We start from the raw sequence: 144,179 nt of genomic DNA, 5'->3' as shown, positions 1-144,179 counted from the left end.
CACTTCCCTCTATTTGACATCTTACAGTGATGTCCAACTCTTGTCCAATATTGTCCGAAATATGAAAGTCAAATTTTGACAGTAATGTCTTGACAAAATGGCTGGAAATCAAATGGCGATGAGGGGTTTGATGAATGTATTACTTTTAGGAAAGTTAAGATAATATATCTACTGAAGTCAGCCTTCTGCCTTCACTGTAGGTCATTTTCAGCACACTGAGCCATTGTTGCATAAACATTTGGTACCGCTTAGTTCTGAGGGCTCCCATATGCTTCCTCAACTACTTAAGACGGCACTACAGCACATGCGGGGCTTGTATTCATCTGATCATGTTCTATGGGGACATTTATCTGATTTATGCGTCTATAAAGAGTACTTTTTAACAAATTGGCAGGAGCATTAAAACCAACAGACTTATTCTCAAGTTAGTGGAACATTCGCAGGCAATTAGATTGATTCTTGTTTCGGATCAAATCTTACAATCTAACGATTGTACCTCATTCCTCTCTTACCTCGTTGCCTTTCTACTGATGATTGTGTCTCAGTAACAGCACAATAAAACAGTGGGATGACACGCCGCAACATTTGGAGCTAAATTATCAGGTAGGGATGCACAATTTAATTCTCACACAATACATGTTTTCACTTACCACTGAGTTACCCACTGATGAAGCAGCATCAGGAACAACGGTGTCTTTCTCAAGGACATTGGCATTTTCACAATAGAACAAGATCGAAAAAACTCTCGGTTGGAAAATGAGCACACTATTGCTGAGCCGTGCCATCAATGTGGTTTCCATTTGACAACGGTGTGGTACAACCCCCCTGAATTATTGTTGGCCTATGAATCAGCTTACTAAATAACAAACAAATTAGCCTGCACTGACCTCCTGGCACAACGAAGGAAGAGGGCGGGGGGCATAAATGACGCACGGTCAAAGGTTGTCTACATGTCAACAGTGTGGGACAATCCCACAGAATATATTGAAGGAATAAATTTGTTGAATTAATTATAATCATGGTTGGATGGATCATTTAAACTTTATTTTAGTAACAGACCTGTAACGACATGGAACATCTATGGTGCGGAGGGGGGGGGGGGGGTACGATGGTGTTTGCAAGGCAGTCTCCAATTGCACCTATGTAAAGAGGCAGCAATGTCATGTACAGACTGCCAAGTCTATTCTGATTTCTTCTTCCACTGTCAAACTCAGGCTTGCACGTCTTAAAGCCCGTGATTTTAATGCAAATGAGAGCGATACTGCCAGAATTGGCCAGGACTTGGCTCGATTCATCCCGTCATTGCTCAACTGTGCAAACATCCCGTTTCGCTTAATTCTATGCACAAAGTCGAGAGAATAACCATCCCAATTAGAGCTTTATATCAAAATCACGGCAGAGGTTTGATAAGAAATTGTTATAATATAATCACAGAAAAATATAACCCAGTTGCACACGGAAAATAAGATGGAAGGGAATCCACTGGTATTGGCATGCAGAGCATGGCTGGAGAGAGATGCACTCGTTTTTATCTCACGAAAACCTTCCAGTCTTGTGCTGTGGGCTATGGTGAGAGATTCTCTGTTGACTTGTTGAAAACAGAGTCAAATGCATTGTGCATGTTTATGTTTAGTGGGTCTTTTCCAGAAGTGCAGGACATTTTCTGCCCTCATTATGTTTTTCCCCTGTAAACTTAAACATTTGCGAAATGAATTACCCCTTTAAAAAAAAAAGGCTGGTGCCTATCTGTATTGTGAAGGTTGTAATGCACATTGATTGTTTACACATAAGCGGTTTCGCATCACTGTGAGATAACGAATGGATGTTACGCCTCATGTAAACCCCGGTATCGTAATCGCAAAAGTGAAAATCAAGTGCCGCTTTCTCCATGTTTGTTGAACTACGGTTCATTTTAGTTTCTTAATACTTCTAGGGAAAATGTGACTAAACACATGTTAAACAAGCCGTCATATTTACAGGGATAGAAAGTTTATAATAGCAACCCAAGTCACCATACTGCCAGATGTGTCATCACCATTTTGAGGAGTGGAGAAAAAAAGAGCCTGTGGTGGCTGCCTTACTCTGGGTATCTATGTCTACTATTTGTAATTTCTTGTTCATGATAGCCCACAGTCCTGTTTTATTATATATGCACACACGACCTATGATTACGCTGAATCGTTTGTTTGCTGAATCGACAGTTTCTGAATATCGATACTTCTTTACCTTTTCTAACTTTTTCCTTTTTCTTCTTGGTGATATATGTAAATATGATATTGGTTTTCAGTGCTATGCTGATGATACCCAACTGTACATGCCTTTAGAAATAACAAATCTGCGTAAGTGCTCATACCTGCAGGTCTGCCTTTCTGAGATTAAACAATGGATGGCTTCTAATTTTCTGCTTCTCAAACCCAGTAAAACAAAGATGTTAATTATTGATCCTGTTCATCATCAGAACTTGTTAAAGAATACCACTTTGAACCTGGATAATTGTACTATTGTCCAAAGTGACTCAGCAAAAAAAACTCAGCGTGATATTCGACTCAACTCTCTCTTTTCAAACACATGTTAAGACTGCGTTCTTTCAATTTCGAAATATCGCCAAAATTCACCCTATTCTTCCTCCTTTCGATGCTGAAACATTAATTCATGCGTTTGTTACATCACACCTTGACTATTGTATTTTTCATGGACTTCTCATGTCTTGCATCAAAAGTCTGCAGTCAGAACAAAATGCAGCAGCGAGACTCTTGACAAGGGTGAGAAAGTTCGATCATATTACCCTGCTGTTAATTACCCATAAAATTTTACACGGTTTAGCTCCTTTCTATCTCGTCGACTTAGTATCACTGTATGTTCCGTCCCGACAACTTCCGTCACAAAACGCTGATTTGTTAATGACCCCGTGGGCTAAAAAAAAGTCGGCTGGATCCCGGGATTTTTCATTGTCGGGCCAGTGCTCTGGAATGCCCTACCAATCCTGACTGAAAACACATTCATACACTCAAACATTTATTTAATGAGTCTGTCTGAATGCAGCGTTCTTCTTCTCCTTCCTGCCCCCTTCTCGCGGTTTGGAGAAGGGGCAAGATGGCGAGAGACCAATTGAACGCTGTCATGCGGACCTGTGCTGATTGACCAATTTGGGTTTTGAAATGGACCACCTCATCTGCGGCACTTTTGTTAGGATGGCCCCACTAGGCCAGACTGTGAGGAGGATCTTGCCCGATGGCCTCGCCTGCTGTCAAGGCAACTTTGCGCTGGACAATTCCTGCCTCATAAGGGCACAATGTGTTATTTTTTGCACGCTAGTGCAACCTGTTGAGTCTGGAAGGGGGCTCCTCCCACCTGCTGTCCCTTCTGAAGGATTATTATTTTCCCCAGATGGGTTTTTTTTTTTTTTTCCTTTCCTTCTGGGAGCGTTGTTCAGGGGATGCTGTTGTGTATTTATGATGGACATAAAACCGAAGGAACAGATTAGTAAACTGAGGCCGCCGTTTAGTAAACTGAGCAAACGGATTACTAAACTGAGCAAACAATTTGTAAACTGAGTGAACTGATTACTAAACTAAGGGTATGGATTAGTGCAAATATGTTTTTTTTTCATACCCTGGCACCAGAGCGGCTCATTAGGAAGAAAAGTGTCTTCCTGATTTTTCTGGGTGCGTATGACACCAAGCTATGTTAGAAATTGAAGTGGTGAAGGATTTTAGTTTTGAACATGGCCACGCGACACCAATGATAATGTGGACAAACATTCAGTATTATTAGGCAGCACGTTCAATCAGAAGAAATCCTGATTTGTAACTGTTTCACATAAGGACAGCCTTTCCTTGAGTATAGTGCACTTGCAATGTACACATAAAGGCATGTACACATAAAGAGATGCCTGTAAGAGAACTATATATTTGTTATGGTAGTGACAGATCACAGAAGAGTCGAACGGAACATCTGACGTCATTTCTAGTATTTAGATTTTCTCTTGTACCTTTCTGAGGTAATAAAAGCAGCACACACCCCTCAATATTATGATTTATAGTGTCAAGTAGTTGTAAGTACAATTTAATAATATGAGGGAGAGTCCTTCTTGATGACCATCTTAAATAACCAATGCAGACATTTGTTTTTGAAGTGTATCCAAGTCATTTTTTTTACACCAAATGTCACATGAAAAAAAAAAAAAAACTTAGCTTTAAGCAGCACAATCATAGCAACATTAAAATACAACAGTGTAGTATGCACAATCGTAAAAAAATGTAAAAGAAAAAATTTTGTCCAAAACAATGAAAAGTAAATATGTCCTGGTCAGGCAGTTTGAACATTAACATTGCACATCAATACAGGAAAATACAGGCTTGCTGGCGCATATGTAAGCTGGCTTCGGGCAGAAAGCGAGGGACACCCTGAACTGGATGCCAGCAATCAATTTTCATAATTTGATTAAGATGTATAAAAATACAGTATTTAAAAAAAAAAAAAAGTGAAATACAAATTAACTACTAAGGCAGTGACTCTTTCATGTGCCACTAAGGAGCCCATTTACTGGTATGGTATGCATATCACATTGAGATTCCATGTAGCCATCTATTTTGTGTACTGCTATTCTAAAACACTGCCTATACAGTTAACACAAGTTTTCAGTTTGAATATATTTGTTCTGCTCGTTTGTATGATTGTCAAATACGAAATAACAATACCTGGTTGTCTTTTGCACTATTAAATTCCTCAGTAAATTGGTAAAAATGGGCTCTCATTCAAATAAATCTGTAAGCCCTGCAAGCTATGCCAATTTCAGTGCACATATCACAGCTCCAAAAACACGAAACAAAAATAAAGCCAGAACAAATGAGGAAAAAAGTTTTCAAAGTGTGCGTTTGAAATTTTCACATTACCTACCAAATGTTAGCCCGAGGAAGTGACTTAGTCATTTTAATTGGAAGCAAACTTCAAAACAAATGCAGAGTTGAAAAAGAGACTTCACTGCCTCCCCTGCGCTCATAATGACATACTGACTCTACTCTCAAAAAGCGTTTGTCTCCAATTCTTTTTTGCTTTTGTTTTTCGGTTTTTAAAATGCTGAATTAATGTAACGAAATATGTCCCATCTAAAGCAAAAGAACATCAATATTTCTTTCTTCCCTTACATTGACATCCAAAGTCAAACTGAGTGCTCTGTAAAACATTCTGAAAGGTTACAAGGTTGTTTCTCAACACGACAATGAAAAACAGCTTGAATAGGAACAGTTCATAGTGCACTGTAGAAGACGAGGAAAAAAACGAGGAGCATGTGCGGTAGACTTCTGACAAATGAGGGACATTGAGTGGAATCCAGGTGACATTATGTGGCTTCCTGCCTCTTTTCTGTACTCCCTGGGGAATAATTTCACACTCTTGAGAGGCAAATGTGCACATTTTTCAAAAGGGAAGGACGACTGTGCCGGAAAGGATGGGAACATTTGATTTCCCATGTGTGCGCCTGGTGATAGGTTGGCTTTTGTAGAAGTTTTGCGTACTGTAAAACTCTGTGGGTTTGTGAAGCCGTTTTTCATGAAGGTGACTGGGAGAACATATGCGTTTTTTCATGAAAAAACATCACCTATTGTCTGTTTGTGTTTCTTTCGCGTCTCCCTCCAGATGGGACACATTTGGTATTCACTGCACATAAAGCAGGAGGCTGGAATATTTTGACGATAATGGGCTATGTCTTTTTTAAGGAACGTTCTGGTTCTTAAAGTCTTCACACCAACTACTACCGATAAAACAATTTAGCTTTACTACTAGTGTTGTAGCCCAAGTGTAAATAAAAAAAAACAAAACTGAAGTTCCATCCCCAAAAATACATTCATATTATTTTATTGTACAGTTTTGTCAGTAGAAGTAAAAACAACCAATGCCTGAGGAAAGGTGTCAATCATTTGCTTTGAAATCAAAGGAATAGTCAGTTGCAGTACAGAAAAATTGCAACAAGATTGGGTTGGTTGCTCGACATTGAAGTTGTCTTTCAGTGGTGGACTGACTTAGACAATGGACATGATTCATAAACATTCGCATTAATAGCAACATTTTTTGAATATATATTTTTTTAAAATCTCGCTTGTGCAGTATTTTGGCCATTTTACTTCCACATCATTCTCAGAGCATTTTAGCCAAATGATGGCACACCCCTGGTAGTGTGAGAACTAAGCGGTTGTGCCATGTTAAACTTTGAAATGGCACAACAGGTTGAAATTTCAGGTCCCTTGTGTCTTCTTTCAATGTTTTCCCTTGGATGTGAAATTACTTTGATGTAAAGATCATAGGATTGGGCAAGATACCATACAGGCGTTAAACGATTGTGGGCAAAATACCATACAGGCGTTAAACGATTGTGAAATTACACTGTTAAATTACATTGCAAACATATCACATTTCACTACATTTGTAAAGTCACGTTATCAACCCAGCAGTCATGTCTCACGTCAACTTGTTTACAATGCTAATGCTAGCTAAACCTAGGGTGACCATACATCTAGTTTTTACAGGGACAGTCCCCATTTTGAGCCTCGTCTCCCGAGTTCTGATTGATTTCACGAGCCTCGTTGTTTTGTCCCAATTTTACTGAGGTCTCGTCCCAATCTCCCAATGGTTTACTTTCATGGTCACCATCATGCCAAAACTACAACTAACTTGCAAACTGTGTTGAGGAATCATGGGAAGTAAGTCAGTTTGAGTTTTTTTGGCAGCACGTCGCCAATGCAAGGCAATGTTGTGGTCACCTGAGCTCAAGCAAACACTAACTGCACACTTTCTTTCATTATGGCTTGCAGTTCAAAATGACCTTGTGTGAAAATCACTGGAGTGTATGTTTTCGCGGCTCAAGGATTTAGTCAGAGACTCAAGTGGACGATTAATTAGTGAAGAGAGGCTACTGTCAATTCAAATCTTCCTGGGATTTTTAAACATTCATAGCTCCCCTTCAAATGTATTGTAGTTAAAAGCTAAGTAACTGAACTGTAACTCAAAAAGTGATGCCTTTACGTTCCAAAACAGGGAGATCTCCCACTTAGAGAATACATCTTAGGGGGCTTATCTGTTCTAAATTTTCGCTTCCATTTTTTTGAAAGGTACAGTCACATGAATCACATTCTTTTCCCTCTTTTCATATACAATTGGCCGCTATAGTCCTTTGCTCTAGAGTTCTGAAGAAAATTGTTAAAGAAAACCATGTGGACATGAGATGAAAGTAAAAAGGAACCAAAAAACACATTTTATGTGCTTACTTTTCTTTGTCAAATATACATAGAGTACCACAGGGCCTCTAACTTCAAAGCTATTTCAATATATAATCCAAGAAAACTATTTCCGCTGACCAAAGCAGACCTATATTGTAAAATACCCTCTCAAAGCCTCAGCAGATCTGTGAGGTTCGAGTTCAGACGCCATAGAGAATAAGTTGAACTTGGAATCATCTTTTTAAAGCTCCTCTCCACGGCCACTAAAGTTTTCATTCCAACACCCGTGACAATTTACTTCTGTCAGTGAGCGAGAGGACAAACGCCAGCTGCACAACGTGAGGAGACTTGAGTGAATGAGCCCATTATCCTCACTCGGGGTCAGAAGTCATGCACAAATATTTTGAATTTGCTTCCTGGATGAGAGCAAAGTTGTATATGAATGACAAGAAATACTACTAAGGACCCGATACTAAAACACCAGCAATATTTAATAACCGAGCTGTATGCGAATATTTATTATCTGCTGTCGACAAGCAGGGACACATGCCAAGCCAGACACAACGCCTAAGAAGGAAAGCATTACCCGGACGTGGCTGTACGTGACAGGGCAAAGGTCCTCGGTATTATTCTGGGAAGACAACAAGGCAAGAGACTTTAAGAGGTTCAATATTGACTGTCTCTGTGTACTTAGGTACATTCTTCCTGCTGGAAAACCTGACAATGCAAAGACAACAAATAAACCCTTCATCTCCTGGTTGAATGCAATCCTGAAAAAAGGCCTGGTCTTTTACTTTTCCACTCATCTTTTACTTCCAAATGCCATAAGAAACCATTCGTGAAGTACATTTGTTGAACAAGCCAAAGAACAAAATGTGAGGAGAATGAGAGTGTCTCATATTTGCTTCTGAGCATTTGGCTATGTAAACAGTATAGCCCCCCCTCCATGGCGAATTCCAGGTTTGCGGTCCGGTTATTTTGCAGAACATATGTTTTTATAGCAAGTATTAATATCTTAACCCGCCTCCCCTCTATTATTTTAATTTAATGCTGTTGTTGACAATTAAAACAATAGCACGTTATCAAGTTTGCCACTGTGTAACAAACCAGAACAGAGAGTATTTCACCTCAGCCTAGTTTCAATCGATGTTTAAAGGGCCTCTATCATGAAAATTCAAGTTATATTGTCATATGCATAGTGATACTATACAATGAAAACTTTATTCTGTTCGCTTCCCCAATCAGACTACATTCCACAATTGAGCAAATAGTAAAGTAGGCAATAAAACCAGAAAAAAAACAGTAATAGAGTAATAAAGGCAGTAATTATGAAGCACTAATAAATGAATAGACTCAGGAGCTATTAACTATGTTGCAATGTTGATTTTTCATCCTAAACAGCCCCAAAGTGTTATGTCCTTGCTTATTCTGCGCTCTCAGCACTGGCCCAGCCCAAGCGGATACAAATGGCTTGCGAGAGGCAATATGTTGATAACAGGCCCTTGTACTGCTTGTATTTTGTGCTGGAATTGATCAAGAAAGCAGAATTGACTCACTGAAACTCAGTTGATTGACGGCATTAAATCCGACCTCTTCGTGAGCCATTGTTTTTGTTGTTTTCAAAATGCCAATAGTGAGGAACGTAGTGTGTCATCGCAGCATGTGAATAAACAATAAACACGGCAATCACAAATGATGGCGCGTGCGACACGCAGCGTCATTATACGTGTTGATTGCCACAGAGGTGACACTGACATGTCACACAATACCGCGCTGGTCACGTGATGCAGCACGGCTGTTGTCGCGGGTACGAGGGTCTATTAAGAAGCGTTTGCACAGTAGGGCATCTCAAACATACTTTGAAATACTCATACAATGCACCAAAAAGCAATGACTATTGCATTAGTACATCGCAGGAGGTATGTTGAAACATTTTAAAATGTCTATTGTGAACCAAAATAACAACAGCCGCGTGTCAAGCTCAAGTTGTGGGAGAAGGGGATACAAATTTTATTACATTGGCACAATTGAAAGTACAAAGCAAGAACATTTAGTTAAAAGCTTTGAGTTGCTCAGCTGTGTTGAACTGTCATTTAAGATTAGCAAGACAGAAGGAAATTGTTAGCAGAAGCTAGCTGGTTCTGAGCTAAAATTCCTGCCTTACATATGCATATTACATACTGTATGCGAATGATACCAAGACACATGTTGAATCCCAGCTAGCATCTGCTTGTGCATTTCACCGAGCCACAGACAGTAAAAGGAAATCACAGACATCCTGTAATTTACAGGCCACGCAACAGCAGGACTCAAAAGCTGTGCCAAAGCCCCCTCCCATCAGCAAAAGCCAAACAATGGTAAAAGATTCATATAGAAACTTTTCTTGAGCTGGTGCCATTTCACTTGAACGCCTCAAGACAATTGGGTTATTGGAGGACAATTAAAGCACCCCTTTTGAAATTGGGACAACGTTATACTATATCGTTTACATTGTTATTAGGTTACATTTAATTGAATGCTGAATTAATTTCAGTTTTTCATTAACAAGGTTGCAAATGCAAATCTTGCACAGTTTTGTTAAATGTTCATGTCTGTTGTTATTTTGTCTTTTTGTGATAATATGTGTCACAGTGTAAGTATTTTATGTTGACACGCTGTTGTGGCAAAACAAAACTACTTTGTAACAAAAATAAAAGAGCGTACTTGCCTTGAGTCTATATCCGGTCAGAGAAATTATATCATATCTGTTGAGTCACATAGCTCACATGTTTTTCTCACTCAAACAAATGGACTTCTGAAAGTTAAAAAAAAGGGAACATTGGGGTTCCATATACAGCAATTGGGTTACATGTTGAGAGAAGACAGCTTCACATCAGCACAGAAAATTTACACTCCACAATATTGTATATTGTATATGTTTTAACAATTACAAAAAAGCATGTAATTATAAATACCTCTCCCAATTCAAAATTTTAAATTAAAATGAAAAAAAAAACACACTTCATTTATTTGATTTGAAATGTGAGTCAATCAAGTTGGGCAACAGGTTTTTTAAATACTGTTCAAGCATCTTTACAGTTACATCTGCATTTTGTTCAAAATTGACTATAATGTATATAAACGAGTATTCTTATAAATTTTGAACATGGATTACTTGAGATTTACCGGAGGGTTGGGACAGAACATGTCCTCCAATTCTTCAATGAGCCAATTAGCAAGTGAAAGTGTCCAACACCAGCAACAAGCTGGCTTTCCCTCTGTGCCAGTTTGAGAGTTCCATGCTCAGTAAGAGCTTTATTGAGCTGTGATTGGCTGCTCACATTGACCTGCACACATCATCAATCACTGCCGCCCCCGGGTGCCCAGCTTTTTGCCCCTCCCAGTATTAGTCTTTGAAGGGCCAATGGTATGATGGATATCGCCGTGGGATATTGTTCATCTCTGGGAGGGGGGGGGACCACCCCCATAGTCTGGCACAGAGATGAAGGGAACAGGAAGGTTAAACAACACACCATTTAAGGCTTTATGCGCTATGATACGTCAAGGCGACGGATGCTATTTTACAAAGCCGATTATTTCGCCCGGTGTTGTTATCCATCCCATTGACTGATGCATTTAATGGGCACTGGGAAAATAGACATGATAGATTTATCCACAAAAACATAATGCATTCAACCCCATTAGCCATTTGAAATGCAACCAACAAAGATGTGCTGTGACATAGTAGTAAAGTTAAAGAGCAGGCACATGTGCTTGTATGGTTAATGGGGCCACACCCCTTGATAAGAGCAAACAACAACGGAGTGTCCTTTGCAGAGCTCAAGCGTATCTATTAAGAGAACCAAAGCACACATTTATCCCTAGCTCCTGATATTGTCAGTGGTGGGAGATGACAAAAGCGAAAATGCGCTGTTCTGTACTGCGCTCTTTTTTTTTTTAGGTATACTATATGTATGGCTGACATTGGATTTTATTTCATCATTTAAACCTGATATTGTATCTGTAAGGCTACTTATCTTTCCTTACTTTGTGAAACTGTTTTTTTTCCAACATCCGTCGATGGCTACACTTGTTGTTCTTTTTACTTGTAGTTAAGGACAACTACTGAATCGGAATTTCTTTTGCATGTGGAGCTGTCATAATGCAAGCACCCAAATAACTTAGCGGAAAACAAACGGCCAATATTATTATGGGTTGGATCAGATTAAGACAATTGCGATGCTCTGCTATTTTGGAAGTTTTTATTTATTTATTTATTTATTTATTTATTTATTTATTTATTTTTAAACTACACAGCAGCATATTAAAGGGTCTGTAGATGAAGTGCAGTGCGAAATATTGACCGCTAGATGACACCATTGGACACATGTTTCATCTTACTCGCCACTTAAAATAAATGTGATCAGGTCAGGGTTGGGTGTAGTCTGTTTGGATAATACCTCTGCAATGTATGATGTGAAATAAACTAATTTTTCCTCTGACACATTTAATACTGAAATGACTATAAGAGTCATTTCAGAATTGGAGAGCTTCTGTTCCCTCATTAGAATTTAAAATAACCCATTTAAAAATAAATTTAAACCCATTTAAAATAACGCATGCGCAAATGACAAGACACATTCAAGGGAAATGGAAGTTGCTGTGAAACAAAATCTAACTGGAGCTGTAGCAAAAGTTATTGGCTGGAAGAAAGTGTATACAACTCTCTTTTTTTCCACCATTCCCTCTCGCTCTCTCTTCCTCCCTCAGAGAGAGTCTGCTGCCCCACATTGAGAGGAGCCAGATGAGGCCTCTACTTAGGAAGCCAGCTGGACGCCTCCCCGCTGATGTGTTCCGGGAGGCGTCCCACTGGGAGGAGGCTGGACTGGAAACGCCTCGGGATCCCCCTGGAAGTGCTAGAGACAAAGTAGCAGAGGAAAGGGAAGGGATGGATGAATGTATGGATGGCTTCTCGCGCACACGCACACACACGCACACACACACACACACACAAACACACACACAGAAAAATGTATGTGTAATACTTTGACATAATATAACGTACTGACAAACTTGAAATGCACTCTGCAATATGCTTTAATCTTCATTTCCATAGTTTACGCAAGAGCATTTCCATAATGTGCAAAAAAACAAAACAAAACACACACACATTTCACCTTAGTTAAAGTAAACAGGTTTCTGTGCTCACTATAGATTCTTTATTTGGGCAATTTTTCAAACACCTGTGTGTTGTAATTTGTTGGAGTGTATTAAAATGTTGGTTTTCCTGTCAGAGCCCTTCACCTCTCTCTGCTGAGGAAGGCATGAAGTGGTATTGAAGACCGCTCTCAAACCACCTCCGCCTGCGCCTTCCAGCATCCCAAGCCTGCATTATTGAACATTCTGCAGCACAACCAGGAGCACAGACACCAGGTCAATGTGAGAGAATCCGATCAGGTGTAGTGGACATGTTCTATTTAAATTAAGGTCACATCTGGCCTCAGACAAGCATGCCACACATTTGGGAATGGTGTTTGGATAAAGCCAGGTTAAGAGTATTGACATTCACAGAGGCATAAAGCTCTACTGGGGCACAGGCCCCTTACGACAGTGGTCTGCAAAAATCAGTTTGTGGCCTCATACTAGTCCACAAACCACTCAGTACCAGGCTGTGGGTGTATTAAAAAAATGCAGACCTATCTGCCCCAATTTTTACCATTCAAGCATATTATCACCATGGCAAGAATGCAACAATTCATGAAGTAACAGTCAGCACATAAGACTGGCAAAAAAAGTTTGCGCTACCATATACTTTTATATTTATTATTTTATATGTACAAAAGAAAATCAAAAACAAAGAAAAACATCATACATGGTGGTTATTTTTAATACATTAATATAGTACTATGGTTCATTTTAGCTTTTTATTTTTTAAGCCCTACACACCTGGTCATCAAAAAAAAAAAATCTTAAAACGCATGCTAAAAACACCATGTAAGAAATTTTTATTGAGGGAAAAATAGCAATCAAGTAAAGTAAGCTGTTTGACTTTATACCTAGAAACACACCTGAGAGTTTTGTTTTTATTTTTGTTTTGTTTTTTTACTTCACCCATGTTTGCCAGCCAACTGGAATGAGTGTGAAATAAATCACAGGCTGAAGTTATCACAGCCAGGTTTGCATGTGTCATACAAGGTACAGAGTGAAGAGGTAAGCAATTTAACAAACTATCCATCCATCCATCCATCCATCCATGTTTTGTGATGGGTGAACCAAGCAGACATGCTGAATGAAATAGTTTCAGTGAATGACGCCCATGTGATTCTGGCAAATTTTCTACAGCACTTACATACTTTGCCTTTTATGTGTTTATACTGTAGGTGCACCGAGAAAGAAGTAAATTGTATGTTGTTTCACGCTCAGTCATGTGTGAAGACTGTGCATAACGTCTGCTAATAAAGAAAACAAAGAAATGGGTAAAACGAAAACAACATCCCTCCAAAGCATAAGGTATCTTATGCACGTAAAATAAATGGACTGGCCCAGATGCTGAGTGCTGTAATAAGAATCTTTCTTCAGAGGCTCATTTGTTGACAAACGCAATTCAGGGCTGGAGGCTGTGAGATTTTACCAATTATCCATGTGTGCCATTGAGCATCTCTGCTTGAGCTGCATATAACAATGCATGTGTTGTAACTCCACAGCACCCACCGGAAAGGCCATTCAGACCGTTCAGACAGCACTGAAGCTTGCGGGGAACCTCTAATTTAAATCAGTGTGCGTCTAATAAAGCAGCATTTGAAAAGTCATTAAAGCATATGATATTATTTTTTGGTGGAGTTTAAGCGGCGTGATTGTGGATATTTTACAAGTTTTTTATAAGTGTTTCCAAGAAAACATAAAAGTACATGACAAATATGTTTACTTTCTTTTAGTTCATGGACTCTCAAACTGTGGTACTGGCTCTCTCTAGTGGTATGGGAAGATGAAGAAAATTGCTACAGTGACTTAAAACTCTAACCCAACCCAGAACAGTGCAAGTGCTCAATACAGTTCATTTGATTATTTTCTGTTAGACATTTCTTTAACTTTTATGTTGCTTTATGTTGATGGAACCAAAACAGTAGTTGGATGTATTTTCTTATATTTAGGCAGTGTTAAGTTTTAAAATGTGCAATTTGAATGGCTAACAAAAATATTGAATATGCTTTCAATGAAAAAAAACAACAACACTGTATTGTTTTTGGTGAATAGTGTATTAAGTGTCTTACACTATGGTTGTTAATTATGGTGGTATTGTGGAAAGCTTTGTTATTCCATCTAAAAAGGTGCATGGATTGGTATACAGTAGTTTATTCCACTTAAGTTGTATTTTCAGACCAACTTTAAAACGTTAGCACATCCTAAAAAATAAAATATGAACACGGTATAAAATAATTGAAACCGTCTTGCATCTCTTAATGTAAGGATACAGACATATGTGTATTGCCTTCAGTTAGGATTCAGGGAGTAACTATAATTTGCCCTGTAGGCAAGGTTTCCGAGCAAAACCTGGTGTGTTTATCTTTAGTGGCCATTTGGGCCACTTAAGCATATTTTGCTTTTGAATAATAAGATAAGGTCAAATTCTGTAGAAATTAGTACTTCAAGTAAGCACACAGTTGGATGCTCATCCATCTGTAATATGTCAGGAAATTGAGAATGCTAAAACAAGAAATCCAGTCCCTTACACAATTGTGTAGATGTGTGAGGTCTTATGTTGTGCAACTATGTATCCAGTTTGGATGAGAAGCCCTCTGAAGGTCAGAAAACCGGCGCGGCGTTGCCTTCACAGACAGAGCACAGGTGACAGCCATGCATTATGTAGATGACAAGAAGGGACGAGTGGATGCAAGATTAAGACATTCGCACGCGAGAAAGGAGAAGCATGGTTGACTTTGACATTATAATGACATAAACGTAAAGAGAGGTTAGTGAACCTGCACACAGAAGAAAGCTAGCGGCTACTGTTCAATCCAGACGCGGGGGAGGTGGGAAGGGTGAGTATACCGATGTTAAATGGAATTCAACGAGGGGGTGGACACATGATTAGTTAGAACTTCTTCGCCCTCCCTGCCCCCCAACCCACCCACGCACCTGGCATACGCGCAGTGACCTGAAGTTTGAGAAATTGGAGGTCACCGAATTGCCCTCTGGAAAAGTTTGGCCAGGTCGCGCTGATAATTTCTGCCTTCACTGTGGTCAGCAGTAAGGGAAAAATCATGCTATATTAGTTTCAGATAAGGCCACTTGTCTGGTGAAGGATGTTACATTTTCTTCCTTCTAAAAATCTTGAGTTTCTTTTGCAGTATCTTGCAGTAAGATAAACAATTAAAAAAAAATCACATCATCAAGGAAAGCCAGGTATAACCCGAAAAAGATCAACATTATTTCTCTGTGACCAGCTCATGATGTGTCAAACGTGGTGGAGTCATCACAGGAGCATGCAGAACTACTGATGGAACAGGCTCTGCAAATGACAATTGATAAGACATATATTTAATAGGTGTCAAGTGGCCTGATCTGAACTCAACTTTTTACACCAAGTGCCACATCAAAAGGCAGCACTGACTTGATGAAAGCAGTTTGATTGATGGGAAATTCGCCGATTTAATCAAACCTCAATGATCCATTGCTTTCAGTCTTTTAGCCCTTGTGCAGTATTTTGATCATTAAGAGATTGTCAGTATATTTTTTTCCATCAAGTTTCAAGAGAATTTGTAAAAGATGAAAATTTCCTTCTGACAAGAAAAGTAATCAAGACCGTTTCCAAACAACTCCGATGTGTAAGAGTGTCTTCAGAATATTTTAGGAACAATTGCGACTTTGAAAAACACTTGACGAGCTCATAAGAGCCGCTACTCCCAACAGCATTCAGTCCTATGTGGCAAAGGCCCTTCAGCTCTCCAAGTACTGTACTTCTATAATGACCAATACTGCAGTGTAGTAATATAAAAGGACTATGTGTTCATCAAAAATGCAAAAGCGATTTTGACTTGAGTAGGTCATTGTAACACTAAGAACAGTTTGAACATACACAGTGCCTAAACATAGGAACATTTATTTATTTTGATCTCTACATCAATATATGAAACTTATAAAACTGGGTGACTGAAAAAGAATATGCCAAAGTCGTCACTTTGCCGAAATGGACCATTGCTCTCACATTTTTGTCAGAGTGACAACGACTTCATAGTTGGGGAAATTAATATTCGCTACGTTGGATACAGTTTGACGTTATGAAAAGAGGTAGTCTGCATAAAATACCTCAAATACCCCAAATTTTAAACAGTTGTGAAAATGTTTAAATCAAAGCAAAAAGAGTATCTTTCGATTGTGTATTCGCAATGATACAAAGATGAATCATTAAAACAACAGTGGGCCAGAGATCACACTAAAAATGAAAAAGAAAACACATAGATTCTCAGTTTGCTAGCATACTGACTAATATTATCAGTAGAAAGATAAGTAAGAAAAAAAATTGCTGCAACCTGCTTCGTTTTGTTCCATATTTATATTATTTGATGTATTGTTTCTCTGTTTCATCCATGAAACGTACAAACAAGATGAGTGACGTGAGAACTGATTCTGATTCTTTTAAACCAATGTCGGTGAATATACAACACAGCATTATCTATAATTTGAAGAAGAGGTAGTTCTTTGACCTTCAACACGTGTGGGTAATTTTTCCAAAATTATTGACCAGAAGTGTCCACCAGCTGCTCTGCAGACTGGTAGCAGTGATGCATTCAAAGACACTCAGAAATATTTACTTTTGACACGGCCCACTGTGACTCCTCCAGCATAACAATAATGTGAACCAGTCGGTTAGAGTTTTTCTTTTCAATACTGTAAAGCAAAGGCAAATCGCAAGGCACTACTTTATTGCTGTCCCCAGTGGAAGCTTACCACCCACCATAAGGCGCAACTCCCTCAGCCGCTGCTGTACAATGTTGTCTCCTTAGGAAAAAATAAAATAAAAGAAACATTTCCTGGACAAAAACAACTTAGCAATGCAATGTATTCACCGGGCAGTTGACTAAGATCCTCCTCAGAGAACTCCTCGCAGGGTTACAGCTGTCCTCCAATGTGTTTGGAGAGAAGCCTCAAGAAAAGCACATTCATCATCTTCAAAGTTGTTGATGATATTTTTTATTAACTGTGAAAGATTAATGTTTCAGATTAGGACACTGCGGGAACTGGCATCTCTTTCACTATACACAGTTGATTTTACAGGAATAATGGTGATATATTTTAATTTGCAGTAAAACGGATCTATCAGATAAACCAAATGTCATTTGGGATTATACAACGGTAGAGGGAGTTTTGGTTTTTTAGTGACTTTGAAAATGAATTGAGCAGATTTCCTTCTATTTTCAGTGTCATTTCTCAATTGTATGTATGCATCCACCTCACAGTGTGTAAGTGATGGGGTCACAGAATTTGTGGAGTTTGCATGTTGACCCCATGCCTACGTGGTTCCCTTCCACATTCCAGAAACATGCGTGGTAGCTATACTGGAATTCATATGTGTGTGTGTATGTACAGTATATACATGTATATATATATATATATGTATACACACACACTCACAAAAAGCAAGGCATTTAAGTAGAACGATGCAATGGTGATTTCCTCACTTCCAAAAAATTATTGAAACAAAAGGTAAATACAATGGTAGTTACACCGCAACAAAAAAAAAAAAAAAAACAACATCTGGTCATGTGCTCTTGAGCATCAATTATAGTCAGACAACGACGTCGCAAGCTGTTCATAAGGTAACTTACTGGTTACTGAGGCATGGCCTCCCACTCTTCTTGAAGGGCAGCCCTCAGGTCATTGAGGTTCTAGGGTGCAGAGCTTCGAGGCTCTACACAGTGACTCAGCTGATCCCACAGGTTTTCAATGGAATTCAGCTCTGGAGAAAGTGCAGGCCATTCCGTTTGCGGTACACCAGTCTCCAACAGCCGAACAGGGCAGTGTTCACAACGTAGTGGTCATCAGCACTGGATGTGGCCAAAAGACATCCACTTCTACGCCTTTCTGTGACTCTTCCAGTCTCTCAATATCTCTGTTGCAACCCCCGATGACACTCTGTTACACTCCAACCACAGTGGCCACTGTGTCTGAAAATGTCCTGTTTGAAGCATCATAAAGGCAAGGGACTTTGGCTCCATTGTTAGGTGTCGTCTTGGTCCCACAATGTAAAAACGTAAACAGCATGATGAGGACGACTGTTTAAATAGCAGTTGTAATTGGGTGTGATTGGGTGTGTGAATGTTTGTTCGTCTCTGTGTGCCCTCCAATTGGCTGACAACCAATTCAGGGTGTCTCCCAACTACTGCCCGAAGTCAGCTGGGATAGGCACCAGCAAGCCTGCGACCCTTGTGAGGATAAGTGGTGATAGAAAATGGATGGATGGATGGTTATATATAAGCTCAAGCAGAGCTTGAGGGTCCTGCGCAGGATCCTTGCTGTTTCCACTATTGTACTTTTCTGCATGGAGACATCAGATGTTGTTCCTGGTATCTGCTGAAGTCACCCATCCAGCCTGGGGGTAACCGCCTGCAGTGCCCTGAGATGTCAGTTGTTGTTCCTGGTATCTGCTGGAGTCACCCATCCAGCCTGGGGTTCACCGCCCACAGTGCCCTGATCACTATGGGTACAACTGTTGCCTGTCCCCTCCACATTTTATTTTTCATCTTTCAGCCACCTTTTTCCCCAACTTTTAGTTTTACTTTTTCTGGATGCAGCTGGATAGTCTCGGCAGTGTTTCTCAAATGGAGGGGTGGGCCGCTCTTTGCGGGAGCGAGGCGATGCCCAGGGAAAAGGATTTGCTTCTGCTATGTGAAGTGTAATTGTGAAAAATAAGGATTGGTATCTTTTTTCAGGCACTTTGATGCACTTGTGGTGTTTTTCTGCTAGACAAACTTTTAACCTGTATAAATGCTGTAAAAAAAAAAAAAAAGTAGTTGACTGTTGTTGAACTTTTTTTTTGTATTGCTTCTTCCTTGTATCAATGTTAAAAAGGATACAGTTTTAGATATAATTATGCAATTTTCATAGATAAAAATCTTTATGGGTAGTGTGGCAAGTCACCCCACTTGCCATGGGTGCGGGTAATGTTTTCTCTTATCTACTGGGGGCTTATATATATATATATATATATATATATATATATATATATATATATATATATATATATATATATATATATATATATATATATATATATATATATAATATATATATATATATATATGTAAATTAACCTATCAAAATGATGTAAATCTCACATATTTGTGTTTCTCAGCATTGATTGGCAAATCTAATTGTACCCCCACCCTTTTGAGATATTACCTTGAGAGTAATTGGTATTGATACTGAAGTTTCGTGTCCTCTTTTGAATGTTGGAAAGATTCTCAAAAGATTTTTTCTGTTTGTCTATCCTCTGTAGTAATTGTTTCAATTTGTTAAAAGTACATTTAATTAAGGGTGCTTATGAGTGTAAAATGTAAATAGAGACCGATTGGGAGCTAGAAGCCAAAGTAATACTCTTAATAAATGTTCCATTAGAAATAATACTAGGAAGGCTTCAAAAGGTTCTTCCAGGTACGGACATTAGGTAGAGTGCACCGGTCCTCTTGATTAGTCTTTCAACAGGCTGCAAATTCTTAATCTTAATCTCTTATCTCTGGCGCCAGTTGAGGTGAATTGGTGGCCTTCGCCCCACCAGTTGGCTTCTCCTCTTAACACGACCATTTCTCCTCATTACTGCTTCAAAGGATGATGTGGCTTGGCATGATAATGCGGCAGAACACTGTTCGCTTGTTAGCGCTCTCCTCATTTTATGCACCATGAAGGATGTGTGTCCTCCCGTGTCGTCGCCCACAGAGAATTTGCAATTCCCGGTAAAAATTGTAAGAGTGCACAAAGAGGTGTTCAGCAGCATGTGAGAATGAATGTATTATCACATTTGCGTGGGAAAATGAACATGTGCGCAGATTTCTGGAAAGAAAAAATCTTTCAAATGTACTCTATTCTTTTTTGCATAGTCCTATAATCAATCCCATAATCCACCTTTGTAAAAGTTTTCCAATTGATGGTATGCATGGTTGTCATTCGCACTCGTCACCCCCAACAACGACAGAGATCAAACAAATTATGTTAATACACGATGTATTTGAGCAAAGCTTTCAAGGACGCACGATATTTGTCTTCCAGTGACAACCAGCCAACTGGGGCACACATGCAGAAATTTCCTTCCAGCTTTTTTCGTAAATTGTGATATTTCTACAGAAACTCCCAATCATTGCTATTGCGACATTCTAATCCCAGAGCATCCCAGGCCAAAAACAAGATGTAAATAAATGATTAAAAAAAGGCTGTTATAAGCACAAGCAAAGAGGGAAAGTGTGTGTCTTATGAGTATCTTTGATGTTTTTTTTTTTTTTTCTTAAACCATACTCCTTTGCTTTGTCAATTAAAAAAATTAATATAGCTCATGTGTTGGAATGCATTACTCGATCTGATTGTGATTTCACTAGCATTATTTTAATGCAAATGGATCCTTGTCTCATCTTGTTTTTTTTTTTTTTTTTTTTTTTTAATGTGCAAATGAATCGACTGGTGTGCTGACAGCTTTGACCTCCTTGGCCACATTAGCCGTATCAGCCGTTAGATGTCTCAACACTTCTAAGGGTTGCTTTCCTCAGTGAAGCTGAAAGAAGATGCAATGGATGTTTTCAGGTTAAAGAAAATGATGATGTTGTCTCAGAAGAAACACACATGAGAGAACATTCAAATGTAACATGTACATCAACACACAGTTCCCTGTATGACAGTGACATAGGAACATGTAAGCGCTATTTAATTCAAAGTGGACATATTTTAATATGAAAATGACCTGAGTGTCGTTTAACTAGATTTCTTGGGCGGACTCACACAACCCTACCTGCAATTCTGTGAGGAGTATACACAAATCGATTAATTTGGCACACACAATGTGATTTATTAATCATGAAATGGATTGCATTGGCTGATTTCATGTCTTTAAATGTTGTGACTAGAAGCCAAGTACAAACAGATCTGCTCTGCATAAAGAGGTGAAGGCAAAACACAACTTGTGCAAACATTTTTATAACACCTGGAAAAAAAACATATCAGTTGAAGATTATTATGTACTTTTGTGAGGAATTATTTATGTGGCATTAGCAGTGACAAAACCTACTGTCTTTCCTGTTGTCTGAGTCATATCAAAAATTGTAGTTCTTTTATAGACCTATATAAAAATAATCCTCTAAGTAGCAACAAAAAAGAGTAATTACTTCCCTAGGTTTTTTTTACATTACCTGATTATATAGTCAAATGTCAATTATTAACCAAAATATTACAACATCAAAAATCAATGTTTTATCAAACTAACAGTATTATGTCATGAGAGAGCAGCAGTTTCAGAAGAAAAAAGGATTTTGCTGGGAGCCCAACTTAAAGTGCATGATCACAAAAAGTTGTTAATTGTTGTTTTTGTGCGTAGCCTAAGTATACCAAGAGAAGGATTAATGGTTTAAATTCCAAGCAAACTGTCTAAAACTTCAATTATTCTAAAGTAAGTGTGCCAAATGGTTGGCCATTGAGTCATTACTGCCAACAATGACTCTTGTCAGGCCTGCCAAACCTGTCATTATGCCGACATGACTGCCCAGACCAAACTGCAAATTGTCAAGTCGTTAAGTTCCTGCCCAATATTTCTGCAGGAGAATGCTGCATACAGGACAAAAGTGGAGCACCAACACCCTTTTTATGACATTGGAAGAGGACCAAAGGGATGGTAATTGAAGTGAAGAGGAACAAACATTGTGCGCCCACCCTGAACATTGTTGTAGCGGCTGTAGGAGCGGTCTTCGGTTTCGAGCACGTTCCACCTCAACTAAGATCTCACCTGGAGTAACAACACTCAAGAAAACTCTACTTTCTAAGAAAATTAAGAAACTCTGGCCTGATTGGTTTAGTACTAACATAATGGTACAGATGTGTTACACCGTTTACTCTGCTCCAGTGTCGCTGTGTGGCACAGCTGCTGCTCATCCGCACTAAAGTCAGCTCAAAATTTTGCTTCACAAAAGATTGCGAGGTACAACCTTCCGCCTATGGCATATACATTCCAAGGTGCAAAACGGAGGCCTCATGCACAGGGCGATTTCCACACATTATACATACCCCCCCTTCCATAGTCATGAGAGGACGATGGAATCTGGGGATGCTCCCTGAAGAACAAACACATCGCCAAAAACTGCAAACCCACGAAAGCATTTCTGTCCTCTATTTATATGCTTGAGAATATGTGCACACATATTTTAGCATGTGGGATATTTTCCCATGAATATCAACCATCTACCACAAACCTTTGCACTCAACTGCACAACACAGGGTCCTGTTGACTGTCACTTTTTTTCCCTATTTTTGTACTGTAAAGAAAGAAAAAAAGGTTGTTTTGGATGTTTTTACTTTTTTTAGTACATGTAAACTTGTCAAATCTGTTCATTACAATTAACTGCATGCTCATAGTTAGTTAATTAGTATTAGCAATATTTTATCTTAATTCTTCAGTAGATAGCAGCTCCAAAACTTCACCTTTGGACTATAACACAAGCCCCAAATCATGCAATATATCTTTACAATGCATCTTTACAATGGTTTAATCATCATAGCACAGCCCAACTACTGTAACACAGTTTTTGTGATCACAGAGAATCTAGGGTGAGCAAAATAAACATCTTAGCTTGGGCACATTGAGAGTGAGAAGGCAGCGAGTGGGAAGGCAGAGACATGTGTACATTTATCATGATGTGAGGTCACCATCAAACCTGCTCTGCAGCACGCACACCAGATCCCGTGTCATAAATTTCACAGGTATAAATCTACCCATCCATACACTCATTAAATAATAGTAGACTAAATGTAACCAGTTATATACAGAACGTATGTGCATCTGCAGATAGGTGCAAGAATTTGCGCCTGTTTTTTTTACTTTTTCGTGATGTCAGGGTGTCTATATAATACATCATGTAACTTTAAATTTTAATTTTCAATTTAAATTTTAACGTGAAATTTCTAATATTAACTATAATACCAAAACAATCTTTTGCCTGCAAATGTCAGCGCCTCTGACAGGATGCAATGACAAATATAGTAATACCTCATGTGGAATTAGAGAGAATTGGAAAATATGTTGTCGGTAAAACATGTTCATTCGCCGTTTGTTCAAAAAGTGACATTTGGACATACATTAACCGAAGCTGTTGATAGAAATTGTGGTCTTTAAATAGATAAGCCTCAAAGATGTGAAAGAGCACTAACAGCCGCTTTTGCCGACAAGACTGACAATCCGAATGTCTCACTAATTAAAAATGTCTTTATTCTGTAAAGCCTTATCAGACCTCATAGAGGGCTCTTATTAAACGTCTGCAAAGGAAACCGGGGCCCACAATTTTCAGGATAGCGCTTACATGCTGCTACTTTCGAAATAGCCATCTGAGTAATGAGATATATGTGAGTGCATGGCTCTTTCACAATTAGCCCCTAGCAATTCATCTTGGTAATACTGGCGCAGCTCGCCTCATACAAATATCTCATTAAAACATAAATTAGGTTTCATGACAACCACTTTTCATGCATTATGACATATCCTCTCACATAATAAACACATGTTGGTGCATGAACTCAGGGGTGACTTTATGTATGGTGAGGCAAACCTCTCAAGTCAGTGGTCAAGACAGTATGCTGGTCTGATTGTGACTTAAAGGGGTTGATATAGACAGATTATGTTCTCAGATTAATTACAGTCATTAAAACTGATGTTCTGCAGCAAATATTCATCATGCTCTGACTTCAGAGCATGCATTAATGCATAAAAACCAGATGAGAAAAACGTTGAGGACAGAATACATTACGTTGTTGAACAAGATGTATCACACGTAGCAGCAGGGCAGCAAAAAGGTTCTCTGTTTGAGCCCTGCAGCATCAAACATAAAACAGTGAGCGATGTGGCTTCATACTGTTTGTATCCACTCAAAGCCCAGAGCTTCTCGTATTGAGTGAAATACAAATACTTTAGCGCTTTTGTAAACATGTCGCGAAAGCAAAGGACAGACATGCAGTTTAGTCAAACAACGAGAGCCACAGCAGGAACGTGCTCCTTTCGTTTTGAATAACATACGACAAATAAAGCAAGTGATTCACATGTGAATGCATTATAGGACAGGTAGACCGTTTTGCTGATTGACGGAGAGTTGTTATTACCATTTTGCTTATTTACTACAATTTCCTCCTCAAAATCATTCAGTCATCACAAAAGTGGAGGGGTCTTATTGTAAATAACGATGACCAATTGAACACCCATCCAAAAATACATTTCTTCACATTATCTGTCAAAATGCGACACATAATGGAGTGGGTTGGGGATGGTGTGCGGCTGAATCAGGCACGGGACTGATCACATACAGAAAGTATACATAACCTTGCTTACCATATTCCTTTTTGCCTAGAATGTGCACCAGATTATTATTGAACATTATTGCCTCTCAATTTGATTTGCTCCAGAATCGATTTAAATTCAAAATGATTCTCAGTTCAAAATGATTTGATTGACTGATTTCTGCTTCAGACAATAGATGTGAAGAGAATCATCTACTCCAGTCTGTTTTGCAAGACAGAATGACAAGTGGAGACATCAAAGTGTCCTCATTTATTCAATTTTGAAGTATAAGGAAAGTGTCTTGTCCCTCACAAAACAACGGTGACTTTATTCTTTATTTTAATTCATTGAGATACGAACCACTAGAATGAACGGCAGAAGCCTTGTTTATTGATTAGGTTTTGCAAACATAAGTTACTTGATGAAACATTTATTGTAATTAAGTAAAATATCAAAGTAATTTAATCTCTATCAATTTTTTCTTGGTAAATGTCCGCTTTTGTAGATTAATAGGTAGCCTACATTATATAGACATTTGTGTTTTTTGATGTTTGATGCATAGCTGGCCCTTTTTTCCCCAAAGGAGTCAGAAATCTAATTTGAATGCACCACATAGTTAGTGGCTCGCATTGCTGCTGGAGTCTTGTGCCGTATTGTGCAATGATCATTTAATTGACAAGTGGCTTTTCAAGTTTCCTTAGCTGGAAAATTATTCCTTAATGGCGTAATGTTGACGTTGGTAGAGACAACAAAGTAACGCTACCTGCTGACAACCACCGCTGCGGCCTGATGTCAAACCGGCCAACATCAAACTGAATGTGTACGACAGCCATTTATTGCAAATACATGGATTATTTTGTATTTTTGTTTTGAAATTGGCCTGCACAGCACGCCGCTGGCATGTGACGGGATGTTGTTGCCTCTAACTTGGAAGTGTTCATTTAGAAACTTGGTTTGGGGATTTTATATCTATTCTGAAACGGAGTAAATGAAATCGTTTTTGTGGATCGAATTTTGGCACACCTCTACCAATAAGTACAGAAAATATGTCAAACTGTATACCGTAACATGAGATTAATTTGCACATATAAGGCGTAAATAATTATAACACGCACTGTAATTTTTGGCATAATAAAAAGAGCTTAAATGCAGCTTCTTCTCCCCCAAAATATGGTAATAGAGGAGAAAACCTCTTAGCCATATCCATCCAGGTGGTTAATCGACTGTCTCCTTGTCAGTAGGTTTTTCATAAATTGTATCTGTCATGATTCTCAAAGTGTTTTTCCTGTCTAGTCTGCTAAAAACTTACCCGCTTTCTAATTAAACTTAGACTGAATATGACAGACAGCCCCTGAATGGGAACAGAAGCCGCCATTCCTGGACAGTAGTCAGGCAAGTGAGCCCCTGCACTCAGTGACACCAGTTGTTGGAAAGTGTCTCACCGAACAAGCTGCTTCTGATTATATTTGACCTTTTTTATATTCATTCGGTCCTTAAATTACAGCTGACTGTGAAGCATTAAAATAAAATACAACAGAAAGATGGAAAACTATCAGTTTGAGTAATAAATCCATGGATGCAGCCAACACACCTCAAATGTCCAAGCTCAACTACTGGCATCATCATTCCAGTGGATGTTTGAGCCCCGAGCCAACAAAAAGTGGTTATGGTAGGTGTTCTGACCTCAGCAGATGAGAGCCAGAGAGAACAGCTGCAGGGGACAGATGCCACCATTTCAGGATTGATAGTGGATTTCTGCTGTCCAAATATTATTAGGCAGCACTGTTGTGGATGTTCTGATTCCGATGTTCTGATTCTCTCTGCAGGAGTGATTCCACAATCCACGTGAACCTTCAGCTCAAGACTTAACAGTCATATCGCACTTCTTGTACACTGGGAGTAGGGCTGAATAGTACGTGGGACTCCTCATTAGTGTTGAATGTGAGCTGAGCACGCTGAGGTTGGCGGTATCGATATTATTTCTTTACCACAACCTGCCCTACATGTCTTTCCTGTGTCAGGTTTAGCTCAAGCCTCATTTGTTTGTGTTCTGTTTTACTTTGCCAGGTTCTGATTATTTTTGATTGGACGAGGCTGAGCTCCAGGGAAAGAAAAAGGTGGCAAGCTCATCATCATTTTGGTTGACTGGGAACATATGCGGTGAGATATGTTTATGTAGACGAACACAAGATCACTCTGTAGTGTGCACATTTCCTTCAATACCAAAAGTGAAGGATTGTAATACTGTACTTGGTTTCTTCGATCACACAGTGGCCAGCATCAATTTCGTTGATGACTAGACAGTGCAGGAAACGTAGACAAAATTGGGGCATTGCTTCGATGATTTAAGTAGCAAATTAGAGATCATTTCCTCCTTTGCATCAATATCTAAAAGAAGTGCCCTGTAATCATATCTTATTCACGGTGATATTAAGCATTTCACACATCTCTGACAATCCTGTACACACCCTGTCATTATCGGGTAAATGACCATTTAAAACAACGCTCTGATTTTTTTCCATGACATTATGACTCGAATTATGCCTTTCTTGTATTACACACAGTTATGATTTGTAATTTTAAGCATAGCATGTCCACTTCAGTCTTTTGAAATATATTTATCAAACAGTACATTGCATCCATTTTGTATAGACGCTGATCCTCACGAGGGTCGCTGGCTTGCTGGTGCCTATCTCATCATCTCTTTAGGCAGTCGGCGAGGGACACCATGGACTGGTTGCCAGCCAATCGCAGAGTAACACAAATAACCATCCACACTCACAATCACACCAAAGAGGAATTCGGATTCTCCAATATAACGATAATGCGCGTTTTTGGAATGTGGGAGGAGACCAGAGTGCCAGGAAATGACCCACGTGAGCATGGTGTGAACATCCAAACGCCACGCAGGAAGGCCGGGGCAAGCTGGATCCGAACCTGGGACCTCTGATCTCTGAGGCGGGCGCGCAGCCAGTTAAATGAATATGTTGCTAAGTGAGGGTTTACCTTGAGCTCATTAAATGCCATATTGGATTAAAATGTCAAACCTGTCATTGTCTACTAGTGGCAGTTTAAGAGTTTGACCAATTTGCTAAATAATAAAAATAATAAAAAATAAGTTCAATTAAAAGGATGATCTGGAAATATTCACATTTTAATTAGCTATGGCAAATGTAATGAGGTTTTGTGGAAAATTGTTGCATTTTTTTCACAAACTCCCAAGAGATCAAAATAAAAGTTTTACTCTGTTTTTACTATTGAAATGTGTAATCAAATACAACAAAATGCTTTTAAACGAACAACAAAATTCACCTAATATCGGTTTGTAAATTTTTTTCCACTTTCCACCACATTTGCTGACACAACCAACCACCACTTTAACATTTTCTTTTGCTTCTTACTAGATGAAATAGTCAAGAAAGATCTCTTTAGATAAAGCCAGTGAGTTACCTGCTTCGGCTTTAATATAGCACTTTTGTGTACAGAGATGGGGGGCGGTAAGGTATAAAAGGCTCTCTCAAGTGAAACGTTGCACCCAAATGGCTCGTCTGACTTCCCACACCTTCTCATGTTCATAAACACTAAGCTCATGCAAACAGAAATGAAATTGTGAGTGCTTATGAATGTGTTTGCTTGTCTCTCACGAAGCGTTGTGCGCTCATTTGCATATAATCGCGATAACATTATGTTTTGTGATTTTGCGGGTTAAAGAGAAACAATCAAATGGAGAATAATGAACTATAAGGGGCCATTGATTCATTAACATTACGCGTTTTGACACTGCATCAGGAAAGCACATCAGGAATGAGTGAAATTGTAAATTGTAATCCTTGTGCGTCTTACGTATTTAAAGAAGAATTCCCTGATGTGCCTTGCCTAAAGAAGATGCAGATGAGACCATGCAGTAAATGAGTACAATCGTGTTTTATCAGTTGATGAGTTAGAGAATCCATCACGGTGACCCCGCAATTCAATCTCTGACACACCAAAATGCCCTTGAGGTGCCGATCATGAATCAGATAGTATGTTTGCCCTCTAGATCAGTGATTCCAAACCAGTGTGGAGTGGGATATTATCAAGTGTGCCGTGCTAGAATATCCGATTCCACTTTAACGCTGGGAAATGTTGGCATATTGCTGCACGCCGTAATTTTTCTTCTTCTTTTCTTTTTCGTCTTCTTTGTTCTGCTTTCTGCGTCAGCGCCGTATAGTTTCATCACTGAAGTGTTCAATCACCTTGCCAGGTGATGACAAATGGCTTCAGATTGTTGTAGTCATCATAATGGAAAAGTCAAGTCAGAGCTTGCCCAAAAAGACCATTGGAAGTACAACTAAAGCTCTGAAACCAAATGAAATGTTGCTGTTTTTAAGTATCTTTCAGCATTTTTTAATCAAAGCCCATCGTTTTTTATAGTCTGCCATGTAAGGGGCTCCTAAATATCTAACATGCAGTCAGTGCCAAGAAAAAATGATGCAAGGTCGAAGTGTTGTTGGAGCAAAAATTGTGCTCGAGGTCAAAGCACAAATATCTACACCACACTCTTACAACCTTGAGGGACTTTCCTTGTAGTATTGGAGTTTAATTGGGTCCAAGGAGAGTTGGCAGAATTATGCATTTTTATGTGACCAGTCAAAGATCTAACATACATGGCTAGAATTCACAAGCCTTCAAAATCAACACACGCAAAAAAATGTTTCTTTTCAAAGGTTGCCCAAACAACTGAGCAAAGCAATCAACATAAGTTCAATTTAGCACTATCGTTTTAGTCAGTTAATTAGTCATTCAATCAGATTTAAGTTTTTGTTATTTTATTTATAAAGTACAGCATATAGTTTTGTACCCAACAGCAGAATGATTTTAGTTCTTTGATTTATATTTATGCTGTGGAAAAATAAACTGATGAGACTTTGTGGTTATTTGATTTTTTTTGTACTTAATTCACATTCCCGAAATGCAACATTAACTAGAATACCATGTTTAGACTAGTGGAGGTGAGTGGAATATATTATTGAAAAGAACATTTTTGACTTTTGACTTCTGCTTCAGCAACTGTGCTTGGCTTGCTGGGAAACCGGCCCTGGACTCTCACATTGTTCTTGAAATTGACTCAATTCCATGCATCTTTCATAAATTCCGCCGCTATATTCTTCCCACTTCCACCTTTCAATCACATCACTGAGGAGCAATAACATCATCTGCAGACTCTCATTTATCTTAGCCTGCCTTTAAGCAGAGACATCCCATCAGCTGTCACACTTGACATCTCCTTCACATAGCTTTGATTGTCACATTTGTGCAGCAGAACATGAAATGATTTGTACAACCAAGAGATGCTGACGTGGAAATACTGTACATGGAAGGCACAATGGTTAAGCAAAGATATTTTTGCTTAAACTCTAACCAGGGTTAAAAATGTCCCACATTATGTAATCATGGTTAAATATATCAGAGATACAAACATTTAATCGTTAATTAAGCTCTAGCAGCTCATGCCTGAGCTGGTTATATATACAGTAAGTCAAGCTAACCACGGCCACAGCGCATGCCAAGTCCTTGAAGGTATATATACAGTGTATCAAGCCGATTGACAGAGATTTTCCCAGAAGTTGCAATTTATCTAAAAGATGTACAGTTGTGCCCCGTATTACGAGATTAATCCGTTCCGCGGTTGGGCTCGCAAAGCGAATTCACCGAATGGCGGGCAATCCAAACCTATGTTAAATCGCTAATGTGTTTAGAACCCCAGGTAAAAACATTAAAATTGTACATACATATTAAAAATTGGTACCTAAATAGTATAGTAAGTGCTACAGATATATATTATACATGTATACAATGAGATACATGTGTCGCTTGTTATCCTCATACTCCTTAGTAAGGGTAGCCTAGGCTAGGCTAGCTTTGAATTTCTTGATTATCTCCAGTTTCGTTTCCATATAAATCATCTTCTTACGTCTCTCTTTAACATCACTAGCAATCTTGGGACCCATGGCAAACCCATTCACCTTTGAATTAAGCAGAAAAATGCACTATAAATACGGTTGGGTAACCACTCACAACCGAACAAAGCTTTACCGTTCCGCCATTTTGAAACGAGTGAGGCCGACCAATAGCAGAGCAGCATCTCCGTGAGGAGACGACGACTAATAGCAGACCAGTATTGTAGTGATGCATTGCATGGAGGCATTGAAAATTAGTGCAATTACCTAAAAACGCCTGCAGATGGAAACAAAACAAGACAAATCCAGCCAAGTCCCTCGGGTCACGACAATTGTTTTTGTCGCAAAATGACAAAAAGAGGGGATGAAAAATCTCAGTATCCCACATCACAACATGAAAAAAAAGGTAAGACAGGGACGTTGTAACACAGGGGTCCACTATTGTCTAAATTACCTTGCAGACTATGGACATGGTTTGTAGAGAATGATATTTGAAATACAAATATCCCTCGCTATTTCAAGCTCCATATTTCGAGGCCTCGGTGCTTTGCGTTTTGGGTTGTTTTTTTTTTTAAAGGACCGCCACCTCACAGCAGCACGTTATGCACTGCAACACTCCCACGCTCACTCCTAACCTGGCGTATGAAGCACTCTAACAGCCCTAATACACACTCTTGTTTGAGTGAAGGCACTTTTGGTTAAAACTAAACCAGAGCTGTTTTACATACGCACTATCATAGACTTCACTATTAGTTGACGGGACAGCTCTTGCAGACACTGAACAAAGGATTCCCGTAGGGGGCCAACCCAGAGGCAGAGTGTGAGTAGCTTTCACTGCGACAACAAAACTCAAACACACGCTATGTTCTCATGCTGAATTTCAGTGGAAACAGGACAAAATCTTCAAGTTTTAGTGCTTACAAGCAGGCTTTAGTTTCTCTAGAGGAATTCAGTCGAGGATTTCAACTTAAATAGCTCATTGTTTGAAAATATTTAAAATTTTTGAAAGTTTTTGAAAATAGGTCCCCTAAGGATCGGCCCTGCGCCTTGTCTCACATCAACGAATAGTGAAGTCTATGGCACTATACAAATACATTAGGCAAAAACTCTACCAGACCAGCACCATTGTGCACCTTTGCCTGAGAAATGTGCGGAACTTACCGTACATGAGGAACTTCACCTTCAAAATTTCAACCCTACTTTGCGAATTTCAATTTTTGCGGGGCTTTCCCGGTCCCCATTAACCGTGACAAGAGATGGTTTACTGTCATGCTTAAACCCAACCAATTCTGCCCAAGATGCCCTTGATAGTTCCTTTCCTCGATCAAGGGTTTTTCTTAATGCGCGCGCTTCAGTTGTGCTCCGTTTTATCACCGCATTGGCATTCTGCTGAAGAGCACATTTGTACTGCGACAGTCAAGATCACCTCAGTAATGAATGAAGAGGGACTTTAACAGTCGCTTGTGACTTTCATGGTAATTTTTGTCCCATTTGAATGCACTATATATCTGACAAGTAAACCCAAAATAACATTTGCAGTGTTTTCATTAGGTGAGCAGAAGGCACAAGATTGGCCCAGTTCTGCCAAAAAAAAAAAAAAAAATCCCCATAGACGACACAAACAAGATAAGCAGCGATATCACACAAAAGTTGCTTGCCCTCAATACTGATTGTGACAAAGCGCCATGAAGACAAATTTAGTCTATATGATAAGTGACACTAAATTTAGCGCAAATGCTGGGTGGCACTGTGATGTTCTAGTTTTCAACTGGGGAAGATGAATGTTGTCATCACAGATTTTTAAATGTGCTAAAGTTTAAAGAGCATTACTGAATGTGCTCTGTATTGTCCCAGAAAAGCTTTTAGAAGCATTAAGAAGCATTTGTAGACGCGTCCATTAAATTACGTCGCTAATTATCGTCTTCATTCCGCTGAAGCTTGGGTTGCCCAAACGTGAACATTCTTCAAGACCTTCTGCAGTGAATATGGAGATTTGCTTCTAAATGCATTCTCCATGTTTGCTGCATAATTTGTGTGCATTAGCAATAAGTGCATGGACTTGCCAATGGCACCAGAGCAGAGAGAATAGCTTTATGTACATCTTTTTTTTTTTTTAAATCATTTCAATTCATTTGGTTGCTAATGCTCTTCTTGCGGTTATGTCAAACTTACAAGGCATTTTCTTTCAACTTTACAGTCACTTTTGCTTGTATCCTGGTTTTAGCCACATGTAAGTCTCGAGTATAATTCATCTTTAGGAAAACCAGTTGGAAGAAATGTTCATAAACTATCCCATATTTACTCTCATCGTATTGTAAAGCATTTATTCAGCAGTGTATCCTTGTTTGAATGACCAAATAGTTGTCTATGGAAGCAGCAAGCACATGACTAAAGGTGACATTGTGATCTCGTGATCGCTGGATGGATGTTATGTTCTTTTAGAAGAAGATAGTAGTAGATGGAAAATAGCCACTGTACAAACAGATAACGCATAACACGACACACAAACACAACTAATAAAATAACACACATACACCACTATCGCGTGTTAATTGACGTGTCGCCCCCTTGTGTGATTTCCCCAAAACTGTTAGGGAGGTGACGTTTTGTAATTACGACAACTCTAATGAATAAAACAGGGCTCAACCGGATGTGTGGTCAGAGCGGTAGGAGGCTGTACCTACACATCTCTGTCTGTTCTTCTCGCGAGCAAAAATAATCGATTGTCTTCCTTCCATGTGTGTTATTTACTAAATTTTCCAGGTTGAATAAACCTGACAAAACCATCGCCAGTAGATAGGCATTCAAATTGGAAATCGGAATGAAACCTATTCAAAGAAAACCTACTGAGAATCCAAACTGTGATTTACTGAAGAAAGCAAAAACAATTTGAAGTGAAAAATGTCAAGCCATTTACTCATTGAAATGTCCTGGCTGGTTCACTCATCACTAAAGCGAGAAAAGACCAAGACTACATTACTTAATCCACCTCTTAATTTTAATGTCAATCATATTACAGGCATCAATAGTGCGCAAAACTAAAAGAATACTAGAGCAATCATCTGAAGCAGTTAAGAATGAATATTTAACTGAATGTCAACATCCAAAACTTTAAATAAAACACCATTAAGATGGTAATGGTATTGGAGGGACATAGCAAACAAAGGCCACAATGTGAATGAACAAAACATCTGACAAATATAGAACTACTAGAAGCATTACAACCAAAAGAAAGTCTAAAAATGAACTGAAAAGACAGTATGTAATCTTACATTTCATGGGATAAGGAATAGCTCAATGTATTTGGTAGTGTTTAGGATAGCGAACAAATCTTTTCTAGCCTTGACTGCTGACTACTGACAATGATTTCAAAATAAACAAGCAATCCTGATGCATGTAGCATCAAATCCAATAAATCACAAGGCTTCTCCTACAACATACTTTGCACTGTATTGCAGACTGACACTTTGTTGGGCATTTTTGAATAGTGTTTATTCTCTTCCTCTAACCCCACAGTCACGCTCTTTTATGTGGAACATCTGCTGTCTGCGTGAGGTGGGCCTCTGCCAATTGTTGCTCTGCAAGGAAACAGCGACCTAGATAGGAAAGCCATCGATAAAAGCTCACAAGAATCGGCAGCCACATATACTGTATATGGTTAGTCCAAAAGGAAAAAAAAAAAATCATAATGGATTCTTTCTATGAGCACATTCGGCTTATTGTCCTTTGCATTATTGGCACCATGGACTGAAATGTGGACAGACAAGGACAGCGTAAGTTCTTGGCACGGCCTTTTCTTGTCCTGTCATGCACGAAGCAGAACAAGTTCATTATATTCTACTTGGTAAAACAAGATCTAGGATTTATAGTTGCTGTGGTTACAAAAAAAAAAGGAAAGAAAAGAAAAGAATTACCAGAGGATTACATATTAATTAAGGGTTTGGCAGAAGAGGAGATATGAAAAAGTTGAATGTTTACTGGTCAATTTGCAGTCTTGACAGCATATGAAGCACAACTAATTTCACAGAACAGTGATAATATTGATATTTGCTGCTGGGTTATTGTTATTGTTGGATGGTAGATAACAAGAGGCATCACAATGTCGCTATTTATCGCCACCCTTATAGTCTAGCAGTAAGTTTAAAAAGGGATTGCAATAATATAGCCAGCCACAGTGCTAGCCCAAAATTGTTGGACAATTCTCGTGACACAGCTTCATAAGGTCACTTGATGTCATCTGCCAGAAAACCTGAACACTGCAAAAGAGTTGAAAGTTTTCTTTTGGGCACATACTGCTGTGATGATATGAAAGCACATCTGGCTTTGCTGAGTTCTGCATTTCCGTGCCTGTTCCCTCATCAGACTTTACAATGCTCTTCTCTTGTGGTTATCAGCACAGTACCTGGGGCACTTGCAAAGCACAAACACAAAATAGGGCTACTGTCTCCCTTTCTTGAGATCGATTCAATGCCCTTAGAAGGAAAAAAAAACAGGAGGAATGAGAATATTTACACGCGTGTTTCTACCTACCAACAAGAAAATAGCCAAGTGCACTTCAAATGGGACCTTCCAAGCAAGCCAGTCTCCTTCACACATGTAAAAGATGTGTTACATGCCATACTAGCCATATACATGGAATACTGTAATTCCTGAAATATAAGACACACCAGTATATAAGATACACTCTTAATCTTGGGGTCAAATTCTCGTAAATTCTACGTTACCGTGTTGTCTTGTGTTCATATCGGTAAATTATATATTTGTTGCAGGTTAAGTGTGTTTCAGATTTTCCACATTGTGAGCGATCAGTGAACGCAGCGCCATTGTAACAGCGAATGTGCTCGAAACAGTTGTTCATCAAGTTTCTGCATAATCCGTGTTGCACCAAGTTTACGATTGTGTGTATATGACAAAAGACCGCAATTAATAAACGAGTCAAATGGAATACAGTATCTTCCTGTGTTCGCTAACCGGTGCACACAGGGTCCGTAGTTTGCCACACTTAATTGAATCAGCTGACGACATTGTAATTTTTACGTGATTCTTTCCGTTTTAGTAATATTTCTGTGTGTGAACAAGGATGGACTTGGTTGGTGGTTATGTCTGCTCGCTTCTCTTATTGAAAATAATGGCAGAACAGCCACCTGAGCTGCTCTTAGCTGCAACAGGCACTTGCTGCTAAGAGCCAAAGGACATCCACTTCCTTGCTCATTCTGTTATGGTAATTATTGTAAGTAAGGATACGGCTGGTACGGCTGGTATATATATATATATATATATATATATATATATATATATATATATATATATATATATATATATATATATATATTTTTTTTTTTTTTTTTTTTTTTCCAACTTATCTTTTATAGGACCCACCCATACTTTTGGCCTTCATTTTTGGGAAAATGGTGTGTCTTGTTTTGGGGAATTACGGTACTTGACAAACCACTGCAGATCACACCTAGGAGGAAAACTAACAGTGGTTAGATTAAAGATACTTCACACTGTAGCTCTTATGTCAACTTTTCACAAACCCTGCTAAGTTGTTATGACTGCTCCAGTCTATTGGATAGATTTGAAAACCAGAGCTGGATAGAGTAGTGAATAAAAAAAAAGTACTCTAGTAAGAGATGATTTTCATATTAGCGCTGTTATATAGTTTGTCTACATGTTGTTGCAGAGCAGTTTGTGGTAAAATTATCTTGTGTGAAGCATTATAACTGCTAAATCAATGCTATTTGTTAGCCCATCTATGGGATTTCCGATTAAGCACATTATTTGAGGCAGTTACTTTTGTGATATACTGAGGCAGACGGGCAGTTATGCACTATTGTTACAATAAGTATGTGTTGTATTGTAGCCTGCAGCCTTTTTTTTTTTTTTTTTTTAATGTTCAGTGTCTGTTGTTGTGATGTGAGTAGAGTTCACTGCCGCCGTCCATTGCCCTTATCTCAAACTTTTGTGTTTGCAAATGAAAACAAAAAATGGTGGCTCTTAACTACATTCGGGTCACAAATATCTTAAAGGCATCACTTTTCTTATCATGTAAGTTATTGATTTTTTTTCCCTTTTAATTGCTAGATATACTGCAGGCAAGCTTGTTTCAAATGAAATAGTAGAATTCCATGTTAATTTGTGCAAAAAGTATGCCGTAGTAAATTATTTCTCCGGAATGCTGGGATGTGTGATTTTAATAAGCAGCTTGACTTTCTGGGAGAGTATAAAGTGTAAACATGAAGCTGCTGCCTGGAGCCAGTGAGCTTAGATCATCAGGACCTGCAGTGACTTCCCAGAGATGCAGCCGCTTGCCTGCAGCCTCACCAAGCTGAGGTGAATCTTGCCCAAAATAATTTTGTGAATAAATATGTGCAGTTACTTATTTTAAACAAGTATTGAAAGTAGGTTGAGCATATTTATGTGTGTGCATGTGGTGGCTGTGTTGTGACCTTGGTTTCATCCTCACTATCTTGCTACCAGAGGATTACATATGTTGGGAGACATTTCTGTGCATATTTTCAGTTTTTTCACCAAATGATGGTTCCTGACCTCATTGTAAATGCTAAAAATGGAAGGTAACGGTGTATGAAATACAGCGGCCCTTGAATGAGAAAATAGTGGGGTAAAAGATTCTTAATATATTTACAGATGCAGGTCCGGAGGTATTTGGACAACGACAGAGTTGTCGGTTTTCTTTGAATACACCACCACAAGATAGCAGCAAACTTACAAAATTAGGGGATCTATCATTTTATACAGAGTATTGCCATGATATTTACATTGTATTTATTATTTATTATACATATTACTAGTCATATATGTTTTATTTTATGAGTAGTGTATAATTTATCATTATAGTTTGGGGTTTATTTATCATTTATCAATATTTTTTATACGATTACGATACGAGAAAAACATGGAGAAACAATGTTACAAATCATCTGCCAGATAGTGGAGGGCAGCGTGTGTGTGTGTGTGTGTGCCCTCGCCCACCCTGGGCAGTATCTCCTTCAAGCTTGGGTCCTCTATCCTTGGAGTTTGGGAGTTCTGCGCAGAATCTTAGCTGTTCCCAGTATTGCTCTCTTTTGCATGCCAGATGTTGTTCCTGATATCTGCAGGAGACATATATCCAGGTTGGGCATAACTGGCCCCAGTGCCCTGATCACTACCGGTACCACTGTTCTCTTTACCCTCCACATCATTTTTTTTCTTGGTTCAGCCCTTGGTATTTACTCCAGCTTTTCGTGATCTTTTCACCAAATGTTGTCTACTTGTTGTCTGCCATCTCGAATTGGAAACCTCCAATCCATATTTGGTAAAGATGTTGCGATATACTATTCCTGCTGTCTGGTTATGCCGCTTCATGTTGGGTTAGGGTTAGGGTTGTCCATCTCTGGGCCTATTTTGCACAGCCTACACCTGGGATCCTTGCCTGTGTGGTAGACCCAAATCTCTTTTTTTAGGGCCTGTTCTTCTGCTGCCATGATTAGTGCCTCTGTGCTGTCTTTCAGTGTAGCCCTTTCCAGCTACTGGTACTTTTCTCAATGCCAGCCACTCCCCTCAATTTGATGGTAGTACATGCCATGCCATGGAGGGGCTTGTCCAGCCTGCTTCTTCTCCTTATTGGGCTTCTGTTTTCTTGATACATTCATTGAGCAAGTTGTCCGTGGGGGCCATCATCTTGATGTATTCTTGGAGGCCTGTTGTTTCCTCCAGGTTGGTTCCCTTGTTTCCTTGTCCACAGTCCCCCTTTTTCCACTTCGTCTGCAGCCTGAGGATGCTGGCCTTGGGTTGGTGCATTGTAAGGAGCTTTCTTATTTTGATATCAGTGGCTTGCATCTCCTCCAGGTGCCAGGGAATAATGTTAACGGGATACGTGATTATCGGCAAGACATTGGTGTCTATGGCTTGAATATTACTTTTGCCGTTCAGCTGACTAATCATCATTTGCCTTACCCTCCTTAGGTATTTGGCCGAGGTTGCCCTCTGAGCTGCCTCCTCATGCCTCTTCCAAAATACTTGGAGCCCTATCAACCAGAGTTTGTCACCCTTGTGTTATTATCAATGCCTTTCTGAGCTTTTATACACACACACAGACACACGCACACACACACACATTTACAGTACACACCAGTCATGAAAATAGAGCTCTCACTGTTGAGATTCATTTGAAGAAAACCCAACCACAACAGTTTCACAGATATGGTTTTATTTGTCAAACTGAGGTGAGTTTTGTCATTGAAGTAACATTTTTTTTAACTGTACACATATGGTGTCCTTCAGCTGGGTTGAACTTCACCAGCGTTGTTCTTAATAACATTTTCTAATAGGAAACTCCGGTTGAGCAGATAAAATGATGTTGACATACAAAGACAAGATGAGTTTTTCTTCCCTTTGTCCCCATTGCTCTTGTACAACACACCACAAACACTTATGAGTACAAAGTAAAATCTGTGTGTAATACATCAACTTAATGTACCTGGTGAACATCGTTATACAATACAGTTCAAATTTATCATGCAATTCTGCCCACATGTTCACAGGTGCCAGATGGTGGATGAAGGGATTCAGCAGTAAACTACACTTCTCACCATTTCTTTTTTTTTTTTGTCTTGCGTCAATTGATGTGAAGGATGCTTGTCACTGATTTATGTTTCATTAGGTAGTCATCTACAAAGTAATTTCTATGTGTAAATACAGTATTTATACAAATTACCAGTTTATACAGGTAAACATGTCAGTGTGTTTTATTCATCCTGTGCTTTTTTTTTGTTTGGACAAAGACTTTCTTGATATGTTGCTTCCCCAAATTTGAATACTAAGTTATTGAAACTGCTGCTTCCATTCGGTGAGCTTGAAGCATTAAATTAAATAATTTAGTTTTTCCTAATACGTTTTCATTTTCCATTTCAGGCTCTACTGCAATCTAAGATTGGATGTGTTGCATTTGTTCATTATGAAATAGCTGGAATCATTCCTTAAAGTTCATCAGAAGTGTGACAGGAGAGTACTTTCCTTTCAACTTTCCTCGAAAAGTGACAGAATTTGAACAAATAACCCAATAACGAGAGCACAATAGTAATGGGATACCATTACAAAGAACACCCAATTAGTCTGACACACTTTAAAAACATTTTGTAACTATTCAAAACAGCAAAAATATTCTAAATGTGTATGCAATAAAGATATCCTAATTTCTTTTTCTTCATTTACACAGCACATTACTTACTCTTTGACAGAGGTCAAAAACTGGCAAAACCTTGTAGGACCTGGCTCTATTTCTACCTCATCAAGGAGTTCCCAGCATGTTAACCACTGCTAAGTTATACAATAATGGTTTATCATTGGCGCATTGAGGAATTATGGCAAGAAATTGAAAAATAAAAATGCATACTTTTAAGTTCTGGACATTGCAGTGTTTTTTTTCCTTCCAATGCCCAATAGCCTCATGCCAATATTGCCATCGTTGTATGTTAACATATTTAATGCAGCACTTTCCAGCAATAAATGTTTTGTAGTGGAAGTACAACCACAGCAAACTAACATAGCTGGGATGAGCCAAGGTGGTGCTCGTGTGCATTGGAAATACTATGACAAATATGTGGAGAACCACAAAACATCTCCCTTTAATATCGTAATTGTATTCGTATTACAACTATCCCAATAAGTTTGATACACAAACCTTATTATTTGCAGTGTCTATGAACTGTTATCATAGTTATTGCAAGTGTGGGAGATCATTACGTTGCTATGTTATTAATCCTTTCAAAAACAGAAGACAATTTTCTATCCATCCATCCATTTTCTGTAGCTGCTTATCCTCACAAGGGTTGCAGGGTTGCTGGTGCCTATCCCATCTTACTTCGGGCAGTTGGCGGGGGATACCCTGAACCGGGTGCCAGCCAAAGAGACAAACCACCATTTACGCACCCAATCACACCTAAGGACAGTTTAGTAGGCAATACACCTGCCATGCATGTGTTTGGAGTGTGGGAGGAGGCCGGTGAGAGAACCCACGCGGGCTTGGGGAGAACATGCAAACTCCACACAGAAAGGCCGGAGCCAGATGGATTTGAACTCTGGTCCCTTGACTGTGAGGCAGACGTGCTAACCAGTGCACCACCGAGCCGCCCTGACAATGTTCTGTCTAAAAAAAAAAAAAAAAAAGGTTCATGTATGGACTTAAGCTTACTCACTAACCATTGTGGTTAAATAATGCACAGATAGTGTGTCCAGTTATGGGTTTTATGAGTGACATACAGTCGTATATCCTGAGCTTTTTAATGAATTCAGCTTACACTCAGTTTCTAGACACAACACACTGAACACAGATTTAGAAAATTTGGGGGGAAAAAAAAAAGAAAAAATAAATAATTTCAAGAAACAGAAATTGCACAAACAGGAAATAAAAATCAATGTAGTCATTGGTAATGAACGAATGAACACTGAGACGTCAACATCTGTGTCAGTGCTACAATACAAATGAATGAATCATTATTTATCAACCTCACAAAGATTTTGTTTCAGAACAAGTTGAACGTACGAAAAATAGAAAGCCATTTATCGTCACGGGTGGTGGTTTTGACTGATTTGTCTTATTAAGTCTTTTTTCACGTATCATGCGATTTTCAAGTCTTTTACATATAATACAAGAGCATGAATAGTGTTTTACTTGATGCAGTAATGCAAGTGCCCTAAATTAAGATGAAAGCATGGCCCGACAAAAGTTAAAGTAAAAACATTTGACAATATGACCGTTTTTGTGAATGTGTGTGTATGTGTATGAGTGTATGTGTATGGGTGTATGTGTGTGCTTGTGTGTGTGTGAGGGTGCTAATAGTTGAAACATAGTTGACACGTACTTTGTTTAAAAAGTGATTCTGTACAATGGTTTGTATGGAAAGTCCACTGTGAGACCCCCCGCATCAGACCACTCACCCCAACCCAGATCCCACATACGTATATTACAGTTCTCAAGAACAATAAAAAGGCAAGAATCACACTGTAAAGAAAACAAAATTGACAGAACAGAGAATTAAATTATTGTACAAATAATAGACCAAAAATGGCGACTCTTCACAAATTCTTGGAAAAAAAAAAAATCTACTGGAAATCCATTTCTTTTTACAGGTTGCACAGTTTCTGTTTCCACAACTGGGTAACATACACCAGTATACCGTTAAGACGGGAACGATGGTGAAACAAAGGAGGCAAGGACGTCACTCTTCAACAGTGCAGCCGAGTACCTCTGCACGCAAAGTGATCCTTCCGTACCACGACCAAGGAAGGATCCGGATGAATCGAGCGTAGATGGGTGGATCGATCACGTTCTTTCTGTGTGTGTCATTGTCAAAGTTCCCTTGAAAGACCTGCAAACACACAAGTCAACATAAAACGTTTATCTTGTGCAAAGCCAATGATTATGTAATGATGACAGTAACATAGTCATTACAGAAGCGTGGAACTACCAATGTGGAGTCAACATTTGTTCGCAAGTACACTTGAATGTACTCGTAGGCTAGCAACAAAAAAATTTAGCATTTGTTCCCTGCAGGATATTGACGTGCACATCCAATCATAAATATATTCAAACATATTTTGGCCATATTTCCTGATAAGCTATATGTATATTTTTCTATCTGAGCTCAGGATGTACACTTTTACCTGAATATCGACTGCATGTAAACATCCATCCATTTTCTTAGCTGATTGTCTTCACAAGGGTCATGGCGCTCATAGACGAAAAACCATTCACAGTCACAAACACAGCAAAGGGCAATTTGGAGCATTTTGCTGATTTTGGGAATGTGGGATTAAACCGGCACACACCGGCACGGGGAGAAAATGCAAACTCCACGCATGAAGACCGCAGTCAAAATTGAACAGACAGCCTCTGACCAGTCTTTCACCGTGCCAATGCATGTAAAAATAGTCACTGTTTGAGTAACACAATACTATATAAAACGTAATGTGTGTGTGTGTGTGTGTTTTAGTGGTACATAAGAAAAAAAAAACGCTCTACTAATATTTATTTATTTATTTTTTTTTACTTTTTTAAACTTCAACTTTTGGTCTTGACATTTGTAGACTTAAATTCATTGCCATTCTATTGAAATTTACATCAGCATGTTTCAATGGCCCAGTAGTTGCAGAGCTCATCTTGTGTGTAAGGTGAAAAAGTTTCTGATTATTGACTTTTACATTCTATTCACAGATATGAAACAAAAACTTTTGTGTCTGCCATAAATATTCCTGTATTATTGGTTTGCCCCTGTAAAAAATAGTCAACGTAAGACTGTGCCGCATGCTGATAGGAATTGGAGTCACATGTACAAGGCAGCCACAGAACTACTCAGGCAACCAATGGGGTCTAAATTAAGTCTGATAATAAATTTATGAATCACTTTCCTTGCAATAAACCTTTAAACAACAGTGCAGGGCCCAACTAATGGCTACAAACACGCAGGACGCTGCATTGCATTCGTAAGTGCTTAATTGACAGAACAAAGTTTATTAGGAGGAAATGAATCTATGGGGGTAGCTTCATTGAAGGATATGATCATTTCAATTAAAAACACATGATTATGCCCATATAATTGGAATGTAATGGGACTCACTGTTGTGCAAAATGGAAAAATCAGTGGGGCAATTCCAAGCAAATGATGAACAATGGGAGGTTTTCCTACTCAGTTTTATATATTTTTAGTGTTTTTGAACAAACATATTGCATGATTTCAACTGACTGCTTAAACTGTTCACTGGAAATATATATATATATATATATATATATATATATATATATATATATATATAATATGTATATTATTGTTGTGGTAAGATAGCACATCTTTTTTTTTTTTCTTTTCAGTCTGTAGTGATAAAGAGAAGTAAAACTGTGATGGCAACAAATCCACCATTAATTTTGATTATGTCAAGGAATTACCCTTTTGAATTAAAATGTAGAACTTTAAAGCCATTATCCTATCAGTATTTTATTTATCCTGAATTCATTATCAACATTTTTACTGGGGTTATGTTAGTTATCTGGCTGTTGAGAAAATTGCCGTAGCCTACAAGTTCAAATGCAATCTTTGAAAACGTTAAGCATTTCTTGGCCAAATTAGTACTAAACTAACTCACGTCCTCTTCTTTGTGCCTTCATGCAATACTACATTCATTGTTTGATTTGGTAACGTCCTGTCATAGTTGCTGTTTGCAACTTAGGGTTTTGATCATGTGAAAGTTGTCTTTTTTATTTTCTCCACACAATTTATATAAGAAACAATCTGTAACTGTCACTTTTATTATAGATTCTGTTTCATCATGTTGCTCTTCCAAGGATTTTTTTTTCGCTCGTGGCATTCTTATCTACGAAATAAGACGGGGTTTGGAGCTGTGGATGAGCAAACAATGTGAAAGCCTATATGCAGTATCTCAACCTTCTTCTGTTGCTGTCAATTTTATTACCACATTTCCACCCCCTGAGAAACTCAGTTTAATGTTATGATGGTAACAAAAGAGTTTGTCAAAGCTAAATTAAAGGAGTGCGAGTTGGTTGTGACTTCATACGTATTATTATAAGCGGATCTTAATTTGCATTATGAAATGTTCCTCATAAAGCCGTATATCCGCCCACTAGGTATCTTTAATCAGCCTGAGGGAAGACTGAATTTAATCCTTAATTGCAAACCGATTTGCAATCTCTTCTCCGGGGATCAGCAATCTCGAGTAATCGCAACTGGGTGGATGATTTAAAAAGAGACACGAAAGTGCAACTGGAAATTCTTACTCAAAACTGACCTCTGGAACTGCAAACTTGTCTCATAGTAGTATTGATTGCCGTGTCTGGTCGCTTCATATTGTCAGAGGATGCTTTGTGTGACTTGGGATATACTACATTGTCTGTAATTTAAACCCCCTGCCTAGGTTAGGTGTCCAGGTCTTACACCTTTATTTGCTCCTTGCTCTTATGATCCTTGAGAGACATTGCAAGCTTCGCAGGATTCTCACAGAAACATCGATAGGAGGTTCACGGACACGGTGTACAAGTTCGATCCCAAAACTGATATTAATTCCGGATGACTGATGCAGATTTTTTCCCAAGCTGCCAGAGGAGTGGCAAAATGAAGTAGTTAATTGGCAGTTCTCTTCACATCACCCCCATTTTGTTACCTACTGAGTTGCGAATAAAGGACCTAATGGCTAATTAACCTCATGCCACCTTAGTGAAACAGTTTGACACACAAATCAATAACTTGGTGTTGATTGATCCCAACGAGCAGCGATGTGAATTTAGGCAGCCAGGGAAGAGTAGTGATACATGATTAAGAAAAGTGGTAAGTTTGGCATTAGGTGAAACACAATTAGAATGAATGCAAGGCATGCTATATGGATTAATCATTATCGTTTGTGCAAAAATTACAGTAAAATCCGGTGAATAACACACACCCACGTCAAATACCCAATTCCCCCCTTGCATTTTCCCCCTATGTACTTGTGTACAATACAGTGTGTCACAATTGAATATTAATAACTAAAATAAAAAAAACAAAAACATAAAACAATAACATGTAAAGGCCTTCAAATTCAGGTAAAAAACAAAACAAAAAATGTACATTGGTTATATGTGTTTAAATGATGTGAAATAATAGTATATTCCCAAGGTGTGTTAAGAAGGTATTTGAATGTTGACTGTATGCTTGTTGAGGGAGAGACAGCTGCTTGCACAGAGAAATGTTCAACGAACAGAACTAGTTGTGTACAGCGAGTGAAATCTCGCCGACCGATTGGGAGAGTGAAAAATCCCCCATCGGTTAAGAGTGTGAAGTTGTTTGCATGCAGGCAGATCCCTTTAATGCCTTTCGGACCACAGGAAGCAATAAGGACCTTCTTGATGTACTCTTCTAATTTGAATACTCTCCTCCTTTCGCACACAAAAATGTTCTGGGTCTGGAAGGTTTCCACCAGGGTCTACCTGAGTACATATTCTCTACTAGAGTCTTCATATACCTACTTGAAACCATTGAAGGGAGCCTGTTGTCAACAAATGCTGTCTAGTTTGAACTCCGGGGTGTGTTGTTTCGGTTAGGTATGCTCTTAACTCGATATCAGCAGTCGCCATTACGCAACTCACCAGTTGTTGGCCAAATTGATATTTTAAAATAGATGAAGGTGAGAAAATTGATAGGTAGATTGATGATTTGCAACAGGCTCTCCTGAGTATTTATGGGGGGAGGACATTCAACGGCAATTTGCTTCGTCGACGGGAAATGATAAGTGGCGAGTCACAGAACACCCACAAGCACCTTTGTGTTGCGAAGCCTTGAAAAGAAAAGTAAAAAAAAATACATGAACTGAGCATACCGAAGCAGATTTACGTCCCTCATAATGCGATTAATACAGACATACTCTTATAATTTTTCGCTGTTGAAGCTAATTGGCATCGCATGTATTGTTCTTGTCCCCGTAAATACTCTTAAACACAGACACAGAGTTTAGTCTGACGAAAGCGCTTGGCGAATGCTATTCATGGAGGTTTACATTAATCAAACCTTGGCCAGGGCATCCTTGTGGAACTGTGTACAAAACATGGAGCGAGCACTTGAAAACCTTTTAAGTCCTCCTCAAAAAATACATGAACACAAAACAACCCTATTACTAACGGACACATCCTCACTTTTATCGTGTGCTGAAAAAAAAGTGTGGCTTCCCCAACTTTTTCCACACAGTAAAGCATTCTCAGAAGCGATTCTGTCATATTCAGGAAGAAAATCCAATTGATTTAACACAGTGATTAAAATACATATGTGGCCATCCTGTGTATCATCATGAAAATGTCCCAATGTGACATGCCTCTTGTGAATAAAAGGCAAACGAGGTGGACTGCGGACTCTGTAAGGAAAGCCTGATATGATTGCCGGTGAGCTGCTGACTGACGATATCTGTATTCTGACGGAGGCTCCGCTCTAAATCTCCATCTAACCGCCTTTAGCCGCTGCCACACAAGAGCTGAAGGCAGGAGCTGAGGAGAATACTTAGAAGCATCTAACACCGTGCCCAAACCAAACAGCCAGACACACACATATACATAGAGGCACACACACATGCAGACACACACACACACGTCACACTATATATCCCTGTCAAGTCCACTATTGTGGCGTGGCGGGAGGAGCCACAGGAGTCCAACAGTCAAATATGTCCTCTGGCATTAATAGCAACTTGAGCCGTCTGAGGGGGGAAACACCTTGAAGAATCATACTTGTGAAAGGTCCCCTGGCTCACTCTCAGGACAAACTGATTGACATTCTCCGCAGCCCTGCTAAACAAGCTTCTCCTCTAATACGCAGCGCACATCCCGGCTGACTGGCTGTCCTTGTTCTGCTCTGAAGTATATCGCCAAAACAACAAGAGAGGTGGATTACACAGTGAAAGAGGAGCATTTCTCTGTTTTAAAAATCCCAGTCAGATAAATACCGTATTGCATGATCATAGTGAAGGTCAGAAGAGAAGAGACATAAACATAAAGGTTTAAAAAAAATCCTAGATACGGCCCAGAGATTGCCCAGACGTTTTGTCAGGAAAAAAAATAGAACTCCTTCTGAAGTCATCAGCATATTAAATAAAACTAACATTTCAAATGCCAAGTAAAGGCATCAAACAGATGTGACAATAATGCTCACATAATGATGGTGTGTTTTTTGTTTCCAACAATTGAAATCTGCTGGTCATAATAATCTGTCAATATTTGTAGATTTACCAACTTGATACAACAAGGGTTGTGTGGTGTCAATTCTATTGTCTATATTAATCATTAATCGTTTGGTTTGTTAAAAAAAAATGCATGCACTCATGAATGCACGACAAGGCTCAATAGATGACAAGATGAAGTCTCTATGAACATGTGGTATTTTGGTTTGTGTTAACTGCAAGCCATTATTTGAGATACATGCAACAAATCCGTTTTAGATATGACGCTGCTGACGACTTGAGAGGGCTAAGGAGTACATTCTATTTTGCAAGGATGTCTGCTTACAACAAAAAACATGTTAGAGGTATCATATTTTGTTATAAGTATTTCCAAAATTGCTACATTCCTAAATTTACCAGAAAATTCCACACTTTTGCAACACTAATGTTAACACATTAAGGCTTGTCCTCATGGAGCCAGATTTTTTAAGACCACATTTTTGTCTGCCCTCCATACAAGAGTTTTTTTTTTAAAGCACCCTGCCTTTTGTTAAAAAAACATAAAAATAAAAATGAATCACCACCAAACCGCAAGAGTGTGTTTCTAAGCACATTTACAAGCCCATCTGCGTGTATAAAGAATAAAAGTGCAAATTACAAGGGCACCTGATTCCCTGAAAGCCATTTTAAGAAAATTCATTCAAAACAATGACTTACCTTGTATGCTTGTATTTGTTCTCATTTTGGAACTCTCCACATGATCCCTGTGACCTATTACGTGCTGTACACTTGACAGATCATTTTCCTCTTTATTTCCTGGTATAATGCACTATAGAAATGCTGTATGGCATTGTCAAGTATTCCCATAATTCATACAACCCAACTAACGGTCAGGTTTCATGTTCTCCCTTTGAGAAGGGTTAGAAAATAAAACTGCCACTTACAGTACAATGGCTGGCAATGATGCCCGCCGACCGGGCTCCAATGTCATCATTAAATGCACTTTTCTTGTAGTCTTCGTATAGGAACTGTTTTCCAAACTTCTCCCTTATAGTCTTGAGTTTTGCCCATCAGCTTCATACTCCAGCACTGTGGCCTGGGCCCTCTGGGGTTAACCTGAGCACAATGCTTGGCTCTGAGATGGTACACCAAAGATAAACAACTAACGTGGTGTTTGAACTTGGCTTTGCAATGTGCACAAACCTTTTTTGTTGTTCTTTTTTTTTTCCAATGAGCCCTCAAGCAACCTGTGAAGTAAATTGAACTGGGTTCCCAAATTTATTTTGTTAGCACTTTATAAAACTTTAATCTCCAGGGTTAATGCAATAACTTTGGCAGTCTTAATTTATATACAAGTCTCTAGATGATTCATGGCTGTCATCACGGAGAAGTTGGCATTTTGCCTCTAAGTAACTGACTGCTAATTTAGCGAATTAAAGCCCCATTCAGAGTTTCATGCTATAGACTTAAGGCTGACCACATTGTTTGTTGGACTGCTCCCAAAACAACAGTTATCTGGACTCTCACTCCTTGATAGACTTTTTTTTCCACACACTACACTAAGTGCCCTTAGACTGATAAAAAGTATGCACCTTTTCCAACTGGGACAGTATGTTTGGTATATCAGCTGATGGACATTTATACACAAACACACACACAGACACCACATTGACCGTCGTAACTCAACACTGCTGTTGTTCCTAAATGTATCCACATGATGTGAATGCAGCTTGATGAAGTGACACACTTGACTGCTTCTGGCGGGGACTACGTCATGGCTCCCCTTAACCCACTGTCTCTGCCCCAGCCATCTAAAAGTTGTGGAAGACACCTCCCATGTCGTCCTATCTCTGCTAAGTCTCGGGGTGCTCAGTGTTAGCACGCCCCGACAGGCCTTGCCATCTGTGTCCTCTTGTCAGTCAACTGTAGTCTACGTTTCTTGGACGGTTCGAGCTTGTTGTGCGGGCATTAATTGTGTGGGTGTAATGATAATAAAAGCTATCAACTGCCGTTGGCCATTTCAAACTCACACAAATATTAAAAGCCGCCGATGTATTAAACATAATAATAACTAATAATATTAATATTGATAAAAATAATAGTCTATGTAATATTTTAAATTGTTTATTTGTAAACAAATCGTTTTCCCAAAAAATGTTTCTTCACGTCCGTGGGATTAACCTGACAAAAAAAATGCTACTCAAATTAAGTCAATGATTCAGAAAAAATATATATATTTCAAATCTCAATATATATATATATATATATATATATATATATATATATATATATATATATATATATATATATATATATATATATATGTTGACAGACTGATGTACATATCCAGTTACAAATGTTCAAAGTCGAATGTGGATCCAGAGTTGTCCGTAAATCCCCACCTTGACTGCAGATTTTAGAAACATTTGTTTTTTATTGAAAAAGTGTCCAGGGACGTGTGGATGACAAGGCAAAGCGCAGAAAGATATCTCTCACGTGCAAAAAACCCAGCTCCATGTAGAAGAGGCCTAATTTAAACTTTTCAAAGTGGTAAAGCCTTCAAAGGGCTCCCGATTTTCCATCGCCATGGTGTCACCCAGCTACAAATAATCAGAAGAGGCAGTGCTTATCTGTCAGTAACACAGAGAGTGAGAAAAGTAAACAGTGGCCCACTTGCCGCCAGCCTGTGAAAGACAAAGGTTTTTAGTTCCGGCTGCAGCTCTCCTCATATCAACAGAGAGACGAGTGCAGCCCCGCCACCTCTGATGTCGAGGCCGATTGGAGGGGACATGTGTACTCTGCTGAAGGGCCGTAAACAAGATTTTCAAAACAGAACTGGTCAAGCTTGGTTGACACAACAGTCTTATCTGATCCTAAAGCAGAGAGGCAATAAATATGACCGTTTGAGCTAGGTCAATCTGAGGGAGGCCTGGAAGAGCAAATGTTAAAGTGGAAAACGGGGTCCAAAATGGACCTTTGGCATTTTAATCAGCTTCACATTTCTTTTTTTTTTCATTTTTACTTCAATGTTTTTTTTTTAACTCTAAGTGGGATGTTTGTAACTTTAATGGAGTAACGTATCTATAATTTAACACTTAAGTGTGGCCTTCATCCATCAGTATGCATTTGGAAGTGTCTTTTTTCCAGTATATTAGGTGTACATTATGCAGATGGTCGGTGTGAAGAGGTGAATGTGACATACCTTGTCCTTTCCTTGCTTTTCATCTTGGTAAATTTTCCACCGCTCTCCATCATTACTGTATGCCAGTTTGTAGGAGCCGACAAATTGCACGTGGCCAAAGTCCTTCGCTCCCTGGGTGATTATACCAGTGATCTTGGTAGGCACCAGCAAGTCCACCTGAAAAAAAGCCAACGAGGGAGTGGAAGAGAGAAAAAGAAGAGACAGGAAATAAGTTTGAAAGAGAACCAGAGTTGAAAATTGCTGACAAGATTAGAAGAAAAGTATTTTTGCATGTCTGCATGTCTTTTACTTCACACCGCGAATTTATTGAATTGAGACACGAGCTAAAGCATTCACTTTCATTATTCACAGATATTGAACAGCAGGGGCAAATTTGCAAGCAGTATAGAAATCTCAGGCAACTTCAAAGACCCAGACAGGTTCATTGGACTTCATTATATATATATATATATATATATATATATATATATATATATATATATATATATATATATATATATATATATATATATATACAACTTTTATTTTGTACAAGCAGTTGCGATGTTACAGTGTTTTTAGCTTACACATATTCTATAAAGCATAAGGCAGTGTGTTCTGCTAATTCTCACACATTGTAGAAGTATCTTTCGCGGTAGCACACTATCAGACTCACACAATGAATCCAATTTTGAGTGTGATTTAATAGCGTAACAGAAAGAAAATGCACCCATTTTTCCGTTGGACACACAGAAGGTATAACTGCAATTGATCTCACATGGGAAGAAGCTGACACATTTACAAACTCAGAGAGCACATGAACTCCAAAGGTGAGCGTTCCTCTTGCTGAATACACACAGTAAGGGAACATACATCAAACTAATTGGTCTAGCCTACATAGAATAGATCACAGCATGCTGACAGGACTAAATCAGAACCAGTGTAGGAAAGGAAAATAAAGCCTTTTCATAATACATTAGGATAGACTCCACCTTCTAGTTTACACTGAACACTACAGTAACTCTTAGAACACCACAATGCACTTTCATATCCCGAAATAGCATACATCATCTGAAATATATATATATATATATATATATATATATATATATATATATATATATATATATATATATATATATATATATATATATATATATATATATATATATTTTAGCTATGCAAAGCAGTGAATGAGCCAACTCCCGTTTTTTTCCTCTCAAGACTTTTGAACACTGCTCAAGAGATTCTCCCTCGCCCCCTCAACTGTGAGGTGAATTTTAGAGGAACTTTCTTGTACACAGCCCGTGAAAACAAAACGGAAAAAACCTGGGACCTTACACACATGTACACACAGGCCCTGTTTATGCCTCGCACGAACACACTCCGAGCAATAACCGAATACATGTCTTAAAGCGTAGATTGTTAATATCAGTAGGGATGTGCCTATCCCACTTTTTTAGACTGAATGAGCTTTACATGAAAACGCCTTACTAGAAAGCTTACTTAAAATAGTTGAAGAAAAGCTTTTAACTTGGTATTGAAAATGGTGACAGTAAGTTCTGACAACAGTTTAAAGCTGCTTCACCGCCTTTGATTTGAACTCTTGGTTCCACTATCTGACCTCACATTTACATTTCTTTAATGTAGTCTGTCGTGTAGCAGTGAGTAGCCATATTTCTTTGGGCATGTCTAGTCAAAAGAACATTATAATAACCAAGGCTGCTTAAAAAAAAAAAAAAAAAAACATGAACAAGCATCTTCTGGTCTGCTTGGAACATATAACCTTCAATCTGGTCATGTTCTTCAGCTGGTTAAGGGCTTTTTTTATTGATTAGTCTATGGTTTTTAAACAAACACTCCTTTACAGATCTTTACTAGACTTCACTATATTTTCTCTACATCAAAAAAAAGGCCTCAGATTTGTTGTGACACCACGACTGCAGTTCAAGACCTTGCATTTGTGTACTTGCTTGGTACTGACAACCGATGCTTCATTATGCTATTCCTTCTCGCAAACATGTACTCTGCACATGTCCACAGACAAAACACGAACATTTCTTTGGCATGGCATATAATTCATTCAAATAGGACACTTTTAGAGAAACAGTTTGCCACTTTTAACAATTAAACATCCAAACATTTCACTTATGTGTTGCCTGTATAAGAAATCATTAAATTAACTAGGAGACACTTTGTTTAAAAGGTACATAAGTAGATCGTTTATTTTGCATTTACTTTATTGAATTTCCATCTGATCTTTAAAAATCCCAATTTCTTAATTTGAATTCAGGTAGAAACTCAGACTACTGAGATTGATTTGACAGGCTGGATATTTTTCAGTGTTGCCTCAATTAAAAATGACAGTGCATTTGGTCTTCACAAACATTGTTTGTATTTATTTGTATGCTGAGCAATGGAATGCGAAAAATGCCCAACACTTCAGGCAAGATGAAAGTGGCAACGCATTCCAACACAGAGCCGCTTGAATGGCATTCGATCACCCAGATGCATGTTGATTTTTGGACATTTGAGTAAGCTTACTGAAGAAGTTTACATTTGCACATACCAATTCTTGTGTTTCACTACAGAATAGACTGTACAAAACATATTGTTCGTAAGTGTCAATCACTGCTATTGGTTAGTGTTAGGCATGGGCTGGTAACTCACAATTTTAAAGGTCTGTTATTTAAAACCGTCCAATTCTGTCAAAACCTGTAATATATATATATATATATATATATATATATATATATATATATATATATATATATATATATATATATATATATATATATATATATATATTTTTTTTTTTTTTTTTTTTCCCCCCTCTCGTATCGTCTGCCTCAACGGGCAACTGCACTGTGCAGCTCTCATTGTGTATCGTACGTTAGTCTTCCTCTGCTGCAGAGGTCAGTCACATTGTCCATTTACTGCCTGGTGGGTTTTAGAAGAATGTAATGTATTGTAATTTGCAATGTAATTTTGTTACCATGATGTCATATATTTATCGTATTTCTCAGAGGAAAAGTCAAGTTCGCTTAAAAGTGTCCATTTTGACTTCAATTTTGATGAATTTGACTTTAATGTGAGAATTTGAAATAATGTTATTGTAACACAGATATGTGGAAAAAATTGTTGTTTTTTGAATCATGCGGTTATAAGTCAACCCCGCAAAGAAGTGGGTTGAAAATGAGAAAAATAAACTTGAAATATGATATTTATTTGGGAAGAAAACTGATTTAGGCGCATTACGCCACGTGGTTTGGGACGCAGATACTGCAATTAGCTTGTGTATTTGACATCTAACTGTAAGCATCAAAGCGTGGAACCGAGGCGGTTGGGGACAAATAAAAAAAAAAAAACTTTACACCCCTATTGAATACTGTTGAGAGGAATCGATTTCATGTTTCTTGCATAAGTGAAAATAAGAGAATATGACCCATGCCCCTCTGTTTGTTATTAATATTGTTACACAAGCAGAAGTAACCCTAACTGCACAGGCAGAAGGCAAAGGAGCAACATTTGTACACTTGAGACTAACAAACACTCATCTGCTCATTAGCATGAGATTTGGTGGGCAAACTGTGCCCCTATTAGAAGTAGCTTTGCTGGTGCAAAATAAACAGATTAATGCAGCGAGGGCAGTCAGAAGAGGCCCGCTTTTCCCTATCTTGGAAATACAGGGCATGCATGCATAGCATATTGCTGACAGTATCGCTCTAGCTGTGCTGCTTTAACTATATCTGGTGAAGCCTCATTTAGTCTTCTTAGCCTGCGGCAAATGTGTGCGTGCGAGAGATGCATGTTCTCCACTAAGTCACAGAGCAAAGTTCAGAGTTGTCTGCGCACTAAAGTCAGGGTACCATGAAAAAGATGATGCTATGGACCATCAACTCCACAAACAGGGTATAAAAGCTGCTCAAACTTGACAAGGACTTGTAAGAAAAAAAAAAGTGATTTATTGAAATCGGCAGCCTGGAAAACTCCATCCATACATGCGGTACAGCTGTAGCCTTCCCCAGCTGACATCGAGTGAGATAAAATGAGAAAGTAAAGTTTATTTATAGAGTACATTAAAACACTTGCGACCAAAGTGCTGTGCATAATGCATTAGTGAAGTTTAAAACACTGTTACAGATAAAAGTGAATAGATGTAACGGATACAGCTGCAGACCAGTTTGAAAATAAAATGGCACCAAGAGACAAACACTTAATTGCAGATGAACCATATTCATGATGGAAGGCCAGTGTAAGAAAAAAAGAAGACATCACAAAAAACATCACAGAAATTCAAACTTTGGGCAGTTTAAAGTCTTCAGTTAACTGTAATACGTGTTGCCGACTATTCAAGCTTATAGTGTTGGGGTTACCTCGGAGAGAAAATAAAATCACATAAGGATGTGTAACTAATTTGTTTTGCATCAACAAAAAGGCAAGACCATGCGCAGCCTTTTGAATAAGAAGACAGCAAAACATCGAGGCTTCTTTTCCTAATTGTCAATTTTGTTAACATGTGCACTCGGATCAGTCGAATCAGCTGAAACAATTAGCCAAAAACATAATGAATAGATTTTGTCCGTCTTAGTGCTATGGCAAACAAACAGCAAGTGCACCCTCATTTGCTCAGCCCATGGTGTACCAAGGCACAATAAGCTATCAAACCGAAATGCAGAGGAGGTCATGATGAATAGCTGTGGACCCAGACTGGCGAAAGAAAGAAAGCATCGTCTCTATCAACTAACGACCTGATGATGACCACATTTTACAGAGGTTACACCGTCTGTGGCTTCTTCTGGGATAATTTTTAATTTACATGCACAGGGAGAAAATTGCAGTGATGGTAAAATGATTATGTTATTTAGCTCTTGGAAAGAGCACAAAGCATTTAGCAATATTTTGGGGGGAGAGCTTCAGAGAATTTCAATGAATAGAGGAAAACCCAACAAAACATGAAGAAAACACAGAAGGAATTTGATATTGGCTCAAACTATGGGTGTGAAATGATTTTTGGGTTGCGGTTTTGGGAAATGCGTCCAAGGAAAAATGGTTACTTTCCTATTCGTCACATATGACAACTTAGGACTGGTTCAGTAGCGGTGACCAAGGTGACTTTGAGAAGAACCACATGACACAGCCAAACAAGTTTCTGCACAATCTGCTTTTGCATTTTCAATAATAAGACCGTCATGAGTACTTAAAGATGTATTTTACACTGAATAACTAGATTCTATTCCTTTTTTTTCATTTTAAGTGCAGAACTACATAAGAATGGAACTGTCAATGTGTGTTAAACATTTTTAATTGGCAAACATGTTTAAACCTGTTAATAAGTATCTTCAAATGTATTTACATTCAAACATAGTTGGAAACATGTTTGAACATACACATATATGCATAGGAAGATATTTGAAAATGTGTTTAAATTTAATTCAAAGAACTAATATGCTTTATTAACTTGACTTTATTAAAAAACACACATTACAGGTTAGTTCTCCACTAAGCTGGCGAGGTAAAATTAAAGTAAAACCGCCTCAAGTTTGTTTGTCCATCTTCGCACCAGTGATTCCTTTAAGTTTGACTACAAGAAATAAATTAAACTGTGTTAACAGCGTAAACAACTCCACTAACTCAGTTTCATTTACACTGATTTATTTCTCTAACACTTTAAATATTTTAAATAAATCTCCCAAACCAACAGTTCAATTGTGAACTATACCTTATTTAAATACATTGAAATGTATTTACAAAAATGTTTACTCTGCATTGGCAGTTATATGCTTTTGTACATAACAAACAAAACAATTGAACTGCATTTAAAACCATTAGCATTTGAGGCTTTTACCATGATTACAGTGGATATACTGTATGACAACCCGTAATACTAATCACCAGTTTTCTTGGTGTTCCATATAATGAGTTGCATACTGGCACACTCACGCTGAACAGCAGGCTGACTCACTTTCTTTGGAGAATCTCTTATGCTAACCACCCTGACCATGTCTGAAATATTGTCGACATCACAACACCAGCCACATGTGGAATGTACCTCTCAATAAAAAAATGAGTGCTCTTGAGATGTGAGTATAAGTATGCTACACAGAAGCCTGACTTGTTTGGGCAGTAGATTACAATGAAGTCAGCTGTTTGCTTGGTCAAGCCACATAGTAGAGCCAAATGTGGAACGGGATAAAATCTGCGAGAGAAAGCACAGTGGCGAATGGTGGAAAGCGCACAAACAGTTTTACATGGCACAGACATCACTATCCATTAGACAGCAGCTCTCTCCTCCTCTCTAACCCGATCACTTGCACTCTATCGCTTTATGTGCCAGTGCCATGGATGGTGCAAGTATGCAGTTGGCATAATGTTATTCAGAACACACATATTTCGGTCTTCGCTGTATGCCCAGAACTTTTAAATAGCCATAAATTATTGATAAGCGAAGCTATTTAAAAATGTTTTCCCTTCTAAAATGCATGAGCAATAATGACAAAAATTAAAATCACAACCGGCTAACTGGTTGTCTGTCCGCAGTGTTTTTAAATATGAATAGACAGACATGGCTCTAGCTAGGTTTTACACAATCAAAATTTTGGAGCCAATCACTGATCAAGGAGTTAATAAATAAAACAAACAAAAAAAAAACACATTGATCATAAATACAATCAGAACTTGAGATGTATTTTTTTTAAGAAAATATATATCTATTCATCCATCATCCTTCCTTCCTTCTTTCCTTCATCTTTACTGCTTATCCACGTGAGCGTTGCGGGGCGCAGGAGCCTATCCCAGTTGTCTTCTGAGCTGTTTGCCAACCAATAACAGAACACAGATGAACTAACAACCAGTCACACTCAATAACACATCGAAGGACAATTTATAGTGTCCAATAAACCCACCATGCATGTTTTGGGGAATTTGGGAGATAAACCGAGTACTCAGAGAAAACCCGCACAGGCATGGGGAGAAAACACAAACTCCACACCAGTATCAAATCTGCACTATGAGGCGGACGTGCTAACAAATCTTCCACAGTGCGCCTCAGAAATACATTTGCATAAGTCAAACAACTGGATTTGTTGACATATCTGTCTTATTTTTCATTTTTTACAGTACCAATCAAAGATATTAGATAAGGACAATGCTTTATTACCTGCAATGGCATTATAGTCACGGTTGTGCATTTTCAAGAGTTAATATATTCAATTCCTCTTAAATTGTGTGCTCGATGAGACCATTTCGATTTGAAGGTGTTTCCAGGTTTTGACTGCGACCTGAGGTATGAATACATGATTGACATTTCTGATTAGGTGGGAGAAAGCACACGGTTTCATTGCTTTACAGTGAGGTGTGTGATATGCATTTGGTTTTAAGTTTAATTTACAATATGCTCTATAAAGAACTTCAATTAAATTTGTGACTCGGTGCACATTTAGTCAAGCCTCATCATGCCGATCTGCTCAATGTTTCATGTTTGACATTCAATCATGGTGCAGTCGCGGCTATTGTCTTGGCAAAACAATGTGACATGAAGTGGGTGCAGTCTACAAAGGAGCACTGTTAATCATATTTAAAAATGCAAAACCCAGGTCTTGCAGTTATTCTCAGTCATTGACTGTGACCATTGCTATGGACATCTTTCATTTAGTCATTTCCACATTCATTGGATTAAAAGGGGCAAACGAACAGCAACATGTGTACTTGTTCATGGTCACAAGACTTTGAATAAGCAGACCTTTTCCATTAATATTTTTTTTTCTGTTATATACGGTAATTATCATTTGCTATTTACATTCAATTTCTATATGCTTGGATAACATTTACTGTTGCACTGAGATTCCACCATGCGAATCATAAGCAGACCATAAAATCATTGTCCCATTTGTTTTCCCTTTTGTGACTAAACCAGAAATAATACAATAAGCACACTCAACCAAAATTGAATTCATATTTTTTCAAAAATAAGGACACTTTTTGGCACTCCACCTGATATTGTTAGAGCCACTTTAGTAGACTGCAGCAACACAGATGGAGCCTAAGTTCAGCTTGTCAAGTTTACTCGAAATGGCTGCGAGAACAGATGAAGGGAATTGGCCATGGCAACACCAACAGGAAGGAAATCAACCATGATGCTGTGGGTCATTTAAAGCTCTCACAGCAAGGAGAACAACATCTGTGACTTTCATAGTGTGTCAGTATGAGTGTAGATGAAAAATGGCCTTGATATTGCCTTGGAGCAAGACCCGGTAGATTTCACTCTTCTTAATGTTTACTGTTACTGAGCATGTGATGGACACAGTGACCTTATTAGCAATAAAGAATCCGCCCCAATGTTTGATCTTGTCTCGAATCCAATCTGTGACACACACAATCACACAAAGCCTAGTATTAAACATAAAAAGAAAAGAATGGGGAAAATTCAGATAAATATTACAGCAGGATATCAGATCACTCTGAATATCGACTTTGTAGCTGTATCTATCACTTACAGAGTGAACGTTCTCTCCTAATGCAGTTAATACTCAGTGAAGGATACTGTTTTGTTACAATTTGCCATCAAAATTCTTATTTTGTGTTGAATGATTTATCCATTACGCATAAGTAAAACATTGATGTTTACCTAAATGTGCAGTGCTTATGCTTTAGGCTAGCATGCTCGTATTAATGAGGCTTATGTGAATCTGGTTTATTTGTGTTGAATAATGTAAGTATTGAATGCAGTCATTGTATAAAGTTATTCTTTGTGTGGTTAAAGACCATCGGAAATAGAACAATCCAAACGGAAACCCAGTACATGTTCTTTTTATGATACTCTTTGTGTTAAGTCTTTTACTATAATGACTACTGCATCTGTAACGAGTTCTAAAAACTGTTTTGTTTGTGTGTGTGTGTGTGTGTGTGGGGTTTGGGGGGGGGGGTTCTGCTAAACATGCCTTAGCATGTTTTATGCATGAGACACAAGGATGTTGACATATACAAAAGAGAATAGTGATGAGATTTAGTGGTCACTTTTAGTAGAAAATTCACCCACAAAACTGATTTGGGTTCACGTCGCTACATTCCGAACGGTTGTGGCAGATACCAAAATTAAATAAAGAGCTGCTGAAGACTTGTGAATCCATCATCGCAAGATAAAACCGATACATGCATTCTAAGTTTGCTGGGAGCCAACAACACGAAGGAAGAGAGCAAGTGTAAGATGGAGGCATCCAATGGATGTGTTGTAAAAAGATAAGGCGGCGTCATTGGAGAATGAAAAGCAACACCGGCACCAACAGCCACATACAGAATGTTTAAGTGCCTGCATGAGTAGTTGGAGGCAGGACATGCAAAAAACCTTCTACCGTAAGTGAAACAAGAAAGCAGATGGAGTCACCATATATTCGGTAATCTAATTTGGTAGCTAATTTAATTATCATACTTGCGCTAGGGAAATTGAATAAAACAGAGGAGAAATAAGTATAATGAATAGGATTGCACAAAACAGCAATAATGCCATAATATGATAAGAGAATATACAACATGCTTGTTTATATTATTCAAATCCAGGCAGGCATCTACCAAGGGCAATTACTGTATAGCACCAATTCATTTTCTTAAACAGACTCCTTCCTTTGTAACAGCCATTGGCCAAATTTAATAACATATCTCAATGGCAAATTTGCATTGTGATGTTTGCAGAGCTATATCAAAATAAATCAGCAAATGAGTTTGGTTGTAAAGCAATCCCTGTGTGCGTAACCGGCTTTCATTGGGTGGTTTCTTAGCCCATCTGTCCTTTAATGATAATGACCACAATCCCGCACCTGCAGAGCCTTACTATGATGAAAGCACATTGCATGTAATATGGTGTACATGTTTGCTCCCAAATTTTCACTTTTCAATTTTCACTTCCACTTTCCCATCTATCGGTGATCTAATGCTTTGGCTTGAAAACAAAAAAATTGAGAAAAAAAGGCAGTTTGCCTACTTTACAATATGGAGCAGTTTGGTAAGTAGCGAACAGTTCTTGAAGAGCAAGGTCTCAAGCTGTTTGCTACTATGAGTTAACAGTGAATCGAAAAATATATATCAATATGTAAGCCAAACTCTGTCTCATAATTGTCCAATAGCTAACTGCAAACATACAATACAAAATGCCATAGAGCAATATTATGGAGAAGCTGTGACTTTCACTCTGCATTTAATGTTTGGATTCTATTGCTCCAGGTGTCTAAAGTGCACACATCAAATGATGTAACAATGTGAAAAAAAAATTAAGTAAAAGAGGCACTAACTGTTTAAATGGTTACACTACATATTTCATTGTTGTATGTTGCATTATGTTGCGATAAGAGTGCTATTTTCTAATTTTAAAATGTACAGAATTGTTTTTAACACATTGATGAGAAGAAAATGTTGCTAACATCCTCACAGGATAATTTAAACTCATATCTCAAGGCACGCCTGCATTTCAAAAGTGTTTACTATTCAGTTCACCCAGGTCAAGCCACACATTGGTTTGTTCCAGAGTTATGGACATTGTATAGACTAATAAAAGCATTTTTAATGCATAATTTAATAATCTATAACACATTGGTATAAAGTTATAAAACAAATAGCACAACAGTACCTTCTACTGATGACGCAATTTAAATATTGGTTTTATTTCAGTACCAAAATTAGAGCATTTTCTAACACCACACAAACAACTGCTTTACTAGAATTAGTCATTAGTGTTTAATGTTGTATGAATATGTGAGCTAGCTGTGGGCCACTTTCTCCATTTTTTGTTTGTCATTTGTTAATGACTAATTTAGCTCCCCAAAGTTGTTTTGGGTCCAGGTTTCCTCAAAAGATAAATACACAAAAGAACAGAGGAAAACGATGGGTATCTGCAAATCAGGCACATGAAGTGATTACATTAAAATTCAGAAAAATGAAACAAAACAAAACATAATGTTAAGGTTGTGAGGAGACATATATAAACAGTGGTAAAATAATGAGCAGGCAGTGAAATAAAGCAGACGTTCACTGTAATATAATTAGAAAGTACCATTATCTCTGTCCAAGTCCCATTATCTCTGTCCAACTCGCTCATAATAGTGTGGCAACAAGAAAAATGCTGGATTTGGCAACAAGTATGAGCCCCTGCTTTAATTCATTTATGTATATGGGCAGACTTAAGCTTGGAGGAGTGAGAGAATGGCTCAGTGATGAAAGTTTCTTTCAGGACGACAAATAAGTAGGCTCTTGTTCTGCAAATCAATCGTATGATCGTTCACTTTAAAGACTTCAAGATAGAGTGCCTCAGTGGATGGATGAAACAAATATTCGGCCAAGCCTACTCATTGACAGGAATGCCGTTTGTTGTCATCGGCGCTCCATTTGAGGCGACGATTAGATCGGGAGGAAGTGCAAAAGTATCAGTGAACTGATAAAACCCAGTTTGATTACAACAGCATGCTCAGAGACGCGGGCGGAGCGGTAATCAGTCTCACATTAAAATAATTTTGTCCCCTCAGGTCTATGGAGCACATGGGACACAGCTACATGTGTCATCCTGCTGCTTTAGAGACTACTTACAAACAGATGGCCCATTTGAGTTTTATAGTATATCAAGTCATGCATTTCGCAAAGGGCATTCAGAATTTTATTATTGCAGAACACACTAGAAGACTTACAAATGGAATGAACAGACTGAAGCTAATGATTGTATTAGGTTATATACAGCTATAAAGCAGCACTTGTGGTTATCTTTTTCCAGTTGATCCTATTTAAATTGACCTCAGTCAGCAAATTCTTTGCTCTTTTCAACATTTTACTTTTTAAAAACCCTTTAAAGCAACTCTCTGATTGTGACAGGTCTTCTGCTTTTTCTGGTCCTGCTCAGTTTCCCAATGTCCCACCAGTATGAGGGAGCCAGTTCCCTGGGAGTTCCCAGAAGATATGCTGCTGTGGATCCTCGCTCTTCTGTGCGTGTGCCTGCTTCGAGTGATTTTCGCTCTGCCTGGTGGCTTTTGCTCCAATCCCCACGTGCCTTCCAGTAGGCCCAGGGCTGCCACCCCCCCAAGACGCCACAACTCCGGAAATTGCGAGACTGAAGTTTCGGAGTTGTTGGTTACTTTTCCCCTCAGCAGTTCAGTCTATGAGCTGCTTTAGGTTCGAACCCCTGGGTGTTTTCCACCTTATGTCATGGGTAGAGGACGCAGTTCCGACGCTGGCCCCCCGTACACTGTCAGGTCAAGGAAGTATTTATCGTCTACCCTTGCTAAATGCAGCTGATATGTGCTGATGCAAACAACGGGACCTGGCATGCGTCCAAGGATCGAAGGTTCAAGATAGGAGGCGGCGTAGGTGCAAATGAAACTGGTAAGAAGCAAGCAGGCAACACAAACATCCTGGCGGCTACACAAGCAGGTCAAAGACAAACTTCAACTTTATGGTGCGATTACACGTTAGACAGTAAACACCAACAAAGCTACGCAGTTCACAACAAGTTAGTAATCCCAAGGAAGTAACAAAACAGCAACACATCACTGGAAATAAACACGAGAAATAATACAGACGAACTCATCTTGTGGAGCAAAGCCATGGATAGCAAATGTTGCGCAACAAGAAGGCTATATGGAGAATATACCGACAAAAGCGGGACAGGAGTTGGAGGGGAAAAAAAACATGCCATGACTGACACGGTCTACGAGCTACCAGTGATGAAAAAAACCCCCCACATCAAACGGCATGTAAACCAACGCGCGAGAAGGTTCTGGGAGACAGACTCCCAGGTGACACTGCCTTTTAAATGGTCACTCTATGTCACGATTGATGTTTTGTTGGAAAGCATTATCGTCTTCTGCAAAGGCTTATTCCGCGCTTTAAGCACTGCCTTTGACGGTCTGGAGGGGGGAAATAGAGCTACTAAGGACCTTGAATGATCTGCTGAATTTTTACTGTAAAAATTCTGAATTTGTACTACCTTTGGAATATAGAATTCTATGTATGTGGCTCATGTAACTAATGTACAATAGACAGTATGCACTGGTCAATTTAACATCTTTAATTAGCACATCTGACAGGCAAGTACAAAGCAGCACACAGATCGGTGTCCGCTTATCACATGAATGGAAACAAGGCGATACACAGGTTAAAGAATGTTTCCTCCTGATACAACATTGCTGCCAAAGATATTTGACTAAAGATATTTTTTACATAATAAATAAATAACTTCCAACAATAATCCTGATGGTCTCTTGGCAATCACTGGTATTTGTCGCAATATGTCGTCAGTGTTGAACATTTAGAGGAGTTCAAGATTTTAAACAGAGAAACAAAAAACACCCGTTAACGACAGATGTTAATGATACTGAAAACTGCAAATGCACGGCAGATCTGTTTTAATCGGATGGGTCTAATGTTGTTTACAAACTTTAAACGTGGCTATAAAGCACTTATAGACTTTATCATGTTTTTAACGTTCCCACGTGGGCTTCGTAAGAGTGTGAGATGACGTACTTAACGGTTACACCACTGAAAGTAATGTAAGCGCCTGTCTTTGTGCCAGTACCAACATTCCATACTGCACACCTGACCTAACAAGCATCTACTGACAAACTGGTTTTGATTAACCAAAATGATAGATGTATGATGTAAAGGAGGAACTTGGTGAGAAAAAAAAGTTATTTCATAGCACAAGGATGCAAAACAGGTGCATATTGTATTAACAGGGACACTAAGAAAGTTGAAAGCAGTAAGAGGTGTTCGAGTGTATAATAAACTAATCTGCTCCCACCAGCTGGAGTACTTGGCAGCTCAGTCTGACAAGCTTCAGCTTCCCTCTTTAAAACATCTTGAACGATGATTTTCCTTTCCTCGCAGCCTGAAATAATTCTGCCTTGGACAAATCCCAAACAGGCATGCTTCTTCACGTCTGTTGAACATTTTAGAGTTTCTTGGCACCAACTTTAACTTTGTTTTTATTTACCGAAAGACTAGATAATCTTTTCAACAAATGACTACGGTATAATATTTAGTCACATGTATGAGCCATCCCTTATCCAAGATGGACATAAATCCAGTGCAGAATTTTATCACTGTTTTGGCAAAATTTTGTTTTTTTTGCCATGAATTTTATTCAGTGTGAATAAAAGAAATTGTCATTAGAATACATACAACATAAGTATATTGCATATAGAATGACCAGTGTACCGCAAATGTTTATGTTTCACATATGTAAATATATATTCCGTGTTTCCAAGTGGGAGAACAGAACTTTGGTAACTGAAGCGTTGATCAAATATCAGTGAAAATGAATCAGGAAAACAAGTGAATATCTATCTGTAAATTCAGAGCATCTCCAAACATGTTGTTCACCTCTGCCCTTCTTGTTTTCTTCACCCCAGAGGAGCATAATATACAGTAGTGTCTTGAGAGATTAGTTTAATTCTTTTCGAGAGCACGCTTGTGAGTCCAATTCTCTCCCCATTAAAATGAATGGGAATGCCATCAATCTGTCACAGCCTCAGAAAAACAACTAAAATGGTTGTTTGAATCAATAAATGTTATCAATAAATGTGATACAAGGAATACAACTTTTTTGCTGCACTATTTGGCCAACTAGGCAAAATAATATGAGCGATATGGGTGACACAGAGACAACCAAACGGATAACAAAGTTAATGACCCAACAGCTAGCTTGAGACACACTGGGCCTTAAATAAAGTACACACAATTAGGAGAACAAAAAACAGCTGGACAGGAACATGAGGCAGGGGAACCTGATTGGTTGAAACATGGGGGCGGGAACACGCGAACAACAATTATTCTAACGACAACTCTTCCAAGAAAGACGAGGGAAACAAACATGAATTTAGAAACCTAAAACTCCACAACAACAGAAACTCCAAAAACCCACAACAACAAATGAAACTAAACATGACCGCTGGTGCTTATTCCAATTGCTTTTCACAAGTTGTTCATACTATCAGGACATAGAGGAAAAAATTCGAAGGGAATTCTTTACTGTGCACCTGCACATATGTCAAAAAAGTCAATCAAATGAAGGCAGCATCACAAACCGTTGTGAGGGCCCACTAGGCAGTAAATCAATGGTGAAGTGATGGGCACAGCGAAAATCTCAAACGCGAAGTATTAAAAGCGAGAGCAAATAAAGCTGGCCTTGTTGAGCCACCCTCCAGTATGCGAGACTGCTCGAGTACTACTTTGAGTGATTACATAAAACACTCTATGAAAGTAGCATATGACTGCATGTTAGCCTCGTTATACACGGTAGTTAGCTGCAGTAGCAAACTTACGCAGGCGCAGCAGAAAATGAACAGCATCTGTGATGTGATTGGCTGCTGCAGCCGAGGAAGACTCACATATGATGTATAGTATATGATGAGAGGAGGCTCCCGCTGCCCATTAAGGCAGATGAGGTGGAGGGAAAACAAATGACCAGCAAATTTGGAGGGTTTTACATAACCATGACTTTTAAAATCGAGGAATATTGCCAGTCCAGTTTTCAGCACATGCCTGGTACCGACCTGATACAAGTCATATAACAGAATAATAGCTTTGCGTGTAAAAAAAGGCCAGATTATCATTGTTCTTATTATTTATATTTTGTTAGCGATGCAATGTCAGATTTTGTGAATAAACTGCTTTAAAGAATTAACACCACTTTTATTTGGATTTTTCAATTATGTTCTTGTATGTGTGAGTGTGTTGACCAATGACGACAAAAAGAACGGTATGGGTAAAGTCATAAAAGTGCAAGTGGACACACAATATATGGAAGCTACAGATACCATGGATTTTATTTTTCTCTCATGTTTAAAGTGAAACAAAGTGCATCAAGGAGTACGGTTTGTCATTAGGGCTTGAACAGTTACCCCACAACGCGCAGCAGAGAATACACAGGGTGTCTTGATTAATTGAAATACTTAACTTGTCATTAAGGATGATTTATTTCATTAATTTGTGAGATTGAAACGAATTTCGTAATGTGGCTAGGAATCAATTATTTGCAACAGTCGTGCAGCAAAGATAACAGAAGGGTATAAATGTGGAAGCAAAACACTAGTTTTAACGTTTTCACTTTTTAAGCCTGATGCTGCTTATTTGTGAGGAAAAAAAAAGGCCATTCTCTGCGAACATCGATTTTCTTAGTGCAACTATCCAGTGTCTATAGATTCATACAGGCGGAGCATGTAATATGAGACACGTTTTCTTTTACCCACGAAAATCAATTTTTCTCAGCCGAACTCTGCAGTTAGGATGAGGCCAGTCTAAGTACCCGTCTCCTCTGGCACACACCCTCTCATAACCTCACCGCTCAGCAAAAGCTTTCAGTGTAATCGAAAACATATCTGAGTAGAGTCCAACCAATCTAATAACGTCCAGATAAGTGAGCGTGACTACCCAACAGTGTCATACAAAGGCAGGCTGTATGCATGGAGCGGCGGTCACAGCAGAAAGGCCAATAAATCTAAGAAATCACTCTGATCTTCAATTCCCTAGGAGGATGATCCACATTGCCATTCCCTCTGTGCTATCAGTTTTACAGATTGAACTTGGAGCAGGGGGCTCACTTGAAAAGAAGTCAGCGTTTTCTGCCTTTTAAAAGGGATAGTGGCAACACAACAGATCATATTAATGAAGACATGCTGCTAAATTGACAATAATCCTAAAATGTATTGGTGTCATCTTGTTAAACAGAAAGCGTGGGGCGTAATGGTTCACTTGGAAGCATATCTTTCCCATTTTAGGAGACACTTCCAGCCATCACTTACTGTAATGAAAACAAATGAATGGGCTGCTTTGATGGAGATAATATACCTCAGCTGAAGCCTAAAATACTGTAACTGCACTCATTCAGCGATGGGAAGATCTATCAAGCCAACTGAACAGTTTCAGCACATAACATAACATAACATAACATAACATAACATAACATAACATAACATAACAGCGAGCATCTACAAACAACAAAACAAGGCAATTTAATGTTTAAACTGATAAATGTTACTGTTTTTCACCGCCTATCCTCACAACGGTCACGGTCACCCTCAATTGCTTGCCAGCCAATCGCAAGGCACACAGAGATGAATAACCATTTACACTCACAAACACACCTTGGGACAATTTAGTGTGCACGTTTTACCTGCCATGCATGTTTTTGGAGTGTGGGATGAAACCCGAGTGCTGGGAGCACAAGGAGAACATGCCAATTCCACACAGGAAGACCGGAACCAGAATTTAACCGGCGACCCCCGCACTGTGATTCTAACCAGTCTTCCACCGTGCCACCCCAATAAATCTAGCTTGCATTTTTTTTCCAGGCATGGGAAAAACATGCAACTCCCCGCAGGCAGCCAGGAGTTGGAAGCGAAGCAGCAAATTCTGCACTGTGAAGCAGACATACTTGCCAGTCGAGTCGACCACTGTGATGTCTATTACTAATGTTAATGGCAGTAGTAATAGTAGTAGTAATATTTTTAATAGTATTAGTATTAGTATCGGCTCTGCTGCAGTTGACTTCTGGTGATTCCTTACCTGCAGCCATTGCGATTGGTCACTGCGGCCTGCAGTCCAAGCATTGACTTTGCCCTGCTTGTCCAAACGGGCTTTTCCAGGCTCCCAAGTGAACATGTCCATGTTGAGGGTCCTGAAGATGGAGGAGGCTGTGACCTGGTAGTCCTGAACATGACCGGACTTCATCCCCAATGGTTCAGAGCAACCTGCATAAAACAGTAGTAGATTTGATTAGTTTTCAATCGATACATTACACATTGCAAATACGTAATAAAGCAAACAGCTCACTCACCTGTTACCTCACACCCGAGCAGTTCCATACGTAAGGTACAGTGCCTTCTGCACACTTGGGGATAAATGCGAACAAATTGGGCTTCAATGGGTGGAGTGAAGGAGGTGGCTGATGGGGCGTTGTTATCGACGTTTCCTCTAAAAATCTGTCTCAGGGGATCAAAAACACATGCCATATGGAGGTGACGAGGATGCTAGAACAAAGCAGTTTTACCATTATGCAGCAGTCTATCTGGTGCCATGTCTCTGATGTCTACTTAACACTCAGCAAATTGCTCTCCTTCAAGGTCAATGAGCTTCAAGTACAGTGAAAATAGACAATTTTTCACTCTATTTGAGCCAGTAATTCATAAGGACAGTGGTGTATTTGAAATTAGTGATTCATAACTATTCCTTCTGAATTGTTCCATCCAAATGGTCCGAGATAGTCTTATAGCACTCCCTTATCGGAAGTCTCATGCGCAGTCATCCAGTACATCTACCCATTCTTCCCATTCACTCTGAAAATGATGGGAAAATTTGCTTGGAAACATCACGTTTATTTGTTTTAGGGGCCCGATTATAATGTTATGTTATTTGCATTGTTTTTCAACTGTTCACTCAAATGAGGGAACGAGCACCCCTAGGTGTACATGAATGCACTCCCAGGAGGTACATTTTAACATGGCATTTATTTTGGGTTCTGAAGGTATCGGCAAATGTTATTTAATGTTATTTATTGCTGTGGCAGGAACAGTACATTTTTCTTGTCAAGTAGAGAGAAAACCAATTAGAACATTAGGCAACCTATTGAATTATACTACAGTGACTCATTTGCCAAATGTTGCTTGGCTTCATTTTGTCAGGTTTTATACTGATGCATATAATCCAATCATTAGTGACACAATTTTAGGAAGACGAGTCAGAAATAAAGGACATGATGTTACACGATCTATCTTGTGGAGTTGACAAATACATCTGGAGATAGAACTACTCATGTAGTTTCCAAAGTTTAAAAAAATCAATCAAGGACGGGCAGGCCTTTGTTTTAAGGCTCACGTTTTTTTCCCCATGCAAAACAAATCTTTGAGACAGTTTGAGCGTACTTGGCTAGAAAAAAAAAAAATTGAAAGCCACCAAGAACGAGACTGAACCCATACAAATTGTGGAGTTAGAACAACTGTTTGTTTACCCATCTGTTGTGTTTAGAATGTGACATGCTAGGCTACTATTCAAGCTAATACTACTAGGCTAATGTGAATAATTAGATTTTTTCTTAAATTTAGCCATTTATTTAACACAGATTCATGACTTTGTACGGGTGAAACACATGGCGTTTTTATCCTTGGTCTCTGTTAATACAACCTGCAGTAAAGAATTCAGTCTGTGTCCAGACTTTCTGGCCAGAGGTCTTCCTTTAAAAAGTTTTGATGGTCAAGGTTATCCGGAACATGAACATTCCGGACAGGTGGAGTATGCTGTCAGGAATGACAGAGTACTGTGTGACCTACTATCTCCTCCGCCACAAATAGTATAAAAATTCTATATGAAAATCATAAAAGTGAAGGGGGTGAAGGGGGTACGCAGTAGCAAGATAAGCGCAGTGTGCTAGCTAATTAAAGAGTAATCTCAGGTTGTCCTCTGCCCTGCCCTTGAGTGAGTGAACATCCTCTTACTGCAGTGTGAAGCAAACATTGGAGACACTGTACATAGGTGTCTACAGTGGTGTTTCGTGTGTTTCTCACCATGTCCTCATCTTTGCCCTTGACTTTGTATGTTCTCCATGTTTTCCCATCCCCACTGTAAGCCACTTTGTATGATTTCACATACTCCGGGCTGCCGATTCGCTTTGCACCCTGGGTAATTAGGCCTGTGACCCTCATTCGCCTCTGCAGGTTAATCTGTGGGAATGAGAAGAAACAAACAAAAACAAATCATGCAAATGCCAGAAATGACAGGCTTCTCAGGGACTGTGCATGTGTGCTCGGTGCGGCAATTTAAGTTATAGAAATCAATTCAGCCTCTTGAATCTCGCTTGTCAGGGCCATCCATCTTTTTCATAAAGTCTGTGATCAGATAGAACATTTAATCAATTCTCCCATTCCAAAGCCAATCTGCCATCTCGGCGTAGACTGCCAATAGAGTGCCATGTAAATCACCAAAGAAGAAGAGTTAAAGAGAAGAAAGTGATCAATGCCTTAATACAGTGAGGCACGCAAAACAAGACCGTTATCGGTGCATGACAGAAGTATTGCCCGTGTTTTTTTTTCTTTGGCAAAGAAAAGAACAAAGGAATTTTTACACATCATAATATTGTTCATGTTTTGACTTTTACTGCACTGATAATACAGTGATACACTGATACACTGATAGTACAGTAATTGGAGCGGTACGAAACCAAAACATAATACAATACTGGTACATATGCAAAAAATGTTTTCAAACATACAGTAATACTTGTATGGGCATATTATATATTAAACATGAAATGATCGTAACGAAGCATTTCTTCATTTTACTGTTACTGTTTACTAGTAGTACTTAGTGTACTACTAGTGCGTATTATTTGAAAACCAAAAGCAAAACTGCAGTTTGGCCCTGCATTTTAAGGTATTAAATGTGCTGATGGAAAAAAATAAAATAAAACAAAACCACACATTATGGAAAAAAATAAAATAAAACAAAACCATACATTAAGAGCAGCATCCAGCCCAGTTTTTTCCAATACAGTATGCGAGTGTAACTAAATCAATTTATTCCTTCCTCAGCCTTGACTAAAGTCAATTGTGGTATGATATTGTGAGCTACAATACATGGCAGCTTTAACAGAGGACTCGGTAACATTTCCTATACCTACAAACTTAAAGCAACTTATAAAGTTAATTATGTATAAGGACACTACTTAAAGCCACAGAACCGCAGTGACCCACTCTTTCCCATTCAGGGCATTTCTTCTTTTACTTCCCCCTCCATAGAGACATATACTTCTTTCACTAATTAGAAGCTCTGTTACTAAAAGGCCACTGCTAAGGTAATTGGGGTGATCCTTCACATTTTTAATGAGCACTCAGAAACACACCTCTGACACTTGAGCACTAATAGTGATGCATGCATTTGTTTGACTGAGGCATTTTTGGAAGCATTTTGCTGAGATGCTTGTCTACAGACTTGTCTGCATGACCCAATTTGAAGGAAACATTTGTCGCGTTGAGGGACAATTAACCTCATTGTGTCACATTGTTTTTCTTTTTTTTTTTTTTTTTGCACATTTATCTATATATCTTTTTGCTGTTAATTAAAAAAAAATAAACATTCTAGTTCTAAACCTTTTTCTGGAAATATATTTATTCTTCAAGCATCCTATTAACACTTTAATAAGATATTTATTTACCTGTACACAGTATTCTACATAAAATCCAAAATAATACTCACATCATCTATCTAAGTATGCCAAGTGTGTGTAGCATCCTTACATGTTCTGCATAGACTGTTGTGGCATCCAATGTAGCCCTACACAGGAAAGATGTGAACTCGATCTTAAAGAGAAATTCTGGAAGTAACAAGATCAATTAGGTCTGACAATCCGAAGCAGAGAGTAAATCTCGATAGGTGCAATTGTAATAGACATGTTGGTGAAGGAAACTGATGTGAAAAATTTGTAAATTTAATATTCAAAAAACAAACTGAGTGGGAGTTGGTGGTTGACTTTGTCCTCCAAAAATATGGAAATGACTGACTTATACAATAATATGACATGCACTTATCATTTAAGAATGATGTTGAGTATAAGCAGTACAAACCTGTTTTAAAAGGGATTGCTGAGCACATACTTATATTTATTTATACATAAATATATTATATTTTGTCCTAAATAAAACAGCATGAAAGTGGAAATTTGTAGCTCTATCATGTCAAAGAAAAGTACATGTTCATGATGTCATGTGTGTCATGAGTGATGACATTTTGGGCTATCAAATCATTATTTATTTATTTCATTATTACAATACATTTTAAGAGTATATGATTACCCAAAACTATTAAATTTTTTGTTTAAAAAAGAAAAACAATAAAAAATCTAAACTTTTATCCAAGCAGCTCTTTAACTGCCCAAATATTGGTATAACGGTATAATGTCGTTATTTGTCAAGTTTAGTTTGCCAAATTGATAATTTTCTTTCCGTTTTCATTTTCTTACTTGTAAAATGACTGAACATTATGATGGTGTGTATTTGTTTTGTTTGTTGCACTGGGGGACGTGTTCCAGGGTTGTTCTTTCTTTTTAGACTCACGAGAACTTTACATAGCGAGGTTGAGGACAAAGCAAGCGCCGATTGATTTTGACAAAAGCTGCTCATTGTTGTCAGCCTGTTTTTCTTTTGGAAATGACTTTCCATCAGGATTTGTGCACAGCCAGGTGTTTCTACTGTTGGTTATGTGCTTACTGTACACTCTTTCATTTGATGGCGCTATGCTATTTTTCTCATCAGCATCATTGTCAATTTTGTATCACATAATTTATAGTTTATCTATAGCTAAGGGGTCAAACTATGTGATGAAAATTCTATAACTAATCCCATCACTGAATCAGTCTTTGTTTTGATCAGCTAACACGGGCCTGTGGAACTTACACAAAGCCGAAACACAATCATATAAATAGAAACAAGGGTCACAATACTCCTTTTCACACATACAGTACAGCAAATGTTGATGTGTGTTTACAGTTTATTATCATATTAACTGTTTAACATCTTTTCAATTATGTATGGACTTTTAAGGGCGCTTTGGGCTTTTTCATTCCCCCAACAGTGCTGGTTGAAACCATATTTTGCTGATATTGGTCAGACATGCAGTATATTTCCCCAGAGTGTTCAGATGCATTTTCATGTGTGAGCTCATTGTAGAAAAGACTGAGAGAAAAAAAAAATGACACTCACACTGCATAGATGTGTGAAGAGAAACAAGTGCATGAACCAACACAAACAAACACAGTGCATGCGAGCTTGTAGGCAACGCTGTGATGTATTATTCAAAGTCTGTTGCTTTTTTGATTCATTTGTTGAGGTTCAGAGGAAAAAGCTCCACTGACTAGCTCCCAAAGATGCACACTGCACCAGAACAAGACTTTCCAATAGCCGGAAGAATCTGATCCCTTCACAGACAAGGTTGTCATCTGTCAGTAATACCTGTCTCACATTATAAACACCCAAACGCAGTCTACTAAGTCGTTTTATAATACAAAAGCAGCCTCGGAACAATCCCAAACCACTGATATAACTATACATGTCTGCTCATGTCCCAATTATCTGAACCCACATGTAGAAACACACAATGCCTACAGCAGCCTGCTCAGCATCCCACACGACATCATTAAAGCCAAACAAACTGCCTGAATGTTTAATGTCCTGTTCTCCTCAACCTCTTCATGTGCCAAGCACCTCGTCTCTCGTTAATGTTGCCCTTGCCTCATGCTTTTCTTCTACAAATCCCCTTTTTGTTGTGTCTCATTTGTCTCTAGGTACCATTTCTGCTTCTCCATTGTACAGTCAGGATGATAGAGACATGTTAAATTGTTTGTTGTATGGAAGGGATTTAGGTATACAGGAGTTGAGAGAAACCTTGAAGGTACAGTTGATTAAAGGTTCTGTAATGTCTGCCGCATACAAAAAGAGTTAGTATGAATTTGGTATCATTTGATTATATCTTGGAAGTAATACACACTGGTTCTGATAAACTGTGACCATATAATCAACACCTTGTGAATGTCAAGTTGTCATCCTTTAGATAAATGAAAGACGAAAAAACCAAAAGCAAAAAAACACAACCTAAAACCAAAAGATTGATCATAGAAGGGTTCTAACTAGGTAAGTTTTGACTGGACTTAAGCAAGGTCAACATGAAGTTTTGAAACAGAAGAAATAAAATGTATTCTCGCTGATCAAGCAATATCTCAGGGTAAAACTTTCACTTGTACACCATCATATGCTTAATAACGATCCAGTCAAGCCTTTTGGTTGTAGAATGCTAATAAAGATACATTAAAAAAAAAAGTCCCATCTCCCTTTACCTTTTCCTCTTTTCAAGGAAGTGTCTCAGTTGAGCTTTATTTAACTTAAATTGGGGATTTTCCCCTATCAAAATTGATGTTTTGCTAATAAATACGAGCCCTAACACGAGCTGCTGTTAGCAGTGCCTGATGGAACTAATAGCCAACTAACGTCTGGCCTCTACTTCGTCCTGTTACGGTAATTATTGTAAGTTAGAAAAAGGCTGATGTAAAAAAAAAAGAAAAGCAGATCTGTGTGTCAAACTCGGCTTATGTGGCTGACAGGTCAATCTTCCTTGAATGGTGTCGAATTAAAAAAAAAAAAAATCTAATTTTAAAGTTCCCATTTATAGAATGTCCATGACATGTACTTAATGTCTTATCTTTGGAGATTTACAGTATAAAATGACCAATGTTATTGTTTATCAGAGATAATTAATGCTGGAGTACAATGGCAGACCTATTCACATAAAATGTGGAAAAAAAATGCATGAATTACTAATTGTGTTTTATTTCTTAAGAACAGACGAGATGATGAGCAAGAACCACATGAATGGGGAACAGTCAAGTATGTGATGAGAGGAAAATTACTTATTGTTGCTATTTTAACAGATCAAATGCCTTTTGACAGCAAAGCTCATGTTTGATGCTGTCAAATGAGAGATAAAAAGGAGTGAATAAATGCAACAAAAGTAAATCAGAAACCACGTATTTGTCTAAACAACAGTATAGTAGTTATCTCTGGTACTCAATAAGCTTATGTAAAGCATGTTCAGTAAGAGAATTCTTTGCCAAGGCATTAAAAAAAAGTTTAGAAACAAAAATAAGTGTAATCTTACTCTATTGGGCAAAAGATAGCTTGCACAACAGATCTATTTACACTGTAGTATAGTTACTGAGATACGGTAGTTAATAAAGCATCTCTTTAGTTTACCATCACATTGACTTACGACTTAAAGCAGGAACTAAATGTGTAAATCTGCAAGTGGCACAAGATGCTGACACAAAGCCCAGCCATCTTAACTGAATTTGCACATAGTTGTTTATAACTATAATTTCCATTGCAGGATAAAATCTTTCTTATTCATTCTCCTGCTATACAATTTATAAACAAAGCTACAAGTAGCTCAGTAGAGTCTGTTCCAGAGCACCCATCCATCTATCCATTTTCTTTTTTTTTTTTTTTTGTATTATTTGAAAATAATAAACTGACCACAGTGGAAAAAGAAGCATAATAGCGGGTGCTGATAACGAAACAACACAACCCCAAGTTCAACTAATGAGCGTTAGTTAGCACAACACGCTTCCCTTGAGATACTCCCGTAGCAAGCAGAAGACCCTAGTTGCAACTAGGCACTTAAAAGGTTCGTGGTAGAATCTTATGGGAACCCTCCAGACCCACAACGTTTTTTTGGTGTGAACAGAAAGGGGAACTCAGGCTACCAGGGTACAGCGGAAGAGTTCCTGTATTGTAAAAGGGGCTTCTGAAGTACAAGGACCCCCACCCCCCCACCCCCCCACCCTATCAACCTCTATCTCTCTATCTCCCTCTCTAGATGGTGCTCTAAAATTGTATTATAGATTTGAAAAAATCGGAACATAACTGATCCAGATATATTTCAACTATATTTACTAATTTTGATCCATTTAGAATTAGGATCTCGTTGCAGAGGTGCTGGTTGGTTGTCAGGCCCACAAAGAAGGCTATAACTAAAGGTTTGGGTTTGAATTATACAAAGAAGACTATATAGTTCTTATCTACTATATTAGAATCTGAGATGACCTTTGACCATTTTTTTTTCAGTTCATGTTTTTTTAGCTGATTTGTAGGGACCAAAGCTATCGATGATGAGCTTTTGTGTACCGCTGAAATATACCACCAAGGTGAATACAAGGGAAGGATTTGTATAACTCGATACAAGAAGAATTTATGCTTCCAACACACAAACAAGAAAGCCCCTTTTTAATATTAAAACATGATTTACAATCAACAATGCTTCAACTAGGCACAGAAAGTCAAACTGCCAGTTTGACTCATATTTTATTGGCTTTGACTCAGCTTTGCATTTGAACTTTGGAGTGTGATGTGTATTTACCTGAATCCATGGCCATCTGTCATTTTCAGCTGCAGTCCATGCATTCACCAGACCTTTCTTGTTGAGGCGTGCAAAGTACGGGTACCACTTCTGCAAGCCAAATAAAGCCCGGTGGGTAGAGGAGGCTGTTATCTGCTGGTTGGAGATTATGCCGCCTTCCATGCCCAGTGGTCCAGAGCATTCTAAGCGGAGAACACACAGCGGAGCATTTGTCATATTGAAGCTCTCGAAGTACAGTATGTACCGCAACAAACAAAGTCTTGATGATATTGAAGCCACATGTGACAAAATGATAACTTTGCAAAGACAAAGACTAGATCCTTTACCTACTCTGCTGTTTCTTTTGTTTGAGACATTTCCAGTTAACCTTAAACATTCTGTTCTTTATTTTTGTAGTGTAAAAGCTGGCATATCTTGATCAGGTGCAAGTTTCATTTGGTGTGTCTATCAATTTGGCAGACCGCTCTGCATCATGTTGGGCATTTCCACAGAGAAAGGATGTTTTCTTTTTTGGTGCATCTGACAATGTCGTGGCTAAAAATAGACTAGATGTTATGTATGCTGAGAGTCGGTCTATGTTGTCTTGCAGGTGGTTTTACGCCGACAGACATATTCTGCACTCTGGTCCCTGTGGTGGATGTCATCATATTTAATTCTTAAATACAATGCATAGCTGTCAATGGTGATGGTGATGGTTACAGTTGTGCTGATATAATTTACACATCATATTTACACAATAAAGCACATCATGTCCAGCTGCAGAAACGATGTGTTTGAAAAGCAACATAGATCTGCCAACGTCTCAAAACTGTCCAATTTATTTATTTTTTTTCATATTTCCACCATAGTAAGGCATGCGTTGACTCAGTAGTCCCAGACAGATGAGATGAGAGAATGCCGGCAGTGAAAGTGGAATTCCAATGTTTACCTAATGTTCCAAGTCAATTTATTTGATCTCCTAAATAACTGTGAGGACTCAAATTTCACTACAGGATTTTTTTGACAAGCCTCTCAATAAGATAAAAAGGACTGAAATACTACATTATAACTCAATTCAAAGACCACGTGTATTAACTAATTTCATGCCAACTATTTTCACATCCACATCTGAAAAACAACCTGTAAAAGCGTACCAGGAAAACAATGTCTGTTCTTTGTTAAGACATATAAATATGTCTTTGGTGTTAGTATTTATGATGGAACAGAAAGACTAATGACACTATACATATATATTACACTATGCATATATTGTGCAGTGTACACATTTATGCAAATATATGTATGTGCTCTTCGGTGTTTCATCTGGCTATGTGGAATTGCACTAATTAGTCAACGGTTAGACCAACCTTGATAATTATGTTAAATGGACTGTGTTGCTTCATGTGATTATGGCGCATGCCCACAGAAGTAAACTAACTGGTTCAATCATGCATATTGCACTTACAGTATGATACAGCATCAAATAAACATGTACCTACTCAGTATTCCTGTTCAACTTACTGAGGTGCAAATGAGAAATAAAGATGCACCTTTCCAGCTGTTCTGTTGTAATACAGCTTTCATACACTCATGAAGTTTAGTATTGTCACGTTCTGTTGGTGTTTAGTTTTTTTTTTTTTTGGGCTATGCGTTTGTGGTTTCTGTTCATTTCTGTTTTGAGGTTCTTGTTCTATGTTCATGTTTTGCTTCCCTTTCGTCATTCCTTGTTAGTATTATTGTGTCCGCCTGTCTGTGTTTACCTGTCCCTCCGTGTGCCATCCAATCAGACTTCCCTGCCTCTCGTTCCTGTCCAGCTGTTTCATGTTTTCCTAATTGTGTGCAGTATATTTAAGCCCCAGTTTGTTTACAGTTAGTTGTTGGGTCATTGTCTATGTCTCTCTGCCGTTGCCTCGTGAGTTTGGTTTCTGTTTCAAGTTTTGTTTGTTATTTTACCTACAGTTTTGTTCTTGTAGGACTTTCCTTTAGTATTATTAAACCTGATCACATTACCTTTCGGCTTCACCTGCATTTTTGGATCCACTGCCTTCCTTGGACCCAATCCCCCAACATGACAAGTATTCCGCAACAACATTCAAAACCTGATGCCAACCAATAAATTATCATTGACAAATGACTAATAAAATCAAAGTAAAGTTATCAAGACAGTGGGAGATCCTGTCTCTAGCGATCAATACCTCAGAGTCAAAATGTTGTCTGAACACCAATGATGGTTTTGTGCCATTGACACAATAATTGTGTCAAATCAAATGACTGAGATGGCATCTCATCTTGCAATCGTTCCATTTCCAGGGGACCAGTTTGCTGGTCTGTAAAGCTTCTCGGAGCAGTGAAATGTCTGCTCTAGAGGAAAACGCAGTCATTGTGCATCTGTGTGGGTTCATGAGGATAAAAATAAGCTGGTTGTGGAAGAGAATAGCCTTTAGCCTCACTAGCATTCCGCTCACTGCTATTCATAGCAGTGGAACTAAGGCTGAAGCAACCAAGGAACGAGGACCGCGCTGCAAGGTTAAGCTCTATCGATGTCAAAACATTTTGTGTCAAAATGTTGAGTCCTATATGGACAGGCACCAACTGCGTGATATCAAGAACTGCACCGATAGCATGACCCTTGCATTCATGCATTGTTTTTCAGTTAGCATTAGCCTAACAGGCAGTGGTGCAAGTGAGCTTGGGCTGAAAGAAAAAGAACAATGGCCTTGTCAATTGACTTCAATTTCCCTTTCATCAAATTATAGTTAACTACAAACAATCTTTAGTCACCATTATACACTGTAACTTGTAGCACTGCCTTGTATCATTTTCAGTGTTGTACCCATTGGGCAGCAGACAAGCCATCAACCAACAACATGCTGTTGCAAAGCCATGGTCCTTCTCACCTTGCAGACATGAGTGGGCACTCTTAATGATCTGCCTGCCAGTCGTCTATCAGAACAGCGGAGGCAGCCAGCCCCTGAGCCCTGGCCTGCTGGCCCCTGAGCATACATCAGCTCTGCGACAGCCCCCATCACTAACAGCAGCACTGCCATGCTGTGACAGCTGAATCCATCTCACACAAGCCATACCTACAGCCTAAATAAATTAGCAGAGCAATACTAATGAGCAGGCAACAGATGGGAGATGAATAAAATAATAATGATATCCGTATCTACCAGGCAGCAGGTGTCAACAGGGGTTTCAACATGTTGCGCACGAGGAAGAAAGAAAAACATGTATGCAAATGTATGGTTTGTTAAAAGGTGTTTAAAGGTGCAGGGGCATGGTGCAGTCTCTGAATAAAACATTTCATTTAATATTATAACAGTCAATTATCGACTCTCCCTGTGGCGTGGGTAACTTCCATCATTCTGATAATGAACCTTGATGACCGTTTCGATTATTCGTGGAACACTGCATTACTGTGTTCATGAAGCCACATCAAGTTTGTTTAGAGCATAGGGGCAACACTCTGGCCCTGCCAACACATTTAATGCAACAACAGTTAGATGTAAAAAAGTGCCATGAAAAAGAAAAAAAAATGGCCATTATTACGAACAGCGGTTCTGTGAAGATTTTTACTATGGCCAAATAGCAGAAGTCCACTGTATAAACTCCACAATGGTTTATTTGTCAGAATACCAATGGAAAAACATATGTTGTTTTTTAATTTTAGAATAGAAACGTCAGTGGTGCTGTCCTGTGCGGCTAAGCATACAACGCATGCCAGAAACGCTGCTTACGTGTCACATTTATTGTACTTCAAATACTACATGAATTGGATCACGTAGTTGCAAGTAAAGAGACTGAAAAGTGAAATGTAACCCTTGAAGAAAACTCTATTTTCTAATATGGTAGAAGCATATATTTTCCTCCAGACAAGCAACGCCTGCAAAATAGACAGGACTGCTTTCTGTGAGCTGTAGACATGCTTTGAGATCGAAAAACAGATGAATACATTTGCGAGCCACAGTGCAGTGGAGGCTCACGGTTCCGACTCGACTGGAAGATTAATCCTAATCTGCTCTGTGAGTGAGTAAGCAAAATCCTCAGAAGGAGCATAATAAACACACTAAGTTTCTTTTGAGCTACTGAGCATTTTGTAAAAGAGAAAACCCCTTGTGATAAAAAAAGAAGCCCTCTTTCTTCTCTGTAGAGCCAAGGGGACCACTTAAACAAAAACAAAAAAACAAAAACAAATTGGTTTTGAGTCGTCAGCATTTGTGATGTTTGAACATGTTGTCATTACTTTATGCTTGGAGGTTCAATGTGTTTTATGTTGTTGTTTGTCTCAATATATGTCTTTTTTGTATTACATTGATTCATGATGGTGTAATTCAAAAAAAAAAAAACAATTATCGGCAACATCAGATGTATTTAAGGCATTTAAAGATGAATAACAAAACATGTACATACTATGTTGACAGTTCCTCCCCATGTACTCCCCAGGGCATTCACAAGAGTAGTTTGCAACAAGATCAGTGCAAAGACCCCCGTTCTTGCAGGGTTCACGTTCACATTCGTTAATATCTGAAAAAAACAAACACAAATAATAAAAGCAGGTTAGTACAAATAGCGTTTACATTCAAATTACAACTGATGAAAACTCAGGTAGAGATGTAATGTGGTAAAAACAATGGGAACAAAACTGAATTTAAAAATATTGTAAAGAAAATAAAGAGTGGGATGATAATTTAAGGTTGATACTTGTGATCAAAAATGTGACCAGGTGCAGGTGCTAAATCATATACTAGTACTTATGGAGATATATGACAAATAAGGAGGGAAACAACTACAAGTCCAACTTAGACAGACAAAAACACATTTGTGTGTGTGTGCGTGCGTGTGTATCTTGACATGTTAAATACACTAAGAAGCAAGTCATCGAACAGGAATCATACAAGATGTTCATGAGTGCAGTTAATTTTTCCAAAAATCTAACTGACAAATGGGGGTATGGGTACCCCTGTGGGTACTTGAAGAAACTTCAGGGGGTACTCTAGATTTTAAAATAAACAACCAAACAAATTTGCAAAACAAGTATTGAATTAATTAAATGTTCCAGGAAAACAAATTCATAAAAGAAATTCTATGTTGTGTAGGTTATTCAATTTCATGATTTTGAAAACCCAGATTCTCCTCCATACTAGAATGATTCGACCGAACTTAGAATATGCAACCTCTTGTAACCTTTCAAGTTAATGAATTATTTTTGTGAACAGCTAGGATCCCAAAAGAGCACACTTTAAGTTGAATAATTTTCTGTGGACAAATATTTATTCATAGTTATTTGTTTTTGAGAACAGGTATGATACTTTTTGTTAATTATTGTTTTGTGGATAAATATGTATTAATAATTAAGTCAATGATTTATTTTTGTGAACAACTCTCTATTGTAATCCCAAAAGAGAGTGCTTTATGTTTAATATTTTTCTACGGACAACTATTTACTTATAATTGTTTGAGTTCTTTTTTTTTTTTTGGACCAATACAAAAAAAAGTTTAGAAGGTTCTTAAGTTTAATAAATCAGATACTGATGACATGTTTTAAGTCTTTTTCTTTTTTAAACAAAAAAATGATTTGCACCGATTAAGGGGTACTTGGCTGAAAACATATTTCACAGGGGGCACATCACTGAAAAAGCTTGAGAACCACTGACATAATGTATCAAAACACTAGTCAAGTGTTGATTTCCCTTAGTCCTTCGTCCTTGCTAATATTAGGACAAACAAAAATGGCTTCCACACACTGAGTGACAGAACTATTTCAGAATTATTATTTCAATATTTGTAGCAGCCCCTTTTGGTTCATAACATGCTTGTTTTTGTATCACTATGTTCAAATACAGAGGTTATGGGCAAACCACTAAACTAGCCTGGAGGCCAACACACAACAGAGGAAAGAGGAGTGAATACTTGTACCATTTACCTCCATTTTATGAGCAGTCATAAGCCCCCAAGGAGATCAGGACTAGAACTTCACTACTGCAAAATCATAAGGGGGAGGATGATTGCCGCCAGGAATGTAGTAAAAGCAGTGAATGAAAAAAGAGAAGGGGAAAGAGTGACAGCATGACAGGCTGAGAATGAATCTATACGTATATGACGGAGGGTAAGGCACTCAATGATCAGCTAAATAAAACAGCACAAGGGGCTTCTTACTGTGCGATGAAATGCAAACATATAAGGAACATCATCAGTACCAGGGCATTTTAGATTTCCTGGACTGTGTATTTGTTGTGATATGTAAATGACCTCCTACTAACCAGTGGTTTGCATTATACTGAATGCAGAAAACAGACAAAATCCTTGCGAAGAAGCAATGTTTTGTTCAAGGTTATGACTAGAGGGAAAATAAATTGAACAGCTGCATATAGTTGCATACTGCTCTCTGGGTCTCTGGTTTGACTCTGAAACGGCGCTCATCAGTTCACTGGAACGTCTTTTTCTTTGCCTCAGCTCCTATTATTATCAGAAAAGTGTCTCAGTTGGACAATAATGAGAGCAATGAATAGTGCGATATGTCAGGAACCAAGGCTGGCCGTGAGCGTAAATTGGCTGTGCTGTATCCAGGGAGCAGGAACATGCCTTCAGGTCTGCAATGGGATGGGTCAGTGGTGACCTTTCTACAGGACTGCAATGACCTCAGTGCCTACACCTCCTGTAGACACATGGCCAGATCAAATTTCTCTTTCAGTTCATCCAGGTCACTGTAGAAAAGTATCTCTTTGAGATTGGAGATTAGCATATAAATGGAATCGTGAGACCAGCGTATAACAACACATGGCTTATATTTTCAGGGAGAGCAAGTCAAACATTTTAATTGTTTCCCAAAGAGATCCATTAAATTCAAAGCATGCAATCAGTTTTATTTATGTATAGAATGCTTCTACAAAAATATGTTCGATTGCAACATGGACTAATAACTGTATCATATAATATTTAATTGGTGAAACTGCAGTTCACAATTTTACAATTAGGAATTTAGTTTCGTTTGTGCTCCTTGCCCAACATCTAGATCTGATCATAAAAAAGATAACTTATTTCATCAAATTGCATATATTCTTCCATGTACTATTTACCAGAAGGGTGAAAAATTAGTGCCACCCTATGCATAACCAATGTCTTTAGATGAAGTACTTATAAATGTTGGCAAACTGGAAACCGTCCACAGAAGATACTGCTCTTCTGTAAAAAGCAAGAAGATCCCATTTGACCTTCGGGCTATGAACGTTGGTTTGACCTCTTTGTTCAGTGATTGTCATGAATGAAGCTGACAATGTAATTAACCTTTGACCTAAAAAAATCAGACCTTGTTTGAAGTAATCATCCCACTTCCTTTAACGGTGAGGCTTTATCCTGCTGATGTGATTCATGGTGGTCCAGCAGTCAGACACCGGATTTGTTGTAGAAAAGCTTGCGATTCTCAAGATAACAGCTTGAATTCATTAAGGGAGATATGAAAAACAGACACTCCGTGATTTTACTTTATTTGGGGGCTCGGCTGGCTGGAACTAATGTATATCATCGGTTTATAAACACAATGGCAGAATACTTAATGAAATAAGTTATAAGGGCATAACACATACGTTTATGTCTGGGAATGAAGGCTATTTAATATTTTTATATAGACTCCACATAAGGTATACTACAATTCTGCATTGGGTTAGTGCGACTCAATAAAAGCAAACACTTTCACTCAGTAATTACCTCAGTAACTGAAATGCAACTCTGATGAAACCTAAATAGCACAAATACATCTGGGGTTGCTCGTAAAGCACCTTATTTTCTGACCACGATTGATTAATATGCATATATCCATTGGGACACAAATTCTATATGCTCATTAAATCCTTTCCACAGAGTATAGTTCTTTCCTCCACAAAAAGAAAAACAAACAATCTGCTCACAAAAGGCACTTCATATTTTCTTATATTCCCACCAAATAATAAGAAAATAGCAGTTATTGAGTGTACAATATCAATGGACTAGAGCTATTACCCACATATTACGTGAAAACATTTGTCAAATAGAGACTAATAAAGTATAGCATCTAGTACCAGAGGGACTCAAGGTCATTATCTGAGTAAATAGGGCAGATACCTTTCTGTTAGTGAGCTATAATTAAAAAAAAAAATCTTAAAGCTCAAAGTGTTATCATGTTATCACATTAATATGCTTCAAGGGATATGATGATGCATTAAACTCTGCAGGATTGAAAAAGATATATTTCAAGGACTATCACTTTTTGAAGTGGGATTAGTCTACAGGGGAATAAGTGACGGTGACATGTTAGGATCCCCTTAAAACTGTTCATTCGTGAAAGTGATGATGAAGGTGTTGAGAAACTGTGGCAAAAAATGAATTTTAGAGCATATGCAAACCAAAGGCCATATGAAAGAATAAGAATAAGTGACGGTGACATGTTAGGATCCACTTAAAATTGTTCATTTGTGAAAGTGATGATGAAGGTGTTGAGAAGTGAGTGTTGAGTGGCAAAAAATGAATTTTAGAGCATATGCAAACCAAAGGCCCTGTGAAAGACTTGTGGCTATTCCAGGGTGTAGATTGTCAGATATGATAGACTGTAGCTCACCAGTGATATTCTGGTCGAAACTTAAAGAATATAAATAAATGCAGACTAAATTGACTGAAAAGGAAGTGGGCACAATGTAAGCAGACCTTCACAGACATAGAAAGGCACATAGTGCAAAGCCTTTAGTGTCATCTGAAATTTACGAATTGCAACAAATTTGACAATTTTATCAGGAGGATAATGTGGCCTTTCATTCGAAGCAAGCGATATAGAATATCCGATATGTGTGCAATTCTTCAAGTTCAAAAATCTTGCTGTATCTTTAAGAACAATTTCTTAAAATGTCTTTTGATTTAAAAAAAAAAAAGAGTAAAACTGTCTCGAAGTAAACTGATTCTCAACTATTTTGTTTTCATTGGCAGGTATATACAGTCCCTTCAATATTTACAAATTTACTGTCGCAAATTAAACCGCAACCTGCTCACTCAGCAACGTTTCATCAATTTTAAAACATACTTGATTAGTGTCAGTGTTCAGAAGACTTATCAAGTTTAATATTGATGCTGTCAAATTAAGATGCTTCAGCAGTTTCAACTGACTAAATTCACTCTGACTTTAATTATTCATTTCCTCGCTGACCTTATCTTTGAACTTTGCTGAAGTATCCGACTTATGATTAGAAGAGGAAATAGGACATTATGAATACTGTATATATTTTGGAAAAATTACAGCATTAATTATCTCCATAAAGTGTAATGCTTTACTAAATCTTATATTTTTTGGACCAGATGTATAATTGTATACTGCCTAATTTAAGGTACCTTGTAATTACTTAACATTCAATTGACTAAATACAGCTTTGGACAGGAGGAGCAGGAGAGATTTTGCAACGAGTAGTCCAAGTAAAATTCAATATTTCATTCATTAGCTATTACGTTTTTCTGTAGAAAATACCAAAGTGGCAAAAAACTTTTCAGAACAAACTTTTAATGGCAATGGTTAATGATTTAAGAATAATTTCCATAAGAGGTTTCATTTGTCAGAAGTGCAAAACCGAAGGCAACATATTTCATACAAAACATTTTTGAACTTCCGTATTTCTCAGAGTACAAGTTGGCTTCGCTTATAAGTCGACCCCCCCCCCCCCCCCCCTTTTTTTACTTAAATTTGGGTGAATTTGACAAAAACGAGATTATAAATCTACCCCTGACTTCAGTGTTTACATTGCTGTCCAATTATAACATTTGGTATGTGTTGTTAAAATGACAAAATTACAGTACTTTTAGACACACTTCATTGTAAATTGAATCACATACAGTAGATGAATATTAATTTGTTAAAAAGCCCTAAAAGTCATAATTTTCTGCCAAATAGCTCCTCCCATTTTACTCCTGGGCTTGCAACAGGCCAGCAGCCACTATATCAGCGGTACAATAAATATCTGATGTTGTTCTATGTTTGATCGAGGAAAATACAACTCTAAAGACAAAAGCTCAATTCCAAAAGGTTAAATAGCCTATCCATGTCAGAGGCTCAGAGAAAAGTTGTTCCTAACACCTTGATCCTACCTTGTTACCCTCAGTTTGTTATCCAAAGTGCCCTTGCTTTTACCCAAGATGCAGCACATCAACAGCCTTTTACACATCCTGTTGCACGCACGCACGCACATACACGGAAAACACAATGTAGATTTTGCATTTGGGTTAATGTAATCTATTTTCATTTTCATTCATAGACACACTGATGTAACTACCACATGGTGCAAAATAACATTTGTTCACTCGGGTTGCCGGCTTGTAAAATAATATAACACATAAAATAAACTGTTAAATTTAACTTGTTCAAGTTGCCAAATGCTGTGCATTAATTACTGCATGTCTATACATTCATAAAATGCATTTAATTCAAATACTTGCCAAGAGCACTCGTCTCTAAACGCAGCAGTATTCAGACAAAACATGAGCTAAGAAAAAAAGGAAAACATTTTACTGGATGGAAAAATTATGCTAACAGGCTAGCTTCTCACCCGGACTAAAGGTTACCAACGCAATATTCCAGGTTCGAGTTAGGGTTAACAACAAGCGAAAACACGCTGATTGTGATGTTACCCTAAATTAGCAGCTCATAAGGCAGAAGAAACTACTGTGAAAATCCCTGTCAGAAAAATATTACCGTGGCAGATGACATAGTGCAAGTGCTAATGCTAGCAACCTCATACTGTACTGTGTGTGAGCAATCCTGAAGCCTGTGCAGATAACTGTTCTTGTCAGAAACCACAACTTCAGGTCAGGGTCTATTGGCAATTTTTATTTCTATTTTACCATTCTCTATCCTTTCAGACAATGCATTTACTGTGTCACTATTAACCCGTAGTGAAGTTGGAAGTGGATTAATATCATCATTTAGTCACAATTTTTTACCACCTTTTCAACAAAATGTATTAATTTGCCATTTTCCTGTTAAACTGGAGACATGAAGGACCTGTGCTCCTTCATGTGTGTTCCCAGTTATTAATATTGCAAACATTACTACAGGACATATTGTATTATGTACATATTATAAGATGATGATGTAGAATAGATGCATCGAGGTATGAAACATTACAATACGTACACTCCAATGTCGTACTGAAATGTTCAAACCTGATGAAGTTTGTTCATGGCTCATGTACCTTTATCAGTATCCTGTATTTCACTTTTTGTGAAATAGCTTGGAATTCACCAATTCATCTTTCTTTTCTTTTTCTTTCTTTTTTTTCTTCTTACCCTTTGTGCATAGGGCAGGGTTAGTGAAATATTAGTGTTGGTGATCCATTGAATTCATTGAAGGTTTTTTTTTTATTCATCTGCATTTCAGGTATGTCTTTTTGGGGGCCTTCAATGCACCAAGTGCACAGACAAAGTGAAATGTTTTTGCTCTCTTACAATGCAGCTACTGCTTGTCAGTTCACTGTTACAGTTTGCTTAAATTTACAATCATTTATTATTCTGCAATAATGCCAAAAGTGAGTTTAATGATTTGTACCATGTGCGTATACTAGAGTTGTCACAAACAATTCAGCTATCATGGGCCATATTGTGGTCATAGATTCTGTGAGAGGGCTGGTATGACAGTGAATTCAGTATGACAGATATTCTTCACACGCTTTCCTAGTTTTGAAATAAGAGGCTGAAAAAAACTGTTCAAAAGAGAGATTGGGACTAAAAAAAAAAAATTTGAAGTGGAAGACAACTTGCAGATTTGGTGTTTCAGAAACTTCAAGAAACTTGAAGTCAAATGAACATTTCATGGGCCACACAAAATGATGTGGTGGGCTGGATCTGGCCCCCGCGGGTGCCTTAAGTTTGACACCTGTGGGCTAACGTAGTATTGTGTGACGGCAAAAGCCTTTTTTTTTAATCCCGCCCATTTTTTGACGCGTTTCATTACGCAGTTCATCCGACTCACACCGTACTAATTTCATATTATCCCAATTATTCGTGCGACAACTGCTTGTATTTTTCTCATTTCCATCAATCATAATTTTCCCACAATTTCCCCCTGTTTTCCACGCCAAAAATCCCATTGACTTAACATTGGGTGATTTTACATTTCATATTTACAGCTTTCACTTTTCATATCTTCAATATTGACCTCATTCATCTCGCTTTAGGGTTCATTCCCATCATTCCAGTAATTCATATGTTCCAATATTTTCCCATAATTCCATATTTTTTACCTATAATAATTCAATATTTATTCCCAATGGCAAATTTAATATTTCACATTTGAAGCTTCCTTGTTTCACATATACATCATTCAATTCATTCCTGTCACATTTTCATCATTATTAATATTCCCACATCCCAATAATTCCTAACCATTATAATTTTTTTAGCTATAATTCCTCATTCATTCCCACTGTTCTCATCAAACCTTCCTTCTTTCCCATTACTAATCCGATTTACACCGTTCTAACTTTAAATTATTCCGATTCCCACCATTTCATGAGTGTTTTCCTCTTCCCATAATTCAAAATTTTCCCACAATTCCGTATTTTTTCAGCTTTTCCGTTGTATCTGGACTATTATTACAGGCCGTTATTTGGCCTATTAAACCGTTCCAACTTTGTAATTGTCACAATACTTCACAGATTCAAGCCATTCAAACATCCCCCCATTCAACGCATCTCCCGTCAACGTTTTCGCCTTCACACACAATTTATTCACGAATTGCACATTTTCTAGTTTAAGATAGTATGCTTGTTAATAGTATTGAAAAGCTTCAAGAGAAGGTGCTTTTTTTTGTGTTTAATAACTACAAAGCGCAAGTTGTTGATGCAAAATGAGTTTATGACCAGATTTCATACAGAACAGTGGTGCAGGTTTACCAAGAACCTGTCTAGAAATAATTGGAAATGGTCCATTCCTTTGCAATAATAGTGACATTTCAACCAAGAGATTGCTTTGATTCTAAGACTTTTACTCTAATGAGTTCAAAAGAAAAGCTAACCTAATTAAAGTTCTGTATTGGCCTCCAAGACCATGAACAGCCAATCTGTGAGGTATTATTGAAGACGTCTGATGGCATGACTGCGGTCACCTTTTGAGATATTTGGTAAACTGTGGAACCTTTAACCCAGGAGACTCTCGTCTCTTCCTGTAAATGTATGTGGCCACAGATTGAATAGAGTAAAACCGGTGAGTGGCCTAATGCAGTCTGTCAAACCACCCATGTCCTCCATTCAGATCTATACCACAGTAATTGAGCGCAGTGGCAAGCCTGCGAGTCGGTAGGAATAGAAATTAAAATATCCACTGGAGTGGATACACACCCATACTATAGCATTTTATTTAATGGTCATTGGATATAATTGAACATTTTTTTAATGTGATCCGTAGTATTGCCTAACACCATGTTTATCTTGACAAAAATATTATATTATGCATTTACTTATCTAAGTAAAATACCTGGAAAAGAGCTCATTCGCTTAAGTTAAAAACAAAAACAAGAAGACATGATTCTGCAGGTCTGTTTCTGAGTAAGCATTATCTGAGTAAGCATTAAAATCATTTGCTGTCTATCTGAAAAATAATCCCAAGGTGAAACCAAAAACTGCCTAAATTGACAACGTATAATCTGTTCTAATAAACTAGACCCATCTTTGAATGCTGCCAATGTGCATACTTTAGAAAAACAACAAATCATCTTGGGGAGTAAACACAAATTGGTAGAATTGACATATCATCCATCGCTGTTATTAAGTTCGAACAACTTTGCATCATTTAAGATTTAAAAAAAAAAAAAAAAAAAGCCAATGATGTTGTAGATGTGCTCGAGGTCACTGTGACTCTCAGAGCCTCTATAAATTAGGGGCACAGGAACCAGGGAAAAAATAAAAAAAACTCCACCAGAGTTTGAGATATATTTACTTTATTGGATTTGCTTGGAGAGACAGAGCCCAATGCCTCCAGCCAGAGTTGTCACCAATGCAGAGGCAGAACAAAACTACTGTGCAGATTACCATAATATCCATTATCCTTCACAACTTGTGTGACCCTAAGACATTTAGAAAGAAAAAAAGTAAAAAATAAACAGACCCAAGGCACATTAACTGAAACTTTTTTCCTGGATTGGTATTTATTCTCCCCGTTTAAAAATGAACTTTCATTTCCACAAATTTTTAGCCACACATTTTGATCAATTTAGATAAGCCACTCCCCAAAACATATTTTAAAGCATAATGTTAAAATCTTCTCTAAAATTGAGTTGAGCTTCGCTGCCTTAATGCACAGTTTGGACGAATGACAAACCAGTGTTGTTGACATATCATAGTAAATTCCTTTGAACTTGCTTTGAAGTATTAAAAGAAGGAAGCAGCTAATAGTGTGTTGACTACTTTACAGTATGTGTAACAATATAGTTGGTCCCTCCAAAACATCAACATAAAAAGTTATAATTCTGCTGATTTAACACCAGCCTAGATGCAAAAAAGTGTTACACAACAAACTGCCCAAATCATAAATAATATCCTTCGAACTTACATTTATATTGACTAAATACCTGAAACAAAACATAAATTATTATTATGCAACATATATGATGCAAGAACTGTTACACAACAAACTACCTAAACAAAATAAAATATCCTTCGAACTTACATTTATATTGACAAAATACCAGAAACAAAACATTTTGCACATTCACCCACGATGCATATCAACAATTGTCAATGTGTTGTACATCAACATTTTGACGTGAAAGAAGTTCACAAAAAGGGATTTATATCAATGTACAGTATAACTGACTAAGTATTTGTTGATGATGGCATTTATGATCATGGTTTATACATGAACTTGAAATGCCGCTTCTCATTGCTGCATTTTTACAAATGGTATGGCTCTCTTGAAAACAGGTTGGAATTGCTGTCGGACTTTGTGATAAGGGATCATATCAGACCTAAAAAAGGCGGCTCTTACAAGCAAGTAGATGAAGGCAGTTTTGCCGTTATGTTTTTTTTTTTTTTTTCGTTTAGAATGAATACAATGTAGGTTTAATCAAACAGTATTTTATAAAGAAAACATGTGGATTAAGATTTAACACGCTTTTGACATTTTGGGCTTGGTTCCTCAGTAAGGATTAAACGCAAATATTAACTCATTCAGTGCCATTGGCGACTACAGATGTCAGAGATCAATTTTTACCGGACTTTACTGACAGCTACTGAATACAAAGATCTGTTTTAGCTGGGCTGGCAGTGACTGTGTTAATCTTTATTTATTGCAGATTTATTTTTTTAAGCACAACCTGCTGCGCATGGAGATTGGTGTGAAGAAATACAGCATCCTCAACGCTAGATAACATATTTTTCTTTGTGGTCTTCCATTTATTTTCCCCACATTAACTACGAATAATTCCACATTAAGTCTTGAACGCAGCATGACCACGGTTCCGATTATGATTAGGTTACCATTGATAAAGTGTGCAGAAAGTTAATCTAACTGGTTTTACCGGGCTTTAAACTCAAGTAGAAGCAACATGTCAGCATTGCAGAGGATATAAATGAACATAAAGAGAAAAACTACAGACGCATCAGCACAGATTGATGAAAGGTAGCTTGTGATCTGTGGCAAGGGAATTGATTAAAAGTCATGGCGCAGAGCAGATTTAAGTCAGACCGATTGTCCTGTGGCAAGAGCCGAGATAACGACTGTCGATGAACAAAATACGCTGTCTGTCTTATTCACGTTTCCAACATTTAGTCCTTATCAGTTCTGGCCGACTGCCGTGTTCCAAGAGGAATGGCAAAAGTCTGTAGTCAGCACCCGCCATCAAAAAGACAACCATCAGCAATTCAGGTTGCTCTTCATTTCTTTTGTTCAACAGGCCAATACCATGTTGAGCGTGACTTATGGCTTGTGGTGAGAGGAGAAAAAAAAAATAGCACGTTTGCCAGAGAAAAATGTCTATACTTCTATGCTTCATTTATGCTTGATAAACTTAGAGCGTGCACCCTTAAAATGATTTGGCACCCATAACAAGTGAGGCAATCAGTTGCTATCTTTACGCCGTGACAGTTCATTATGATGTCTGACTCCTTTCCCAATATCAGCACTAGCTCTATTGTCATGGTGACTCATGACAAAAGATGAGCAACTGTGACGATGAAGGCTAGAGCAATAAAATCAGTCATACTAAAACTAACCTTGAATTGGTGAATTATGTATGGAAATATTAATTTAACAATAATGCACTGTTGTGTAATTGGCTGTAGTGGTCTAAGTAATACAGTTTTCAAACTGTATTAATTTCAGTGTACACCATAAATGACTTCTAAACAGTGAACATATAAAATTCTATAGCAGATGTTCTCAAACCTTTTACAAAGTAGTATCTCCCTTGATTTTTTTTTTTCCTCATCAAAGTATTCCCAATCCAGCATTAAGTCTTTTTTTTTTTTGGATGAAAAAAAAAAGACAGAAAAAAAAGATATAATATTTAAAATATAATATCCCTTTTACTGTAATTGTGATTCATTTGCCCCCACAGTTTGCACCATGTTGACGACCTTTTCACCAAGGATATTTTGCTAATAACTACCAGGTTGAATACAACTCCAAAGTTTGATAGGTTGACTACCTCCCCCCTTGATCACCACACATGGCAAACTAAAATGTCCGCTTCACGCCAAGAACACCTGGAACAACCATGGCGTTCGGAAGATACACTTTCACTTATTTAAAACATGCCTAGTCAATCAAATGTCATTTTGTTCTGTCCATTTCTATTGTATTCATGTATTTAAATTCATTTTATATTATAGTTTTATTTAACAAACTAAGATATTTTATGGGTGGTCTTCAGCGCAGAGAAAGGCGCCTTTAAATAAAGAACTGCATTATTATTTTTATTATTATTATTATTATTATTATCATTATATTTATTATTATTATTATCTACTGTATCCATTCATTCATGCAACACCCACCCATCTGTCCATCCATCCATCCATCCATTTTCTCCTCACAAAGGTTATGTGTATGCTGAAGGCTAAATCAGCCATTTTCGGCATGGTACACCATAAACTCTCTGTCAGCCAATCAAACACAAAAACAAACAAGCTGTCACTCTTACAAAAACACCTTAGGACAATTTAGAGTGCCCAAATTACATACCATCCATGTTTTTGAAATGTTGGAAGAAACCTTGAGTCCCCCAGAGAAAACCCATGTAGACATGGGGAAACGTGCAAATTCCACAAAGGAAGACCAGATGAGCCCACGACCTTTTCATGTGAGGCGGCCAAGCTCACCAGTCTGCCACTGTGCCACGCTCTTATTATTGCTATTATAATTATCAAATCGTTATCATTTATGATGGATAGATGAATTTTCTCCAAATATATGCTCACAAATACTATAAGCACACAGAGAAGCACTTGCAGCGGGCTCAGAGATGCTTTTCACCAATTTTGCTGGCTTTCTGAACTAGGTTTTGGTTTTTCTGTTTTCTTGGTTCAACTGTCTTGTTCCTGTTTTGTTGCGCTCGTTTCTGCCCTTGTTAGTGTGATTGTGTCCACCTGGATGTGTTTAATTGCAATTACATGCAATCCTTTAGGGAAACTGGCCCAGAGTTTGGTGCTACGTGTGTAATTTTATAAACTTTGAACTACATCAGTAGTGGTACCTGTTTAGTTGTTTTTTATTCAGTAACGTCTGTACATAGATGGTTTAACACCGTCTGCTTTCTTTCTGACGTTACCTGAAAATTGGGCACTAAAGAAAGGATAAATCTTCTGGATGAAACTTAACAAAATAAAAGCATGACACTGTTTGCGAATGAGTCACTCACACAATTGATCAAGACATCAATTCAAATTACAAATTGTTCTTAGTTTGAACTGAAAAAAAATGTATTACTGTTTCTGTCAAGCCATTGCACACTTTAAATTAGATTTGCTGATACCTGCAGAAACACAGTTAAAATCTCACATCTGAAAGGCCTTAACAAAACCTGAGGAGTATTGTTCCCCGTATTTAAGATGTATACAATAGTTGTCACAGTCATTTGTCTCCGTAGGCCCACAAACTAAAGCCCAGTCAATTTATAAAGCTCAAGATCTTTAAGTTAAGTTCTTCTTGTCCACGTGTGACACACTTGTAGCAAGCTTCATAAAGCAGCTGGAGACGTAATGCATGTATTAAGGATAATGTTCAAAGGTGTGAAATTGGATTTGGCTCTGACAGAGGAATAAGGCAACTGCAGTAAAAGCCAGCAGATAGTGTGTTAAAGCTCAGATTATAGTTCTGTTTTTAAAACACTGGATTTGTGTTGGGTTTAATGTCAAACTATTATATGGACACATAGCTGGAATCAACAGATGGCAGAAACTTAGGAATGGTGCTTCAAGTGTGTGGCTATATTTCACATATAAAAAAATAAGACTGGTTCTGGTACAGAATCGTCAACCTAAAACAATAAAGCAGCCAAGCAGTTTCTCACATTGTTTTGCGAGCAATCGTCTTTCTTCTTCCAATGTCTCCACCCACTGACTCATTCAACCAACTGATTCATCCTCAGACTTATTCGGACCCCCCCACATGTACACACACACACACACACACACACACACACACACACACACACACACACACATGCTTAGCTTGCAAACATTAATGCTTGGTAATCAATACAAAAAAAATAAAAATAACCCGAGTAATTAGTGCTGTGGTCACTTTTATAATTAAAAAAATGACACTTGCAAATTTACCAAGACAGAATATGTAAAAATTAAAAATAGCCCACACCACCCCTGTCATAATGCTGGACACCCTCTGGGTGTCACGCCCCACAATCTGAAGCAACGTTAGAATAGTTTTTTGATTTTAACAGTTTGCAGAATTTTTCATTTCCGAAATTGATTTATTAAAGTCTTACATCATAAACCTGAGTCCAGGAATCTTGTCTGTCTTGTTTGTAGCCATTTTCCAGTTTAAGGTGTGCGGGATGATAATTTTCCTCAGCAGTAAACTGGACTAAAGCAGGAATTATTTATGTCTGTTTATCATTTAATTGCCACAGAGCTGCAGATTTGATTGTTTGTCTCTCTCGATGAAGAATTGTCAATCTCCTTTTCTCTCGCTAACTCATTTTCTCACATTGAACTGTAATGACTGTGAGGAAAATTGGCAACCATTAGTGCATTCAGCCCATTTCAAATCAGCTTCCAACAACCCTGAGGGCCTAAAAGGAAACAATAACTGAATTATGACGAGAATGCTTGCCAGCAGCGCACAGTTCTGGCTGGAGACAAATATAATAATGTGATACTGATATGCTGACTTCCCTTTGTGTTATGTCTTTTAATAAAGACAAGATTACATGTTAGTAAATAACTAATCTGATATCAGGGTTGTTCGAGGAACAGCATCATTAGTGTAAGGGGTCAGTAGAAAGCAGCAGCTTTCTAATTGACATGTTACACAAACACCTGCAATGAGTATGTGCAGAGGCAACGGCCGGATAGAATGATGTACTGTACACACACACACATATATATATATATATATATATATATATATATATATATATATATATATATATATATATATATATATTCGTTATGTATTGGGACAATTTTAAGATTGACTTTTGGTTAGTGGTAAATGTGTCCACATTTTCATAACAAAGGGTTGAGGTGCAACTTACTGTGTTGGCAGTGAACCCCACTGAAGCCAGGAGGACAATTGCAGACATATCCGATGAAGGTGTCACCCCTGTAGGTCTCACTGATCTCACATGCCCCTCTGTTGTGGCACGGGTTAGGGTGGCAAGGCCCTATATGCAAAATAAAAATAGAAATTTGATGCCAGGACTGAGCACAAACCACAAGTCTTTCAGGAAAAAATAAAATAAAATAAAAAATAACTTTTACAATTATACTTAGTTTGACCTTTTCTAAACATTTAAAAGCAAATGTATCTGTCGCCCACTTTTTGCACTTTTTTTTGCAACTTGTTATTCTTGAAAATGAGCTGAAAGAAAAATAAAATTCAAAGCTAGTTTCATCCATGAAAATTACAGAGGCTTTCCACTTTTACGCCTGTCTGTGAATTACTTAACCGTTTTTCTATTGCAACTCAATTAGCACTGAATATGCCCCTATGCCGAAACATGAAATGGTCCAATATAAAGTACTGATGATTATAAAAGTGTTGTAATATAACATTAGACTGTTCTTCCACATTTAGTACTACTATTGTTTTAATTTAGCGTTCTTCAGTAAAGGGAACACAAAGAAGCATTTAATCATCTGTGCTTTTGAGAGTCGAAACAAAGGAAAACATATCAGTATAAAAAGAAAGGCTGAAGATGATTAACATCTCTGGTTAACAGTGATAATTAATATTTAACACCCTCTTTTTCCTCTCACTAATGGTGAGATCAAGACTGAGACTTTTACAACTTATTAAAACCAGAACATATGACAGATTAATCAGTTTCACCGGCAGAGCTCAGAGCTACTAGATATAGCTACCCATGTAAAAATGCAGATCAGTTGTTTAACTCAGTGTATGAAAAGCTCTAGCTGTCTCATATACCTACTGAGTTAAACAACTGCTCTGAGGCTGGCCAAAACTTAAGAAGAAAAAGCAACATATTGATTTATGACAGCAGCACGCTGGAAGATTGGTTAGCATAACCATCTCACAGTTCAGCTGTCATGGCTGGTAACAGGTTAAGGGTGTATTCCGCCTAATGCCAGAAGAAAGCCCAGATAGGGCTAACATGCCCACACACATATAAATAAATACTTAAATAAATACCACAAGTTAGAAAGACAAGGAAATTAAACAGCACAAGAAGACTTTTGTTCTCCTGCCGAATTTTTATCTCAGAATGGGGATTACATACAATGTAATCCCATTGAAGGGGTGCCATTTTCAAATGAGGACCTGTATTACGAATAGTATGAGTGGCAGCAAATCAGCTGAACAGAACAATGCGCAAGAGCATTGCCTGTTGAGTACGGGTGACAGGTTTCTGGGAAGTTTTGACGTGACAATCTATAGTGGCACCAAAGCGTGCTAACACTTCGCTAATGGAGAATGCACAAAGCGGAAAAAAATGGCAAAAGGGTTGGGGGTGTGAGAGGGAGCTTTGGATGTCTGACAGATACAAAGGCATTGTGCTAGGAATGGCCGAGACACGGTTTGAAAAATATACATGTGAAAAACAGTACATATCAACGTTTTATAAAGATTGTTTTTTGGACATTTTGATTTAGAAAGAAAACATGCAACGAATAATCAAAAGACCACAGATAAAATAGACATTTAAGAAATACAGTTTCAACTCTTTATTCATACAATTATAAATGAGTAGACATTAAGAATATGTTTAGTCTATCCAACCCACAGTTAAACTAAGATCTGGATAACAGATGAAAAGACCTTAAAATCAATATCAAATCAATAATATGCAGAATGATGGCTCTCTGCAGGCACCGGCCAAACATGGACAGTAAAAAAAATAAAATAATAATAATAATAAATACATAAATAAAAATAAATAAGTCTGCAAAGAATTGTCAGACAGCATCCCTCAGAGTGGAGAGACACAAGACCCTGAACCAACTTTCCATGATTGGAAAAAAATAAAAAACGCAAAAGTTCACTCACAGTATGTCACTGATTTACTGCCTTATACTGTAAGTCTAACCAACAGACATGACGACATGACATATTTTCACTTTATGGTTTCTGTTTTGTGGTGGGTTTTTTTCATGCTCTAGTAGCAATGGTTCTCGGTCTTTTTAAACCAAATAACATCAAGGAAAAAAAATGACACTGAAAGCAGGGATAAAAGTGTGTGTGTGTGTGTGTGTGTTTGTATAAAAAACAGCTTCTAAAACAAGCAACTTTTTGGCCACGCATGTCGTCTCCGATCATCTCCACGGTCTGTCAGGTATCACTCTCGTCACTGCTCTGTGTTCGTTGTGTGATGCCTGACTGTGTGATACATGTCTGCAGGCGAACAGCCGCAGCTTTCCTGTCTAAATGTCAGCTGCTCCAGCCATCGCTCGCCTTGTGATTGATAAGAGTTGGCGCACAGTCCAGCAGGAGCACCGTGATTTCTTTTCATGGCTCCAAAGAAAGTTCAATCAATCAGGTGCCGAAACATGTCTGGCGGTTTAATGCAGGAAAGTAATATTTGTTTCCTTTTTGGAGGTCTACCGCAAGACGCCTTCAGATTTACAGCTACGGGTTATGTGCCTCTGCATCTTTGCTGACGGCTGTCACAGACATTAGCTTATTTCTAATAAATGCATTGCCCATTTCATTACACTGTACGTCATCTGTCAGATATAACTATTTTCGAAAGTATTATATAAATTGGTGGCATATCCCCCATACAGTTCAGAGATTCCCGGTTCGGGTCCGGCTCTAGCCTTCCTGTGTGTAATTTGCATGTTCTCCCTGTGCCTAAGTGGGTTTTCTCCGGGCACTCCAGTTTCCTCCCACATTCCAAAAAACATGGATGGTAGGTGTATTGTCCTCAGGTGTGATAAACGCTCAAAACAATGCATGGATGAATTTTTTTGTGAATCAAACAAACCTATACCTATTACATATAACAACCTGATTTGGTAGGCATGGACAGTAAAAAAAAAAAAATAATCCCTAGCTATGTGAAAATCAACAGTTGACCCTGTAATCTACACTTGATTTGTCATGTCAAGCAAAATAATCCAAACTGAAAAAGTCGACAAAAAGGAGAGCTGTATTTATGACATTCAGCTTCTATGATGTAATGTTGATCTGAAGAAAACAAATGTTCATTCCATTTGCTTAAAAAAAAGCTAGCACAAATTACCTGCAAAATCAATATAATTATTTACAATCGCACAAATTGCTTCAGCCAAATCATGATATTTATTACTAATCGTTTAACCTATTGTGTTTCCCATCCTTAGCATTTAGTGCTGGGCTCTTTCTGCTCACGATGTTGTCCTATCACACTACATATATTGTCACGTCTTGACACATTTATTTCCCCCATGGAATTGTGATATGGTCAATATCCTTGTTCTAATTTCTGTACATTTAGATGATTAGGGTGGGTCACAGAGCGGTCAGACATAGTATTACAGACCGGGTGGCTGATTTCTCCTGATCCTAGTGAAATGGGTCAAGTTGTGGCACTCGATGATCAAATACCCAAGCAGTGTGTTAAATCTAATGCTTGACAAACAAGCTTGTCTCACATGGCTTCAATCTCATTGATTGTTAACCATCGTGAAACGCACCCTTCCGTTGTCGGAGCAGTTCTCATCTCATGTTACACGACAGCACATTGCCCACAATTCTTACACCATAAACTGTGAACCGAACAAGTTTCACGTGGCTTAGGAGAGTGGAATACACATTGAAGCGTCTCAACTGTGAATGTACAGCCAGCTTACTCTCAGTCAAATATGACATGGCCTAATTGTGTCAAATCTGGTTTAACCCTGCCTTTCGTTACAGCCGGTCGGGCCACACAGATTCACAAGCTTTTGGTCAGTGAACCCATCCTTCACCTCCACTGATCAACATTGGCACTGAAGCACCAAAATGACATCAGTGCTCCCAGCAGGGGCTGCAAAGTGCTCAAGCTGGAAGCGTCTGGTGTACAACCGTGCTCGTGCCATTTTGCTATTTCAGCCCATCAACATTTGACAAAGTCAGACAAATGCACTTAGAGTTGAACAGATTTAAGAACCATGCAGAGGCAGAATGACTTGGAATATGTCAAACAGTAAAAAAAAGCCAAGGGTCACATTGAAGATCGACATCTTTTTCAAAGTCTTGTCAGAGACTAAATGTCACCAAAATGTCATAGCACTACCCTTAAAGGTCTCCTCTAAACAAGATGTTTTTTTTTTCTTGATTCTGATCACGAGCAGCAGAAAATTGTCAATAGTCACATCAATTACCATTTCTTTTAAAATAATTCAACAAATCAGTCAACCTGTGTGGAAAGTTGTGAAAACAGTTTATTTACAGAATAATGCAAATTCAAAAGGTGCTAAGAACTGTCCAATACCTTTATAGCTTTTTTCACTTAATCCTAATGAGAATAATCGTAATAGTGTGAAAGCCAAATCATATGCTGTCCACCGTTAATGTATTTTTTTAAATAATCTCTTGTACAGGTAGGCATGGATTAGATGAGAAAGATTTCGAGTATGTGTCGCAAAATTAGTTGATGAAGTGAAATGTGAATTCCGTCATGCAAAATTAAGACATTTCAGCCATGTGGGGAGTCATTATCACGCATGTCGCGTTTCTAGGTCTTATATTTGAAAATACATATTTTGTCAGGCTTGTTTGTGATTCTTTTGTAGTAATAACAGTAAATAACATCATTCTACTTAACAAATTTCTTTTAACAAAAATCAAGTCTCTGCATTTTTGGTTAAAAATTGCACTTTTGGCAACATATCTTCCTTGTGTCCATTTTTCATATGAAATTGTGTCTATAACTTTCTCCGGCTGCGCTTGTCGTATCTAGTGTGCCTTATTGTCTAATTCATTTGTTTGTTTATTTTTTATTTTGTCCTTTCTTGTAATACTTGTCTTGTTATGTCTCCTATAGTATTTTGTTTTCTTATGTATCTTTGTAATTTTTGGATTTAGTTTTTAAGTTTCTCCATAAGGGTGTTTTCATTGGTTTTTTTTTGTTTGTTTGTTTGTTTTTTTCCCAAAAATATTTTGGGGAAATTATACCTGCTCCACTGCATTGCTTCTCCTGCTTTCATGCACATATTTCACTTTTTGCCACTCGGCTACATCTGGCGATGACTGCATATATCTAACACTCAACGACTACGGTGCATAAAGAAATGGCACTTTAAATAAGCAGGCTTTCCTGTGTGTTTTTGTGTTTTGTGTTGCTATTTCTCTTTTCTTGAAATGCGACCAAAACATATATATTTTGGACCAGTGGAACGCATTAGTAACATTTCAGTACGAAAAATGTATTTTATACACAGTAAGAGTAAAGTGAGTTAAGAGCTTGGTCATGAAACAAACTAAACCTGGAAATTAAGGAACCACTGAAATGGCATTGGTTCTTGATATACTAAGTTGTAGATATAATATGTGTCTATATGTGTTTGTTGGTTTACTGAAGCAGAAAGTGACACAGACTTTTGAAAACCAAAACTCTATTATGCAATGTGACATGCATATTAGGCGATATAACAATATATGCCGCTTCCATTCAAAGTTAGGCTACTTTTTGATATGTATAATATGAAGATGGAAGGCAAAATAACCTATTTTTAACAATATTTCACATACTAAAATTCTAATTCAAAGATGAATAAGAAAATGACTCACCCCGTGTTCTCTAAAATGTGTTCTCATTTTATGTAAGATGCTCTTATGCACCAAATTGGCACCCATGAGAACATGTGATAAATTACACTGCACTGTCACTGAAGGGGTACAATTGGAAATTCAAACAGCAGGTTCTTGATACATAATGGAAGACCGGCATCTTTTGTAACGAGTGGTTATTAACCCAAGATGGGTTTTATTTTACCTATAGAGATTTCATTTTGTGCAAAGTTATAATGCATTCAGTAATCACAGCTGTGGATTCAATAGAAAAAGGTGAAGGACATTTGTTCTCATTATATTCATGCGCTACATTCAGCAAAGGCATTCTTCCACCAAGTTTGCAGCAAAATTCAAAGTGGGTCACAGTCGGGAGGAATTTTCTATTCGTAAGATGGTGAGCAGGCATTCTAACTCAAAGAAAAGTTCCATCGATGGTTTAGCAAGATGAAATTGAGCCAATTTATCAATGGTATTGCTCTACTTTGACAACAAAATGAAAGGCGATAGATATACTGCCATGTTTAGCAGACTAAACCCAATCTTGTGCCTCTCTCCCAGATTTTTAATGCAAATGTAAATGTAGCTTGAACGTCGGCGGATGAGGCATATGCACGATATAAGGCCTCGGGTACAAAGTGCCTTGAGAAACTAACAAATAGTAAATTGTATTCTGACAAATATTCATTTCACCGAGACATGAGACACGAATATGCAGATAAGATACATCGTACAGGCAATATGCAAAATTGTGCCATGTGCACACAAGCTTTGTGGTCTCATGTGTGACTTTCCTCATCATAGTGTCCTATTTTCTCTTCAAGTCCAGTTCCAGGTCAGCGGTTGCAAGTCACACCTAATTTGGGTCGATATGAAGCCTGATAATTGTTTGTCCGGCTGTTCTCCTCATTCGGCCTGACATGTGAAACGTGACAATGTTCAGCCCTTGCTTGTAGTATAGAATTTTATCAGACAAGAAAATGTGTACATATTTTAAATATTTCGATTTTTTATATCCATTTTGACATAATTCACAATAAATTAAACTGAGATCTTTTTATGACATAATTCGAAATAGGTTCAACTGAGATCGTTTTATAAAACAGTGATGCTTTATGATACAAGTTACTCGACTTGGTTTTATATGATGGCAGGGAACTTAACTCACAGCAAGCAGCAGTTTGGAAGATAGTAAACATTTTTTTTTTAAAACGAGTCTTCGTAGCAAGGCTATTCATTTGCCCACTTTGCATGCAGAGCCAACTACACCATCCGCAAGGAGCGGGCTTACAGTTTACTTGTATGAATGTGTGACAATGTCATAAACAAACCAGAGAGTTTATTCCTACTTGCACAACGTCAAACTTGGTGTCTGCTTTGAATACCTGGTTTTAATACAAATGAGGACTAACACCACAATTGTCTGGGACTCGGCTCGTTTCACGCCACGATGATGCACAACAGCACAAACATGCTATTATGCCCAATTCTACCTGCACAAAACTTAGGAAAATACTAGGGCCCGACCGATTCATCGACAGGCCCAATATGGAGCTTCAGACACTAGCAAAAAATAATCAGCCGAATGACTGATATTTGGCAACTATTTTAAATATTGTTTACCTTTGTGTACACTTAACCATTTAAAGTAGTATTATACAAGTAAAACTGTCGTCATTATTTATCACACATGAATCCATATCTTAATCTTGTTTCCTTAAATATTTATAATGACATTAGTTAATAAACTCATTCTGCAGACCTGGCATTCAAAACAAAGAAACGTGTCATTTTTACAAGCAATGATCATCTGCTACACAGTGCAAACTTCTCTGTTTTGCTTTCGAATCTGGCCTGTGTTGAGTTTGCATGTTCTCCCCATGCCTCAAGCCTGGGTTTTCTCCAGTCAGTTTTGGTTTCCTTTCATGTGCTCAAAACATGCATGCTCAGTAAATTGGACACAGGTGTGTTTTGAGGTTTGAATTGATTGGAGTGCCCTGCGATCAACTACCAAACAGTTTAGGATGTAGTTTAGGGTGTATTGGCCAAAGACAGCTGGGAGAGGCTCCAGTGTGACCCTTGTTAGGATGAGCCCGTACGTTATTGGTTAAAAAAAAAAAAAAACACACACTGAAAGGAAACACATCTAGGTTTTACTAGGTAGAGCTAATGATCTACATTTAAGAAGAACACATCATGATCGACAACTACATGAATAAAGGTTAAGTGTGGAATTAAGTTATTGAGATATGTTTTTCTTTTCTGATTGTACAAAGGCAAAATAGCCTGAATTGTGGCAAAACTCTGAAATATTTAAGACTAGTAAATATTCCAGAATAGTTACACAATAAGTGCCAACCTACAGAATAACCTTCATAAACAATTAGAAATTGTTCAAACCAATAAGTCAGACAACAAAAGTAACAAAATGACAATTAACAAGGGCCAAAGGTCAACCAAGACTTAGAAACTCACTACAAAACAATGTTGTGCATGCACACGACACAATTCAGTGGAATGTTATCATGTTATCAAGCGTAAAAATCTCACACCTGCTGAAGTTGGTTCTTTGCCATCTGCTGCTGCAGAGGGAGGAGGGGAAGAAGGAAATTCAGCATCTCTGCCATGTTACAGTATGCGGTGATCTGACTACTACTGAGACAACATTGATCGCAATATGCACTCACATTTGAGTAGTAACAGTTTGCATGCAATCTGAGAATCATTTAAAAAGAAGGCCACACCTGCTGCCCATCCCCCGTTTCACCGAGCAATTATCCTATGTCCTGGTTGGAGGCCTTGGACTAATATGTATCCATCATTCTGGACCAATGTCAGATTAACCCCTGTGGCACATGAGCTGGCTGGCTGCCTGTACCCTCTTACTAGCTAGGCATCACTCCAGCACAGTAGCTGAGATTTGGTTCATCTACAGTCATTACCACAGTTCTCTATCTCCATCATCACTTGTAAAATTGCCCTGAAATGAGTCAGAAAACCAAACGCACAAGTGAAAAAAAGGGACTCTGACAGATGGGATGACAGATAGGATTGCCGTCCATGATGGGGTGCCGAGCACAAATCCACACGAGATCTCTACTACAAAAAAAAAAAAACAAACAAAAACTGAAAGAAATAAAATATAGTTCATGCGCCTGTGTGGATAAAACAAGCAGTGTTCTCATCTGGTAATATGCATGTTAACCATTTATCACCAACTAATGATTGTGTTAATGACACTGTCTCCAAATAACCATGCTTGTATAATTAAAGTGTGATTCAATGTCACGTCTATGTTTCCATCTAGAGCACTGAATACTAATCAGGAAATATATAGATTGCCTGAATAGCACATGATAGAAGCTCGGGAGATAATTATTAACCTTGGCAGCTCAAGCAGACAGAACCATCCATTTTCTATACTTTTTTAACCCATTGCAGATAAATATAATTGCGTTCCCAAGTGTGTGCCAGTAGAGTACCGTCCGTACTCCTTATGACAAATCAAACATCAACCAGCTTGTTTGACATAATGTTCTTCAAGGACTTTAATAAGATGTATATTGTCAAGCCAGTCAAGGTGATCTAGTTGTATGAATGGGTAATAAATGTGAAACAAACACTGCAATTCCATCTCTTTTGTATGAATAGCAGAAGTCTTGTAAAGGAAATGTGTCAATTCCACTGAAACAGACAATCTTAATCAGCTCCTTACATTTGAGAAAATGCTTGAATTGAAATTGTAATGTGCAAAAAGCTGAGCACGTTCCCAAATGTTCACGTCTGCAGTAAAGGCTCCTATTGGTATTTTGCCTGAAAAGAGAAAGACACAAATTTCTCTTTGCAGTTTTCTTTCTGACATTTTCTCTTTTCTGTTTCCAAAAGGGTCAAGAGGACGCTCACACGCATCATTGTGCAGCTGGTATGTTTGTGAAGATGAAACCAATATAAATACACCTCGGAGTGCAAATGACTTATTCACACCCACACATAAATAGAAAGAGTGAAGAGAGATAAATGTGTTTGCTTATCTCTTTACCCGATTATTTGAGTCGTAAACAATGGGCATAGATCAAGCTATACATTATTTGACTTGAAATCTAGATTATTATTTTTTTCACTTCAAGTGCATTACATGACTTATATGAGGAGAAAACATGTTATTAATGGGGCAAATTATTTAAAATACCTTATTTTATGAAACTAAAAACTACTTGCTGTCAGTATTGACGATGCTGGCACCAGTATTGACTTGGTATCAATCAATCCAAAAATGTCAAGTATCGCACAGCACTACTGAAGAGGGCCAGTACCAAAGAAGTGAAACAATATAAATGCAAAGAACTTCAGGGTTGAACAGAATGGAATACAATGTGATCTGACTGCTCCTTGCCAGTAAGTCAACAAATGAATCGTTTGAAAGCACCAAAATTCCACTGCTGATTGGGTGACATAATATCCTTTCTCTGTTTCTGGCATTTCAAACATTTTTACACGGGCATATAAGATCCATCTGTTAACTGCAGTCGCACTTATGCAGCACTCCCGATTTTCACCTGCCTTTCAGATTGGTTTAGAGACGCAAAACTGGCTTTAGAGACACAAAACCGGCATCGGCAATTCATCTCAGGGATGTTATGATAAATCACACTGTACTGAATTTATCGCTGCATCTATCTTAGTATTTCAAGTGGAAATGCGACAAAATGAGCCACGCTCAAACTGGGTGTATTTGGCAGATGCAATTTTGGGTGCACTCGGTTAGCAGATGAGCTTTTTTTTTTTTTTTTTTTTTACTCGCGGACAACCAACCAGCCAACCAGACCCTTATGACTTTCCCAAGTGATCTTTCATGGTTACCGCCCTGTCCCCGTTAACAGTGCATCTTACTTCAATATTCAGTCACAATTGCAATGGATGTTATGTTAAGTAGCTACGCGTGATCAAGTGAAGGTTAGAAACACATTACAAAGAGCTCAATTGTGCAAACCACATGAACATTCATTGTCTTTAATAAGTCAATGAAACAAAGAAGGAGATGAATTCATTAAATGAGTTGACCTTTTTCTCTGGGGACCCGTTTCAAAACATGATAAGAGTCCATCCTGGGACATATTGGTTTAATCTGACTGATAGCCAGAAGGCAGTAATAGCATTCGTAATCTAAATGAGACCAGTCGGTCTGTCCAGCATGGCGCTGATATGTCCTCCAAGGTGTTTGGTGGAGATAGCAAGCGCTGTGTGTAGGGTCCCTCATTCAAAACCCTACAAAGTGATGATAGGGATGGGGAAACCCCTGCCTGCATTAAACCATGTGCAGCGGTTTAAAGACACTTGTTGCATCAAGGGTTTGCGTTGTAGACGGGTGAAGCTTAATCACGCAAACTTGGAAATTGCAGGGGAAGAATTCTAAATTTCTACGTTATGTTCCTAAATACCTCAAACATCTTTAGCTTTACTATCATTACCCTTAAGAAGTTATTGATCTGATTGGTCTGATTGTGACTCAATGTCACCTTCTGTCGGGGTTCCTTTTCTGTCGCGGGCAGTGTTGGGCAAGTTACTTGAAAACTGTAATTCATTATTTGTTACTTATTACTGTAATTTTACCTTGTCATTATTGCTAGTTGTGACAGGGATCTTGCTGACACGGTTTCCAAATGCTGGTGAATCCACTGTAGAACGTGGCAGCATATCTCCTAACGAATCTCAGAATCTCTTGATGTGGAAATGACATCTCTCAGCGAGAGATCGCAATCCTCCGGTTTGTCAAATTACTGGTCCTATTTCGCGAAGTGGAGCATTTTTTAGGTGTCCAGCACAAAGTACGCCTAGATTATATTCTTCTTGTCTTTAAATCTGACCAACCAAAAATAATGGGCGTATGTCCATCTCATGTACGTATTGTCTATATTCAATCTGTCGTCTTCTGCTGCCCATTCATCTTTGCTGTAGTAGATATTAACAACAGCTAGTGACCAGTTCTCCTGCCTCTAATTCCCTTCCAGGTGTTGCATGTTGCCTAATTAGTGTGCGTGTATTTAAGCCACAGGCTGTCCAGCAATTTGTCGTTTCATTGTCTTATCCTCGCTGTCTTACTGTCCATTTTCACTGCTTCCCTGTCCGAGTACACCCCCCCGAGTATCTCCAGCCAACCTGTCTCCCGTGAGTTTGTTTCAGTTTCCAGTTTGTTGTTGTCACTTTGTAGTATTTTCTTCTTGTTGATCCTGCCTCCGTTTGTTATGTTTTTCTTTTTTTTTTATCCACTACCTCCCATATTCCCGCATTTTTTGGGGTCCCCTCCTTTCAGCCTCACCACACACCATGTCCAGACGTGACAAATTCAACTTGTGAGGTTTTACTGTATTTGGGAGAGAAGCAAAAATCATGTTACAGATCACTGTATTGTAGTCGCTTTGATGTCTACTGGATGCAAAGTCCCCCAAAAGCTCATCACTTGCACCTTCAGAGCTAGTCCCCTCATGGAAATGTCAAAAACAGACCTGGTAATGGATTGTACCCCTATTTAGCAGTGTAGCATAAAGCCTGACAGTCGATTGTCACAACTAATGCTGGCAGCTGTGACAGCACTCAATGGGGCTGACAAATCCTGTTTGTGTCTGTCAAGACTCTCTTGTTCCGAATCTAAAGCAGTAAAACTTTTGTCAGTTCCACACATTTCTTGATGGCATGCAAGAAAAATGAGGGAGCATGCCGTAGTATGTGTTTGACAAAATCCAAAAATCTTAATCCTGTTTGAACTCACAGGTTTTTTTTTCTTTCAAAAGCAGAAGTTCCTGGAAATACAGCTATAGTTTTTTTTTCTTTTTTAATCAAAAATATAGCATTCTGTAATGTTTTTGTTAAAAAAGATAGCCAAAGCAATGACATTATTAAACAGACAATAAATAACTAGTTTTTATATAAATAGCTTTAGTGGGCTAAGAATCTTTGGCTGTTAACATATCTACAAGTTGTTTCCTCACCATTTGTGTTCATTCACACCACGATGATGCTATTTGTCAGCCTGTCTGTGTTGTTTTCGATTGTTTGTTAGAACTATGTATGTCACACTGACTTTCCAAAGGCAAAATGATGTGATTGAAGTACACAAGCAATTCTACTTTGACATAAAATTGGACGGTAAATTTCAGCCGAAAATAGCTTGAAACATCAATTTTGAAGACGTTTACATTGTTTACTATAACAAACTGTTGCTTGCTGTGAGGTGAGTTCACTGCCACTATAGACGTATAGCTCATTTCTTCATCTTTGATGTTCAAGTCAAAGCGAAAAAATCTGATTCTTGCATTTGAAAATTGGGTACTTGTTTTTGAAGGCATTACTCTATTTAGTATACTTTACATCATAATTTGAAGCAATGATTATAATTATCTCAACTATATTTTAATATGACTGATGAAATTCCTGGATCCAATTTTTCCTTGATCAGTCTGATTTTTGTTTTCAACTGCAATATCAAATGCCCCTATTTAAATGAAAGGCACATGCAAAATAAATGGTACACTATGACAAAGAAGACCATGTCAAAAACTCAAAAGCATTTTCTGATTTCCGCAGGTTACAGTAAGTTTTCTTGTTCTCTTTAAAGTCTCTAACATTACAAAAAACAAATATCCATCATTAGGGTGGCATGGTAGAATGATTGTCGACATCCATCATTAGGATGGCTTGGTAGAGTGGTAGTCTTCCAAAGACAGGTTTGGAAAAGAAATGAGTAAAATTACCACAATTTCATCATTTTAATAACACACACCATGTGTTATAATAGCCATGATCTATGTCACCACTAGAGTCAGGGGTAGACTAGCGTTTTTGTAAAATTCATCCAAATTGAAATTTAAAAAAAAAAAAAGGGGGGGAGCAACTTACAAGCAAGTTTGACTTGTACTTGGAGAAAAACAGTAAGTGAAGTACCATCTATCATTTATTTCTATATTAAATGTATTTATGAGTCCAGGGGTGGAGCTACAGGGTGGCCAAGACTGCCCCTGTAAGTCAGTCTCTGGCCAACCTTTTATTCACCCCTTCACCGAGAAAGACATTTTGGATATCTGTGATTTTTTTTTTTGCCATTTTTACATGCGTCCAGTATTCCTAGATCACTTGGTAGCTGTTATATATATCAACTGCATACATTTACATGTATATAATAAAAAAAAATACTTTACAAAACCCTGATTGTGCATGCCACCCATGACAACCCATTCATGGTGTTAAAAAAAATATACATTTTTTTATAGTGAATTTATGTTTGTTTTTTTTCATAGGAATCCCAAGTCAGAAACTTATATTGTGTCTCAATAAATCTGCATCTATTAAGGATTGAGTTAAAAGCAATGGTGTGCATACAGTACAGTATGTCAATGTGTGTACATGCCTTACTGCAGCAGCGATAGTCACTTTTGTGTCCAAAATTAACACCCACACACACACTCTCACGTACACACACGCCCATACACAAACAATTCAATCCCCAGCAGATGCTCAGTGCACATCCATCTCCCAGCTAATGTCACCCTTAGAGGTGTTTGTTCCATCATGGCAGTGCTTATTAACATTAAATCTTCTTGCTTTGGAGTGGGTGGCTGACTGTGAAATGACTCACACACACAAACAATACCAACAATAATTAGAAAGACAATGTTGATGTTTTCTAACTAACTAAATGCAGCACAGTACCCATTTTTATCAACACCGTTTTGAATGTGACTAGCTCATCCATCCATGTCAGATGAGAAGAATTCAAGGGTAACGCAATCTCTGAAACATTGTCAGCTTTTAGAACATTGCGCTGCCGTCCATTAAAAAAAAAAAAAAAAAAAAAAAAATAGTTGCCAGGACCTAAAAATAAAAATGTCATCCATTTATCCGCCTGTTGACAGACATACAAAGGCACTGTGACTCTTTCAAGTAAGAAAAATGCATTGACTTTCTGGAGCATTCCAGTACTCTACATATACACATTATGAACATCATCGGAGGTTATACAGATGGTTTGATTCAAAATAAATACATAATGCAATTGGCTGGCAACAAGTTCAGAGTGCCCCCCACCTACTACCTGAAGCCAGCTGCGATAGGGGCCAGCAAGCCATTGACTCTAGTGAGGATAAGTAGCTATAGATGATGGATGGATGGATGAAAAATACAAAGAGTCAAGATAAATGGAGGGAATAATCTCATGTTCACTTGGGCTTTTAATAACCACTCAACAGAGCACAAACATGCAAATGTGACAAAGACAAAGGCTTCACCTAATTTCTACCTGACATACAAAGATCTTAGAATCTCAGTTGAGACATGTCACTTCAATGTGTCTACTTGAGACCCCTACCCCTACAATTAGGCATCATCTTGTGGCATTTGAGTCTTTTAGAAATAACACTAAACTACAGAAATAGCACAAAGATAAGTGGATTTTTTAGCAAATACCAGAGGATAGTTTCCAGAGAAAAGAAATGTGGTTATGAATTTGTGAATAGGATCCACTTATTTTTGTTGTGATCTGATCTTTTATCTGACTTGAAACAGGACAGCTTCATTGAATTGTAGTTGCATAATTGACATTGTAGTATAAATTTACTTTTCAGTTTGTTTAGTTTTTTTGTGGGGTAGCAAGTGTAAAAGTGCAAATAGCCAAACCCTAGGAAACAATCATGTTCTCAAATGGCTTTAAAGTAGGCCTTAAAGTGCCAGACGGTGATAATTAACAATAGACTGGATTTATTTGGGTCACTATTCATTGCACATACTATATCATACTGAAGGCTACATCAAAAAGACAAAAAAAAGAAATATTGACAACGTTCTGACAAACGGCAGTGTAAGGCAATCACAAACGCTGATAATTGAAGTTGCTTTTTGTGTTTGATTGATCTTTAAACAACTCAAGCATGTTACTTCCAATACATCAAGATACAAGATGTTTGTTTAAGAAGCAGCAGAATGTAAACTGTGAACAGCATTTCAAATTACCGAGGAGCAGTTGGATGCCAAAGCCAGAAGATTTACAAGGTTGGTGTGGGAGTGGAACCAGAATATAATTGAAGTCGAGCATATAACTTGCATAAACTATGATGTAGCTCCTCTCTCTTTATTCTATTCATTTCGGTTTAAGACACGATTGGATGTTATCTCCGAAATATCAAACACGGTTTTGAAATGTCATCTTCAGGATGTTTGAAAAGAAACTTCCTGTTTTAAAAAAAAAACTTAACTTGGTGTAATAGGTTTCTCATTGTGTTTGTGTGTGTTCTAGTATGTAAGGAGAGTTCATCTGTGTGACATGTTTCGACAAAACTGGGCGTATGTTGGAGATATTAGTTTTGAGTTAATCCAAATGTAATTCATCAACAGTCTTTTTTTTCTATTTCTACTTTTAATGTTTTCATTTGTGCAGTAAAGCAAGTTGAACCATTGAAACGTCATGGAAATGTGTTTTCTTTATGTGGCCAAATGCATTTTACACACAAAATCCACGATAAAATGTTCTGGTCACCACTGGGCCACACCAAATGCCAATTCATCTTATTGACACAAAAATCCTAAATCAAATTTCACATTGTGACAATTTGACATTAAAACACACACACCCACACACACATACATTTACAGATGATGCTTCAAGAATTTATTGTAAGCTTAATGGCAATGTTGTTTTGGGTAAGAATTCAAAGAACCCTCTTAGCCGAATTTCATGCATTAAGATGTTAACTCCTTACCAGATAGTAACTCCTTACCAGCTATTGGAATTTACTCTCCAGTGGAAGGTTTCAAGGCAATATACAGTATATTTTCTAAGACACTGGTTAGCTGGACCTTTGAAAGATGACTAGGGATTTCAACTTGGCAACATTCAAAGTGATGTAACCGTTATTTTTATTTATTTTTTTTTCCACCAGCATAAGCCTGGTTTTGTGAAAACACATTTTTACGCTTGCCGTTTGAATGCCTACAAAAGTGGCTAGGTATCTGACCCTACAGGAATATGCTCATCTTCAAGTACAGTATCAAACACATACACTGTGAGTTTTGCATGACCGTTCTTAATAATCTCAGTGCGACTTGAGGACGTTTACCTTTAATGGTTTTGCACTTGAAAACCAGATCTCCTGAACTACCATACATCAGAGAACATTTTCCAACTGTGAGTATTTATCAGCAATGGACAAATAGTCCCAATTTGAAAGAGAGAGCCTTTTGGGTTCCTTGCCGAATAAGTATTGTGAGTTCCTACACAAAAAAATAGAAGGAAAATCTCTGTCATGCTTCCATAGAGTCCACGTTGATAACGTTAGAGGATGCAGTAGTGGTGAAACGCTCACTCTTTGTAATTGGATGGAATAACTGAGGAGGGGTTGTGCTTACTTTAGTTCAGAGGAGAAGTAAGAATGTTAAGCAAAGGCGAAAATATGTTACGTCTTTGGGAAAGAAACTATGTGAAGAACAGCTTTATTAAAGGTGAAATGAACATGTCAAATCTACAACGAACTAAAAGGTGTCATGACGCCATAAAAGATAGAGTTAGATTAAAAAAAGAAGCTCATGAAATAGATGAATGAATCATTGATGACAGAGAACACCTTGGCCATTAAGAAGCTTTTGAAAAAGACAGCTAGGTCTCCATTAAAAGTCAAGTTGAAGATGAAAGAGGGCTTAGATGTAGCATGTGAAGCCAGTTGGTTGACTGCCCCCATTTCTACAGAAGATGGAGAATGACCAACATGTATAATCCAATCAAAATGTATGTTTTCAAAACATTATCATTTATATGATTTTATGTTCTCACCGAATCATCTCATCATCCGCATTCAAAAAAGGCTAAGCTGGTGCTGGCCATTCAACAGAATTTATTTATTTATTTATTTATTTATTTATTTATTTATTTATTTTTGAGATCATATGTGTCCCTCCAGAAGATATTTTTTCCACCAAGGCAACGTTTATATGATCAAAATATGAAGAGAAGACTCAAAAACTGGCATTTAGTTTCCATTCTACTTTCATATTTAGACAAGAATTTGTCAGAAATACTGTACATGCACGCAAACAGTGACGCTACAGTATGTGGAATTGTATTGTGTATGCATGCCAGGCAGCTAGGTGGTGCTGCGATGTAACTGCCATCTTTATGGCCATGTGCAAAAACTCCCTTCCTTTTTGATCTGTGTCCTAAATCAAAGATCTGCACTGCAAGAAACAAAATAATGGCTAAAAGCAACATATATATATATATATATATATATATATATATATATATATATATATATATATATATATATATATATATATATATATATAATATATATATATTAAATAAACAAGTTTGAAAGGACACCTGTTGCACCTGTTCCTCCCTGTGATTTTTTTAAATCAACAACTGCTGAGGACAGATTGTGTTCTTCTCTTTTATTTCTGGCTCGTCTGCCAAAAAATTGTGGAGCTATTGATAATGTGCATCCATATAAACGTTAACAAAATAAAGGCATATAACATTTTGCAAAGGAGTTACTCCAACACACTTCAGCAACACATTGCTGAAGTGTTCCAATTAATTCGCTCTTAATTAGAAAAACAAAATGTACAGTGCCTGTCACGAAATTTCAAATCATTACATTAGATTTGCTGATACTTGCGGAAACCATGCGAAAATCTAATGTGTTAGAGGTGCCGTCACCTACCTCCAGGGGTACATGCAACCTCATTTGAGAACCACTGATTCAAACAAAAGGCTCTTTTTATAGAATATTTTGGCACTGGCATTTACTTGACAAGTAAATAAATGTATTCCCATTAACATGATGACTTTAACAGGTAACCAATAAGAGTGGGCTTTGGGTTAACTATCCCTTTAGGTATTTTTATTACTGTGTGGATAAGTCTAACTGGATGCCAATATAATTCTGTGGTTTATAACTTCATGGCAAAAGGCAGTATGTGTTGAAGCGTTATTAAGTGTGACTGGTAAAATGAATTTAATGGAAGGATATGCCATATTCAAAGCTTAATAAAGACATCAAATCGGAATAAACCCTCAATTTTTAAACAGTAGTGATGTAATTCCCTGCGGTGCTGTTCTCAGACATTAGTTTAGTTACGCTTAAAAAGTGAGAACAATATCAATGACATTCTATCCTTCACAAGAATGAGCATGCAACTAAAAATACATGAAGTGAGTTTGAGTCCTGGTGCGTTGAAAATCACATACAAAAAATTTGCATTAAAACCCTTTGATGTTAACATCTTTTATAGTATTCCATGTGCTCTGACAGCATGGTACTGCCTATTGCAAGTAAAGCATGGATAATGATATAATATCATTTTTTTGCCTGTGATTTTCATTTCTTGTGCTGTGGTAGTTGACTTAAACCGATGAGTGGGATCAAATCAAGAGAAGAAATGGGATGGACTACTGCTTTTTAAAGTGCCAGTAGCTAAAAATGGGCAGGAATCAGCAATACTTTATTGATTATATCTCAGAAAATGTAGTAAATGTTTGACTGGCAACTTGTCCAGTCCAGTCGAACACTTAAGCAGTCCTAACCCTAATGTGGGAAATCTGTTAAAAAGAAAAAAAAAAAAGAAGAAAAAATGGCTGGACGTATAAAACACTGGTGCAATGACAGACACGATCAATTCGCATGTCTCTCTCCCATCTTCAAAAGTTGTAGAGTTGCATCTTGTGGTAATGTTTAAGTTCACAGTACATTCTCTATCGCTAAACCCCTGAGAAGCACCCCCAAAGCACATTACAGATGCCCTAGTTTTCGCATGAGCCAGGAGAGCCTTTTTAGCCTCATTACAAACTTGGACACCTCCCATCGTTTTTAGCCTTCTACTAGACAAGAACTCCCATGGGCACTGTAGTTTCCCAGAGGAAGCTTAAAGAGAATGGGACAGAAGTGCAGCTACAAATGACCAGGTATAGCAAAACGGAGCAAAGAATCAACGGAACTCCCCACCAGGATTTTACAAGGTTGTCAACAGTGAATTCTAGTAAATAAATAAATGAGTAAATAAATAAATACATGTTTGTATTATGTTAGTTGATCACCAAATAATGCAATGCCCTTAACTTAAAATTGTTTCACATTTAAATAATACATCTGTTTAATGACAACATATATTTTTTGTGCATAAAAAAATTATTGTTGAAATTATTGTTGCCTAAAAGCAGTAATAAAGTAAATGATCAATCCTGTGCATTTTGTAAAGATCCCAGAGAAGGTGGATTACCGTCACAACCGTGGGATGTTGCAGCGGGATTTTGCAATTAGACCATCAATAATGCTCTCAAAAGTAGACTTTCACTGTGCTTGCCTGCGCTCTATCCAGATGTTCAAATGTGAACAACAGTGCTTTTCAAAAGTTGACGTGGAACTAATATGATGCTTAAAGACTATAATTTTCCACAAAATGTGGCCATTGATTTTGACTGCATTAAAAAAAAAAAAAAAATAAGTAATACGCTTTTTCAAGTTTGGGAAAACTTATAAAAATCAAAATAATTTCACTGCATCGTTCTTCAAATGCAATAGAAGTCTGTGCCTTTCACACTTAGGCCTTCAGTGATGTCCTACTTAGTCAGACTTAAATAAATACCCCTCATAATACCATCATTTATGAAACCACGGCTGGAGAAATCTTATACCGAAGCACAAGTACGCATTACTGGGCATTACGTCACCTTAATCATGTACAACAAAGGCAATAAACACGCATCAGCAATTAAAACATATCACTACACCTGATATGTGACATCAATTAATTGAATATGAATGAAATAAAACTAAAAAAGCATATTAAAAATGAAAAAAAAAGTGCTTGCACCAACCAAACGGGTCTCCCCAAAACACTTATTTCAACACAAAATCCATTCGTCTTTCTTTCCTCGAAAGGACTTTGATGACTTCTTTGATGTTTTCCTCTCTTCAGCCATTGTACAATAAAAATGAGTAGATATTTTTATTTTTCTGCAAAAGGTCCCCACCTCTGGCTTTACTGTTTTATACATCATTAATGCAGATATTTGCACCTTCAAATTTCCAGTGAGAACACAGTAGTTCGTTCACTATAACATTTAGAGCATTTGCAAGTTTGACAATGAGAGCAAAAAAGGAGCTGCATTTATTTTTATTCTTTTTAAACTTCAGTTGCTGAATTAACCTGTCACACGTTTTATGAAAGTTAGATTCAAGATTGACAAGAGAGCCATCCATCACGTCATTTGGCATGATTCTCTTAGTGGCTTTAGTATCCCTAAAAGTCATATATTTATTATATAACAATAATTATAATATTTGATAGACCTCAAACTATAGTACACTGTCAAGTCTAAACTTAAATTAGCTTGTCGGTGGCTCTTTCTCAATCTGGAAACGCTTAAATAATTCCATCCATGACTGACTAAGATCAGGGACATACCAACATGTTTTTTTTTGTTTTGTTTTTTGGTGAGGTGTACAGCCATGGTGACACAACACCTCAGAGAGAGATGGAGATTGCAAATAAATTGTACTGTACATATATTCTTTAAATATGTAGCTTGTATTCAATGGACAAAATCAGCTTTTGTCGTGACATTTCTGTCATTCTTGCTGATGTTGTGTGTTGCTGTATGTTACAGTGAGAGTTGTCTTTTTTTTAACATTCTTATTTGTTCAACAAATGATAAAAAACGGATGGATGTTCTGGGCAGCGGTCTGCATTCCACTAAGTGCCATACAAGGTATGCAATTTAACAGAACATACTTTAAATGTGAATGCTGCTCTTCAATATGCATATAAAGAACACTCAATACATGCAACAAGCGAGTTCAGTTTCTGAATGCTGAAAACCTGCTTATGTGTGCAATTATTGCAAATTCTCTCTTTAAAACTGATTCTCTTACACTCAGAGTCCTTCTAACAGACAATACAACAGTGGAATTTTTGCCCATCTCACTTCACTAAGCTTCCCCTAAAACTCTCCCATGGGAAGCTTTAAAAAGCTTGTATTTATGTAAATGAGAAAACATGCAAATGCTTTCAGAGAGAGGTAGTTTTATGGCACTAAATCCAAAATTGCTGGTGTTGTCAGTTCAGACCAATTTATCTTTCAGTGAAAAATATTGGTAAAGTGATGGGATATTTACCAGATTTGTGAAAAAGGATGACCATGGATATACTTGCCTTAAAAAAAAAAATCTGAACGTATTGTCATTCATTTGGATGTTAGTATTTGAGAGCTTTTTAGGGATTTTGTCCATCCATGTCCTTGTAATCTAAACATCTTTATGCCTCATGTCAGAGAACACACAAATGAAGTGTTAATTTCAACAGAAGATGCTGTCTTTTAGATTATTAAGTGGAGAGTGCCCTCACCTCACTTCACTCCTGTGTGTGTTTAATTTAGTAGTGCAAAAGCCATTTGATAGTCCCTTTAGCCTTTTTATCACCTCTTTATACCTGCATTTAACAATTACCATTGGAATTGAGTTGGAAATCTTGGCTTTTTACATGATAATGGAGCGTGAGGAGGTTGCTTTTATTTAAAGCTTTATAAATACATGTAATTGTTGTTCGTTGAAATTAATCATCAAGCTCACTTACTCTCTTTGTCCTTGCATTATTTGTACAATCCAAGGATAATCACGAACATCCGTGCTGGAGGTGGTCTGATTTAATACATTTTAAGTCAAGTTGCAATGAACGACATGTGCCTTTTTTCCAGTACCCCAAATAACCCTTCTATGAAATGTAATTTGCCTTAATGGAGTGTTTTTTTTCAATGACTGAACCGACCTCTGCTCACCAAATAAATGCATTGGATCGCATTGTAGCCATAACAGACCCTCAATGAAAGAGACAATCTATCATTTATAATTTGGCTTTGAAAGATATCTTTTGTGACATAAATCCTAAACATTTTCAGACACACCTTCTTTATGTTCAAGGCGACTAAAAATAGTATCTTCTTTGTGGGTAAGCAATGGGACTTGAGCAAAATAAGTCAAAAAATCAGGTAATTGTAATTCACCTTAAAAAATGTCCACCTCAAACCTTCACAGAAACTCATGCAGACGCAAGAAGTGTTGCAGTGGTGGTCACAGAGATGAACTCCTCAAAAAATAGCATATCATAAGTTTGGGATCATTTCAAATCACATAACAGTGACAATAATAAAGTAATGTTCTATTATTTAGAGTGTACATATATAGTAATCAGCGCTAATGCAAAACGAACAGTAGACGAGTCTGATTAAACAACTTGCAGAGTAACTGTGAAAAGACATTTCTACCATATTCTGTTCAGGGATTTGGGTTCACTGGAGCCTATCTCAGCTGTCTTTAGGCAAAAGGCATACTACACCCATGACTGGCTGCCAGTCAATCGCAGCCAGAACATATACAAACTGACAACCATTCAGACCATCACCAAGGGGGAACTCAACCCACAATCCCTGCACCAAAATCCGACAGATGCATCTCTATACCACCTGTGTGAAGATCATTCAACAAAAATTCAACGTGTTATTCAGTGAAGCACATAATAACATTAACTTTTGAAATGCAACACAGCACCAGTGCGTGTCCCCCGACTTACAGGCTGCCACAGTTTAACACTTTATCCGAAGTCATTTGGTCTTCATTCTGCGGATGATACCGGTGTGACACCTCGCTGAAATAATGGCCATGTGCAGAGCTCTGTGAACCGCACCCATTACGACTGGAAAACTGTGCTTGTATGTCAGGATAGCAATAACAGCATAAACAGTCTCTGAACTTTTAGTTGAAACCACCTTGGTAAAGAGCGGCACACGCAGTGTATTCAAAGCAGACATACTGTCACTATTCAAGCTGAAATGTTGCCTTTACATGAACTGTACTATGATGAATATGCCCTTGCTGACTAAATGTTAAGTACAATCGAACACACTGCAATGTTCTACTTAGTAGAATGCAATCTGGGTATAGTCAGTTTAAGATGAGTCATCCGTATACTAGAAAGAAGGTGAACTCTGACGGCTTTGCACTGATTATGTACAGATTGGAAGTGCAAATCATTATATTTGGCTGTCGAATTATAAATATGGTGCTTCACAATTTTTATTGGAGAAGGCACTATTTTTCCGTTTAGAAACATTTTAAAATAATCTAATGGAACATCACCAAACAACAATGCAACAAAAACAGTGAATGCTGAAGTAATGATGATCTTGTCTTATTTTACTTACACATTCACTTAGTGTAGTGGTTCTTAACCTGGGTTCGATCGAACCCTAGGGGTTCGGTTAGTCGGTCTCAGGGGTTCGGTGGAGCCTCCGCCGCAGAGGTCCACCCCTCAGTCTAGTCTGCAGTTAATGGGCACAGTCATTGAAAGCGTCCTGTTCTGAGATTTCCTACCATGCACTGTGTTGGTTTTGTTATTTGCACGAGGTGATATTAATGCACAATTCAAAACCGGTGCGTTTGACACACTGAAGGTGCTTGGACTGGCTGTTGGGGGTATCATGTGAATGAGGTCATTTATATTGTCACTCTACAGTGATGGAGAATTACTACTAATTTAACTGGATGAACCGCGAAAACTGTAACTGATGGACTTATGAAATATTTCGAAGACGCAGGTTTGAATAATGCGATGTCGTTGTGTGCACAACAACTGTGCTTAATGTGCGGGCGACACTGAGATTGATATTGAGGACGACTTTTTAATGAAAGAAAGGCTGAGTACCAAACACTATGTCCTGGTACTCATGTGAGTAACCCACTAAAACAGACTATGTGCACGCCTGGTTATAAGAATGGTAACAGGTGGATTCATAGATTTTATTTTAACTTCTGACATCCAATGGATGAGAACATTATTGGTTTTTGTGCTACTAGCATTGATATATTGAAAATACATTTTTCAAAAACTAGTTTCTGGAAAACTTTTTGGACCAACTGAAACGGGATACCTTCCCACAATGGCCCTGATAATCTCCTATGACGCACCAGTGTGTTGCTGCACCCCAGTTGAGAATCACAGAAATGAAACCATGTCCATATTTCTGCAACCCAAACAAGACAAAGGCTAGGTTCACACTGCAGGGCTTAATGCTCAATTACGAATCTTTTGTGAAATCTTTTGTGAAAAGTTTTTCATCAGGTCATTCATGTTTCCAATTTGCCAAATGATGCAAAACTGTCCCACAAGCGCAGAAAACAGTGTGACGTCACAAACAGCAGGTGCAGTTAACTTTCGTGTTTCCAGTTGTTGGCTTTGGCATTGACGTTGTACGTACCACAATGGATGGCCGAAAGGCTGCCATACAATATTTCCAATCTGTTACATTTAAGGAGCAAAGGTGCAGTATTTGGGCATGGCTTTTTGCGCTGTGACAGCAATGTCTCCCTTACACATTTGCAACGAGCTGATCGCTGATCGACACACACACGCATGGAAAATACACTTTGTTCTCCATCCCTCAGAATATTTTTAAACTTCTTTGTCTGCTCCACTATTGTTGTGTTTTGTTTTTTTCCAAGCTGCTTCTGTCGTTTTGAGGGCAGAACAAGTGAGTCGGATGAATGGGACCCGACTGTTCAGACTGAAGTCCATTGTCAAAAAGGTTTTGGTTATTTTTATTTTTTTATTTTTTTATTTTTTTTTGGGGGGGGGGGGGACTTTGCTCATTTAGTGTTTTGGTCCAATAACATACATTATTTTATTTTTTTTTTTTTAAGAAACTTAACTTTATGTTAATCAAAACCTTTTTGAGACACCTACCATCATCATTACCTCCCCACTTCTATTCACTTAAGTCCTACACCATGCAAATCAGTGTTGGAGTAAATAATGTTTTTTACACATTATCAACCTTGACTGTGATTGTTCCTGCACTTTACTGAATAAAATAATCTCAGATAGAAGCATCGGCTTAAAGCCTCTGTGGTTATTTCAAAGCTGAAATGTGTCACATCTTATTAAGCACTCTTAGCACGGAAACACATTCAGCTGATAAACTTCAAGTCACCTTGGATTACAAAATTGCGCCACAATGCAGATTTTGCCTGTGGACAGGTGATGGATGGAGTACAAGAGTCTGAATTAGTCAGAAGGACATGACAGATTGTTCTTGTTTTGGACTGGGAGCTCTTGCATATTCTCTAGAGTTGCAAAGGGAATTTTGGAAAAAATCCAAATTAGGATTTGTGAGAAGTAATGGGAATTGGGTGTATTTAATGGAATATATGATATTAAAGCACAAAATCAAACTCTGTCATTTGTAGCCATCAATATATTGCAGTACATGAATTGCTCCATTTTCTTTTTATGTCACCTGGGCAGCGGTATATCTTAAGGTCGCTCACACGTCAACTTTTGGTTCACAATAGAGCAAAAAGTCAAACAAAAAACAGTTTATTACTTGAAAGTAGCTGTTTACTAATTGTAATTGAGGCATTTGTAAGTCAGAGTGCCGCCGATTTTCCGATTGTTTAAGCCAACCATTTTGTTATCTTATCCTCAATAGGGTCGCTGGCTTGCTATTGCCTATCCCAGCTGTCTTAGGGCAGTAGGCGGCAAATTGCAGGGTATACAGGTACGAACACTCATTCATGCACCCAATCACACGTAATTACAATTTTTAGTGTCCAATACACCTACTATGCATGTTTGTGGAGTGTTGTAGGAAACCGGAGTGCCCGGACAGAGCCCGCACGGGCATAGGGAGAACATGCAAACTCCACAAAGGAAGACTGTAGCCAGCTGGAATTGAATCCGAGACTCTTAGCTGTAAGGTGGACATGCTAACCACTCTTCCACCATGCCGCTGTCTTTTTAGCCATCATAATAAAATAAAATAATATGACAAAACATAAGTTCATTTTCTATACACACAGTTCCTATTAAGAGCCAACTTACTTTACAACTTCAAATTCTTATTCAAGTGACAATGACAATTTTGCACTGAATATTCCCACAGTTTTGTAACCCCGGTGCTTCCTCAAACAATTTCTTTTGCCCGGACTCCTCCTCCCAGGCCCTAATAAAGTTCTTTGATAAGCGCTCCCTCAGCGTGTGTCCTTGCAGTCTCCATAACTGTCCCTCTACTGTCCTTCTAATCAGTCAGGCATGAAATGTGGCCCGCACAACACGGACCCGAGCGGCAAGAAGACAAATAGCTCTGTATCCATTAACTTGTCAGCATCACAGACAAATAAAATCTCCTTCAAATCCTAATGGGAATCAACTTATGTGATCAAAAGTGGAGCCACTGACCAGTGTTGAGGGAGGGTGTTATGAAGATTGACTCATAAATCCTGATCAAGCATTAAGTACGACTTGTCCTCCAATGAGTGACTTTGACTCCTTTTGATCATCATGGCGGGGGATCTTGACAGTGGCATGACCTCTCTCCACTGATTGAAGACCTCTTAAAAGCAGAATGTAGGACATCGTAGAGGTTAGCCTCGAGCCATTGTTATTCAAAATGACCTGTACTTAAACTACAACCTTCACTACCTTAACATAATGAACTTCTCAAAAGACTGCTATTTGAGCCATAAGAAAGCTTTTTATTTCATAGGGGCAATTAATAAAATACAACCAAAGAATAAGCACGGCCCAGTTAGTGGTTTCACAGTACGTTGTCAATTTAAAAAGTCAGTTTAAAACGACTAAAGCGTTTTACTGTTTTATAAGTCATCGTTGCAGGCGAACTGATATGGCCCTGCATCATCCAGTCCTTGGCACGAATCTGGAATTGAGAATGGATTTTTTTCCTCATCAAAAACGTCTTTTCTTTTAGTCATTTTTGGGGGTCTTGCTTCTAAAGAGGTGTTGCTGGCGGAGAAAAAACCTTCAATACGCCATTTCCATTGCAAATCACCATGTCATGTGTATAACAAATTCCTATTGAGAAATGGGTGCTTAAGCACCACAACCGGTGACCAACAGTACAATACTTGTCATGACTCATCAAAAACACACAAACACAGCATCGCCTTTCCAGATGGCTGTCCATTTGCCTAAGAGACTCTAATTTCCCAACCATTATGAAAGGACAGAGCCCGGAAACAAGATCAAAAGCATGGAAACAGTCTTTCCAAACAAGCACAACAACATCTTTGCATTCACGGACCGGGGGCCCACGGGCGCAGTCAGGCGCTGCCTTGTGCAGCTGGACAGCCGGAATCCAAAACAATGTGTGCGACTCAGCGCCAGTAACCGAGCAGAGAAAGAGATGTATTGCAACGCTCCCTTAAAACAATGCAATCTGTTTTACCTGAAGGCGAGCGCTTCCACCCCATCAATTTGTTCCGGAGGACAAAGACACTCTATGATATCCTCCAAAGGGTGTTTGCCATCGTCTGTCTCTCAGAGGACACTTGCCACCTCGAGCAAGGAGGAAAGCTTGTGCGGGGTGTCAACAAAGAGAATCCCTAATGAGCCCAAGTTCCATGTGGTAGGATTCAAGTTGGAGCTAAAAAATTAAAGACAGCATTCTGTCATCTGTTTAGGCATCCTTGCCATCTCCTCAAGATAGCTCCTGTCTGTGGATGCGTATTACTCAGAATTTGGCAACGATAATTAATTGGGCTAGTACTGTCACTGACGTGAGCCAACATCTGTGCCTTCATTACATGAGTCGACCACACGGTTGACACTGAGAGGCTTAGGGAGCCTCCGGAGCTCAGTCTGTATGACATGTGTGACTCCCGAGGCGTGCATGTTGCTAAATGTGCACAGACAGAGAGGCTGTCATGACCCACTTCCATGGAGAGCTACGCTGCTTTCGACAGAAATCCCACAGGTAGACTCGCCTTGACTCTGACTGGAAAATATACGGTTGAGAAATGCTTGCGCCGTCCTGTCATCACACAACTGGAGGGCAAAGATGGAGGAGGATGTTTAATCTCGAGCTCAAGCAACCAGCTCAATACGGTATAACGAACTTGAGTGCTATATTTGTAGCCACCGCATATGAATGGTGAAAAGCTCTTGCTAAACAGCAGAATTTTAGTCATTTCGGAATAATATGACGTTAGATTTGGAATTAAATGAATCAGTCAAGGAATTTAGTTGGGGGAGCACGTACTGTATATAGGATTGTGAGCTTAAGTATGGGGATTTAAGGAAATGAAAACGTGGAAATTCTGGGAGAGTGCAAAGTTTCTAAGATGCCTAGAATGAGTGAAATTGTTTGAAATTGGATTGTTTCAATAGGTTTGAGAAATGTGGAATTACCGGGTGGTGTAAATAGCTCTCAAATCGGTAAGTGTCATTGTGAAAATTTTGACATGAGAACAATTGAGATATTTGTGTAAAATATTGCCCATTTGTGAAATTCATCAACAGTGTCATATCTAAGGACTGTGAAAAAATGTTTGCAAGATGTGCTGAATTAACAGAAATTTTGAAGTTTGAAGAGGAAACACAGGAATTTTGGTGAATTGTTTATGCTGACTGTCTTAGTCTTCAGATAATTTTATTAAAGGTGAATGAGCTGAATTAGCTGGGAAATATGTAAGAGGTAAAGCAGTGGCATTTGAACAAATATGTTTCAGGGGGTTAGAAAATATTTTTTGATTCACAACTGCTGTGAAGGAGCACAATTTAAAAAAATATCACTTGATTCTAAAAGGAAACACGAAAAAAAACATGCAAACAACACTTGTCTTTTAGCCCTCAAGTAATTCAGTTTGAGGGGGATTAAAAGTGACGTCTTTGTCTGATCAGCTTGTTATCCAGTGACAACCAAACCTTGCTCAAGATAAAATATGCTTTCCCAAACACCCCTCGGGAGAAAAATAACAAACGTCGTGGTGTGAATGAATCCGTTGCTACTTTCAGGACACTCCAAAATAACGATGGTAAATAAATAGTTGCGAGCGCGATTTAATTCCAAACACGCACGGGATACAACCACAATTGCGCGCAAAACACAATTGGATATTTTCGAAAAAAAAAAGAGTAAACACTTTATGCGATTTCAGGTGGAAGGCTTTTCAGCACTCACCCATCACATGCTGCGGGACAGCGGCGCTCACGCACAGGGCGATGGAGAGGAGGAGCGGTCCCATCCTCTCGGAACCAGAAGAGACGTGCTTCTTCGTCAAAGATGAAAGAGAAGGGTGGAAAAATCAAGACGAGATGAACAAAAAGTTGTTCCTCCGTCAGAGTAAAGGAGCGGATGAATATGTCCTGTTTGATTAAGTCCTCCTCTGTGGTTCAAGTGAAGAGGGGGGGAGACACGCCGGAACAAGTGGAGCGAGGTTGCCTGGTGCCTGCTTGCACGGCCCCTTACTACCGCAGTGAGTGGAGACAGCGTTCTTGCGCTCAACTCGCCAAGACTACAGTCAAGTTAGGCAGGATGCAGTAGTCGCCGTTTCCGGTTCTGCCCTACAAACTAAAAGTTAACACTCGAAATACCTTACAACAGCGGTGGGACATAATACACATTTTGCGTATTACGTTTTATATTTGTTTGGCGTCATTTTAAATCTCGAGAACAGTTAGGTACCCAAATACTGTTTGGACACAAGCTGTACCAGATTCCCAGGAACCTGAAAACATATCCATCCAGCCAGCCATCCTATAGAATTCAATAAAGTATTTTTATTTGGACACTCTTATGAAACAATTATGAAGGTGAACATTGACAAAATATGATCGGAGAGAGGATTTAGATTATATGTCATGATATAGGATCTTTTTTTTTCTGACGACTCATGTTGCTCAATTTTCTCTTTTGCCCTAGTTCGCAGGTGCCAAATTCCAGCCCTCAAGGGCATGTTTTAAATGTCCCTCACACCCAACATTCATGATGGTTAGATCATTATCAGCCTCCTGCATAGCTTGTTAATCATCTGATCATTTGAAGTGTAAAAGGCCTGTATAAATAAAATATCTGTGATGAAAATGAATGTTTCAACAAATACAAAAAAGAATTTCAAATCTATTGTAGCTGTTAAAATGGACATAAGGACAAAATACACAACGATTTCAAATGCCCAGGAACGATCTGATATGCAAAGTTATCTTCAAAAATATTTTCTACTTCAGCTACAATTTTAACCAATAATATGATAGCTATCATTTATAAAACAAGTGCATGTTCGTATACTTTATGGATGGAATATTCTAAATTTCATGGATGCGAGTGTTCTGCATGTTTGCCATATACTTAATACTAACTGTAATCTCTGTGGTTTAAAATCATACATTTATTTTGGTGGTACAGACACACTCGCTTTCCAGTGACAAATATGTATTGATACAGCTTCCATCACAGCCAGTTTAATCTAAACATTTTTGCCAAAGGACTTTGACTTCAGGGCAAAAAAAAAAAAAAAAAAAAAAAAGGAAGGAAATTGGCAGCTGGAATTCAATTTAAAATGTCAAATATTCCGATTGTAAACAGTTATGTATACATTACCATATAGACTTTTGTAGAGTCCAGGACTTAACATAAAATGTAGGTCTCATGAGAAAAAGAGATGTTGGAGAGTTTTGTTTTTTTCCCTCTGACACACCAACTAACTGAATAAAATTAGACATATAAAATATTTTTTTCCAGCTATGATTCAGAACCTTGCTGAACCCATCTTGCAATTCTACTATACAATGATATGGCACCTCCAGTGAACTATATTGTTTGTTTACATTGTAAAGCGCATATACTTGTACATGTTTGTTGGTGAATTCAGTGTGTTCTACTGTTAGGTGTAACCTTAGCATGACAGCAAAATAATTGAGCACAGTGAGCTGGCATTCTATCGATGTTGAGATGTTACTGTGCTCCCTGCTCAGTGGCGTGACATTCTGTTGCATCCTTCCATCTCTGAGCAGTCTATACATCACGGTGAGACCAGAAGGCGGCTTCGTAACCCCCAGGGGGAAACATCAGTGTAGAAGGGGTAAATGTCTCAATGATGGAGACGACTTCTGCACTCTCTCCTCCACAATAGCTCCACAATGGAGGCTGCCGAGTCAGTCTCTGAAGATTTGCTTTTTGAATCAGTCTCTTCAGCCTTGCTCTAACCTCTTTTCATGCCCTGTGGTAACACCTTGAAGCCTTAGGAGTCTGGATCACTGGATTTTTTTTTTTTTTTTGGTCAGAAAACACTCCCTCTCTCGCACTAGTGTGGGAGTGGCATAAAAATCATCAATGTTGATTTATTTGATACCAGTCACCTCACTGCCAACTGTAAAGCAGTCATAAACATTTTTGGTATGCTGTGTTCACTTGCGGTGGCTCGGTGATGCAATGGGTACCAGGTCCACCTCACAGTTCAGGGAAACGAGTTCAAATCGAGCTGGCTCCGGCCTTCCAGTGTGGAGTTACATGTTTTCTACTGAGCCCACGGGGGTTCTCTCCGGGCACTACGGCTTCCTCCCATGCTCCAAAAACATGCATGGCAGGTGAATTGGACATACTAAATCGACCTTACTTGTGATCGGGTGCGTGAATGTTTGTTTGTCTCTGTGTGCCCTGCAATTGGCTGGCAACCAGTTAAGGGTGTCCCCCGCCTACTGCCCGACGCCAGCTGGGATAGGCACCAGCAAGCCTGCGACTCTTGTGAGGATAATCACTTAAGAAAATGGATGGATGGATGGATGGATGGATAGATGGATGGATGGATGGATGGATGGATGGATGGATGGTGTTCACTTGCAGACAGCACAGCGGAACCATAGTTGACAGTTCTGAGTTTCGGGATTCAAATGTTGGATATCACCTACCAGTCAGATGTTTCCAGCTTCCTCCTATTTTGCAAAATTTTGATTGTTGGTCATTTTAAGATTTGTAATTGCCATAAGTGTGACTGTGAATGTTAGCCTAAAATTTCTGGGGATTGGCTGACGACCATTCTAGGTTGTCCCCAGCCACTTAACCAAAGTAGGACGGGATAGACATCAGCCCACCCAGAATCACCAAGACAAGATTGGAATACCCAAAATTAATGGATGAATTGAGACTGTCTTGCTCACATGATCAAGACATAACATTCGTCAGTATGGTAAGACATTATGTGATGATCTTAGAAGGGCTCGTCTTAATAATATGCTCTGAAATTTGTTGCTGTGAACTAATGAAGGTAAATGAGCCAAGCTTTCATGATTATAGGGTTTCTTCATAGGCCTTTGTATTACTACAGAACCCTGGGTTAAATGATTGTGGCAACTGCATTTTCAGTGTTTCATATTTACACGGCTATTAACCCACAATGGAAACTGAAATTGCAGTTTATATCACGACCAGTGACCAAAGGTAATGTTCTTATGTATATATTATAATTCATTACTTTTCTGATGCATTATTAATAGTAATGTTCGCAAAAATGGATGAAAGACCAATTAAGTCCGCAAAGTTACTCAATGGTGAGCTATCCACATCAATTGCATTGGACACATTGATAGTCTTGTCATTAGATGAACAGTCATACTCTTACCAAAGATGGCTACCCTTATCATTTCTGTTTAAGTGCATAAACCTGTAAAGGCCTACTATAGGTATCTGATACATGTCAAACATTGACTCCTGATTCATTACAATGACTGTATTTTTACAAAATTAAATACACTGAAACGTAGTGCATCCTTTGCCAGAAAACATTATGTGAAGACACTTAGTTTAGAGAGCAAACTCTCAGGTATATCCTTAAGCTTTTTCTTTTTCCACAAGACTTTGACTCTGGAGGACATCATCATCGAAAATCGCATAGTTATCAGTCTGACCTTGAGTTATTCGCAACCTCTGCATCATGAATCATGAAAGATATCGGGTGTCCTTTTGTTTAATGCAGAGATAGACCTCTAACTTTATGCACTTAGCCAAGTCTAATAAATCATCCCTGTTGGCCAGTTACGATTCCCAACACCTTGATTATATCATCTTCTGTTCCTACAATCATATTTGCTCTGTTTCATGTTATCTGTTTTTGCTTTTGCAGAAAACAGGCGCTAAGTTTTACTTCCGCTAATTACACATAACTTTGTAAAACACTTTGGTGGGATTGGCGACATTTCATGGAGCCACTAAGGATATGCTAAAATGAAGGAATATTTCTTCAGAGTGCCTGTGAAACTAGGATTAAGGATGCATTGTTTAACCGGCATACACATTAGTTGATGCAGCAAGAAGACAATTCTCAATGGTCATTTGTTCCTATATGAGTCACCAGGAAGACCTTTAACCTCCTTCCCATTCTAAACACTGAGTATAGTCCCTCAGCTAGCCGTCCTAAAGCCCTCACTGTCATTTATCTGTAACATCAGGCACTCATCTAACTCAACTTTACTCGTCTCGTTTGCCCTTCGCTTGCTTTTTTGAGTGGCTGAACTCAGACCACTGAGTTCCTGCGCAGCTCACATCCATCCTCATTAAGATCCACGGGGACCCGTTTAGGATGAGCAACGGGCTGGAAAACACCGTGACCTTCTCATATTTGAATCATTTACCATTTTTTTATAGCCACTGAGATGAGGGGCCATGTTTTCAATTGTTACAAAGTTTGAGAGTTGACGGGGCAGCCTGCCTGACATTAAGAGAGATATCAAAAATCAACCGGGCAGAGACAGGCAGAAATCATCTCAAATTTAAACTTGACGATGAAATGAGAATGCATTCCGATTGTGTGAGTACCATGGGCGCAAGGCTTCATTGCATGCCATGCCCTCACTATTTCCATAAATGCCAAAATAATGAGGGTAACCTCTTCAATAAGCCAATTAGGGGATAAGCACTTTTGCCTTCCTTTTTTTCTGTCCATGACTCCATCAGTTTGCAGTCCTCTTCACCATTCACTGGACCCGAAGAGTTTTTCAGACCACTCCCTCCCGCTCTCATCTTCCATGTCTCCAGGTTCTCGTCCGTCCCAATCAGACTTCTAGGTTTGAGTCTTGTTTCTCCCTCTCACAGCACTCGCCACAAAGGCAGTCTAACAAAAGCCTAAGGCAAAGGGAGCGTGTGCTGCTGCTGCTTTTGGTTGTGGTGGTGTGGAGGGAAGGAGCGGGATGGAAACAGAAGAGACGGATGAAGAAAGTAAGAGAGAGTGTGGGATGTGGTAAGGAAGGCAAGAACCTCTTAACTAGACACACTTGGAGAAAAGACATTGAATTAATTCCAAAGAGAATATTGTATTGTATCATATTTTCCCATCCGCCCTCAGCACTAGGACACACTATGGAGTTATATTACTCACTGTAAGCGTCTATATTTCTCTCTCCCCTCCTCTTCCTATCCCAGACCACTGAGCTGCCTGGCATGGGCATAAATGTCTCACATTTTCATCAGCAGATTCGGCTGTCTTCTCAGTATTATCACTGCACAATCACTACCAAGATATCCTTCTTTGAAAGGCAGCTCCAATAACATTTAATCATCGAAAAAACTTTCTAGATGTTGTTGAATTCAAAAGTAATCTTTGTTTTTCAAAGAGATTCAGCAGATGCAACTCGAACATTTTCCAGAATCTAGTCCCAGTGTGCAACCGTAATAACAATGGTATGCCCGGTGTAACCAATACAGGGTTTCCATCACCAACGTGACTACTGGTCGCCTCAAACCCTGGAAACTTTTAATAGTTGCCTGGAAATGCTGAGAACTCCGTTTTATTTTTCTGAAGCTGCATTTTGTAAACTATTCAGCTAACAAGAAAGAAAGCTTTTTCTAGGTTATACTCAGCTTAATGAAGGAAAGTGTCACTAATTACAGTGATTTCTCAACTGGCAAGCACAATGTTTTGAGGCACTTTTTTAAAATTGAAAGTTTAATTAATCTGTTCTAGAGTGAAATGGGTGCCAGCAAACATTTTAATATTCCCACTGAACAAGGATAAAATGAAGTACTGTGAAAAGTCAAACACAGTTAATCATACTATAAATCTTAACTTTAACAACTACTAATCTTGTTCATGTTTTATGAGATAGAAAAGATAGAAGATAGAAAAGCTTATAACCACCTGGTTTGAAATGTAATATATTTTAACAACAATGTTACAGTACATAAAGAGAAAGGCATCATTTTTTTTAACTATCATATGAAGCCCCACTGGTCTATACAAGATATTCCAAATAATTTTGCATTGTTACAATATGTTCTAGCGGCAAAATCCACCCTTGTCTTTCCGTCTGGGCACAGCCTTTTTGCAATTTGCTGTTGTCTGAAAATGAAATCACAGTTGCTCAGGTAACAACCATTCACAGCTCAACTTGCATGTCACATGACCAAACTCGGAAAACAGGTGAAAATTGGCGAATTTTGCTTCTTAATTCATATTTCACAACTATTATATTGATCAGGATGCCATGTAGTTGGAGGCACATGGAACACATTATTTGCACCACTCTGTTTTAGGTGAATACTGTACAATTGCATCACATCATCTGTTTTCTATAATGTTGTCCTCTTGTCACTGCCTTACTTTCATGTACTGCATGGCTAACATTTCATTGTTTTCATCCAGCATTAGTTAGGATTGTCTTAAGACTGCAACATCTTGGTCGATGCAAACTCATCCCTCAACTTGCAAAGCTTACGTCGGCACCAAGCAATCATTACAACTCCTACTAATTGAAGCTACTGTAATTATAACGATCGGTTCACCCAGAGAACTCCTTCACAAAAATGCCAAGAACTTCACCACATTATGATGCCACCAAAGCAGATGGCTGGTAAGGACCATATATCTGGAGAAAAGATCGATAACATATTCTCCTGCATGGGATGGTAAGGATTTATAATAACGAGAGCAACGGGAATGTCCATCCAACCTCGGTTACTAGAGGGAACAAGTGGCCATTCAATCTTGCTTCCAACTATTGCAGTTAGTTCCTTTATAAATTGAAAGTGAAGCCTGTGTGAAAAGTACTAACCCACCTCGAAGTCACTAAATGTCTCACCGATGTATTGAAATACATTTAAACATACTTGCATAATACATTTGTTTAGGACCTAAAACAATGGAAAGAACAATATACAGTACACATATTTGTGATTGAAGGGTAGCTAGTAACTCATCTACCATGTACTAAGAATTTAACACATTCATTCTGTGGTACACCAAAGCCATCAATAAACAGTTAATGAGTGACCTTCAGCTTTTTCACAGCAAGAAATGACTACATCATCTACGTTGTGTGTCTTGAATTTTCAGCAAATTTAAACTACTTACTCAATGTGTGAAGAAATGTTCCGCTGCCAAACAGCCGTGTCAACACAAGGATAATATGTCAAAACCAAGGCTTCCAGACAGCAAGAGTGGAAAAGGAGCAGATTACAGGAGGGAAGTGACCCTTTACGCCAAGTTTCCATGCTTGGAAAGTAAACCACAGTCATGTACTGTTTTCTGGTTCTAAAGAAAGAGGGTTTTTTTTTTTTTTCAACTAATGAATTGATGATTTTTTTGTCAAGGTCATGTTATGCACATGGTCAATTTCAAGGTCAAATTACAGAACAAAATGTTAAATTTGTAAAATATGCATCAGTCTTCATGAGGCAGAAAGAGCTGATGAAAGGCTTTATGAATTGAATATAAAGTGTTTTTTGTTTTTTTAAATTGTGAATTCCTCCTTCAAAGCAACCAAACCTCAATTATAATGTGAGCAAATTAAATTCCTTTGTATTTGTACAATGCACGTATTGATATGTTTCCTCGAGAGAGAAGCATTTGCGAGAAGTTTCTTTTCATGAACACTAATCAGCTGAAGCGGAATGAATCTAACATAGCCACTTTTCAGTTTCAGCGCTCGGAGTGCACGCAAAATATTCATTTATTCTTGCAGACAGGAGGAAGGTAGCATCTAGAGATGAATGCCTTTTTCATTATCAAAGGCCTGGGCAAAACTACGAACCAATCAATAGGTTAAGCAGAGCTGAGGTGGCCACTGAAATGTTTCATTGGCCCTTGGATTAGGGTCCATATATTGACCAAAACGAGGTAAATATTCTCAGAGGATTCTTCAACCAGCACACAGTGTAAGTGGAATGTGATAGCTATCAGTGTGTGTTTTCAGTTCGTTCTTACCTAGGCTGACATATAACAGTAATATTTAAGCACTCCCGCTGGAATATGTAAATAATTCACATGGAAGATGAGCAGCTAACTGCGCTCATGACAGGCATTGACAAGGAAGATTTATAGCTTTTCCATCCTTTTTAACAAACATCACACTTGTCGTTGTTACTTTTCAACATGTGAATCATCTTCTAGCAGCCTTCTAGAAGTACTTTATTTAAAAAAAAAAAGATCCCTTTGTTACAATCCGCAGTAGCTCTGTTAACTGGGGCGCTGCAGTATAATTAGCAAACTGTGATTGTGACAGCGATGGTAAAAAAATCTCCATTCCCTTATCCAACCATCCAATTTTAAAATTGCTTATCACCTTCAGTGTCAAGCGCCTGGCTGAAGCTGCTCTCACTTGACTTAGGTGCAATTTTTTTGAAGACACATCTGTCAACTTTTTACACACTGTATAACCTTTACATATGCAGTATCCTCAGTAATTTTCAAAACATTACATGCAAGTAGAAAATGTACCTATAGTGTTTTGCATTACAAATAGAGAAATATCGTGCTTCACCAGTGAAAGGTGACATTTTCCTTTCAATCTTGTGCGGCAATCTGTCCAATCTTAGATCTTTTCCTCAAAGGCATTTCACATCAAAGGGAAAAGATTGAAAGATAACACATGGGAGCTGAAATTTCACCCAGATGGTGACAACATGTCAAAGTTCAACATGGAACAATCCCTTAGTAATCACACGACCAGGAGTGTGCCATTCCTTGGTGAAAATACTGCAAGAATGATGTGTAAAAAAAAAAATGCCTGAAAAGTTGTCAAAATTCAAACATTTAAAATCCCCAGTACTACTCTCAAAACAATATATCTGCAATGTTGTCAGTGCCATCACAACAACAAGTCTTTGGGATATCATGCATGGACAACACAGACAAATTGCCTGGTCATGTTTTCAGTGTATCTGTGTAATCTTAAAAGTTGTTCCGGTATAAAAAGCGATTTAAGTTAGGATGGCGATTATTTTAAATTGAAAGTCCACCTTCGTGGATGCAGAAAATTGCAAGAGATAAAGCAAGATTTACATTTGTGTTTTACTGTTTGCACTGTTATTTGTAGACAAACCATCGCATTGTGAAACAGAAACAAAACAATAGACCTGGCCAATCACTATGAAAAAATAAATGAAAATATAGGTAGAATGTGAACTACAATCCACCTTGGGGAAAATTGTTCATTCAAGGCTGTCAGCATTACATTGCAGTTTCTCTACATCTTACATTGCGGGCTTTTGGGTCACAATTTCTCATCGACATCGTAACATACAGTTTCGCCACTTGTAGTGAGCAATTTCAGAAAACTGCTTGCTTATTGGTTGATCTAATGCTTTCAATTTCTATATGTCAAAAATTCAAGCTCTTCCTGAATTGATAAAATTTTCACTCATGTAGCTCTCCCACACATTAGCTACACTACGATGATGAGTAATCAAAGTAATGATGACAAGTGACAGTACATGTTCCAGCCTGTTACTGTTGTTTATTTGAACTACACATATTGCTCTATTCTTTTATTTTGCTACATTTAAAAAAGCTAAGGACATCATATTTTAAAACACCCAGTGCCCAGTTTAGCTGAATACAAAACTGTACTTTCATGGTAACGGTGTCATCGATTGGATTCAATTGCAGAGACTGCATTTTTGAAATGAAAAAGTTGCAGCACAATGAACCACACATTCAAATATGCTAAAAAAAAATACTGCAGCAGTTAGGCTTACTATTTTTAGGCTGTAGATGATCACGATTTCCAAGAACACAAGCCGAAATGGTAACTGTTGGCCCTCAAAGTAAGAGAGCCTGTGTAATAAGAACAAGGTCTCCCTCGAGTCCCCAACAGCATCACCCACGTCCGTATCCATGGAAACGATAAATCTCTGGGGGCGTGCAAGTATCAGTAACCAGACAAACAAAAGATCCAGCTATAGTCGTGTTTGGCATATTAAAAAATCAATTTACCTGCATCTTCTCATCTACTCAGGTCCATTTGCATACCTTATGTGAAATGTGGCTTGATTTTTTTTTTTTTTTTTAATATGAAATACAAAAACACTTGGAGCCAATTATTGAAAAGCTCCAAACATTGGTCAAAGGTCAAGTCTAAAATATTTTTGCATGCTTCCATTTACTGGTTGATATAGATATTTGTCAGTATGACAAAAGGGACTTGAACTGTCTGCCCGATCGTAATATTTCTTCACTTTAATTAAAAAGGACAGCTTTCTTGTTTGAATCGAATTGTAACAAGCTTCTACTATTTCTTTGTACAGCAACATAATTAACCGTCAACACTCCACTTTTAAGAAGTCTATTGAATTTTTGCCCTAAAAGACCGACATTTTTCTTTTGGACTTGGATTTGGATAAAGATTCTTGTCGATGACATCCAAACAGCCATTATTCCTTGAGATGGTCCATGTTTTTATTGATCTTCTGTCTTTCCTTGCCTTGCTCGCATAAGGATGGACGAAGTTGCGATGGTGATTATAAGCAAGCCAATCCTTCAAGTTCCTGTCATGGATGCGACATGGTTTCTCCCTTCAGTGTTTATTTTTATACACTGAGGAGAACATTTTCCAATTCTATTTTGGGCTGAAATGAGAGTCATTACTTTACTTGTGTCGATCACTGAACAGCAAAATAGGCTTACTTTGACGAATTATGAAACACAGGAATTTTTACTAGTTCTAAATGAGCTATTATGTTTTTCTCATAAATACATTTGTAATTCCACTTCTAAGAAGGATGTGATATGCTGATAAACCCGGAGCACTGTGTTTCTTGGCCTGTTCATCTTCACCGTGTGGCCTGTTTCCAGTGGGAGCTTTTGCGTGTCATGAGAATTTGGAATTTCCAACTGTGCTTTTATTGGCTCGTGCACATGTGCGTAGATAGGTTTTACCCACTTTACAAATGTCTGTCAAATGTCCTGAAAAGAGACTACTAATTGTAGTCAACAGCAACTTTGAAAGGTAAACATGGCGGTCAATCCGTTCAAATAAAGAGAAAAGAGTCACCGCTTATGCTTATCAATGCACAGCTTGGCCATTGTTAATTCAGAGCAGAGCGCTTCAGTCACACTTCTCTCCTCTTTTGATACCAGGCATGCATCAGGGGTCCTCTTGGCCTGGAAGGCTCACACATCACTTGGTTTCCTGCTGTGTGCATATCGGGAGCATTTGACAGCCTGAAACAAAACATCCTTCAAGGCTTAACTCATGAAAACTCCCCAACGGCTGTACAGTATATGTCAGATTAACAAAAATAGTGACACTTAATTAAGATAGAAATTATAAAAACAGTTTGGGGACACTGTCATTAATGACTGACTATGCATGAGTCATTTGTGTTAACTAGAATAGATTTGTTTTTTCTTTATATCTTTCAGCCATATTTTTGAGCAAGATACTGAACCCTTACTGGTGACACTGGATACGTATTCAAGTGTAATGAATTTGACGGACTTGTAAGGAGGAAAACCTTATTTAAGTCAAGTGCAGTTTAATCAACACCACTAACGTTCTTCTATATCTCTTTCATTTGAAGGCGTCACTCTTCTTTGTTGGATCATCTGTCAAAGTGCAACTCTTTTGTGCTGATTTGATAGGATATCAGAAAACCCAATTCCATTCGACACAGCTGTGGTGAATTTCTTTAAAGCTTATAGTGGTTCTGGCCTGGCTGCGTTTCCGGAATCTATTGCCAGGCAATGCTGGTTGGTGATGAAAATGAAGCCCCCTTGAATTCAGGCATCTTGTTTGGAAAAAGATTTATTCTATAGTTTCATACTGCTGATGTTAGGCAGGCTTGCTCATGAGGTCAAGATGGCAAGAGGCCGCATGGCCCTTTGCTCTTCCTTTAAAACCTCTCTATCTCCTCCTTTACTATTCAAATGTTCTGGAAAATGTTCATTGGTCAAGTTGTCAGATGGTCAGAGGTCCAGCAACCCCCAGCCCCTAGGCATGAGAATGCCTTTGTTCTCTGTTATTGTCTGACTTTGGTTATACTGACAAAAACTACTAGAGACATTTAAAGAAGTAAATGAACATCCCAAAATACACTTCAAAGAAAACTGCAAAAGTTCCAAAAGAAAGAAAACTCAACCCAAGAGCAAAATTAGACAGTGCTTTGCACAAGACCTGCCGTGGGCACAAAAACAGAGGCCATTATTTTTCAAAACCGAAAATGAGTTTATGTTACAAAACATGGCAGTATGAATGCCCAAAGAACCAGGACAGGATCAAATCACAACACCTACAGTATAACTTTCCAGTCTAACCAAACATTCACTACCACCCATTTAAATTCAGTGCATATTTGGCATCTATAGTTGTCTGTGGCAGTTAATGAGCTCGTTAAATGTGACCACAGTCTAATTATGATTAAGTAATGATGTAGAATGTGCTTCTGCCTTACACATTGTTACGTCTTCATGCAAGGTATGTGCTTGTTGCTCTGGGATGCAGTTGCAATATCTCGCCTTCGCATGTGGGGGTTGTTGACAAACACAGCAGAGAATGTGTCATAAGAGCCTACAGAAGTGTTCCAGATTCAGTCCCATGCTGGATTATAACTTGATAATGAATGCTGATTACATGTCAACGTGAACTTTGGTTGATCATTGCGTTGGGGATTGTTTAATTGGCCCTGATCACGTTAGGTCGTGTGTTCGTAATTCAGTGACGGCATTGTGGTACATTTCATCACTCATAGGGATTTCAGTGACTTTGGACTTGAGTTCTAAGTGTCCAGCCAAAAGCTCACAGCCATCAGCTGATGCGCCATAATTTAATTTATATTGTTTTCTAGAGAAAAAAAAAACAACAACCTAAAAAAAAAAAAAAAAAACTTTTTTCCCCTTTAGGTATTATCTCTGAAGCATTAGAAAACAGCATGTCTTCCATAAAACAAGCCACAAGACACAAAACAGATTTTGTAGCAAAAATATACTGTATTTCATTTCATCAAGTAACAAAACATGCAAAACATGTGTCGGCAAGATTTTGCGTCTTCACGCTAAGCATAAACCAAGCTGTAGACTTTTGCTGCATGCTTGTTTTTGCTGTAGTGAATTTGAGTGCAAGGCAAATGCAGAGATAAAGATTTAGTTTTATGCGACGGGTTTTTTTTTTTATAGTGAAAACAAGAAATAGGGAAAAGCTTCAGTGGATGTTTTTTTTTTTTTTTTCACACCGGGGGTATTTTCACACATTGCCTATATGTCAGCTATCGTCACGATGGTGTCTTGCAGCAGTCATTCTACAGAACCTCAAAGCTTTTTCTATAAAGCAGTGTTGTGATGACATATACTTATTGCATATCGTTTATTTGTTTAAATATTCAGTTGTTATCAACAGACTTTTTGTAACTAACCTTTCTATTTATAACCAATCAGAATTAAAACTGCCCCCATACTAGAAGATGAAGGCATCTATTCGAGCTTTTAGGGCATCCAATTACTGCCTTTCAAGACTTACCTCTCGAAGACCCATATGATCTCTTTTTAAACTGAGGTTTATGTTCAATTGTGGGTTTTTTTTTTGTTTTTTTTTTTAAGTAATGCCTACTATTATTACACTTACAAATGACGAAGAAGCCTTTACAGCTTATACATAACAAATGCTCAGATCGATACACACACACACACACACACACACGCACACACACACACACACACACTTACACACACCCACTCAGTTTTATAGTAAATGCACAGAAATGTAGTGGTGAAGTGAATCCTCCAAACAGTGATTGTTACACTCAAACCTTGCAGAAACATCACATGACAGATACATGCCACATTGTTGCTCTCAACCTTGAAAACTGACTGGATGCCATTTTGTACTCTGTAACCCACTCACCAAACCAATAATCCAATTGTAATGGTGTTACTGTTTTTTTTATTATTATTTTGATTTCCTCACTTTATCCAGCAACTTCTTGTTTTTAATACTGCATGAGTGAAAATAGTTGTAAGATAGCGTTTGTTTCTGTTGCCTGTGTGAATGATAAACACGTTTTATAACTGTAACCACTGATGTGTGATTGATCACAGTTTTCTTTATGTGACATTCTTATGTGGTGCAAAAGTAAAATCAATAGTGTGTGACTTTCCACTTTCCATTCAGTCAAAAGTCAGCTGGGAAAGGGTATCATTACCTGTGACCTAATAACTCTAACTTTTCATATACACACTTCTAACAAACATTTGAAACAAATATGCAACTATAAATGGGAAAAATATGGTATGATTGAAGACTTTTCTTTATCTATGTTACAAATTATTCCATGAGATGTGTATTCACAAAATCAGGCGTACTATATGTCCCCGAGAATGAAAATTGATATATTGATAAATTATGATTATATTCTTATTTTCCTTTTTAAATGATTAATAATAAACGGAGGTAGCTCAAAAATTGACAGTTACAACAGTTGGAATGTTGCCAAGTAAATCTCTCGTTTTGAGAAAAAAAACATTTAAAGTTTTGGCACATTCATCTTTCAGTAGTGCGCATTGTGATCTACATACAATTCAATGACAAAGTCGGCTGCTTGGAAATGAAAAGCAAGATCTCAAGGGAGGTTTATTTTTGCAAATATTCCAAAATGGACATCTCTGTCAAAAAAATTGTATTTTTGTCAGTGACTCAAAACTATTCCAAGCAACATAAGCCTGGTTATGTGAAAATGCATCACAAACATATTTGATATATAGATTATCGGCAAGGCGAAGTATTGATGGTGATATTTGGCATAAATAAATGAACAATCAACAAAATGCAAGTCTGATTATTTAATCAATAAACATATACTTAAAGACATTTTATAAAATTTAAGAGTTGAAATTTGAATGAAAAATGAAACACAATATTTTTTCATTCACGTGAAAATTAATATCAGCTCTAAATATCGGTGCTCTGTCTCCTCGACTTCAAAGAGTATCGACATCAGACCAGAAAAACCCAACATTTTTCTCCTCTGATTTGATTTATACAAAACCATTGGTGAAATTTGACTCATGGTCTCAAGAAGGTATCAAAAACCCAGCAAACACACCAGCGCAATTCACATTGAGTAAAATTGTAATTAATTTCTATTTTACTTTGTTTCTGCAAGTTGAGTACATTAACTATCTTTAAGGAGTGATAATACTCCGTCTCATCACAGGTAAGAGACCCAATGATTGCATTTGTAGAAATCATTGTCCCAAATGAAACCCAACTTTGTCACTTGCAAATGTGTCTCTATGTCCTACACTAACTGTATACTGTACTCTAAAATGCAATACGTCAGGCGAAGTCAAAGTGCTGAGTCTCAGAAAGCCGCTTTGCCTTTTTCTGCTTACGATCGCACTTTATTTATTTACACAAGACGCAGCCCTTCAACTTGCAGACAAGAGAATGCAGTCCCCCATTCCTGATTCCTGCAAGATCTACGCTTGATTAAAATCACTCACCTATTTAAAAATGGTGGAGTTGTCTTTCATGATGAATGGGAGTCACGCAAACAGGAGGAGTGGGATATGCAAATGAGTCTTCTGCATAGCGTGGTGGGGTCCCCAGATATCACATGGGAAAATACTTCACGCGTTGGATAAAGAAAAAAGTGGGCTTCATATGAAAGAGCTTTGGTGGGGCTTGTGCTCATACAAGTATGTTTCGGGGGATTAGCTTACTAACTGGTGCAGGCAGCGAAACCTTTTACACCTTTAAATGGGGCGACTGCATAATCATGTATGGAATTTGAGCAGAAAGCAGTTTTCATTTTAAGTAATAATCAGATGTCTTTGGGGCTTGATGCATCATTTAATGCTAAATGAGGTACGATAATACGAACATTTAGAATGCCTAAAATAATGTCCGAGGTGCCTGATGGTTACTTAAATGGAATATATCAATGCTTTGAAATGCAAGTTAATTCAGTGGCCATGCTTACGACTAAACATCAATCATTTTTGCCTTAGAACGGAAATGCCATAAATTTTTACAACAAATTCAATGATATGTAAACAGTGAAACCATTTGTGAATCATAATTGTTTTGTTGCAGCTTCTTCTGGTGTGTGTGACTCGGTAGTGAAGCGGACACAATGACAAATTGCTTCACAGCTACTAAATCAGTGAGGTGAGCTGCTGTAATTTGAGCCTTTCTTTAATGAAGGATACATATTTATGCCTGAGAGAATTGCTAGCTTGTTTGTCTACATGGGTTTCTCTACCATATATATATATATATATATATATATATATATAATATTTAGGTCTTGCCTACATGTATCCCAGCTCTCATTATTCTCCACCTTTGTGTGTAAAAATACAGTATAAATCTTTGTGGGGGGGTTTTTTTTCAACAAATTGTCTCCAAACACACACATAAGTGTGTCTTTAAATTCATATAAAAGCATGCTGAGCCACTTGGCGGCTATAAAGGAGATGTTTTTATTTTATGTTTTTTACAACTTTCTCATTTAAAAATGCAACTTACAATGAAAACACAATTTTCAATAAAAGAGCAAAGATTACAACAAATCAAAGCATTAAAAAAAGAAAATGAAAAGAAGCAGTCTGGCAGTGGATAAAGAAAGCAGGAGAACATTTTATACTTCCTAGTAGGTACTTCCTACTTCCTAGTATACCTGCAGTAAACAAAGGAGAGGTATGCTTGCTAAATATACTGTATGTTTGTGAGTGAAGTGTAAAGATGACCTACAACTTTGTATGTCACTGTTACATCCAAACGTGGATCCAGAGAATTTGGCAAAGCTCCAATTTGAGTGCAGTTTTTGGTTACCTGTTTTAACGAAAAAAAAAAAAAAAAGGAGCAAGACAGGACAGAATGCAGATGTATGCCATAAGTGTCGAACTCCAATCCTCGAGGGCCTGTATCCTGCATGTATGAGCATGATTAGATTATTCGCAAGCTCTGCAGGAGCTTGAAAATGATGCTGGTCCTTCGAGTCAGGTGTGTTTGAGAGAGAAGGTTAAAAAACAGGCAGGATACTGGCCATTGAGGACTGGAGTTTGTTATCCTGCCATTGGTTCAGCTCTTGGATATACCACTCTCAAGATCAAATTTTTGTAAGTGAGCAGCGTCGGGATACCAATGTCATATATTTTACTGCAGGTTGCAGCCTTCTCAAATATAAGAAAATTTCCCTGCATAGAGGAACATAAATGTATCTTCTGTGTAACAAGGTACGATGATTGACTGGAAGGTGTCATGCAGTCAAAGATGAAAAACAGTCCAGATGGGGAAATGAGCTGAGTTGCTAAATCTGGCAGGAAAAGTAAATGTTTTATGCACTGTACTGTACTCTACATGGTAATGCAGGTTGCATCGACACGTATCAAAGGAAAAAGCACAAGGAAAGAAAATACTCTACATTTTACATTGTCGACTATGCCTTGCGTGAAATTCAAACTACTGCAGCATTCGTTGGATGATTCGTATTAAGGATGTCGAACCTGTCAATTTAAATATGTGAAAATGGAAATTAATGTGTTATGCTTTTGTTAGAGAAGGCATTCCTTACAAGATGTGGCTCAAGACTTTGCTGTCCTGTAGAAAAATGCTACAAATCAATAGAATTACCAGGATTGCAGTGTACTCAAATTTTCGTTTACATAATTTAGGCGTGTGGGTTTGAACATTTTTTGTGATAAAAAGAAGGCTATCCGTGTGTGTGCATGTGTATACATACTGCATATATATATATATATATATATATATATATATATATATATATATATATATATATATATATATATATATATATATATATATATATATATATATATATATATATATATATAGTCTTTATGAAATATTCATTTTCCTTCTCTGACTTATAATGCTGAGGGCAGCTTTTTATCTCCTTTTTTCTGAGACGTGTGGGTGTTTTGCAAAAATAAGCAACAAGGTCTTCCATTGGTTAGTATAAGACATAAATATTACCAAAATCACTATAGACAAATATATGCAGCAGAGCCTCTCAACTGGATCTCGATTCACTTCAATTAATTAATTAATACAGTGGCAAAAAACTACACTACTTGTCTGGTGGATCTATACAAATAGATCTGGTCTTAAAAAAAAAAAAAAAAAAAAAAAATATATATATATATATATATATATATATATATATATATATATATATATATATATATATATATATATATATATATATATATATATATATATATTTAGAATAGCAACAAATCCTCCCTAGTGGCGAGGAAAAACTCCCTGTTGACTGCAGAAGATGCAAAGCTAAATATAGTGCAGGTATA

General features: G+C 38.0%; 1 protein-coding gene across 1 annotated transcript; it reads right to left on the bottom strand.

The window, feature by feature from the left end:
* Window positions 1-38,839: 38,839 nt before the first annotated feature.
* Window positions 38,840-126,140, bottom strand: edil3a (EGF like and discoidin domains 3a). The gene is made up of 9 exons (XM_088427365.1): window positions 125,828-126,140; window positions 96,140-96,268; window positions 80,833-80,946; window positions 76,444-76,625; window positions 70,050-70,205; window positions 68,327-68,471; window positions 68,056-68,240; window positions 50,539-50,694; window positions 38,840-42,016 (listed from the first exon to the last, which is right to left on the bottom strand). The coding sequence occupies exons 1-9, from the start codon at window positions 125,889-125,891 to the stop codon at window positions 41,867-41,869; spliced, it is 1,281 nt and encodes a 426-aa protein (XP_088283491.1). The 5' UTR covers window positions 125,892-126,140; the 3' UTR covers window positions 38,840-41,866.
* Window positions 126,141-144,179: the final 18,039 nt, after the last annotated feature.

Source organism: Hippichthys cyanospilos, chromosome 1 (assembly GCF_059441005.1).
Source record: "Hippichthys cyanospilos isolate Australia breed blue-spotted pipefish chromosome 1, RoL_Hcya_1.0, whole genome shotgun sequence".
Classification (NCBI taxonomy): domain Eukaryota; kingdom Metazoa; phylum Chordata; class Actinopteri; order Syngnathiformes; family Syngnathidae; genus Hippichthys; species Hippichthys cyanospilos.
The sequence above is the reverse complement of the archived record's forward strand: the minus strand, read 5'-3'. Positions and strand labels throughout refer to the sequence as shown.

Excerpts from the sequence above, each read along its gene's own strand:
- edil3a (XM_088427365.1), bottom strand. The coding sequence starts at position 125,891 with ATGGGACCGCTCCTCCTCTCCATCGCCCTGTGCGTGAGCGCCGCTGTC. Across the intron at positions 80,947-96,139 it reads TGGGGTTCACTGCCAACACA|ATATTAACGAATGTGAACGT; the intron begins GTAAGTTGCACC and ends TGTTTTTTTCAG. Across the intron at positions 68,241-68,326 it reads GCTCGGGTGTGAGGTAACAG|GTTGCTCTGAACCATTGGGG; the intron begins GTGAGTGAGCTG and ends TGTTTTATGCAG.